At 39.0% G+C, this 120,666-nt stretch overlaps 2 protein-coding genes and 2 pseudogenes across 7 annotated transcripts; 1 reads left to right on the top strand and 3 right to left on the bottom strand.

Annotated features, from left to right (window-relative positions):
• Positions 1 to 15,539: 15,539 nt before the first annotated feature.
• Positions 15,540 to 80,274, bottom strand: LOC150039683 (phosphatidylinositol 3,4,5-trisphosphate 3-phosphatase TPTE2-like). The gene is made up of 26 exons (XM_090327662.1): positions 79,924 to 80,274; positions 79,058 to 79,108; positions 73,807 to 73,860; positions 71,749 to 71,802; positions 70,481 to 70,531; positions 69,220 to 69,276; positions 68,371 to 68,427; positions 66,328 to 66,381; positions 65,164 to 65,217; positions 59,148 to 59,201; positions 57,755 to 57,805; positions 55,751 to 55,912; positions 53,637 to 53,756; positions 50,162 to 50,261; positions 49,985 to 50,048; positions 48,648 to 48,712; positions 44,855 to 44,915; positions 43,664 to 43,745; positions 43,475 to 43,563; positions 32,611 to 32,672; positions 30,482 to 30,562; positions 27,401 to 27,506; positions 23,325 to 23,413; positions 21,116 to 21,208; positions 18,401 to 18,471; positions 15,540 to 15,697 (listed from the first exon to the last, which is right to left on the bottom strand). Exons 1-26 carry the CDS (start codon positions 80,082 to 80,084, stop codon positions 15,589 to 15,591), a joined length of 2,052 nt encoding a protein of 683 aa, XP_090183788.1. The 5' UTR covers positions 80,085 to 80,274; the 3' UTR covers positions 15,540 to 15,588.
• LOC150039685 (26S proteasome regulatory subunit 4 pseudogene) lies at positions 51,405 to 52,546 on the bottom strand (annotated as a pseudogene).
• Positions 64,107 to 64,841, top strand: LOC150039684 (DNA replication complex GINS protein SLD5 pseudogene; annotated as a pseudogene).
• Positions 80,275 to 89,044: 8,770 nt separating the features above from the next.
• On the bottom strand, positions 89,045 to 119,437 carry LOC150039682 (uncharacterized). Of its 6 annotated transcripts, none has more exons than XM_090327669.1 (12): positions 119,365 to 119,437; positions 109,680 to 109,764; positions 109,182 to 109,386; positions 105,897 to 105,956; positions 103,622 to 103,681; positions 101,355 to 101,405; positions 100,437 to 100,490; positions 99,625 to 99,675; positions 98,235 to 98,291; positions 96,393 to 96,446; positions 91,879 to 91,932; positions 90,995 to 91,229 (listed from the first exon to the last, which is right to left on the bottom strand). In XM_090327669.1, the coding sequence occupies exons 3-12, from the start codon at positions 109,190 to 109,192 to the stop codon at positions 91,172 to 91,174; spliced, it is 510 nt and encodes a 169-aa protein (XP_090183795.1). In that variant the 5' UTR covers positions 109,193 to 109,386; positions 109,680 to 109,764; positions 119,365 to 119,437; the 3' UTR covers positions 90,995 to 91,171. The 6 variants fall into 6 exon arrangements, with proteins under 6 accessions (XP_090183799.1, XP_090183795.1, XP_090183798.1 ...); XM_090327672.1 differs by lacking the exon at positions 119,365 to 119,437 and adding an exon at positions 114,209 to 114,580; XM_090327670.1 differs by lacking the exon at positions 119,365 to 119,437 and adding an exon at positions 111,925 to 112,031.
• Positions 119,438 to 120,666: the final 1,229 nt, after the last annotated feature.

The following is a 120,666-nucleotide window of genomic DNA, read 5'->3' as shown; positions in this document are numbered from 1 at the left end:
GACTTTCTCAAGGCTAAAGCTCTACCACTTGAGCCTCAGCACCACTTCAGGCTTTTTTCTATGAATGTGGTACCGAGGAATTGAACCCGGTCTTCGTGCATGCTAGGCAAGTACTCTACCACTAGGCCAAACTCCCAGCCCTAAATTTTCATCTTATCCAGCAATTTTAAACTTTTATGAGAGAAAAAGGTGACATATAAATTTCAGTGGTGACCTCTTCAACAAGTTAACTTACAATTGCCAAATCAATATTCTCTGTAAGTCCTAACAAATTTTTGTAAGTTATTGAGTGAAACTGGAATATATGAAAAATGACAATATTATTATTAAGAAAACTTTTAGTTGGTTGTTAGTGGCAAACATCTTTCATCCTAGATCTCAGGATGACCGTATGGAGCCAACATAGACAGGGAAGTCCATGAGACTCTTATCTCCAATTTACCACCAGAAAGCCCTAAGTAGTGTGGCTCAAATGGTATAGCACTAACCGTGAGCAAGAAAACCCAGACCTTTCCCCAACCCAGTTCAGGACCCACTACCCACAAAATGAATGAACAAATTGTTAGTTATAAGTAAACTATATATAAATAAACGTTTAAATTATAAATAAAGTACATATTTTAAGGTAAAGTCAATGTACGACAAACTCCAGATGCTCCTTTAGTAGGTCTACCAAGAGCCCCTGTCCCTTGGCCTCCAACTGTGCTTTCCACAGGGATTCCAGGCAAGCAGCTCCCATGGTCCTCTGGGCAGGAGGGGCGTGTCTAAGCGCGGGTGGGTGGGGCCGCGGGGGCGGGCTTGGATGGACTGCAGTCCACCTGCAGGCTGCCAGCCCAGCTGGTAGGGGCATCCTCACTGAGCTCTGAGGGAAGGTCAGTGGAGCAAGAGCCAGCCGAACTCTGGTAAACCATCTGGAAGAAGATGGGTGAAAACCAGCTGGTTGCCAGGAAATAGCTCTTGAAGCTGCAGCACTGATCTCTCAAACTTGGCCAGGATTTCTGGTCTTTTTGGTTCTTTACATCATCTTGTTAACTGAAGATAAGAGTTTCATACCCTTTGCAAACCAAGCTCAATTTGCACTGCAATCCTCAGTTCTCAGCCTACTAGGCAGCTAGAATTACAAGTCAGAGCCAATAATGCCCTGCTTAAACCTCTCTTGATTTAGACGTTCATTCTTAGGTATTTATTTCATGAGTGGAAAATGGACTCAAAACATCTAGCATTGGAACACCATGTGTTGACCTAGCAAGACATTTATCAAGCATTAAAAAGCTTTCACAGATTTGCCAAGCCAATTCCAATAAACTAGTGACTGCCTATCACATATTTATCTTGTCATAATACTTGTGCATGTGTGCCAGGGCTGAGACTTGAACTCAGGTCCTGGGCATTGTTCACGAGCTTTTTGCACAAGGCTAGTAGATGATCACTTTAGCCATTGTTCCACATTCAGCTCTTAGATAGTTAATTGCAGATAAGAGTCTCTCAGACTTTCTTGCCCTTGTGGCTTTGAACCATTGATGCACATCTCAGTTTCCTGAGTAGCTAGGATAACAGGTCTAACCTACCAGCATGTGGCTAGTAGTTTTGAACCTAAAGGTTAAAAGCAAATTATCCTCAAAATGCAGAATGTGATTTTATTTTTCTATTTCAAACAAATGAGATCAGATGGCTAGCTTTGGTTATTGTTCAGATAGGTCGTTCCTTTACCCCAGGCCATCCTCGACCTCTAGCCCCCTACTTTGGCTTCTTCCAGAACTGGGATGACAGTCATGAGTCACCGTGCCCAGCTATTAATTGTTGAGATGAGGGCTTGCAAGCACTTGGATTGGTCTGGCCCTGGACAGAGATACTCTCAATTCCAGCCTCCTGAGTAGTTAGAATTAGAGGCGTGAGCCACTGAGCCTGGGCTACACATTCCATAGAAGTCTTGGTTTAGAATAATACTTGCATTTTCTCAGGGAAATACTCTGGAAAATCATTACTAGCTCATAACACATAAATGTTAATTTTATGATAATGTCAGACTTTCTCCAACATTACATCCAAAGTGATGTATGATGTTCCAATTGTTCTCTCTCCTTGGTGACCCCATGTGTTTTTGGCTTTTTAAATATTATCTCTCCTACTAGAAGTGTAGTGATTTGGGTATCACATTTTAGTTGATGATGGCATACATTTATTTTACACTGACTACTGAGCTTCATCAAAATGGAGGCAATCCAATGAAGCCCTGTACATATAGCATACACAGTATGAATATGATATAAAGCGAATTAGGCTTAGTAGTGTGGGGAATCTGGTAACGTCTATATGTGTGTGTCTTTGTATAGTAAGGCTAGAATCTGAGGCTCAAATGCTTGGCATTTGATTATGACTGGTTTTGTATCACTACACTTGCGCCTCGACTTTCTTGCTATTTACTGGTTAACTAATGATACTGGTCTCTCATATTTACCTGTCTCGGGTAGGTAAGAACCCTAATTCTCTGAGCCTCCTGTGTATCTAGGATTATACCTATGAGCTACTGGCATCCAAGTCTGTCAGCATGTGATTTCTTTCTTTTATTCAGTTCACCCCAATGTCAAAGGAAAATGTATCACTTACTGTTAGGACTACTCAGATAAGACACAGATGGTTAACACATGGGTAACTTTAGTAATCCGTATCAACCTTCTGTATGATTTCTATCATTTATATGAGTACTACATAATTTGATTCTTTGAGCACAAATTTTGGAAACATTTTAGTCACTTATAAACAAATTGATTCCTACTCTTAGGATTTGTGTTTGTTTATTTTGTTTGGCTTTGTTTGTTTTTTGCCAGTCATGGGGCTTGAACTCAGAGTCTGAGCACTGTTCTTGGGCTTTCTCAAGGCCATCATTCCACCACTTGAGCCACAGTACCACTTCTGGCTTTTCCTATGTATGTGGTACCTAGGAATCAAACCCAGGCCTTCGTGCGTTCTAGGCAAGCACTCTACCACTAGGCCAAACTTCCGGACCTCTTTCTCTTGGTTTTATAAATTGTTAGCTATTTCAGGACAGGGCTTCTTGAGGGTTAATTCTCCCCTGCTTAAGGAAAACCTTTATAATGTCCTCTGTTTTGTAAGGTTATCACTTGCCTGGAGTATGTGTGAATAACAGGTAGTTTCCTGTCTTGTCTTTGTGTATTTCTACCTCAATGCCAAGCCCTTTTCTGAACACATGTGAGTCCACATCTGCTAGGCATAAACTACCCTAGGCAGCTGGTCCTTTAAAGAATAAGCAAATGCCAGTGCTACAGCTGAAAGACCTCAAGAATGAGTTCCTCCTGAAAATGTAAGTTGGGTTCCTTCCCTTCCTCACTGCCTCACCATCCACTGTCCACGTGGGATATGCATCTGCCTCACTGGATACACAGCCTTGGGCTGTGACCCTGCAGCCTCCAGAACCATATGACAGACTTTTACTTTTCAAATATAGTTTTCTCACTCAGGTCTACTATTATAGCAATGCAATATCAAGACAACCACCATTCCCCCTCATGTTCCCACTATTCCCTAGCTCAGTAAATTCAACTGATTGGAACAAGTGGAGAATTACCATTTTGAAAAATGCATACAAGTATAGTACTCATTTGATTTTTCAACTGTCTAAATGAGTCTGTAATATGACAATCTGATATTTAGAGGAAACTACCTTAAACATCATGTAAAAATACAGTTTTACTAATGTTTCTTTATATCATCATTTGGGACTTAATGAGAGTTATTTTTTATTATAATTAATAGAAGGGTTACTGGCGAAAGTAATGTAACTAACAGTTATTTTTTGAGATTATTTACAATAGTCTAAATTGAATAAGTTCATATTTTGTCCAATTCTTTAGTTGACCTTCTGTGATAGCAGAAATGTTCTATACTTTACACCCTTGCAGCCTCATGTGACTTTGGGTTCTGGGAATGTGGCTAGTGGTAACTTTTCATTTGATCGCATTTGAACCAATTGAAATGTACTATGACACAGATATCTGTGTCTGGTGGCTGTCATGTTAAGTAATACAGATTGTACCCATCTTCTGCATCTACCCGGGTAGCTCTTATTATCTCTTATGTATTTGTGACATGTCTTCAACAAAGGAATGTGTAGAAAGATGGATGTTGGAGAGATGGATGAATGGCTGAGTGAGATGGAAGGATAGGTGCAGGGATGGCTATGTGGGATGGATGGATGAATACATGAATGAACATGTTCATTATCCTCAAATATACTTAACAAATTAGGAAATGCCAAAATTAACATACAATTTGCTTTTGGTTTTTTAGTTCAGTTTTTGTTTTAATTTTTATTGTTGGGTAATGTATAGAGGGGTTACATAGTTCCATTTTTGGCAGTGCTGAGGATATAACCAGGGCCTGTGTATGCTAGGTGGTCTTTACCACACATCTCTGTCTCTGTCCACAGCACTGCCTCTTACCATCATATATCTTTGCACAATATCTCATTGCAATTGAACAATTTGGGAATTCCTGCCTTATGGTGATTTGGGGTGTCGACCACCAGAACTTACCCTGCATTGGGAAAGACCTATCTATTCATTCCAAAGTACATGTTGGGCCTTACTGATTCTATGCTCTCGGCACACCCACTCAGCACAGGGGAGGGTGAGAGATGAGTCCTTGGGTTCCTTGAGTGGAAACTTCCTTGCTCTGCTCTCTGGATAGTGGATGTGCTTGGGAGCTTTGGGAGGATGCCCTTCTTCCCTGTCACGCTGCTCCCTTCTACACATGGTAGGACCAGGCAAGGTTCAGTTCCTCAGGGCCCCTCAGGCCTATGACCTTCCTTGTCCTATGTGAGCCACAGACCACACATGGGTCCCCCTGGCCCTGGCCCGGAGTGGGAGCCGTGGTAGCCAGGGTACTGCTCTACCACCTGAGCACCCGCTTGCCTGCTTTCCTTCCTTCCTGCTTGCTCATCTTTCTTATTTTTTCTCCAAAGACTAAGTCACAGGCTCTGAATTTAAGGACCAATAATTACAAACACATGCACACACACACACACACACACACAAACACACACACACACACACACACACACACACACACACACACACACACACACAGTGGCCAGGAGCATTCTGGATTCTTGTGATGTCTCAGATATTCAGAACATGTGGCCCAGGGAGCATGGCACCTCCTCTGCATAGAGGACCAATTTGTCTGTGCCTGAATCCTAAACTGGCTGGACCCCTCTGGTCACCTTGGACTCCTGTGTCAATTTTGGCCATCACAATGTGTTCGCTCATGTCCCCAGGTGAGACCTAGGTTTCCCCTAGAAAAAGGCTAAAATACCAGATGTATGGGCTTGGATGTCTGAAGCTTACAATTAATAAACAGGTAGTAAATGCACCTGTAATCCTTGCTTCTTGAAAAGCTGAGATCTGAGCACTGGAATTCCAACTCAACTTTGGCAGTTATTTCAATAAAAACTCATCTCTGATTACCCATCAGAAAACAGTAAGTGGTGCTGTGAGAGAAAGTGGTACAGCACTAACCATGTTTGAAAAAGCTCAGGAACAGGGTCCAGGCCTTGAGTTCAAGGCTGTTTTGACCATAAAGATATGAAGGTAGAACAGGGGGTAATAATGTGAAAATACTAACATAATGAATAGGATGGGAAAATACTAGAATAATGAATATATTACAAACTAGATGAATATGATGTGAAAATGCTAATATAATGAATATGATTAGAATGAAAAACAATGGGATGAAATATAGCTAAACTACTTCTAGAAGTATATTGTTAATGCCAACTTGTATCTAAAGGCATATGGCATATGGCCAGGGCATGTGGCAATAACGATGGAAACGGCCGGCATCCAGGCACACAGGATAAAGTAATCGCAAACGGCTAAGAACCAGATACCTTGCCATAGGAGAAAAGGTAAGAACCCATCACAACCCTGGGCACAACTAATTGAAAAGAGACTTTTCTGGGGCCTAATCAAGCAAAATAAACAAGAAAGAGTTTGGACCAGAGAGAAATAGCCAATGCCCAATATAAGCAAAAGACCAAAAATGAGGGTCAGCAATTCTTCTGGCCTTAACCAAGACTGTGGTTTGAGGACCTACACTGGAGCTACTCCTGAGCCAAGAGGACTGATGAGGACTGATGTGGCCCCAGAGCTCACACCATGACAGGACTGGGAACTGCATCTACCAACTGACTGGCAGGCCCTGTTTGACTTAGAAACTAAGAGATGTCAGAGTGGTGGGTCCAGCATGTGCACTGGATAGGCAGGGTAGAGTTAGGCAAGTTAGGAATCGAATACAGTAACTGTGTTAATTCTGCTAAGATATGTTAAATCATTAAACTGTGTTGCATCATATTACCTGCCTGTTGGTGAATAATGTCCCCTGCTCAAGAGAAAGGCCCATGAAAAAAAAAGAAAGAAAAACAGAAAATCATCAGAAGATGGTTGCTCATGCCTGTTGTCGTAGCTACTCAGTAGGCTGAAGATTGGGATTGCAATTTGAAGCAGGCCAAGCAAAAAAGCCTCTGAGACTCTGATATCCATTTGACCAGAAAAAAAGCAGAAAATTGTTGTGGGTCAGGATGTAGAATGGCAGCCTTGAATGTAAATAGGTAAGGAAGAACATCAGAAGTTCAAATACCAGGCCTTGGGCAAAAAATAAAATAGAATACAAAACAGCCTTTTAATTGCCTGTAATATCTACCTTACTATTGTCTTTGGGTTCCTTCCTTACTGCTCAGCCACTAGGAGTCCAGTTTGCTTGTAGTAGCTTTAGGGTATGGTGTTGAGAAGATGGTGCCTTACCCACTTAGGTTCAGAAGCTCCCAACTTTGCCCTGGTGCCTGGTCCTCAGACAGGCCTCCTCCAATCCAAGGCCTACCAGGGACATAGACCACAAGACCATAACTGCAAACATTAAACCCAGCTTCTTTGGGTTAACAAACAAGAATAGGGAAGCCCAGGGAACTCTGGGTGCTCTGCCCAGAGCCATTTGTGAGCACAGATATCTCTGAGCTAGCCAGACCCAGGACTCTCAGGAGACAGAGACTTGGACTAGAAACAATGGGGCCCCAAGGATTCTGGGAGATTTCAAAGCTCTGGAGGGCGAAGGGCATAGAAAATCCTCTTCTACTGAAGGAAGCTGAGTGATGGGGGAGGGAAAGCAGAGAGGGCATTAAGCTACAGGTTATAGGCAATTAAACAGCTATAAATTTTTAAAATTCAATTTACATACTTTTTTCTTACTGATTATAGAAAGATTACATGAAGAGGGATTATGTCAACAGTCAGGTCATATGCATATTGATGTTGAAATAGTGGCATCCATTTCCTCACTATCTCCCAGTTTTTATCTCTATCCCCACCCACAAGTTTTCGGTTTTTGCCAGTCCTGAGGCTTGCCCTCAGGGTCTGAGCTTTGTCCCTGAGCCTCTCTGTGCTCAAGGCTAGTATTCTACACTTGAGCCACAGCAGCACTTCCAGCTTTTCCTGAATTGATATTGGAGATAAGAGTTCACAGACTTTCTTGCTAGTGATGGCTTTGAATCATGATCCTCAGATCTCAGCCTCCAGAGAAGCCAGGAACAGGCTAGAACCACTAGTGCCCAGCTCCACCTACAAGTTTTAGAGATTATTTTCAATATAATATCCAGAGAATACCACTGCTGCATTTCTCCCACCATTCCTCCCCCCATTCTTCCAAGGATATAGAATGAGAAACACCAGATGAAAAGAAATGTGAATAAAAAATGTGAGAGGCCAGTATTTCACGCCTGTTATCTTAGCTGCATAGGAGACTGAGGATTGCAGTTCCAAGTCAGCTCGAGCTGGAAAGCCTTTCAGTTTCTAACATCCAATTAAACACTGGAAAATTGGAAGTAGCATTATGACTGAAAGTAGTGGGATGCCTGCCTTGAATGAAAAGCTTAGATAGAGGGCCCAGGCCATGAGGTCAAGCATGCTGACATATGAGAAAAAAAAGAGAGAGAGAGAGAGGAAAGGAAATAAAAAAACAGCCAATTGTTTCTTTTTCCTGGTGATCAGTTTCCTATTATTTTTTCATATATTTTTTATTGTAATTAATAGAAGGGTTACGTGATATTTGCCAGATAGAAGGTGCATTAATTCACATACATTGATACCCTTCCACATTCTTGGTCCCCATTACCCTCCCCCCCACTCCCCCTCTTGGTTTTCCCCCCTCCCTGTCCAATTTCAAGTAAACAAATACAAATGTATCCAATATATCAGATAACAAAGTGAGATATTGTGACAATATAGATAACAAAGGAACAGCAAAAGAGATGAGCCATAACATAGCACAATAAGGACAGCAATCATTTGTTATATGGCTTTTGTTTCAATATCCTAGAGGTCCATTCAATTAGCTTCATACTGTATGGCCTTATGTATCAAGTTATTGCTCTATTGCAAATCTTTGCTATTAGCGCCCAAGGTTTCTACTGGTTATGATTAATGAGGGAAACCATTGAGCCTAAGTTCCTTTGAGTCTGGCTTACTTCGCTTAATATGATTTGCTATTATTTTTATGAAGTCATTGGGTGGTGTGTGTGTGTGTGTGTGTGTGTGTGTGTGTGTGTGTGTGTGTGTGTCTCCACATATGCACATGTTCATGATTGGGTGTGTTCGTACTAGGGTTTTAAGCAGAGCCTTATGCTCTCCCTTAACTATTTCTACTTGAGGCAGAAAACTTATAAGCCAAAGCTCCACTTCTGTCCTTTTTCTGGAAGACTGGAGATAAGGTTCTCTTGGATTTGTCCAGCCTGGCTCTGGACCTTGATTCTCACATCTCAGCTTCCTGTGTAGCTAAATTACAGGCATGAGCCACCTTGTGCTGGAGTAATTGAAAGTCCTTGTTATCTTCTTGGTTAACAAGAGGAAGAACCATATGGGCCAAGATTTGAAATCAGAAACCCAGTCTGAAACTGTCTGCACCATTATTGTACCTGAAACTGGGACTTTAGACTCCGGCAACCAAATCAAGGAGTCCTAGCTGCAATAGGTCCAGCCACTCACCTACAGAAGACAAATAAAGAGATATGGTGAAGTGTGGGTAAAGGATATTAAGTTTATAGCAGGCTTAGGAAGATAGCACTACTTCTTCAGCTGTCTTCAGAGGTACAGATATGGATTTTAGGTTAAATAGGGAGGCTTAGGGGAAGGCAGGGAGAAGAGCTTGCATACAAAAAATAGTCCCAAATCCCACGGTGGCCTGGTTGACCACTAGTGAGCTCAGACATTGTCCCTAGAAGAATTCCAGAGAAGTTGTTATCACTTTATTACAGGAACAGAACAGGGACCAAATTATCTCCTGAGATTTGGGCCATTGGTTTTCAGCTGCTAAGAAGCATCTTAAGGCTGTTGTTTCCACACATGATGATTCTCAGGGAGTCTTTATATCCTCCTGGAGGCCAAAGGTGATTGTGAAAGAATGCAGCACAGAAGAGTTCAGATCCAGATAGGAGGCCATTCCGTGAATTCACAAAGCCTGGCAAAAACATCTAAAAGGTTACATCTTACATACCAAGATCTGCTTTGGATCTAGTAAATCTGTTCCCTGTCCACTTGGATTTAGAGTTTGTGACTGAGTGGCACTGGGGACAACTGAGAGCACATGGAGGCTAGGACAGCTATTGGCCCACAGGCTCTGGAACAGAGAGGGACAGCAGCCACCACATCCAATCCCAAGAATCACACACATGCTCCCTGCAGTGTCTCTAGAACCTTCCAAAGAAAGACCTTCAATACCTAGCATTTTGCCCTATGCTAAGGGGGTCCCCCTCTACTTTGGGCAAAGAAAACACAGCACCTGAGAACTGCACAGGGATCTTCCAGACCCACACACAGCTGTCCTCTGCCTCCTGTCACTACCCTCCTCTCCATCATCCTTTTAGAGAGCATTTATAAAAATTTTTATTGCTTTTATAAAGCTGAGATACAAAGGTGTTAAGTTGCAAAAGTAGCTAGGATTATAGGCAAGACACATAGTACTTGTCTTGCTCTCTCCCTATTTATGATTTTGCTAATACTGAGGCTTGAACTCAGGCCTTTGGCATTGTTCTTTTGCTTTATCTTTCAAGGGGAGTGTGCTTTAGTACTTGTGCCACAGTTCTACATGTGGTTTTTTGTGGTTGATTACATATAAGTCTCGTGGACTGGTGTTTCTACCTGAATCAGCTTCCAACCACAATCCTCAGATCTCAGCCACAGACAGGACTTCAGAGAAGCAAAGCTGTGAGTGCCTACGTGGCAGTGCCCCCTGGGTTGGAACTTCCCTCCTCTGAGCCTCAGTTTCCAAATGTCCAATATGGATTTCCCAGTTGCCACATTGTAATCTTTCTGAGGAAAACTACACGAGGTAGTCCTTGTTAAAACTTCAGACAGCCAGGTAGTTGTGTCTCTTGCCACTAATCCTAGCTACTCAGGAGGCTGAGATATGACGACTGTGATTGAAAGCTGGTACTGAGTAGTGAGACTCTTATCTCCAAGAAACAACCAAAAATCTACAAGTGGATTTGTGGCTCTAGGCACAAAGAACAAAACTTGAACCAAAAAAAGTATAAGTTTAATGCCCGCGCCCTGAGTTCAAGTCCCAGGACAGTCTCACAGGCAAATACAAACACACACACACACACACACACACACACACACACACACACACCCCAAAACATAACAAAAATTAAATAAAGCACAACACTCCTCACTACTATAATTGCCTACCACTAGTCCTCCTGCTATCCAGCTCCTCTGACTTTGGCCTCTCTCCAACCCCAATACCTGTGACAGGAGCTCCCATTCCAACTGCCAACTTTGGCTCTTTGCAGCTGGCCAGACAGGCAAGACCATGGGAGACAAGTAACGTAAGAAGACTGTGTTAACAGCACAGTAATCAAAGTATGTCTAGTTCTTGGAATTAGCACATGAATCAAATCTTATTCTATCAATTGCATGCATTCTATGCAATATTGTGTGAATAAACTGGTGGTTTGTGGTGCCTGTGTGCGAGAGTACGTGTGTGTGTGTGTGTGTGTGTGTGTGTGTGTGTGTGTGTGTGATGATACTGGGTTTGAACTCACGGATTGTGTGCTGTTGCTTAGCTATTTTGTGCAAGGCTGATGCTCTATCACTTAAGCACAGGTCTACTTTTGATTTTTTTTATGTGGTTTACTGCAGAAAAAGTTTGATGGATTTTCCTGCCTTGATTGGCTTTGAACCTTGATCCTCTCAGCTCCACATACTAAGTAGCCAGGATTATAGGTGTCAGGTACTGGGGCTCAGATTTGGTCAGATGTTAGTAAATGCCAATCATGACTTTACCAAAGGCCAGTAGGAGTCTAAACGTGATACTTATGGGAAGGTTGTCTGAAAAGGACATTTCCAAGAAGTATTTGTGTGTGTATGTGTGCCTGGTGCTGGGGATCAAACCTAAGACCCAGCACTTGCTAAGCAGAGGCTGTGTCAGTGTACCACTGGGAAGCCTAAGTTAATACTGAAGTTGTATGAACTTTAGCAGGCCCCACCGGAAGGTCACTCTGAACTAACTCTAAACCAGCAGAGATAGCAGTTTCAAAGAAAGTAATAAATTACAGCCTACTCCCAGTGATTTGAGGCCCCAGGATAAAATAAGCATCGAAACATCCTGTGATAACCATTGAGATACCCTGGCCAGCTGCCCTTCAGCTGCCCTGCAGCTCAGCACATATCCCCTAGCACTAGCCAATCAATTAATAATACATCAACCCTGTGAGCTAACCCTATAGAAACCATGTACAACAGGAAGTCAGGCCTCTCAATTCAGACCTGCTGTGTCAGTGTCGGTCTTGAGTCCAGGCTTGAGCTTGCAATAAGGACTCTTGTGCTCTTACATTGGATTCAGCTCCTTGGAGGAGACCCTGAAATCTGGACCGTATCTTCAGAATAAACAATTCAATTTTCAACAGAATTAACTTAGGTTTGGTCTACAGTCTAGACAGTAGCCATAAACCTAGAGTATCTTGCTATCTAATAGCTTCACTTGTGTCTAAGTATACTGTGCAAATAGGAACAGCAGCTAACATAACGAGCACTTGCTTGAGCCAACAGTTTCAAGGGCCTTGCAAATGGAATAGGATCTGTTACTGTCAACTGTTTATAGGAGAATTAGGGGCCCAGTGAATTTGACTGAGAGAGGCCAGCAGGGAAGACTGAGATCAAACATGGCAGTCTAGTTCCAGATCACAGGCTATTAACCACCACCCTGGTTTAGTTCTAGGTATATTTTATATTTTAAGTTTTTGTGTGTGTTTGTGCTGGTACTGGATGAATGTATTTTCCTTTAGCTGTTTTTGCTCAATGCTGGTGCTGTACGACGTGAGTCACAGCTTTCCTATCGCCCTTTCATGGTTTATTGGCAGTCAGGCTCTCAGGGTCATCTCTCCAGGCTGGCTATCCACTGTGGTCTTCATAGCTGAGCCCACTGAGCAGCGGCCAGGAATCATGATATATTCTTGTGTCCCTCAGCTCAGTTCTTTGGGCTGCTGTATAAATTACTATTGTTGTCTTTTCACCTAACGAGAAACTTGTACAAAATTTAATTTTAAACAACAAATTTTCCCTCCTGAGTCCAGGTGCATCAGCTCCGGTGGGTTTGTGGTTCAGATAGACATGGCCGAGTCCAAGAACCACACTACACACAACAGTCCAGGAAATGGCACAGAAATGGCGTCAGGACACCCAGATCACAAAGATACGCATCTCTGAAGGGGAGGACCCCAAGTTCCTGAGGAACATGCGTGTTGCTAAGAAGCACAACAAGAAGGGCTTTAAGAAGATGAAGGCCAACGATGCCAAGGCCATGAGAACGTGGCCCAAGGCCATCAGACCCTGAGAAGCCCAAAGCAACAAACACAAGTTCCACAGCAGGCTACCAGCAAGCTCCAGCAACTTGCCTACATCGCCCACCCCAAGCTTGGGAATCACATCCATTCCTACATTTCCAAAGGTCTTAGGCTCACCTGGCCCAAGGCCAGGGCCCAGGCCTTGGCTAAGGCACAATCCAAGGCCCAGACTCCAGCTGCAATGCCAGCTAAGGCCCAGGCCCCAGCTCCTAAGGGTGCTCAGGCCACAGCCTCCTAAGGGTGCGCTGACTCCAGCCTCTAAGCTGGAGGGCTCTGTGAAGGCCCCACAGAGAAGACCTTTGTCTGCCAGTGTGATGACAGGTGAACTGCTGTGGCTCCCTGGCTGCCATCTAGAGGGTGGGGTGTGGCCTGTGTCAATTCTACCAATAAACCTGAGGCAGGAAGACAAAAGTAAATCAATGAATAAATAAATAAATAATGTTTTTTTTGCCAGTCCTGGGGCTTGAACTTAGTGCCTGAGCACTGTCTCTGAGCTTCTTTTTACTCAAGGTTAGCTCTCTGCAACTTCCCAGCTTTTTGCATGTATGTGTGATACTGGGAATTCCAACCCAGGGCTTTACATGCTAGGCAAGCACTCTACAATTAAGCCACCTTCCCAGCCCACAATTTTAATTTTATACTGTAGTCCATGACAACAATTTAGAAATAAAATATGTTTTGTATTTAATTATGTCATTTAAGTTCCTTTCTGCAGTTAGCAACAGAAGACAAATTTAAACACACACACACACACACACACACGTACACACACAATTTCTTAAGATACTTAGCAGAAATGGAGGAAGACATTTCTAGTGGAAATTTATGTGAAAAATTCAATAATATCATTTCTGATTGGCCTTTTTGATTCTCTTGGTTTTTGCTCCACAGCTGTCCATCATTATGGTACCAAGTGAATAAGAAAAAATAGAGAAAGCTATTCCCTTACTGGCATGCTATCCAAGGTATTAGATTACTATGTTGGGTGTAAATCCTGAATTTGTTACTTTACTAATTTTTTGATATATCTAATTGTCCAAACTTCTAATTTCCCAGGAAAATAGAAGTAATGATAGCACTTGAATTATGAGGACTAAATGAATTTACTATTGAAGAGCTTCTAGGCAGTGGATTTATTATGATTGGGCTCCATAAATGTTACTATTTTTAGAATTATCATGAATAACTCTCTAAAGTAGCTACCGAAGTATACTAATAACTTTGCTCTTCTATGATATTGAAAAGTCTATTTTCCTTTTTAAAATTTGTGTGTGCACGTGTGCATATATATGTATGTGTGTGTGTGTGTGAGAGAGAGAGCAAAAGAGAGAGAAAGAGAGGGAGAGAGAGAGAAAGAGAGAGAGAGAGAGAGAAGGAGACAGAGAGAGAGAGAGAGAGGGAGGGAGAGAGAGGGGGAGAGCCCATACATGTGGGAATGTACCTGGGTATGTGCCCATTATGTGCTTGAACTCAGGGCCAGGGCACTGTCATGAGCTTTTTGGCTCTAGTGTAGTGTTCTACCAGTTAATCCACTTCTTACTTTTTTGGGGACGTGATTAACTGGACATCTGAATCACATACATTCCTGACCAGGCAGTCTTTGAACTGGGATCCTCAAATCTTAGCCTTCTGAGTAGCTAGGATTACAGGCATGAGGCATTATCTCCCAGTTGAAACATCTTTGGAAAATCTTTTCTGCATTACATTTAATTAGTACATTATATTTAATTAGTGGTTTCAATCGAACATGTCACTTTCTGAGTGCAATGCATGTTGATCCATGCCACGCCTTCAATCATTTTTCCCAATTTCTCCCAATCTTTTCCATTTCTCAAGTTACCTAGGTCCATTTTGATATAAAATTCCTCACTCTTCCTCTCTCTCTGGATCAATCTGATGTAGGGCATCTGAGCTGTTTCCTTAACATGGTTGTATAGTAATTAGTGCATCAATGAACATGGAGATATATCTATCTATCTATCTATCTTTATTGTATACTGACTTTCAGTCTTTTGGATAAATTCCCAAGAGGGTTACTGCTGGAACATAAGAAGTTCTAAATACCTATCTTACCTGAAAACTCTTTTTAAAATTTAAAGAGCTTGTAACATAGTGTATTGGAAATAAATTATTTTCACTATAGACTATTAGAGGTAGAATGATGTAAATTATATGCATATTTTCTAGCAGTACTTTTTTTTTCTGCTGGTCATGGGGTTTGAACTCTGGGCCTGGGCACTATCCCTTTGCTCTTCAGCTCAAGGCTATTGCCCTGGCCCTTGAGCCAGGGGCCACTTCCGGTTTTCCTAGTGGTTAATTGGAGATAAGAGTCTCATGGTCTTTAGTACCCTGGCTGGCTTTGAACCCAGATCGTCAGATCTCATCCTCTTGTGTAGCTAGGATTACAGGAGTGAGCCACCACTCCTGGCTTTTTTGTAGCAATTCTGAAAAATGGATACACAGGGAAGAAAGAAAATGAGTTGAGAGAAGAAGGCCAGTAGTTGTGGAGACATACAATTGGTAAATTCATAAACTAGCCAATTCAAGATTATGATGTATGTACATATGTATACATGCATTGATGAGTTCATAGAAACATACACACTCTGAAGAGAGGTTACTATTACCAATATATAATTTATTTAATAAACATACAGAATATAGTGTGTTTGTCACTGAAAGACTTCTTCAAAGAATATATCTACAGCAAAGTCTGGACGATATATGTTCCATGTCTTTTCTTTATGTGGATTGTCCAGGTCAGCTCGTGTTAAATAAAGTCTAAGGACAGGAAAAAAAGTCATTACATTTTCTTTTAGGGCTTACAGTATGTGATTGTAGTTCTTGATGTACTATGTTATTTCTCTTCTCGTTTTTTTGCCCTTATGGTTTTTCTCATGTTGTTACTGTGTGTGACTTGCTACCTGGTATATTGTATACACATTTATTTGTTTATTTGAAACAGGGAAGGGAAGGGGGGAAAAGAGAGGACTGGGAGGTGGAGGAGGAGACAAAAGCATGAGAAGGGGTACAATTATGTGAGAAGTAATGCACCTACTACCTGACGAATATAACTGTAATCCATCTTTACATTCTCCCGACATTAAAAAAAGAACAATAAAACCAAAACAGAATAGTCATCCAATAGCACACCCTTGTTTACAAAGAGACTTGCTGGCTGCAACCAGGATTTAAGTCCTACTTGTCTTCACTACTTAGCCCATTCTGCCTCTTTGGAATGACATAAAAGACCTTAATCTTCAGAAACAAATTGATCAGTCACAACATGCCTGTTAGAGAATTACTGACACCCACATTGAGCATATTATCTAAGTGTTTTGTAAAACTTTTTAAATTTCATTTGTCAGGTAGTAGGAGGTGCAGGTCTTCTCACACATTAATACACCTTCCCATGTGTTTCTCCCTGTTTCCCTCCACCCACCCCCTTCCAATCATGTTTCCCCTCTTTCCCTACTTCAAATAAACAAACAAACATATATTCTAAGTGTTTATAATTGACAAAAGTTACCAAGGGGCTGGGAGTTTGGCCTAGTGTAAGAGTGCTTGCCTAGCATGCATGAAGACCCAGGTTCAATGACTCAGTACTACATACATAGGAAAAGCTGACAGTGGTGCTGTGGATCAAGTGGTAGGACTCTAGCCTTGAGAAGGCCAAAGAACAGTGCAGAAGCCATGAGTTCAAGCCCCAGGACTGTCACAATAATTACCAAGACATAATTGGGTGTATAATGAAACCTCGTAATTAAATAGTGTTCTGGAGTTTTTTTTGTATTTGTCTTTGTTTTCGTTAATGTCAGTAGTGGGGTTTCTACTCACGACCTTGAGTTCTCAATAAACTTTCTCTGCTCAAGCTGACCCTCTCTTACTTGAGCTCCAGTTGCATTTCTGATTTTTCAAGGACTCGTTGGAGATAAGTGTGACATAGACATGCCTGCCCAGGCTAGCTTCAAACTGTGTTCCTCAGATCTCAGCCTCCTGTGTAGCTAGAATGACAGGTCACTGAGCCACCAGTGCCCAGCTATATCGCCCTGAATCGGTGAAATGATGTTTTTGTCTAAGCCACAATCTCATCAGTGTAAAAAAGATTTATCAAGCAAGGAAAAAATGATACCAATTTTCCAGAAATGACTACAAAAAGGAGGATCCAATGTTCTTATAATCTCCAATGAGATGATGGTGGTGGAAAGGACAAAGCTATCCTTTAGCAAGAACCAGTTTGACAAGAAGCAACAAGTAAACACCCTGCCTTTGTCGAGGACTTTGCTCAAGAGACAGCTGGACACATAAGAAAATGGATAGAATTTTTCCTTTAAATGTAGAGTTTACTCTTTCCAAAATCAAATTGTATGTGAGTTACAAATCTGTAGAAATGAGGCTTTCTTGCTGCTGTCTTAATAGATTTGAGGTATTATCAGGCCCAGTTCAGATTTCAAGAGAAGTCTGGCACTGGATGTAACCAATACTATCCAGCACCACTTCTGGCTTTTTCTATGTATGTGGTACCGAGGAATCAAACCTGGGTCTTTGTGCATGTTAGACAAGCACTCTACCACTAGGACAAACTCATGGCCCAAGGTCTTCATTCTCCCCCCCCTCCTCTCTCTCTCTCTCTCTCTCTCTCTCTCTCTCTCTCTCTCTCTCTCTCTCTCTCTCTCTCTCTCTCTCTCTCTTGGTGGGTCATGGGGCCTGAGTGTTGTCCCTGAGCTCTACAACCCAAGAATAACACCCTACCCTTAACTCAACCCCTATTTCCCTTTTCTAGAGGTTAATTGGAGATAAGAGTCTCAGGTCCTTTAGTGCCCAGGGTGGCTTTGAGCCTTAATCTTCAGATCAGGCTCTTGAGTAGCTAGGATAATAGGCCTGAGCCACCTCCTCCAGCTCCAAGGTCTTCATATCTATCCTCACAGTTTTATGAGGACATGGCAACAGTCATTTCTACCTTGATATGGATGATCTAGAAAGTGTTTTTCTTTGTACCACCACAGGTCAATACTCCTGAAAACTGAGTCTTTGTAGGTTCAGGAATGAGTTTCTAGATAAAGTAGTAGGTTCTTAGCAATAATACATCATTCAGTCATGAGGAAACCTTTTCAAAGGGGAGGTTAACCAAACAATGCTTTTGAAATTGCTAATACTTCTCAGGCCTTAAAACTTCTGTCCTACATGGAAATGTGCCTACAGCAGAAGAAAGCCAGCTAAAGCCTCCCTAGACGAATCCCACCAATCATGATCCAATAAAGTGACATCCACCTAGACCTTTCTATATTCCAGGAACCGGGTAGATGTACACGTCGTGAGAGAACTTGATCATTACTATGATCTGAGTAATTGCCTCTTCACTGACACATTGCCTTGTGGTAGGGGATAGGAAATGTTTGCTTAAGCAATTCTTTATTTTTGTAGAAAATGAGCTTAGTATAGTAGGCAAAGGAATTGCCAATCTGTCTTACAATCTGTCCTTACCTGTTCTTCTCTATGAGAGATGTATGGAACCACATGAAGAATGCACAGTCATCATAATAGTTTGGAAGCTTCTAAAAACACATGATTAAAGAAAGAGGTGATTTGTGTAATAAAATGGATACCAAAAACTAATAATTGCATTGGGGTTGACGTTCCTTCCTTCTGCCTTTTTGTGTACATCAATTGCAACATCCTATCTATTACAATGTACTCAGAGGCTTGAAGAGAATACTTTTTCATTAAAAATATAAAGGATCAAAATTACTACAATGAAATAGAAAACAAGTGTTCAGTTGGATTTCATTAAAAGACATAATCAGGGTGAAAAAATGTAGCACCAAAATAGAGGGAAACATAGGCATATTTTGTATCTGGATGGGATCTTGTATTCACAATATTTTTAATTCAAAAACTAATGTCTGAAAAACAAAAGCAGATGCAACAAACACCAAGGGTTTGAGCATATACTTCAGTTAGTCAGAGAGTATACCCCAAAGGTGGCAAGCACATGCAGAGCAGAGCTGGACTTCTACTGTCTCACCCACTAGGATCACCAACAAAATTCAGCAAAACCACAGACCACTGGAGTCCTCAGACCTTGCTGACACAAATGCCAAATGGGAAAGCAATGGTAGAAAAGCGTCTGTGGGTTTCTCAATAAGTTAAACATAGAATGACCATTTGGCACCAATTCAACTTCAGGGATGTTTTTATATGATAAATATAGACAATGATCTCTCAATCTGATTAGAACACCACTAAAGAATCAACTAAAGACCTATGTTTAGACACACACACACACACACACACACACACACACACACACACACACACACACACACACCAAACATACTGTGGTGAATTCTTCATCCTTTCTGCTTGCTCTGCTTTCATTTTGACTCTGTTAGGCTGGAATACCAGAAGCAGGGCACAGCCACCCCCAACAGTTTCCAGTCTCTGCTACCTCTCAGTTCCTCAGTGGGAATGAGCTAGACACCTGTCTCATGCACCCATTTTCTAGTGATCACCTGTCTATGTGACAGCAGATACAATGCACTTGACCTAGTGACTTCATACTACCAGGGACCTCTGAAGATATGTCACAGTGACTACTTGTGTTACAGCACCTTGGGCCACAATGAAACCTCCCATGGAAAACCTGCTAAGGTCACACCTGGCCCCCAAGAGAATGTTATTTGCTTCTAAGTTTGCCTTGTGTCCCTCCACTGGTCAGGTATCAGTTTCCCCTGGATGGCTCCCCTCCATCCACTGGCCCTGCAAGATGTGCTGCCTTTCCCTTCTCTGTCATAAACTGCTTCTCTTATTCACTGTGTTGTGTTTTCATGCTTTGTTGGTGACTTATCTAATAAGCATATACAACCTGCCCTATTCAGGGTTTTCCTAGAGTGATTAATTTGGTAGAAAGTCAGACAGCAGCTATAGGTCATGTGTCAGTACAAACAAGTTTCCTGTGAGGAGGATCCATGGTCACCAGTGGGACAATTAGACATTAAGCCACTCCCCACCAGGGTAAACAATCATCCTGTGAAAGACACACTGTACAGCATCCACAGCCATTTCACCTGGAGCTCCATCACAACAAAGCTGGAATGTATGGTCCTGTCCAGAGACAGAGTCCTTGAGAGTCAGCCCAAAGACATAGAACTCACATCTATTTCCATAACTGACAGCTAGTTTGAATAATTAGGCATCAATATTGGTGATGGCTAGCTACACAAGAAGCTGAGATCTGGAGGATCAAAGTCAGCCATGGCAAAAAGTAAAATATTGTTTCCACGTTAACCAGCAAACAAACAGGCCTGGAGGCATGACTCGAGTGATAGATGTTTAGCCAAGCAAGTAAACCAAGCAAAAATCCAAACCAAAGTATGGCCAAAAACAAAACAAACCAGTAATCAATAATTTCCTCATTTTTCACAAGCATTCCATCCCATCTTAACCCTTAATAATCACAAAACTAGCTCTCATCAAGACCCCCTGCACGAGGGAAAAAAAACCACAGTGTTTGTTTAGAGACACTAGCTAAGCAAGAATTCACAGTGGTTCTGTTATGCAATGGGAAACATTGAAATGGAGAGACTTCCCAGGTGGCCACTTGCTTCAACATTTACATTCACATCTCAGTACCTAAGACTGCTCAGCAGTGAGCAAGCAGGTAATGAAGGAGGGCATACAGAACACATGGAAGTTCTTACTGAGAGTAGGAATAGATGATTTCATAGAAAATCATTATAGTCATATATGACACTCAGACATGACATGTACGGCTGATCCATTAAAATTACACAGTCATACTAATGATAGTAAGTCAATAGATAATTATGGACAGGAAAGTAAAATCTCCCTCACATTTGGTAGACACACTGATCATGACGTGTTTAAAAGATAGACAACATAACTGTAATTACTCTTATGGAAAGTCAACAATGTCGGTTTCTTTTTAGCATCTTTGCTTTCATACTTTTCTCATTTGATAAGTAACAGATATCAATTGCTTACAATTCAGAAGAAAGTGATCAGAAATATTTTAAATATATACAAGAAATCCTGATGACTTTGTTTTGTGTTTTCCTCCCCTTCCCGAGACATGCATTTTTATCTGTCCTTTATATTTTAGGGAACTGCAGCAAAGGAAATTGCAAACCCAGACCAAACAAAAGAGCATACAATCATGCAGGATACTTGAGGACTCACCGAAGAAGAAAATTTTACTTTTATATCATCACATAAGTCCGGACAGTTGGGCACCAAAAAGATTGCTCTATTTGTATCAATATCATGGACAACCTGTCAATGAACACATGGAATTAGGAACTCAAAGTGTTGCCAGCGATTAGTATTCTTTTTCACTCATGAAATCATCCTTAATTCATTATATACTCATAATTTCATAGCTCAGTAATTTCATATAGAAAATAGCAGTAATTTTTTTCTGAAGTGGTAAAGGTACTGGGCTCCAAATGTTTGATAGCTATCTTAAGACTACACTTGAGAAGCAAAGTATTCATTTTTGACAAGTGTCTTTTTGTTTATTGTAATGTATAGAGGGATTACAGTTATATTCACCAGATAGTAGGTGTCTTACTTCTCACACATTGATACCACCTCTCATGGTTTTGTCCCCATTTTCCTCCCCCAACACCTCTCCCAATCATATTGTTTCCCCACTTCTCTTTCCTATTTTAAATAATCAAATAAACATACATACAATATACCAGGTCACAAAGTCAGATACAGTAACAATATGAGATTAACCAGAAGGAAACTAAACAGAAGAGGAATAACGGAGTGCATTAAGAGCCACAATCACACAAGATAAAGCTCTTGTTTCAATATCCTAGAGATCCTTTCATTTAGTCTCATCCTATATGACCAGGAGTTTCTAATGTAATACACATGACTGTTCTATGTGAATCATCCGATTTTTATATTCTTTTAAGGATGCGCTTTTAACTTCAGTCTGAAACAGTATATTGATGTTCAAGAAGCAATGAATAATTGACCCCACTTTCATGACAAATATTATGTTGCTGATGAGGTCAATGAGCCATTCCAGTGAATGGAATGACCACAAACAGGTCAAGTTTGGGGATTAACAACTATGAAATCATCCCATGTATTACTCTGATATTCATATACCATCATAGAATAAGAAGAAAGCTATGCTAGGCTTCAAGAAACATACCCACAGAAGACTCTCACATGATTTTCAAGTTTTCAGGAAGTTTTCTACATACAGAACAATATGAAAATAATATATTGTTTTCAAGCTTTATAAGGAAGTGTGCAAGTGTGTCCTATGGGAGGGCAGTATACAGCAGAAAGTTTGAATAACAAAGCATATTCTAGAAAATAGACTTTCAGTTGGTCATTGGAGGATTTTAATAAAGGAGGAATAATATAGGCCTGAGAAGAGAAACCAGCAAAAATATCAATGAAACTGAGAATTTTATTCCATGTGCCAAACAGATGAGTCAGTCTTCTCTAATGGGAATTTGTAGGTCCAGATATTAATGGAAATAGCTTGGCTACACTAGGGTTGTCATGGATTCAGAGCTTAAAATCCAGGAAAATAAGAATAAATGTGGGCTAAGAATTGATGGGATCAGTGTCCTATGTGACAAAATGGTTTGAAAATGGTCACTTTTTACACTGATTTGATAACTCATAGATTAGAGATTAAATTCAAATATATTACCTAAACCTCACAACACACTACACTTGTGTGCATGTACAGAAGTTTCAACAGGAACCTGGGAATCATTCTGAAAGCTTCCTTTGGGATTAAAAAGGAAATTAGCCAATTTCTCCTAGAAAAGGTGCACAGTCTTGAGAATTTCTTGAACATTTCAGAAATGGCTGTGGGTAAAGAGGCATCTCCTCAGTCCATATGCTGTCTCTACTGCTCTCAAGGTGACATCCAACAAAACGTCTCAATGACAGTCACTGAGCCCATTGCTGAGTGGACAGATTCTGCATCACTCTTTGAACCTATGACTTTCCACTTCCACAAGTGCCAAGGTGACCTTCAAGAACATTGCATTTGAGAATCAGAGCTTTGTAATAAATGATCAAAATGATCAAAAGGAAGATCATATGGCAAATACTGACATGATGTATGCATTTAAATCCTCGAGTAATTCCTGGGGACATTCTTAGCATTTGTGGGCACAAGTGAATTCGAAGCAGCACTAAACTGAAGCCCAGTTTGACAATATCTTTCAGAAACTGTTTGGAACAAGGCTCTGCTTTGCATCTGAAGTAAGCAATGCCAACTGGAATGGTGACAGAGGGCAAGAGCTGTCTCTTTTTGGTGAGTGTTACTTTGGGGAAGACCATCATGCCACTTGACTGGGAGCTTTGACACAAACATGAGAATTCTCATTTATGAGCTTTGGCTCACCGTGCAGGTTTGGCGAGTACAAGTAAATACAGTCTTGTGCTGCATTATTATTTCAATTTTCAGGTCTGCTCCATTACCTTCTCCTACTCCTGCATAAAAGTGAAAAAGAAAACGTATATGTTTGTTAGAGTACAGAGCAAAATGTCTTGCCAGTTAACTCAATGGAGAATAAAGAGAGAAAATATGGGCCAGCTAAGGTTGTGGGTTTAGTTAATCATTTGATCTTGCATAGAATTTGTCCTTTACAAATGGTTTCTGCCTCTTAAAGCAGTTCACAATATTGCAAAGAAAGACAAAAATCATTATATCTTAATCTTCTACAAGATAAATTCTTACTACATCACCATTCCAGGAAAAAAAAACATTGGGAGCTTCCAGAATTTCTTGCTTATGAAATGCTACCTTTAGAGTTCTATAATAATAATCTAAATTTAATTTTCTCTAAGTCAAATTTATAAATCAATATCAAGGATAATATTGGTCAGGTATACCCAAACATTAGAGAGAAATAGTCCTATGCCATTTTAACTTATACTTTTAGTATCTTAGGTGGTTACACAAGCGGGTTTACATTAACCAATCAGTTTATAAGTACAATATATCTTGATGGATATATCAACCCCTATCCTATCTTCTCCATTTCCCTAGGTTCATAGGATATATGTTGTTAAATATTATGGCTGCATTCCCCTATTCTCTCCACATTAATCTAAATTCCTCCTCTATATAGACATAAAAACCTATGACTCTATAGACATAATGTTTTATTTCATAAATTAATGTGTTTCCATGACATACAAACCTTAGCTTCATTGTGATTAAGTTCTAAATACTAAGTCCCAGTGATTGTAAATAGAGATTGCCTCCTTGAACACTTGTATGTTAAACTTGTCATTTAAAAGATGATGTAAAAATCAACGTTAATAAATTCTTTTTTTTAAAAAAAGAAAAGGTTAAAAAAAACTAATGGGTTGTCAGCCTGACAAAATGAGTGTGCTCAGGAAAACAACCAGGGAATCATTGGGAGAATTCACCGAAGTCAGGCCTTAGGTTTAGCTTCTTTAACCAGTTTGTGCAGAAATTTGCAGGCAACCCAGCAGGAGGTGTGACATTCCATTGGAGTTACTGAGAGATGAAACTGCTGCCACATATTCTGTTCTGCCTGATTCTACCACCACCCCACAGCCGTTTCCTGAGAGGACTGGAACCAAAAACTCTTGGTGATGGGACATTCTGTGCTAAACTCAAAGTCCCCTAGTTGGTTCCAGCCATTATGGTGACTCTGGATGGGTGAATTTTCCATCCAGTGCTGAACAGCCTAGATGAGGGAGATGCTAAATGGGTATGAGGACTATGGGCCCCCCAGAGGAACCGTAATCCCCACCTGAGGGATATGCATCTACCGTTGACCTGTGTAGAGCATTTGCATGAGGTGCAGCTAAGACTGTGAGGAGACAGCCTAAACAGCCCTCAGTCTCGGGGTCTCCTGAGGGACACGCCCAATAGCATGGAGGTTGGCATCTATGAAAACCATTCCCCCGCAAAAAGATGCTTGGCCTCAGCAGAAAGACAGATACATGAGCCAGTGGGTCTTGCTTCTTCCTCAACATGGCCTCCATTCTAGGAATCATGGCCTCTGTCCCCCCTCTCAGGTTAATGCCTACCATAATTCAGATATTGCCTAAATCCTTGCCCCTCACTTATTTCAAGATGATGGGAGGAGATCGGGGACATTCTCCCCCTCCCTGAATTCTTACTGTAAGAATGTGCTTGCATCTTGTAAGTAGGTCACTAAGCAACACATGCCTGCTTGCGTTGATATGCAAACATCCTACTACCTGGCCTCTACCCCAAGCAAACATCCTACTACCGGACCCCCTCCCCCGAGCAGTTCCTATACCCCAATCCCTCTCCTGAAGAGGCATATAAACCCTTGTGTGAAAAATAAAATTGGCAGCTTGATCAGGATGCTTGTCTTGCTGCCTTCTTCATGTCTCCTGTCCCTTTCATTCCTCCCTCTAGGTTCTTGGCCCTAGTTGATGTCCCGCTGGATGGGACACTCTTTCACTTTGGAATATTTATAATTAATTGGGGATAAGTGTTTTCTATCTGGGTTGGCTTCAAACCACAATCCTCAGTTCTCAGCCTCCTAAGTAGCTAGGATAACCAACGTGACCCCAGGGTGTGTGACCTTTTCCTCAGTTCAAATGGCCCCTCTTCCTTTAGCCTTTCCTCCAAGATCTGGTTTCAGAGTCCACAATGAAGTTTTTCCTTTCAACCTTGCCTATTTCACATTAACATGAAGCATGTCTGATTGGGTTTTCATCTTGCCTTGTTTTGGTGTCTCTTAATTTCATGGATCAAACACTATCATCTGAAAGATTTGGTTCTGATGGAAACATGGCTTTTGCTGCACTCTCCTCTCCCTTGTTCCAGTTGTCCAACTGCTTTCTACTGATATCCTCTAGCAATAAGCCACTGAAATTCACAAGTACAATGTGCTAAGCCTTTATTTTCCTCACATTTAAACAATTTACATCACACAAAGGAATTTCATCCTTGAAAAATACAGACAAAGCTGGGCTCAGTGGCTTCCATAGTAACCATAGCTCCTTAGTGTCTGAGATCTGAGGATCAAGGTTCAAAGCCAGCCTGGGCACAAAAGGACCCGAGACTCTTATCTCCATCTAACCTCCAGAAAACAGGAAGTGGGGCTTGGCTCAAGGGTACTGCAGAGCTTAGGGACAACACCCAGGAACAGGGGTAGGGTCGTAGCCTTGAGCTGAAGAGTTCAGGTACAACTCACAGGTTGGGCTGGAAACCCATGATCCCCCCATGCACCCACCGACAAAATGCAGACAAAATGAAGTGAAAATTCTCTGTCTCACCTTCTTCTACATGTTTAGGTTTCTAGCTCTAAATAAATAACCTCTTTCACTATTTTTCTAGGCCAGCCTGTGTAAAGAGAGACTTCATCTAGGAAAAGAGTAGAGCGGCCCAAGCCTGTAGTCCCACTTGTGGGAAGACTGAGATGGAGAACCCAGGGGAAAACTTTGGAGAACTGGGTGGTCTGTGCCAGTCTTTCCAGCAATATTGGGAAGTCTAAACTAGACAGTCTGATTTCTTGGAAACAGCACCAACTTGGCAGTTGCTAGAGGAGTCTAGTAGAAGAACAAGTTCTCCAAACCTGTTCTATGTCCATGGAGATTCAGGTGTGAGTGTCAAACAAGGGCAGTCAGGGGAATCCAAGTGCTGCCCTCTAGGAACCTTGTCTGTACTACCTAAACCTGGCCTGCAACAGAGTCTAACTTTTGTATTTGCAAGTAGCAGAGTTTGAAGTCTGGGTCTTGAACCTGCTCAGCTTGTCTTGCTGACACTCTATCACTTGAGGCATGCCCCCATTTTGCTTTTTTTGGTTGCAATTGGAGACTCAGAGTGGCTTGGGATGGCTTCAAACTGTGGTCCTCCACATGTCAGCCTTCTCAGTAAGGAGGCTTTTAGGTAAAGAGCCTTGAGAACCCCTGCATTGTAGTTGGTTTTTTTAAAATCTAAGCACTTATTTGTCTTTTCTGCTCACAACCCCAGCTGAATGCTAGCATATGACCTGGCCAAAGGTGGCAACAAATAAAATAAGGCATCCTGATGGAGAAGATAGTGAGGAGATGCTTAGAGGAGGAGGAAAGAGAGAAAAGACTATAGTTCTGAGAAGAAAGGGCCGCTGGAAGGACTGGCCAAGAAAATGAGGCAGGGCCAGCAATGCTGAGATGAACCATGAAGGAGAAATGAGTCTGAGAAAGAAGGATTCTACTGGGTTCTTTAATCTTCTCTTCTATGAAAAAAATCTATCCTAGGTTGAGACAAGAACATCGAGAACAGAACGCAAGGGGTAGAACCTCCCCTCAAGTGGAAATGGGCAAGGGAATAAGAGAGGCATCTAAGGAGAGCTCAAGAGGGAGAAGGTCACATGCATTGACACTTAGCTGTGATGTAGGATCATTTGCATAACATAAGCAAAACCCTCCCAAATAGTGGATCGCACATCCTCTTGTCTTCTCCTTCCTTTCTAAAGCACTTACCTTGGATGGAGTAAATCACAAATTTCACAATTTTAAGAGGTTTTTTCACTGGCATTTCCCAGTTCAACACATTCTTCAAGATGTCAAAGTAGTGGACATAGCGACTCTGTAAAGCAACAAAAGCCTCCACTTTAGTGGGAATGCCAGATGTAAAGTCAGTATCCTAATCTCCTTCTCTTTTTCAGCTTGTGAACAGCAGTAAGAGCGGAAGACAACATTTAGGGCTGGGAGTTTGGCCTAGTGGTTAAAGTGCTTGCCTAGCATGCATGAAGACCCAGGTTCGATTCCTCGGTACCACATACATAGAAAAAAGCTGGAAGTGGTGCTGAGGCTCAAGTGGTAGAGCTCTAACCTTGAGAAAGTCCAAGGACAGTGCTCAGGCCCTGAGCTCAAGCCCATGACTGGCAAAAAAAAAAAAAGAAAGGAAGACAACATTTAGAATGAGCCCTTACATTATCAACATTCTTATGTATTTTCCTCATTGTGGAAAAAGAGCCTAGCTGAGACTTGCAGACAGTAACATGGAAAGAAGAAGCCCTTGCTTCTAGGCTTGCTTATGACCATGAGAACAGTGAAGGTGCTGAAACAGCGATGACAAAATCTGTTGTCATGCACTAGAGAAAGGACTATGGTTTGGGAGATAGTTCCTCATCAGGAGGAATGACATCTCCACTTAGCTGCACTAGATGATTCTGTACCATTAGTGAGGGGTCCTCTACAGAGAAGAGATTCTTTATCTACCTTTTTCTCCAGTATGTTTTTTATTTTTTTGGTAAGGGAACCTTTCAATACTCTGGCTCCTAGCAAGTTGCTCAAAGAGGATTTCTTAGAATTCTCTTTGAGAAACTCCAGATGTCTGATGATGAACCAACTGAGAAGAGTTCATAAAGTGAACTGCCACATTTCCAATTAGCAAAAGCACTTGTACTGCATGCGAGTGGCTGATGTCTGTAATCCAAGCTACTCAGGAGGCAGAAGCTGAGAGGACTGAAGAATAATGCCAGCCAGGGCTGAAAACTTTGAGATAATCCATCTCTATATACTTAGCCAGAAGTTGAGCTAGAGATCTAGCTCACCTGGTAAAGTGCCACTTGTGAAGAGTTCAAGCCTACTGAGCACCAGGCCACTGAGTTTAAGCCCCAGGATGGGCAAACAATGAAAGGGCAATAGTGAGAAAGATGCCTGAAAATGCAATAGGGCAATGCAAGATGCAATAGGGCAGTGCTGTACCACTTCGCATCTCCAACTCAGGCTGTTTTGGTTCTTCATTAGAACTAAGAATGAAAGGATTTCCTGCCAGGGCTGGCTTTGGAACACCATTCTCAAATCTCAGCCTGTATCTAGAAATACAGACAGGTGCCAGTCATCAGTGTCGGGTAGATGCTTTGCAGTTGTTGGATTTTTTTTTAGAGTGCATATGTTGGGTGTCATGCCAAACTTCTTGTGAGATAAAAGGACCTGATGAATAGAATTTCCTTCAAAGTAATCCTGGTTGAGGAAAGAAGAGTAGGAAGGGTGACCCAGGGTTTGAGAAGAGTGGGGAAGGAATAAACAAAGCATGACTGTAGGTTGGGATGATGATTGTAGAATGCACTGTATGGTTCCATCTTTGTGTGTTAGAATTTGGATATGAAATGTGCACTTAAAAGGCTCATAGATGGAAGGCTTGATCCCCAGTATACCAGCAGCGTTCAGAGGTGGGTATGGGGAAGTAATTATATTATGAGGCTTTTGACTTTATCCACAGATTCATTCGGTGAGGGCTTCCTAAATTTAAAGCATTAGTAGGAGGTGGGGAAAATGTTAGGAGTTGGGGCCTCATGAAACCAAAGAAGTCACTGGAAGGATGGATCATGTCGCAAACCCTTCCTTCTCCTCAGCTTCCTGGGAACCTTGAGGTGAGCAATCCTTCTCCACAATACCCGCCTCCTTGACATGATTGTTCAGTGTCAGTGTAGGCCCAAAGCAATGGGATCAAGTGGCCTTAAAGGAAATCCTGAAACTGTGAGCCCAAATGAATCTTTCCCCACTTTAAGTTCTTTGGTCAGTTATTTTTTTTTATAGTGACCAACACTCCAATCCAATATAATTGGGATTTTTCATATTTTCATAATAAAGTATTATCAGAGGAAAATAGGACAACAGTGGATAGTTTAAACAATGTTAAGAATATGGAATGAAAGAATATGATAATGTCTGCTGGAACAAGATTTGTAAAATACTTATTTTCCCAGTTCATTCTGTTTTCTTCTTTCATACTCCCATTATCTCTGTGTGTCTTTATCTCTCATTCTTGGTCTGAGGATCTCTCATTCTTTCTCTTCTCTGCACTCTTCTTTCCCCTACACTGGGGTCATCACAAAACCATCCTGGCAGTGTTCTAAAGACCTTGAATTGCTCATTGCCTTAGCAAAAACTGGTGAAGGATCCAATCTCTCTTTCTAGGGAAACCAATGGCTAGTAGATCATCTACTAGCCAGAGATCATGTTCAGGCATCAGAAAACCTTAGATATTTGACCTTCCTTTTTGGGAGGGGACTCAATTCCAGAAGCTGTAGGGAATAAAGAATAAGAAATGGAATGTGTGATGCTCTGTTGAGAACTGTTGGGAGCCAGAGTGGAATCAAACTGTACCTTGATTTGCATCAGACAATTGCTTTATTGTCTTATGGTTTTCTGGCCTTATTCTGTTTAAATGACCTGAGATTTACCATATGAATGTAACACCTGGAAGTTCCCTGGTTTCAAGAAGGGATATAAGCCTTGAGTTGAGGATAAACGGGGCTGCAGTCTTTACCTGGGCTGCAGACCTACCAACCCATGTGTTTGTCTCTCTTCTATTTTTTCCAGGCCCTGCCCCGTATTTCAGGAACCCCAATTTGCTGCCGGTAGGCCCCGGCAGAGAACCAAGCCAAGTAGCCTATGAGGCTACAGATGTGGGCCTCCAAAGATCAGGAAATGGTTAGGAGTCACAAGTCCTCTGCCATCATTGATTGTTAAAGAAGGGTTACAGATGCGACCAGGCTAAATGTGCCACTAACATCTCCCCGTAAATAACTTTTTGTGAAAAGACAAACTTACTTGGGAAGGAGTTTCTACACCTTGAAACTGACTGCTCACATTCCTGTCAGTTCTGCGCTCCCCGAAGTATTCAAGGCTGTCCTACAGAAAAGGGGTTAATACAATCACAGTGCTTATCTGTCCTCTTTGGACAGAGCTACTTATGAACTTTCTTAGTTCCTAGCTTTTTAAGTGGCTAAGATTACAGGCACAAGTCTACAATGCCCACCTTTCCTTTGATTCTTTTAAAAATTACTTTATTATTTTTTGAGAGGTCTTTCTAGCTCCTTTGCCAAATTACTGATTAGCTCATTAGTTTTGGGGAGATGTTAATTTTTGAGCTTCTTGTATATTTTGGATATTAGGACTTTGTCAGATATATTGCTGGTAAAGATCTACCAGTCTGTTGGCTGTCTTTTTAGTTTAGCACCTATGTTCTTTGCTGTGCAGAAAATTTTTATTTTGATATAATCACATTTGTCAAGTCTCTCCTACTTTCTGTGGCCTTGCCACTATTTCCAAAAAGTTCCTGCCTATGCCTATCAGTTCTAATATTTCTCCTACTCCAACTTGCAATAGTTTCAATGTTTCAGGCCTGACTTTGAGGTCTTTAAATTCATTTGAGTTGATATTGGTGCATGGTGATAAACAAGGATCCAATATTAATTTTCTACATATGGAAGTCCTAATACCAATTATTGAAAAGACTATATTTTTCCATCACACATTTTTATTGTGCCTAATTTCTTTATATATATATATTTTTTTTATTAAGATGCTGGAGGGGATGTGGCCAGGAGGGATCATTATTACACAGTTGGTGGGAGTGCAAACTCATTCAAGAATTATGGCAGCTCCTCAAAAGACTAAACATAGAGTTCCCCTATGACCCAGCAATTCCACTACTTGGCATTTACCCAACCGTCCAGAAACAAGGACATACTAAAGCTACTAGCACAACGATGTTCACTGCAGCACTATTTACCATAGCAAAGATATGGAACCAACTCTGATACCCTTCGATTGATGAGTGGATCAACAAGATGTGGTATTTTTACACAATAGAATTCTATGCTGCTGTCAGAAAGAATGACATCACTCCATTTGGAAGGAAATGGAAAGACTTAGAAAAAATCATATTAAGTGAAGTAAGTCATACTCAAAGGAACATATACTCAATGGTTTCACCTATTTGTCATAACCAGTAGAAACCTTGGGCTCTCCTAGCAGCGATTTACAATAGAGCAAAACCTAGATACATAAGGACATACAGTATGTCGCTAAATGAAAGGACCTATAGGAAATAGAAACAAAAGCCATAAAATGAGTGATTGTTGTACTATGTTATCTCCCATTTCTTTTGCTGTCCTTTGGTTATCTCATATTTTTATAGTATTTCACTTTGTTATCTGATATATTGTATATATGCGTATTTGGTTATTTGAAATTGGATAGGAAAGGGGCAAAAACAAGATGAGGGTGGGAGTGGGGGGAGGGAAATGGGGACCAAGACTTGAGAAAGGGTATCAATGTATGTGAAGTAATGCACCTTCTATCTGGCGAAAGTAATGTAACCCTCCTATTAAGTACAATAAAAAATATTTTTAAAACTCATTATAAAGGTGTTGTACAGAGAGGCTACAATTACATAAGTCAGTTAATGAGGATATAGCTTTTTAGAAAACGTTGATTCTTATTTCTTAAATACGGAATTACAAAGTCATGTCTATATCCTACAACATTAAAGAAATGGTAGGAAGGAAGTAGTGGGTGGAGATGGAGGGAGGAGAATGATGAACGAGTGACCTTACTCACAATGCACTGAAATCTCAAACTGCTTTTTTGAATGGCAACTACTTATAGATGGTAAAAAATATACCTTAAAATGCTGTTCTTCTTAGTAATTCTGAATTTGGACATTCCCTCGCATTTGTGTCTCACTGCTCTCACTACAGGCTTGGCCCAGAACAAGAATACAAGGGTACAAGTCCAGTAAATAACTGCATATTAAACAAGGCTGCATTAATCCAGGCTTTCACTTTCACTTAATCACCATGAGCTAAGCATTTCCTTAATATTGTACCATGAATGCTTCAGAACTAGCAAATTCAATACATATAAAAGACTAAGTATCAAAACCTTTTTCCTACCTTTGCGGTTAAAAACGTGCCAGTGGCAAGAAGTAGAATAGATATCATTGTGCCTGTTCGTCCTAGAAAAGAGCAGAAATGAGTTCAAGAAACCTTTGTTCCAGTGTAAAAATACACTCACAAATACTCATTTGGTATTGGTACTGTTTCTTCTGAAGTGTTGCTGTCTCAAAATTTCCAATTGAGAAATATTAAGACTTTATTTTTCATTAATGTAATGAAAAGAACGCTGGTCCTCATGTATAATTCCAGATTCCCAGGTGGGAAGATCAGGATGGTTGTGATTCCAACCAGCTTAGGCAAAATAAACAGGACCTCATTCTCAACCAGCAAGATGGGCCGGGTGCTTCACATCTACAGCCCTCATTGGGTGGGAGACATAGAAATGGGTTTCAGACTGATGCCAGCTCAGGAAAATGTAGGAGGTACTTTATCTAAAAAAAGCATTGAAGCAAAACAGAGCTGGGCATATACCTGAAGTGGGAGAATGCTGGCCAAGCACGTGCCAGGTGCTGAGTGCAAATGCAAGCAGGAACCCACATTACCAACTAGAATTGTAGTCCCTATGTAATTGCATTATTTGAATTGTATTGTGAACATTTGCAAACATAAGAATGTAGAGAGACAAGCATAATGAATACGCATATTCCTATTCCTCAGATTATATAATTCTAAGTATTTTGCTGTAGTGTTCTTGCTTACTTTCTACCTCAGCTTACATGCCTGCTTTTCTCTCTTCTCCCTCTCTCTTTGCCTCTGCCTGTGTGTGTGTGTGTGTGTGTGTGTGTGTGTGATAGTGTTTTGTAGCAAATACTTTGACAATTATAGCAAATCCTTGACTTCTTCCTGCTTCAAATCACTCATCCTCTAAGTCTCTTCTGTTACCTTCTACTTTTATCTTAGTTTTGTCCTACAAAATTTAAGTTTGAAAATATGTTCTTTTCTCTTTCTATATTCATCCTTATAATCTAATTTTTAACATACCCATTTACCTGAAAAGTACACATTTTTCATCTAGTCTTTAAACATTTTTTTCCACTGGAGGAAGAACAGATTTATTATCTTCATGTACAGAGAAATCAACATTGCACATCTAACCCAGCTTAGTAGCCAGTTCCTTAGCCTTTGCCTTTTCCAGCTTGCCAATTTGAGTCACATATTTTGGACTGAGGACGTGCCTTCCCACTGAGGATGGATCTCATCGTGAGCTTCAACTCATGAACTCCTTTGGCTTCTTTTGATCAAGAGAAGGTACTCTACCAATTCAGTCATATTATCTCTACTTCTAGCCTTTTGTTTGTTAAACAGAGACAACCATCTTAGGGATTTTTTTTTGCCTGGGTTGCCACAAATCTCACATTCCTGAGTAGCATGGGTTACCAGTGCCTGGTTGAAACTTTCACAAGGGCAAAAACAAAGTATCTTAAATGCCAAGTGAGAAGTCATTCATGTTGAGGTCTGGTTCTCAGAAGATATGCAAATGGCTAATTGATACCTAAAGAAATGTTCAACTTCTTTAACCATAAAGAAAATACAAATAGAATCTGTGCTGATTTCATCACACCAAGGCAGAATGGAAGTCATAAAATAAAACAATAGCAAAGGCTGGCAAGTATGGAGCAGAAAGGTGAGAATGAACTATATTAGTATACTGTTGGTTGGTTTGAAATTAGTCTATCCACTAGAGAAATCAGTATGGAGGGTCTTCTTCAAAACACTAATCATAGACTTACTTTGTAAGTTTTATAGGTCTTATAAGTTACAAGGTAACTTCTCATTTTATAGAATATCTTGTTTGTGAGTTTGGATGTGGTGAGCTCTGTGTGTGTGTGCTGTGTGTGTGTGTGTGTGTGTGTGTGTGTGTGTTCATACGTTTTACTACAGAAAAATCTCAAACCAACAATTTAATGGTACAACTTAAAATGCTGGAAAAAGAGTACCAAACCCAACCAAAATCTAGTAGAAGGAAACAAATTATTAAAAGTAAAGCAGAATCAAATGAATTAAGAATCCAAAAAAACCCCAGAATCCACAAACAAGGAGTTGGTTCTTGGAAAAAATTAACAAAACTGACAGACCCTTACCAAATCAGATCAAAAAATGAAGGGAGAACACCTAAATAAACAAAATTATAGACAAGAAGGGCAATATAACAACAGAAATTACCAATATCCAGAGCATCCCAAGGGATTACTTGTCAAATCTTCATGCCAACAAATTTGAAAATCTAGAAGAGATGGACGGATTTCCAGCAAATATTGAAATAACCAAACTGAACCATGAAGATCTAAATCTACTAAACAGACCCACTTCAAGTAATGAAATAGAAAAAGCAGTAAGAGTCTATAGGATTCTTTAAATACAGAATCATGTCATCTGCAAAGTGGGATAGACTATACTCCCAAGCTCCTTGAGCTGATTCAAAACTTAGGAAGAGTAGCAGGCTATAAAATCAACCCTCAAAAATCAACTGCCTTCCTTTACGCCAACAGTGAGAGGAACGAGGCAATAATCAGGAAAGAAACTCCTTTCACAATAGCTTCAAAAAAAATAAAGTACCTATGTTGTCTCTCATCTCCTTTGCTGTCCCTTGGTTATCTCATATTGGTATAGTATCTCACTTTGTTATCTGATATATTGAATTTATTTGTATTTGGGTATTTGAAATTTGATAGGGAAGGGGGGAAAACCAAGACGGGTGGGGGGTGTTGGGGGGGAGGGAAACGGGTACCAAGACATGTGAAAGGGTATCAATGTATGTGAATTAATGCACCTTCTATCTGGCAAATATCATGTAACCCTTTTACTAATTACAATAAAAAAATAAAAAATAAAAAAATAAAGTACCTAGGAATTAGCTTAACTAAGAATGTAAAGGACCTTTTTGACGAAAACTTTAAAACCCTAAAAAAGGAAATTAAAGCAGAACTAAGGAAATGGAAAAACCTCCCATGCTCCTGGATTGGAAGAATCAACATTTTGAAAATGACAATCTTGCCAAGAGCTATCTACAAATTCAACGCAATACCCATCAATATCCCAATGTCATTCTTTAAAGAAATAGAAAACGCAATCCAAAATTTCATATGGAATAATAAAAGACCCCGTATAGCAAAAACACTTCTTAGCAGAAAGAACAGCGCTGGAGGAATTTCATTTCCAAACTTTAGACTCTATTACAGAGCTATAATTCTCAAAACAGCTTGGTACTGGCACAGGAACAGGCCTGAAGTCCAATGGAATAGAACTGAGGACCCAGATATTAAACCACAGACCTATGGCCACCTAATCTTTGACAAGGGAGCCAAAAAAATAGAATGGAAGAAAGACAGCCTCTTCAACAAGTTGTGCTGGCAGAACTGGTTAAGCACCTGCAGAAAACTAAAGCTGGATCCTTTGTTGTCACCTTGCACTAGAATTAACTCCAAATGGATCAAAGACCTGGAGGTAAAAGCTGACACACTGAAAACATTACAGGAAGGAATAGGAGATACACTAGGCCTCCTTGGCACAGGTCGAAACTTTCTTAATAAGGACCAAGAATCACAACAAATCAGAGAAAGGCTGGATAAGTGGGACTGCATTAAACTGCAGAGCTTTTGTATGACAAAGGACATAGATAGTAAACTAATCAGGAAGCCTACAGAGTGGGAGAAGATCTTCACCAACCAAACAACGGACAAAGGCCTCATATCTAAAATATATCAACAACTGAAAAAATTGAATCACTCCAAAACTAATCTCCAAAGTAACAACCATCCCATTAAAAAAATGGGCCAAAGACTTAAAGAGAGTCTTCTCTGAAGAAGAAACAAAAATGGCCTATAGATACATGAAGAAATGCTCAACATCTCTGGTCATAAAAGAAATGCAAATCAAAAGAACTCTAAGATTCCACCTCACTCCAGTTAGAATGGCCAGGATCAGGAAAACGAATGACAACAGATGCTGGAGGGGATGTGGCCAGGAGGGATCACTACTACACTGTTGGTGGGAGTGCAAACTCGTTGAACCACTATGGAAAGCAGTGTGGCAGTGCCTCAAAAGGCTAAACATAGAACTCCCCTTTGACCCAGCAATTCCACTACTTGGCATTTACCCAACCATCCAGAAACAAGGACATACTAAATCCACTGGCACAACAATGTTCATTGCAGCACTATTCACCATAGCAAAGATATGGAACCAACCCAGATGTCCCTCAGTTGATGAGTGGATCAACAAGTTGTGGTATTTGTACACAATGGAATTCTATGCTGTTGTCAGAAAGAATGACATCACCCCATTTGTTAGGAAATGGAAAGACTTAGAAAAAGTCATATTAAGTGAAGTAAGCCAGACTCAAAGGAACTTAGGCTCAATGGTTTCCCTCATTCGTCATAACCAGTAGAAACCTTGGGCTCTACTAGCAGAGATCTGCAATAGAGCAAAATCTTGATACATAAGGCCATATAATGTGAAGCTAATTGAAAGGACCTCCAGGATATTGAAACAAAAGCCATATAATGAATAATTGTTGTCCTTAATGTACTATGTTGTCTCTCATCTCCTTTGCTATCCCTTGGTTATCTCATATTGGTATAGTATCTCACTTTGTTATCTGATATATTGAATTTATTTGTATTTGGATATTTGAAATTTGATAGGGAAGGGGGGAAAACCAAGACGGGAGGGGGTGTGGGGGGGAGGGAAATGGGTACCAAGACATGTGAAAGGGTATCAATGTATGTGAATTAATGCACCTTCTATCTGGCAAATATCATGTAACCCTTTTACTAATTACAATAAAAAACAACAACAAAAAAAGCAATAAGAGACCTCTCATCCAAGAATAGCCCAGGACCTGAAGGATTCATAGCTGAAATCTATAAGGCCTTCAAAGAAGAGCTCACACCAATACTCCCCAAAATCTTCAATGAAGTTAAAAGTGAAGGCTCTCTACCAAACCCATTCTATGAAACCAGCTTAACCCTCATGTCAAAATGAGACAGGAACTCATCAAAGAAAGAGAACCAGAGACCCAGTTCTTTAATAAATATTGTTGCAAAACTGCTCAACAAAATATTGGCCGATCAACTTCAACAACTCATCAAAAAATTATACACTGTGATCAAACAGGACTGATCACCGGGATCCAAAGCTGGTTCAATACATGCTAGTGGGTTAATATAATTCATCACATCAAAAGTAGCAAGGACAACAATCACATGATCATCTAAATAGATGTAGACAAGGCATTTAACAAGATCCAACACCCCTTGATGCAAAAAGTTCTGGAGAAAGTAGGAATCATGGAACATTCCTCAGTATAATCTTACACGACCACCCTACAAACTAGCATAAAAGTAAATGGAGAAAAGGTAAAGCCATTTCCTCTGAAATCAGGAATGATACAAGGATGCCCACTTTCTCCACTCCTGTTCAATACAGTATTAGAATTCCTAGCCAGAGCAATAAGGCAAGAGCCAAACATAAAGGAAATTGAAATAGGGAAGGAGGAAGTGAAACTTTCTCTCTTTGCAGATGACATGATTCTTTTTTTCCATACATCTTTTATTGTAATTGATAGAAGGGTTACATTATATTTATCAGATAAAAAGTGCATTACTTCACAAACTTTGATACCATTCTCATGTCATGGTCCCCATTTCCCTCCCCCATTCCCCCATTCATCTTGATTTCCTCCCTTCCCTATCCAATTTCAAATGACCAGTTAAGTATATATAAAATGTATCAGATAACAAGGTGAAATATTGTAATAATATGAGATAACCAAGGGACAGCAAAAGAGATGAGACATAACATGGTACATTAAGGACAACAATCACTCATTATATGGCTTTTGTTTCTACATCCTGGAGGTGCTTACTAGATTTTGTTCTATTGTAAATCTCTGCTAGGAGAGCCCAAGGTTTCTACTGATTATGACAAATGAGGGAAACCATTGAGCATATGTTCTTTTGAGTCTGGCTTACTTCACTTAATATGATTTTTTCTAAGTCTTTCCATTACCTTACAAGTGGGACAATGTCATTATTTCTGACCTCAGCATAGAATTCCATTGTGTATAAACACCACATCATCTTGTTGATCCACTCATCAACTGAGCGACATCTGGTTTGGTTCCATATCTTTGCTATGGTAAATAGTGCTGCGATGAACATTGTTGGGTTCGTGGATTTAGTATGTCCTTGTTTCTGGACAATTGGGTAAATGCCAAGTGGTGGAATTGCTGGATCATGGGGTGATCTATGTTTAGTCTTTTGAGGAGCTGCCAAACTGCTTTCCATAGTGGTTGAACAAGTTTGCACTCCCAATAACAGTGTAGTAGTGATCCCTCCTGGCCACATCCCCTCCAGCATCAGTTGTTATTAGATTTCTTGATCCTGGCCATTGTAACTAGAGTGAGGTAGAATTTTAGAATTGTTTTGATTTGCATTTCTTTTATGACCAGAGATATTGAGCATTTCTTCATGTGTCTATAGGCCATTGTTATTTCTTCTTCAGAGAAGACTCTCTTTAAGTCTTTGGCCCATCTTTTAATGGGATGGTTGTTAATTTGGAGATTAGTTTTGGAGTCATTCAATTTTTTGAGCTGCTGATATATTTTAGATTTGAGGTCCCCAAAATACAAAACAAAACAAAACAAAATTAAACTAAATCATAGACAAGAATGCAAATATCACAGCAGAAATTACCAAGGTACAGAACATCATAATGGAATACATCTCTAACTTTATGCCAACAAATTTGAGGATCTAAAAGAGATGAATGAATTTCTCGCCAATATTAGCATACCCAAGCTGAACCAAGAAGACCTAGTCCAAATAAACGGACCTATGTCAAGTCCCGAAATAGAAATGGCAATAAGAGACCTCCCATCCAAGAAAAGCCCAGGGCCACATGAATTCACAGCTGAATTCTATGAGGCCAGCAGAACAGAGCTCACACCAATACTCCTCAAGCTCTTCAATGAAATTGAAAGTGAACACTCTTCTGCCAAACTCATTGTACAAAGCCCCCCTAACCCTCATCCCAAAACCAGATAGGGACTCATCAAAGAAAGACTCATCTCTTTGATGAATATTGATGCAAAACTGCTCAACAAAATACTGGCCAACCATCTTCAGCAACTCCTCAAAAAATTATACACTACGAAAAAAAATTATACACTATGCTCAAACAGGATTCAGCACAGGGGTGCAAAGCTGGTTCAATAGACGCAAGTAAATTCCTATAATTCAACACATCAACAGGAGCAAGGGCCAGAATTCCATGATTGTCTCAACAGATGCAGAAGAGGCATTTGACAAGATCCAACACCCCTTTATGCTAGAAGCTCTGGAGAAACTAGGAATCCATGGAACATTCCTCAGTATAATAAAGGCTGTGTATGACAAACCCACAGCTAGCATTATACTTAGTGGTGAAAAGCTAAAGCCATTTCCACTAAATTCAGGAATGAGACAAGGATGCCCACTCTCTCCACTTCTCTTTAACATAGTATAGAATTCCTAGCCAGAGCAATAAGAAAAGAAGCAAGTAGAAAGGGGATCCAAACAGGGAAAGAGGAAGTGAAACTTGCCCTCTTTGCAAATGACATGATTCTTTATTTAAAGAAATCTATAGATTCTACTTGCAAGTTGCTTGAGCTGATTTGAAACTTTGGCAAGGTAGCAGGGTATAAAATTAACCCTCAAAAATTAACAGCCTTCCTGTATACCAGCAATGAGGGGATTGGGGCAGCAATCAGGAAAGCAACTCCATTTGCAATAGCCTCAAGGAAAATAAAATACATAGGAATTAATTAACTAAGAATGTAAAGGACATTTATAATGCAAACTTTAAAAACCTGAAAAATGAAATTTAAGCAGATCTGAAGAAATGGATAAACTTCCCAGGCTCCTGAATTGGAAGAATTAACAACATGAAAATGGCAATCCTGCCAAGGGCTATATACAAATTCAATGCAATAATCATCAATAGCCCAATGTCATTCTTTAATGAAATTGAAGAAGAAATCCACAATATCATATGGAATAATAAAAGACCCTATATAGCAGAGAGAGCAACTCTGAAGGAATATCCATATCAAATTTCAGACTCTATTACAAAGTTACAGTAATCAAAACAACTTGGTACAGGCACAAGAATAGGGCAGAGGACCAATGGAATCAAATTGAAGGCCCAAAAATCAACGCACAAACCTATGGCCACTTAATCTTTGATAAGGGAGCCCAAAAAATAGAATGGAAGAAGACAGCCTCTTCAACAAGTGATGCTGGCAGAACTGGTTAAGCACCTCCAGAAAATTAAAGTTGGTACCTTCTATGTCACCCTATACTAGGATTAGTTCCAAATGGATCTTAAAAACTTTACAAGAAGGAATGTGAGATACACTAAGTCCCCCTGGCACAGATCGAAACTTTCTTAATAAAGACCAAACAAGCACAAAAAATTAAATATAGCTAGGACAGAGGGGAATGCATTAAATTGTAGAGCTTCTGTAGGTCAAAGGACATAGGTAGCAGGTTAAATAGAAAGCTCACAGAGTAAGAGAAGATCTTCACTAATCATACAACAGACAAAGGCCTCATATTTAAAACATACCTATAGCTAAAAAAAATGAATCATTCCAAAATTAAGCTCCAAAGAAATAACCATCCTATAAAAAGATTGGCCAAGACTTAGAGTCTTCTCAGAAGAAGAAATAAGAATGGCCTATAGACACATGAAGAAATGCTCAACCTCTCCAACCATAAAAGAAATGCAAATCAAAACAACTTTGAGATTCCACCACACTCCAGTTAGAATGGCCATGATCAAGAAATGCAATAACTACAGATGCTGGCTGGGATGTGGCCAGAAGGGATCATTAGTACACTGTTGGTGGGAGTGCAAACTCGTTCAACCACTATGGAAGGCAGTGTGGCAGTTCCTCAAAAGGCTAAACATAGATCACCCCATGACCCAGCAATTCCACGACTTGGCATTTACCTAATAGTCCAGAAACAAGGACATACTAAAGCCACTAGCACAACAATGTTCATTGCCACAATATTTACCATAGCAAAGGTATGCAACCAACCCATATGCTCCTCAGTAGAGATTGAAACACCAAGATGTGGTATTTATACACAATGGAATTCTATGCCGCCATCAGAAAGAACGACATTACACGATTTGTAAGGAAATGCAAAAACTTGGAAAAAATCATATTAAGTGAAGTACTGAAAGAAACATAGGCTCAATGGATTCCCATTTGTAATAATTAGTACACATCTAGTTTGCCCCTAGCTGAGGAACACAGTAGCTCAAATCCTACACACATAATGCCATATAGGATGAGGCCAAATTAATGGACTACCAGGACATGGAAACAAGAGCTTAATTATAAGTGACTGTTATTGTAATGTATCATGTTCTTCTCTCTACTCTTGTGTTGCCCTTTGGTTAATCTCATATTGTTACAGTATCCCACTTTGTTACCTGGTATATTATCTAGATGTTTACTTGTGTATTTGATATAGGAGGGGAAAAATCAGGGGAGGGGTTGGGCAGAGGGAAATGGGAACAAAAACATGAGACGGGATATAGATGTGTGAGAAGTTTGGCACGTTCTATCTGGCAAATATAACTGTAACCCCTCTATACATTAAATTTTGAAAAATAAAGTAGATAATCAGCTGAGCAAAGAGGTATACGCTATGGAACCAGAGAATCTCCAAAATGGGTTAAGAAACAACACAAATAGCAAGACAATACATTAACCTTTCCTAAAGCAGGACAAAGAGGGAGGTATGGTGGCCATTTCTGCCATTCAGCACACAGAGGCAAGGGCAGGAAGATAACAAGCTTGAGACTATATAGGGAAATCCTGACTCAATCAAAACCAAACAAATGCTCACAAAACACAAAGCCAGCCAGCCGTAGTGGCTGTATTACTAGCTATTCAGATATAGACAATGGGGAGGTTTGTCATTCAAGGCAAGCCCAAATCTATACAAGAATTCTTCTCAAGTAAAAAGTAGAGCATCACAGTATGTATCCATGAACCCAAGTGTGTGAAAAAGTTAAAGAGGGTCACAGTCTAGGCCTTTCTGGATTCAGGATGAAAAGTGAGAACCAATGTGAATAATGACTAAAGCAAACAGGTATAAGGAATGTAAGTGGCTCCAGTAGTAAAGGGCCCCAGGACGTGTGAGGCCTTGGGTTCCGACCATATTAATGCCAAGAAACAATACAAAATCACCCCACACTCCCAAGAATCAAAAGGCAGTGTGGTAGGACACAGTACTTGGAAAGACATTTCTGAAAACGAAACCTTAAAGTGGCCAACAGATTTGTGAAACAATTCTCAATGTCACTAGGTAACAGGGAAGAGCATCTTAAAAGCCCAAGGCGAGAATGCATTTGTTAACTAGCTTCATTCAGCATTCCACATTGTATATAAATAGGAAAGTATTACATTTACATGATACATAAGTGCAGCACTGTCAGCTAAAGAAGAAAAAGGCATCACTGCAAATGAGATACAAATGCAATACCATCCTGAAGTTGAACACTGTTTGGGGGAGGCAGGTATATATGGGTAAACCAAAATGGAAGAAACCCATATAATCAGCAATTAAGGGAAGTAGCTCATTGTCCTCCCTTCTTTACATTAGTTTTTCCTTTGTTCTTCCCTCCCCTTCTCTATTTTCCTTTTAGTATTCTTTGCTTCTTTCATCCTTTAAACACAATATTAATATGTTAGCAATGATGAATCTATCTGAGGAGTAGCAGTAGGTATCTTCCTACTGCCTGTCAATATTTATTCTCAACTATCTTTTTACAAAGGAGACAGAAAGGAAAGCATCATTACCTTTTCCACCTTTGCAGTGAATTATGATGATGTTGTGAGGATCCTTGGATAACCAGGCAATGACTTCTTTAGAGAAGGAAACCATCTCTCTGGTTTAACAAAAATTTTTAGTTAATTAAAATTCATTCCCAAATTTCAAGCCCAGTGAATTTAGTGCTTTTCTGACCATCCGTGTGGCATCAGACTTACTCAAGAGTGGGGACATTGTGATCCTCTATCATTATTCTATGCACACGGTGATGAAAATACTTAGGGTCATAAGACCGTTCGCCTGAAAGAAATGAGATATGTGTCAGAGCTGTATGCCTACTGACATGAAAGTTAGGAACGAAGTTTAAAATTTCTCTTAGGAATTCTTATCTCCTTTCCATTGTTCTAAAAGGATTTTTAACATCACCAGCACAAAGGTCCTGAGAGGAACACAGGCAGACCAGTGGACAAAAGAGTCAAGGAGAGATGAAGGACATTAGGGACAGATTCTTGTCCTTAAAGACTTTTTCATCCCAAGTAATTTAAAATCAGCTCATGCTTCATATTCCTTACCTTTAACCTTCTAACAGAGTGATTATTCGATCTTCTAGACTGCATATCCTATCATCCTGCATTCTGCTTATTCTATCTTCTAGACTGCTTATTCTATCATACTACATAGGTACCACTAAGTAGAGGTTAATGGTGCTGTCTAAATGCTCAGTCCCTGAAAATATCATTAAATGTTTATTCTGACAATAAAATGCAATAAAAATGTACATAAAAATCATGATTGGGAAATCAGGGGACAGTGAAAAGAGGACAAAAACATGAGAAGGGGTATCACGGTTTGAGAAGTAATGTAACCATTACCTAAAAAAATCTAACTGCAACCCTTCTATACATTAACCCTAAATAAAGTACAAAAAAAAACCCACACCACCATAAAAAAATCTAGACAGGTGTTAATGTCTAGACAGGAGAAAAACTGAAGACAGACACAGCAGAGAAACTGGGGGCACATTCTTCTCTTTCTTCTGTTTTCTTTTGTCGTTTCTCATCACGCGCCTTGTTCTCATCACCAACTCTTTCTGGTGGATCATAGAACATACTTGCTGAATTGTCTGTGATACAATCTGGCATTAAAGGCAGGAAGAGTTGATTGAGCATAAGAGCAGATCTTTCCTGAGCACTTCCTCTGTAAGTCTGCCTCTTCGCTCTCACTGGCCCATCTCTTTCTTAGGGAATGTTGTGTTGCCAAGCTCACTTTTCCTACTACACAGCACCAGCGCAATACAGAGATTTCTGATCTGACTTCTTACTACGTAATATTTACAATTAAATGAAAGATACCCAAGGTGACTTTCTTACATATCTACAGTAGCAAATATATTAAAGTGATATACATACTACAAAGGTTGTATACAAAATAATGCTCAGGATGTCTGGTGTTGAAGAAACGAGCCACTTCCTAAAAAAGATAAATACATTCATAAACTATATTGTTGAAGGCGGCTCCTTTGTACAACTACTTAAAGATACTAGTAAAACATGCTGTCTACTTTTGAAAACGCTTTTGTCACAGCTTTAATCTTCTGATTTTCTTCTTCTTCAAGTCTGCGAAATGCTTCTTTTGACCTAAGAGTATACACTAGCTCCCCCCTTGTTCTGAAGGACAAAGCAGCCAAACATTCATGCCTTCTAATCCTTGTCTATCTCCAGATAGACCCTCAGATTAAACAGGAAGGTGCTGGAGGCATTAAGGTAGGCATGTTAAATCTGTCCAAGTCTCAGTCTGAATGACCTGCCCTTAGCCTTTGTCTCTGGAGGCCTGGCCAGTGTTTATAGTTCTGGATTTTTCTCTTCAAGATGACAAGAAAAGGCATTGTGTTTGGAAAGCAGTCTGCCTTTTGCAGTTTTATAAATCCTGTTCTTCCTGGATCCCTAGATATCTATGAAGTGACTACAAGAGAGCATGGCTAAGATCAAGAACACATTGTATTTTCCAGCAAAAGTAGCTTTTACTTGACTTAGGGGCAAAGGGACATGGTCTGACTGCATACAGAAGTGGCCAGACTTGTTGATGCTTCCTCACTGTGTTTGTTTCTCCAGTAACTGTGGCTGTGTTCCACGCATCTGCACTCTGACCCTTTTCTTTCTATATTCAGTGTTGTTCAAAATACAATGCTGAAACCTTCTTCCCTTTGAAGGACAAGCAGGAACATATGACCTGATTAGCCTCCTCAGGAATTAAGTTTGTTCAGTGTTATGTTTATGATGTACAGATCAACACAAAGTACAATGTTTACCCTCATTGTTTTCAAACTCAAATATTTAAAGTCATATGAGCTATAAAATGTCCACTCAAAAACTTCCAGCTGCCAAATTTACATCTCTTCCTCCAGCTTTATTTTGTCATAGTTGCATGTTTTCCTTTCTACCAAATGGATTTGCAGAATATAATGCATTTCATGACACTTTGGAGCAGTATATAACACTATACTTTCTGTGCGTGCATTTTCCATAGATCCATAAATATTAATCCTATTTTTAAAAGAACAACCAGGGCACAAAACTAGAATTTCTTTTGCTGGTAGAAACTCAGTTACAAAAGACCTACCATATGATTCTTCTATGAGAAACTCAAGAAACATTAACCTGATCTATGGCAATCAAAAATCAAAAGAACACTTTCAGTGTTTAAAAAGTGATTATAAATGCCAGAACATTGTCAACAATTTCATAGTGGTGTTCATTGCATGCCCTCATACATAATTGCGTTAATAGACAAATGTAAGATGAGGGCAATGTGGAGTCTGCATCAGTAAAGGTTTATTTATATAAGCATGCATTACATAATGATGGTTTTTCAGTTAAACACCAATTGTTTTTTTTTGTTGTTGTTGTTTGCCAGTCCTGGGATTGAGCTCAGGACCTAAGCACTGTCCTAGGACTTTCTCAAGGCTAGAGCTCTACCACACTTCAGCCTCAGCACCACTTCCGGCTTTTTTCTAGGTATGTGGTACTGTATTGTTCTTTATTGATACATACGGAAGAATAAATGTCATGCAGATTACTAAGTATCACATGAGATTTTGAGACACACACATGTATATGCGTATACACATACAAAAACACATACATACATGTACATAAATCAGGTTAAATACAACTATTATGTCAAGCATTAGATAACATCATAGTGAAACTTTAAAATCCTTTCTTCTTTAATAATATATAACACAATGCTGTTGTGTGTAATCAATCTACTGTGTAACAGCTCAGCGAAAAGTTACCTCTTATGTCATTATAATCTCTTGCTCATTGATCAACCTTTGTCCAAACCTTCCTCCTTCTGACTCACCCAAGTTTCTGATATTCACTAGTCTAGGCTCACCTTCATTGAGATCAATGTTTTTTTATTTCACATATTCCATACTTGCCATTTGGCTTATTTGATTAACATATAACTTCTCCTTTTGTGTTATTGACAAAGACAGTTGTTTGCAGGAGTAAACAATGCACTATCATGTAGAGGTGCCACAACATTCACCTTGGAATGGAAACTTAAGAGGTGGATTTCATCCCTTGGCTATTCACTGCTGAGCAGTGAGCTTTTAACCAGGGGTACATATGTCTCTGCCACATAATGATCTCTTTAAGTCGCATCAATACCCAGTCGAGGTATGATTGGATCCCAAGATCATTGAAGTGTGATTTGTTTGAGAATCTTCACACTGTTTTCTTGAATGTCTATGCTAATTGATATCATCAATAGCTTGCCATGGGCCATCTTTCTCCACAAGTTTACTAGCATGTGTTACCCCTTAACTATTCAATAATTGTCATGCTTGTGGAATGTTGCAGTGCTATCACATTGTGGTTTCCACCTGCATTTTTCTGATGATGAGTGAGGTTCTACATTTTCTCTTACACTATTTTTTTTACCAATCCTGGGGCTTGAATTCAGCGCCAGGTACTCTCCTTGGATTTTCTCAAGGCTAGGGCTCTACCACTTGTGCTACAGCACCACTTCTGGCTTTTTCTGTGAATGTGATCCCAAGGAATGGAACCCAGGGCTTCATGCATACTAGGAAAGCACTCTACTACTAGGACTTGCTCGCTTGTCTCATAAGAGTTGTGGAGCATTTATTATTTGCCTTGTGTGGGGAAAGAGACCTGTAGTCCTGAGGCTATGTTTGGATAACTGATGCCCAGCTTACACAACAGTACTCTTATGGGATGAAGCTGCTGAGAATTCCAGGAACTTACTTCAAGTACATTCATTGATGTTCACACACTGAGTGATCACCCATCAGAGCATTTCCTGTCATTGACCACTGAATGTATATACATTATATATGAACCTATACACAGATCTCCAATTATATTTCATTAAGGAAAAACAGTAGGAATTACTACAGGAATTCACTGTATGTGAATACATACGTACATATATCGCTAACCCCAAATTTTATGTGCTTTCTTAGTAAGGAGCTTCAAGGGGCTTAAAATTAAGTTAGTCACTTACAGAGCCCAAAGTGGGATTTCCCTTATTTAATTATCAGGGAATCTATGTGAAAGAACATATATATTTTTAGACATGGCTTTCTTCTCCCTGAAAGACTACATATGGGGACACAATTCCTCTCATCCTGTGATGGAGCCTATTTTCTGATCCTTGAATCCAGACTGCTTTTGTAATTCATTTTTGTCTTAGCTAATGAATTCAAGGCCACTCACACTCACTTGAAGACTTAGTCTTAATGGAATTACATTCATTTGCTTGCTGTTCCTAAGGCCATCTCAATGGTCCCCAAGATCTAGCTGCCTGGGAGAAGAGACATAATAACAGAGAGGCAATCAGAAAAGCCAATTCAGATTAGCCAGTCCTCAGAGGAGCGGCAACTGATCAGAGATGCCCAGATCAGCCCAGTGAAGTAGCAAGTCCTGTACCTAATCATTGGAACCACTCCATTAAGCCCCATCCAAATGTTCAAACCACTCTATCTTGAGATAAATAAATGGGTGCTCTTACGAATCAGTAGGACCTCCAGGGCTTCGCATAAACAAAAGCAAGTTGATACCATGCTTTTATGATTTTTCACCAGAAAGAATAAAATGGTAGAACACTGCTTTGCCTGGGTCAACACTAAGCTCTTGAGTCTATAGAGTTCACTCTGTGCTGCACAAATATGCTTACCTGCATTGGATTCCTATAGAATGTATGTATCCCAGAGGATGGAAATGACATGGCGACAAGACGGTCTGGAAAGCAAAAGAATCCCTATTAGGAAAGTCAGTACAGATGGGAACAACAATAATAACAAAAATTATTTGTACATCTATCCAGGTTCTTTTCTCAGAGTACAAGAAGAGTTGATATGATAGTGACATAACCAAGATGATGCATTAAGATGAAGCAATAGAAGTCTAGGGAGGTGATTTTGTGGCAGAGCGTTTGACTTGCATGCAAAAACACTCTGAGTTGGATTCCTCAGGACAACATAAAGAGAAAACACCAGAAGTGGCAGTGTGGCTCTACTGGTAAAGTGCTAGCCTTGAGCAAAAGAAGCTCAAGGACAGTTATCAAGTTCTGAGTTCAAGCCCCAGGACTGACAATACAATACAAAAGTAAATAAATAAGTTATGCAATATCATAATATCCTTAGGCTCAACAGGAACTTAGTGTTTGAAGCCGTCTTCCCTTAGCAAACCTGACCTCATGGATAATGAACTTGTTCTCTGGGATTTTAGAAGATTAAGGTCTCTTTCTCTTGGATGCTTAGATAGCTAACAAAACTGAATAAATAATAAGTGAAATTTTAATGGAGCCACTTGAAATTGCATCGTATTTACTGTCTAACCACCAGGGAGTCTTGGTTTGAAATGAATGAGATTACCTGTGCCCAGATGTAATCTACCAATATATTACCATAACACAGTAGCCTATGAAATCATTGAGAAAAATACTTTGAGAGTATGGAAAGGAAGGAAGGAAAGAAGAAAGAAGAGAAGGTAAGCGAGACAGAGAAAGGAAGAAAGAAGAGAAACAAAAAAGAAGAGAGAGAAAGCAAAAAAGCTAGGCATTTTTGGCTCAATCTTGGAAATCAGCTATTCAGGAGGCAAAGATCTGAGGAACATGGAAAGACTTCATCTCAATAAATGGCTTGGTACAATGGCATACAAGTAGAAGAACTGTAGCTCAGAAAAGCTGGGACAGAAAGCAAGAGCCTACCTTGAAAATAACAATTACATAAAAAGTGCTAGTGGTGTGGCAGAAGTAGGAGAGCCTCCCAAGCAAGCAAGAGACTGAGTTCTTTTCCCAGAACCACCAAAGAAGCCAACGTAGTAACAAATCAAAAACAAAAAGCACAAACCAATGTGCCTTAGATAAAAAACATTGTAGTTTGGGAAAATCAAAGGGAATATTCTTACTTCAAAGGAAAATGTGGATTAAACATAAGTCAATCACATGACAAGTTTCAAAAAACAGTAATATAATTAAGAGAAGTCAATCAACAGTTAAGTTTCACAAACCAGTGATGTAAGTTAAATCTAGGTCAAATCCATCCTTGGCATATCGTCTCTTATTGCCAGACACCTGGGAGGAACAAAAATGATGAAGCTGTAAAACAGAAGTCAAGCACAAAGAATTTGATATTGCTACCTAAAACATTTACCAGGATGGGAAGCAAACATGTCCTGCCCACTTACCAGTCTTCTGATTAATTTTTCTAGATGTCTTTTCTGAGTTGCAAGGTGAAAGATCCTCATAAGTGTTATGAGCCTCAGAAGCCGAAAGAATACAATCATTCTAAAAATTGATAGATACATACTTTTAGTTCAGAAAGAGAAGAGTTCATCAATACATACGTTTAAATCTGTGTACATATGTTACATTGCTCTGCACGACCCCCATGGCCTCCACGTTCTGCTCTAGTGCTCTAACAGTCAGCTATACCCCTCATCCCAGAGGACACTGGGTAACATATGGACATACTTGGTGGTCACAACCAAATGGATGCAGGTGCTAATCACATCTAGGACTGCTGCTAAACACCCTACAATAAATATGAATCTAGGAAGAATGATAGGATGTTTTTGTCCTCTCTTCCCTACCCAAGTAATAACTATCTTCTCAAAATATCAGTAATGCTAAGATTGAGAAATTACTGTCTGGACAAACAGTAATGAGTTCATTCAGATTTATAGACTATTTTAGTTTTCATCTTCCCCCCAAATGAACTTTGTTTGTACATTGGTGTTATTCCTTTTAGTAACAGAGGCTCCCTACAGCTAGTACATGCATATCAGGCAGGGAACAGGTTGCAATACTTCCCAACCATACTGGCTGGTGTTTCTCCTCCATTCAGAAACACAAAGGTGTGGACATGTCCAACAAGATTCATTTGGCAGAACTGCTTCAACCATGGTTCACAGATCCCAGAGTTTCCAATTCAGTGGTCTAGGGTGGAGGCTGATGTGTTCTTTCTTTCTTTCTTTCTTTCTTTCTTTCTTTCTTTCTTTCTTTCTTTCTTTCTTTCTTTCTTTCATCTTTTCTTTCTCTCTTTCCTTCTCTCTTTCTTTCTCTCTCTGTTCCTCTCTCTCTCTCTTTCTTTCTTTCTTTCTTTATTCTTTTCTTCCTTCCTTCCTTTCTGTCCTTCCTTCCTTCCTTCCTTCCTTCCTTCCTTCCTTCCTTCCTTCCTTCCTTCCTTCCTTCCTCATTTCTTCGTTTCTATCTTTCTTTCTGAAAAACACACTTTATTGGGAAGCAGAGTGCTGCACAGCATAGACAACAGAGATTGCCAGATGTGAGACCTACAAGCCACATTTCATAAGACAAAGGGGAATTTTTAGTAAAATCATCTGACCCATGGTTTCCACTGGGCAGGCACTAATGGCTTCCCAGTGGAGAGCTAGAAAAACTCCCATCACTTTCCTGAGGCAGTTGTGGTTCCTAGAGATAGAGCCCCTCAGGTGTGCCTTCTTGTTTTTAATAAACAAGGTTTCCTTTAGATTTTTTGAAGTCTACATTTGTTACTTTCATTCTGCGTTCCCTCAAGGCCATCAGCGCAGCTTCCGTACAGATTGCCTTATTGTTGGCCCCAGAGAGATCATCTTTGCCCTGATCAAGTCATCTAGAGTCACGTTGTCTGCCAGGACAGTCATGCTTTTATGAATGTGGAAGGTGAGCTTATTTTTTTTCTCATCTGGCAGGGGGAACTCAATCTTTCTGTCAATGAAGCCTGGTCTGATCAGTGCTGGATCCAAAGTTTCTATCTGGTTTGGGGCCATGATCACTTTCACATCCCCCCTTGAATCAAAACGATTCAAGTGGCTTAACAGCACCAACATGGTTCTCTGAACTTCTCTCTCACCTCCAGAGTCCAAATCTTACATTCTGGTGCCAATGACATCAATTTAATCAATAAACACAATGGATGGTTCGTGTTCTTCTGCAACTCGAAACAATTCCCATACAAGTAGGGGCCCGTTGCCTAGGTGCTTTTGAATAAGTAGTGAGCCCACCTCTCTCAAGAAAGTGGCCAATGTTTCATTTCCTACTGCTTTAGCCAACAGTTTTACCTGTGCCAGGTGGCCTATAGAGAATGATGGGTGTTTTATACCAATCTCTTCATAATATTCAGGATGAGTGAGAGGCAATTCCTCAGATTCCTTAATATACTGGGTTTGGTTGTCTAAGCCACCCATATCTGCATATGTCTCCTGGGGAGCCTCTCCACCTTCATCACTGTGACCAGGGGGACCGTGTCATCCATTAGCATCCCTATCACCGCATGCACTTTGTGGTTGAGCAGGACTGAGCAGCCTGGTTCCAGCAGGTTCTTGTCCAGGATGGAAAGGATGATGACACAGTGCTCAGAGCCCACAAATGTGGACACCATGGCACAAATGTCATCAGTGATCCTCTTCCAAGGTGCCTACCGACATCAGGGTCCCCCCCAGGTCATCCACCTTTCATCTTTCCTCCTCTTGCTTTGCTTCTAATAGCTTCATTTGTTCCTGATTTCTAAGAAATTCTTCTTCCATGAGAAGATAATCTTTAATTATCTCTAACTTCAGTTATTTCAAGCGACACTGAGTTTAAGGTGTCACCAGTGGCAGTTTGCTGGCAGCATCTGGTCACTTCGTTTTCTTCTTCTATTTCTCCACTCTAGTTGGTACAGGTGCTTCGTATTTCCTTTTCTTGTCCTTATCATCCTTCTTGCTACCTCTGGCCATGACCATGACTCTGACTCCGATCCATTTTGATTCAGCTGCTGTAGCTGCTACCTCAAGTGTTGTCTTGCTACCAAGGTCTCAAGTGGTGTTGAGGTTGCCCATTGAAGGACCATATGGATTGAGGTTATTTTCAAGATCCAAACCCTAGCCAAAGCAATATTTACTTGGGGATCACACTGGACCTCTCAGAAACTTTGGTAAGAAAGAATCTATTTCTTTGACTTCTAATGAATATAGCTAAAAGCCTCCTAACATTAGCCCTCCAATGTACATTGGTATTTTTCTATCTCATTTAGGGAAAGGGAGATAGAGACAGAGGCAGACACAGACACAGATACAGACAGACAGCCACACCCATACACATATTACTTAGTAATCCCTTACTGCTTTAACTTTGCCTTAACATTCTTCGTTTTACCAAACTGCCATTGCAAAAATCCATTATCTGGGTTGCCATATACGTGATTTCCTGGTTTCCATCGGCTATTTTTTAGAGAAGTATAACTAGAGCCACTGAAACTTCATACATGTTCAAGTCAATACACTTGCAACATTAGGAAAAGCAGATTAGTAGATCATCAAGGGGGGATTTCAAAATGATGTTCCAGTTCCTATATCCAATGGAAGTACTTTAGTGAAGACACCTTTAACTGGCTTTAAATGCTGTCTGTTTTTAGATCTCAAGGGTATGAAAATGTATCATTTTCCCTTCATTTGTTCTTCCATTTTTGTGTTACAGTCCCTTGAAATCAGGTTCTTACACTTGCTAAGTAGGCCTCTACCACTCAATCCATGTCATCTTCCCTAATATTTTATTTTCAAAAAATGTATCAGGTTCAGAACTTAAACAGAAATCGGTTCAATATACACAATTTAAGCCAAGAATAAGTACAAATTAAGGAACAAATGAAAGAAAAGTGTGACAGTTAAGTCATGGGCTTCCTACCTTTGGATATCTTTAAAAAATGTAGCATTAAAGAATATGTATGTGATGTCCATAAATAAAATAATGATAGTGATGGCAGCATCTGTAATATTGAGGAAATCTGAAAAATAATGCTTTTTCCTGTAAGAGAAAGTAAAAAAAATGGTTATCTTCTTTAAGAGGATAGAGGAAAATCTTTAGAGCAAAAAGTACTTGACTCAACTTCATTAAAATTGTTATTGTAATAGATTCTATGAAATGGATGGACTGGATTTGGGAAAGAGAAAACATAATACTGGTGGAAGGTATTCAAGTAGTAAATTTGTATTATTACATACTTGCATACCTGATGACAATCAAAGCTTAATGAATAATCCATCTACCCCATCCATTGGACAAGAGGTATGCACTGCCTTCTCCCATGGAGTTGGAAGAAGACAAATGCAACAGTTCTCTTGAGCGACAATTTCAGTACATCATACTATCCCCAGATCAATATATGAGTATCATATGAGATGGGTATGAACTGCGCTTCTGAACTCATAATCTGTCCTTGCACCCACAATGGAATCCCACGGGGCTGCTGTGTCCTTAAAAGGACAAAGACCGACATCCATCTACCAGACTCCTCTCCACCACTGACTCCTGCAGAGGTGAGCACTAGTCCTCCAGGAAAAGCATCTTCACACTCTGAGGCAGTCTGTCAGGATCAGACTAACCTGGCAGTGAATAACTCTGCTTAGCTCAAGAGAAGAAGGAGAACAAGTCCTCAGGAAAGAACATACACTACCTTCTGAAATGACTTGGAGAAAGGGAGGCTAGGAAACCCAGTGCGTGACTCGCCCAGCAGCCCATCCCTAAGGCTTGCCTCACCCATCCTACCTTTCAGAAAACCAGCAAGCAGGAAAGGGAAGCAATCTATTTCTTTCTTGCTACATCTCACTAATGAGATGATAAGCAATCTCCACATCACCTGCAGATGCTTTCATTGAAACTTTTCCTTTCAATGAACTCGGGACTATTTAGAGTGCAGTATCTAGTATTTCACATACTATCAAACGTTACTTGAAATTCCAGTCAGAATCAAAGTATTGATCTATAGACCTCAAGTATATACTTCTCCTTCTAATTTTTAACAGTCATGGGGCAGAACTCTGGGACTGGGTACTGTCCCTGAGCTATTTAGCTCAAAGATACCATGCAACACTTGAGCCAGAGAAACACTTCTGGTTTTCTAGTAGTTAACTGGAGATAGGAATCTCACAGACTTTAGCACCTGGGCTGGCTTGGAACTGTGATTCACAGATCGCAGTTTCCTGAGTAGCTAGGATTACAGGCATTAGACACTGGGCCCAGATTCTTCTTCTTTTTTTTCTCAAGTCTTGGTGCTTCAACTCAGGGCCTGAACACTGTCCTTGGACTTTCTCAAGGTTAGAGCTTTACTACTTGTGCCACAGCACCACATCTGGCTTTTTCTATATGTGGAACCGAGGAATTGAACTTGGGTCTTTCTGCATGCTTGGCAGGCATTCCACCATTAAGACAGACTCCTGGCACTCATACTTCTCCTTCTTAACATACACATTGACATATTAATTACCTGGTCCCTTTTGGTAAGTCCCTTTAAGCTTTATCTGTTCAAAGACTTTTCTCAACTACTCCATGAGAGTGTCTCAAGCAATATAAAACTAATTAAAGCTACTCAATGAAAATCTGGGTTTGGGCCTTGGCTTCAAGAATGCTTTTCAAGAGGCACACATTTGTTTGGATTGATCTTCTAATTAATTTAGTATCCTGAAAAAAATTTGGCTGGGAGTTTGTCCTAGTAGAATGCTTGCTATCATGCACCAAGAACCTGGTGCAATTCCTTGGCACCACATATATAGAAAAACACTGGGAGTGGTGCTGTGGCTCAAGTGGTAGTTCTTTAGCCTTGAGAAATGTCCAAGGACAGCGCTCAGGCCCTGAGTTCAAGCACCAGGACTGGCAAATAAATGTTATTTTGTGTAAATCAAGGAGATAAATGGGAGTTTCAAGCACACAGTTAAGGGAAATAGTGAGCCTGAGCTACTTGGTGGAGGAGCCAGTCTCAGTAGGGTTCTTCAGATTTAGGCTTCAGAGAGAACAAAACTTACCCTTTCAGAAATACTTGTAGAACAACATCCAAAAGGAAAAATATAGCAATCACAAGGGAAAGTGATCTGTACTCTAATGGAATATGGAGTTTGCTGGTTGTAACTGTAATATCTGTTACCATTAGACCAAGATCGACAAAAATCAGTAGTATTGCCAAAATCCTAAAATAAATAAAGACAATGAGAGTTTGGCACCACATTTCAACAATTCCTAAAACTATATGTCAGATGCTAAAAAGACATTATTTAAGATTATAGTGGCCAGTGGTATGAAGAATTAGTGCATTACTATCTAAAAACATTGTTCAGTTTTTTTATCCAATAGAAGCACTGAATAGTGAACAACATTCCCTCCTAAACAGTATACTGGAGGGTATGTAGAAACCACACAATAACTGCAAGCTAGAACAAAAATGGAAATGAAATGACTAGTCTGTCAGTATAAACTCTTTAAATATTGATAAATTCTGAAGATGAATCTATCAGTTTCTTTTAGCACATTAAAAGTCATCAATCTGAATCTTTGTCAGACTGTAATAGTTAAAGCTCAGTGAAGGCATAACTGACCTAGCGCTTGAAGGACTACCTGCCTGTGTGCGGTGGTTCATAGCTATGATATTAGCTACTCATGAGACTGAGGAGGATACCAGGTCAAGGCCAGCCCCAGCAAAGAAATTCCACAAACCCACTTCAACAAGACAAGCTAGGTGTGATGATGTGAGCCTCTTGTCCCAGCCAGGTCAGTAAGGCAACTTCAGTCTTCCTACTGAAGTCCAGGCCAGTCAGAGCAAAAAGCCAAACCTTATCTCAGAAATAAGAAAGCAGGAAGGGCTAGAAGTCTAGTTCAGTCAGTGAAATGCCTGTCCAGGAAGCATGAGGCCCTAAAATGACTAATGCCCACTTGGATCCTAAGATTTTTATTGAGGATTTTAACATGGATATGATTATTTATTTGGGAGTACTCCTTGCGCAGCTATGGACACATGAAAAAGAATTCAATTCCATACATATTTATGGAATTGAACTCTAAGTGCTTTGAAGCCTTTCTGTCACATATTTTAAACGGACTACCCATTGGTTGTATCGTTTATGTCGTTATGACGATGAATTGAGAAGATTTCAAAGTCTTTAAAACTGAAACTCAAATGAAAATACTATTAATTTTTATGTACTCTAAGGCACAGTATAAAATTATTCTCATATGTAGAGTGGAAGCCTAAGGAACGTGTTTCCAGAATGGAGGAATCACATAAATAAGGGAGTTATTAGAATACAACCTATACTTCCAAAAGTTTAACACTTCGTTGTTATTCTTTCCTTTATTTTTGCTTTCCTTCTTTCCTCACTCCCTCCATACTTTTCCCTCTTTCCTTCTTTCCTACTTTCCTTCCTTCCTTGCTTCCCTCCTTCCTTCCTTGCACTCCCTCTCCCTCTCCCACACCCTCCCCCTCTCAATCTCCCTCTCCCTCTCCCTCACACCCCTCCTCTCATTCTTCCAGTATTTCTGTCTTTCCTTCTTCCTTTTCCATTCCTGAGCCTTGTACTCTAGGTGCTGTCCCTGAGCTGCTTTTGCTCAAGACTAGCAAACTCACTTGAGCCAAAATGCCACTTCTGGCTTTTTCTTGAGATAAGAATCTCAAGAACTTTCCTGTCCAAGCTGGCTTCCAGTGGTAATCCTTAGCTTTCAGCAAGGATTAGAGATGTGAGCCACCAGCACCCAACTTATATTTACTTACTTTCATGAGTAGAAAAACACATAGCCATATGTCATTACATAGACTTGCTTAAATGCCATTTTTTTCTGAGTTATAAGACCAGCTTAAGACAATTTTCCAAGATCAATTGGATTATAGTATGAAGGCACACACGGGTTATTTTTCAACATCTTAACAGTAGAAACTCTTGTTGCTCAGTTTGGACTTTCTTAGATTCTTTTCACTTCAAATATTGATGTTATATTTTATATACATACTTCATTGCTTGTATTTCTACAGTCTTACCCACCTGAATGATAGAGACAGTAGAATTTTATTTGCAATTTTCTTCATGTGGTTGCTGTAAAATGTGAACAAAAATAAAATCAGTCACATTTTGTCTCTCTTGATATGGCTTTTTTACCTTTTAAGGAAAAGAGTGATCTGTTGGTCTTAGGACCCGAAACTTTGGTGCAAATCCAAACAAAAGTACATGCATTGCACAAGATTAACCAAAACCAAAGTCCTGTATAATATCAATTTAAAGGGATATTCTACACCAGTTTTATAATGAAATGCTTTTAATAAACAACTAAAATATTTACATTTATGTTTCATGAGTTTTTCACCTTCACATCCAGAATATATGAGGAAACAAACATACATATACCATACACCAAGTTTTGAATCTTTAGTGTAATATTTACCTTTCACATAAAATTCTAACCCTGACTTGATGGTAAGAGACTTTTCATCCACTAAATAAAGCACATACAATATGAGGGGCCTGTCCTCAGCTGTCAGTTCTCCATGAACAACTGGAAACCTAGTCAAGTCATTATATATTGGCCAACCCAATTCCCAGAGCAATGAAATGAGGTACATCGGGATAAACACGGGCCCAAAAAGATTCTCGTGTCTTCATCATCATCTCTTGATATAGACATCTGACACGTAGTTGGGCAGAATTTTGTTTAAGGCTTGAAATACACCTTGGAGGTGAGCCATTATAGGAAAACATATTTCAAATTAAAACTTCCCTAAGGACTAGTCTTTTCTCATTCTGAGAGAGAGGGGGGGAGGGAGGGAGGGAGGGAGGGAGAGAGAGGGGGGGGGAGGGAGGGAGCAGGGAGAGAGAGGGGGAAGGGAGGGAGGGAGGGAGGAAGGGAGGGAGAGAGAGAGGGGGGAGGGAGGGAGGGGGGAGAGAGAGGGGGAAGGGAGGGAGGGAGGGAGGAAGGGAGGGAGGGAGGGAAAGAGAGAGAGAGAAAGAGGAAGAAGGAGGAAGAGGAGGAGGAGGAGGAGGAGGAGGAGGAGGTGGTGTAGGAGGAGGAGGATCAATGCTGGTGTTGTATCCTCTAGCTGGAGATAATGGAGCACCTGCAGAGTAGTTTCTTATCCTGCTGGGGCTTCCATCAAAACATTGAATTGGCTTTGGCCATTACAATAGATTAGGAATAAGAAGAATTCTTGATATTTATTCTTAAGACAGCTAAGGTTTGAGAAAGGTAGCTGCAGATATTACATCCAATGCATCTTAGAAAAATATCAAAAATCCTGTATTGTCATCAATACTTCCAAGAAAGTTCTCTAATCTAAATCACTTTCCTTTCTTTGACTATACTTTCATGTGTGTCTGTACCTACATTCATGTTAATATCTATAAGTATACCTAGGTGAGTGGTGCATATATGTTCAGAACATACCCTTCATTGTTGTTAAGTTCATCACGTTTTGTTGTGGTATCAGACAAGATATCGCTACAGGATGAAAACAAAGCACATTGTCAGGTATCTTCTAGACTTGATTACATATCCCCCCATATTTCTCCAATAACCATCAACAAACCGTTCAAAAATGTTTTGTTCTAATTCTATGTATTTCAATATATTCTGTAGTTTATCTAGCTGTCTATTTCTACTGGAATTCCATCATGGGATGATAGCATGCAGTAATACAATCATTTCTTTTTTCCCATATATTTTTTGTAATTAATGGAAGGGTTACATTATATTCACCAGATTGAAGGTGCATCACTTCACATACATTGATACCCTTTCTCATGTCTTGGTCCCCATTTCCCTCCCTTCCCCCCGGAACATTATCTTGTTTTCCCCCCTTCCCTATCTGTTTTCAAATAACCAAATATACGTATATACAATATATCAGATAACAAGGTGAAATACTGTAACAATATGAGATAACCAAGGGACGGCAAAAGAGATGAGAGATAACAGTACATTAAGGACAACAATCACTCATTATATGGCTTTTGTTTCTATATCCTGGAGGTCCTTTCATTTAGTGTCATACGACATGGGCTTATGTATCTAGGTTTTGTTCTATTGTATATCTCTGCTAGGGGAGCTCAAGGTTTCTACTGATTATGACAAATGAGGGACACCATAGAGCCTATGCTCCTTTGAGTCTGACTTACTTCACTTAATATGATTTTTTCTAAGTGTTTCCATTTCCTTCCAAATGGGGCGATGTTGTTCTTCCTGACAGCAGCATAGAATTCCATTGTGTATAAATACCACATCTTGTTGATCCACTCATCAACTGAGGGGCATCTGGGTTGGTTCCATTCTTTGCTATGGTAACTAGTGCTGCAATGAACATCGTTGTGCTAGTGGCTTTAGTATGTCCTTGTTTCTGGACGATTGGGTAGATGCCAAGTAGTGGAATTGCTGGATCATAGGGGAGCTCTATGTCTAGATAAGTAGGGCTGCGTTAAACTGCAGAGCTTCTGTATGGCAAAGGACATAGCTAGAAAATTAACTAGACAACCTACAGAGTGGGAGAAGATCTTCACTAACCATACAACAGACAAAGGCCTCACATCTAAAATGTATCAACAGCTCAAAAAAAATGAATCACTTCAAAACTAATCTCCAAAGAAACAACCATCTAGTAAACAGATGAACCAAAGACTTAAGAGTCTTCTCTGAAGAAGAAATATGAATGGCCTATGGACACATGAAGAAATGCTCGACATCTCTGGCCATAAAAGAAATGCAAATCAAAACAACTCTAAGGTTCCACCTCACTCCAGTTAGAATGGCCGTGATTGAGAAATCTAATAACAACAGATGCTGGAGAGGATGTGGACAGGAGGGATCATTACTCCACTGTTGGTGGGAGTTCAAATTCCTTCAACCACTATGGAAAGCAGTATGGCATTTCTTCAAAAGACTAAACAGAGCTCCCCCAATCATTTCTTATGTGTGTCTATTAAGACTTCCTTTATACTCTACAAAGAAAACCATTTGTATAATTACATTGTAATAGAGAAGGAAAAGAACAATTCTGCCTTTGTGCTGTAAATATTTCCTTTGGAGAAAGCTTGGGGAGTGCTGGGATGATACTTATTCTGTGACTGTTGAGTGGAATATTAGGCAGATATGTGCTTCCATTGGCTATATGTCATCGGTTGAATCGGTTGTGGATTCTATGGAGAGGATCTAACATGGTTGGGATCCATCTCCTCATTTATGTGCAGCGGTGTCTGTTGTGTGAAATTGGGTGCATTGAGGCTTAGCTGCCTTTTTGTTGCTAATCATTGCAGTATCTTAGCCACATGAAGTCACTTTCATCTTGTATTATTTTCAAGTTTTCTTTGTTACATAGAAATACATTTTCATTTTCTTCCTTTTCAGCTCCATTCTGGGAATACCTTTTTCCATCCTTTCACTTCAACCTGTACTTGTCTTTGCTAAGGAGGTGAACTTCTTTTTGGGATATTTTTGTGCTGAAACTACTAGGGCTTCATCTTAGGGATTGGTTGCTCTTCCTTAGGTTTCTCTATCAATTCTGGGACTCTACCACTTGAGCCATACTTTCAGCTTTTTGCAAGTTAAATGGAAATCACAATCTCATACATTTCCTGCCTATGCTGTCTTTGAACCATGGTCTTCATGAGATCTCAACAGTACTGACCATTACAGGCATGAGACACCATTGCCCAGAATCTGTGTCGTCTACCTTGACTGAGGTAAAAAGTACCAGGTGTATAGTATTCATGAGGTACATAGTATACATGATTCCATAATTTCAGCAAAGCAGTGCCAATATATATATATATATATATATATATATATGTATATGTATAAAAACACACACATGGAGAATTCTTAGGTGAGTCTCCTGTCTCCTGGAATTTATCATTTGTTTAGATATAAGACTCTTCTTGGGGTGGCTACATAAAGACAATCGCATTTGGAACAGCATGAGGTAGTGGTAGGCAGGAAGCAGAGGTGCCTTCAGAAAGTTCAGTGAAGCTAAGAATCCTACAAGTGCTCTTCCCTCTCAGGTAGTGTCTCTATGTTAGGTGGGTGTCCCAGGCCTTCACAAGTTCCTTCATCATTCCTGATGGAGCTTCTCTCACAGCCCTATAAAGTCTTGATATGTCTTCACAGAGATGAAACACTGAACCTTGAGTTTTTTGGCTGTTTTGCTTTGTTTAGTTGGTTTTGTCCTTCTAGTCCTGGGTCTTGAACTCAGGGTGTGGGCACTGTCCTTGAGCTGTTGCAATCTATCACTCTATCACAACCTACCACTATAGCAGCACTTCTGAGTTTTTCTATGTGCATGTAGTACCTAGGAATCAAACCTAGGGTTTCCTGTGTGCTAGATAGGCAATCTAATAGTAGACCACCCACTCAGACCAGTTGTTTACTTTTTTCTTTTATTTCCTTTCTTTCTTAGTTTCACTCCCTTCCTTCCATCCTTCCTCCTTCCCTCCCTTTCTCCATCTCTCTGTCTCTGTCTCTCTGTCTGTCTCTATCTGTCTCTCTCTGTCTTTTTTCTTTCTTTCTTTTTCCTTCACCTGGCTTGATACTTGATTTTGGGGAAGAATGCGGTGGGCGTTGGTCCAGAGTCTTATACTCAGGGCTTGGCTGCTCTCCCAGAAGTCTTCAGCTCAAAGCTTGTGCTATGCTCCTGGAGCCATAGCTGCACTTCCAGTTTTCTGATGATTAATTAGAGTCTCCTGGAGTTTTGTGCTTTGGTGACTTTGAACTGCAGTCCTCAAATCTCAGCCTCCTGAATAGCTAGGATTGCAGGGGTCAGCCAATGGCACCCAGTGATACTTGATAATTTTTTCATGAAATATATTAACTGTAAAGTGAGATGACTCAAGACTTGAGCTGTGGCATTCACAATCAAATCAAATGTCAGTGACAACATTGATTTGTCTTTTCAATCAGCTGTAGTTTGGAGGTGTAAATGCCCTCAATCCACCCAGTTTGCTGATTCCTTCATCTCATCCATTCTTCAGCATCATCTTGATGCTTCTGTCTCAGATAGGATTCAGAAACCATAGTCCTGAGGCAGGAGCTCGATCCTTGGGATTAGAATGTGGCCCTCACTTCACTTGGTAGAAGCACCATAGCAGAAGCACTCTGGCAGGATAATGAATACTTCTAGGATTTTAGTTTCATTGTTTTCTGCTAAAGAGTCTTCAGAAAACAGTGGAGCCTCCTACATCCTATTACCTCCAAATAAAATAATTAAATCACTACTGCTTTGTAAAACTTAAGAGAACTTTAATCTCCCTGAGAGAGTCCACATGAAGTATCTAAGTGACAAATGTAGGAATGATGATTCCCTCAATAAGAAAATCACTCCCCCGTGCCCTCCTCCCCCTTCTTCTCCTCTTCCTGCCACTTTCTCCCCCTACTCTTTTTCTTCTGTGTCTTCATCTTTTATGTCTTCCCTTTGTCCAATTGTCTTTCTCTTGCATTGTAATGGGGATTGGACCCAAGAACTTGCCCATGCTAGACACTTAAATGACTTGCTACACATATCCTATCTCAAACCAAAGACAGAGGAATAGTCTGTAAAGATCTTAATGCCCGCTTCAGTGAGGAAAATGCTCTGAAGTCTAGACACTGGCCGTCTCCCTTCCCAGCCCTTCCAGTCCCTGTGACCACCCCAGCCAAGATGGCCTCTAGAGTGCAAGTTGCTGAAGTGTGTCACATTTTCTATGACATGGAAGTTTAAAAATTCTCCACACCAGAATAAAGCAAGAAAAGGAAGAAGGTTGTCCTTTTTTGTCTCATTGCAGACAAAACTTACATCATTGTTGAAGAAGGCAAAGTAATTTTGGATGGAGATGTTGGTGTTACCATAACTGATCCTTTCAAGCATTTGGGGGAGTGCTTCTTGAAACAGGTTGTCACTATGCTTTGTATGATGCAAGCTTTGAAACTACAAATTCTAGAAGAGTTGATATTTTTGTGGGAGCAAAAAAAGTCAAATGATCTGTGTGAACTCCATGCCATTACAAAGAAGCTTCAAGGCATAAAACACGAATGTCAAGCAAATGGGCTGGAAGACCTCAACATGCTTGTATTGCTGAAAAGCTAGGTGGGTCATTAATTGTACTTTCTGAAGGGTGCCCTGTTTAGGCCATCATTCAGTGCCACAAATTAAAGCTTCCATGTTTAATGTTATCCTCTTGCTACCTAAGTAAAGCAAATTTACCTAGGACAGGGTTTTACTGGGGGGAAGCTGTCTTGTCATCTTCTAGAGTAAACTAAGATATATAAATATATGGGGAAAATAGCCATAAATATATCTAGAGTCTAAAGTTAAAAACAAAATCTTGGTGCAGGAGTGCGGGAGTTGGATGGCGGGAGGTGAGGTTCCTGGTTTCAGAGAAGATGGCAGAGAAACTGGATTTCATAGGGCAAGACTCAGTGAGGAGGTGGTCCTAACTCTTGCAGAGCTCATGGAAAGGCTGGAGCAGGCCTGGAGGATGCAAAATTTGCTCCTGAACTTCTGGAGAGCAAGTGTGAAATTGTAGAAGGCGTCACAGAACATCTGGATCACATGGAAGAAAATCTCAAAAGAGCCAAAAAGGGAGATCTGAAGGTTAGTATATGTCAAATGGAGATGGAGAGAATCCGTTATGTCCTTAGCAGCTGCTTGCAGTATTGACTCACAATGATAGAGAAGTTTTTCCCTCACATTCTAGAGAAGGAGAAGACAGGATCCTGAAGGGGAACCTTGCAGCCTTTCTCCAGAGGAATTTCCCTTCACCAAAGAGCACATGGCTCACAAGGACACTTATCTTAAAAATGTCACCTTAAAGCACATGCCTCCCAACTTACAGAAGGTGGACCTCTAGAGGGCAGTTACCAAACTAGATCCAGACTCATATGTGCTTCTGAGAGTAAAAGAACAGCAATAAAATAGTTTGGTAGAACCGAATCAGATGAGCAGATGGATTGGATGAGGACTCCCAACACTTGATCCAGTATTGTTCCTCTGATTGCTTCTGGAGCAGTGCAGCTAATTTAAAAATAACCAAGTGTGAAGACACGGAACCCCAGAAAACATGAGAAAGCCTATGTCTCTACATGCCTCAGAACACTAAGGAGCTATTGCTCCTGACAGCAGGCTTTTCTCCCATTGCTGTGGGCCAGTAAGAATGGCAGGAATGCTACACTTCCATCTCAGCCAGCATCAGTGTGTGGGGCCCTTGCTCTTTTTGTTCTGAATATGAGGCAAATAAACAAGTCTGTATACCTTTTCAAAATAAAATTCTTTGAAAAATAAAGAATAATTCTTTTAAAAAATCTTAATTGTGAGAAGACTTTAAGAACAGTGTTGAAAGAAATCTATGGACACTTGGATGCCAATACAGTGATCTCCATGTTTGCTTCTTTACACACACACACACACACACACACACACACACTGTACTTTCTATCTTACATTTTAATTGGTAATCCACTTGTAGGTACTCTTTTGGTTTCTACTTCAGTTTTGCTAAAGAATAAAAAGGAATGCAAAAGAAACCATGTCAGTTTGGGTCAAGTTAGTTATAATTAATGTTTAACTAGCAAGCTGATCTTCTAAACTTTACACGTAGTAATCTACCATGTCATCTGTTCTAGAAAATGATTCTAATTGATCATATCAGGCCTGTGAAGACAGAAGATTTCAACCTGGTTATAGTTCTGCATGCCTGTAATCAATGCACACTGAACGCAGGAGAAGAAAGATCATTCCAGGAGAGCTCAGAGTACCTTGAGACCATGGATTAACAACAGCAGCAAAATGCCAAAAGATTTATTGTTGAACTTCTTATTTTTACTACAATAGGACTTTATAGGCTAGCAATGAGGACCTCAGAAAATAGTATTATAAAAGTATCTTTATTAAAAAGTGAAAGATTTATACAATCTGAAGAGAAACCAAACTACATGACTCTGATGACAAAATGCCATAGGAAGAAAAAGTATCGTCATATTCATAAAACTCTCACCATAATGTGGAATTAGGCAGACAGGCTCACAAGATGACCTAGGACTGGTTAAAGAAGAGCTTATGTGTGATCCTCGACTTTGCTCCACAAAGGATTCTTTTTTAGCATAAACTTTCAGTCAAAAAACTGATTACATATGAACCAATCGATTTTCACTACTCATGTCATGTTGCTACTTCATATGACACCATACATATTAGTAGCTAAAATCAGAAGATAAGTGAATTCGGTCACCATTTAATTAGAATAAAAATGATACGGCTTGAGATAAGTGCCTTCCCAAGCAGGCTTCTAAATGAGATCACATCCAACTTCCACTCACCACACAGCCATGTGAGAGGCATGTGTGACAGGCTGACCCTTCCTGATGTATGCTTCTTTCATTTTCCTAGCAGCACTGGTGTTCCAACACAGGATCTTTACTTTCTGCCATGCGCTGCATCACGCCTGCCACCAGTCCTTTCATGGTGTTGGTGTTTCTTTGTGTCCAAGTGCTCAGCTCCAGCCATGTGTATGTGCATACTTATGAGTACATGTGTCTGTACATATATATATATATATAATATGAACATAAACTTCCACCTCTACACTTGTCTTGGTTTATATCTTACCTTTCTGTCACATTGCCATCATCAGGTGCTGGACAAGGATCATGTGCAGTTGTGCTAAAGTAACAAAAACACCTATGGTCACATATCACATGAATACGGAAGAGTTCAAATTCTGGGTCAAATTCTGATGCAGGTCCTACATTCATGCACTGTTTTTCCCTATAACTGGTTCTCTTCTCACGTTGATTTGAAATAAATGCAACCTTACAGTTTCAGACCATGAAGAAATACACTTGATGACACAAAAATGACAGTTAGCATGACTGGCATTCTGGGAGTGAGTGTGTTTCTAGTTCAGTGTGTCATTAAGGAGGACAGGTGCAAGGTCATCTCCAAAAGAGAAAACAACCACATTACTCACCAAGCCACCAAAGAAATTTGGCCTCAAATCACTAAGGGGAAGGCGGGCGCGTCGACTATCCATGACCTTCCTCACATCTAATCAAAACCTCCAGTTTTTCCAAGTAACTACAGTTAGATGAGAAAAAGTAGCTACAGACTCATTTCTGATCTGAAAACTTCAGTGTCCTCCATTCACATGCTGGGGAAATCATCAGAGTGACTGTTGGAGCAAGGAACTTTTGTGTAGTCCCTCTATTGAACATTTATTCCCATGTCAATCCATCACTTTGAAACTTATCAACCACTTTTCCATGCAAATAAGTGTGAGTATTAGGGGAAGGGAAAAATCTAATCTGAGACGATTAGATAGAACAAAATCTTTATGTTCGTGACTTACAACTAAGTGAAAGCAGTGCTCTTAGCTTTTTGTGTTTTCTCCCTAATGGCCCTCTGTTTTCTCAGTCCAAATTTCCTCTTTCTTCCTAGTTAAGTTCCAGGTTCTCCACTCCTTGTGCCAACTTTTTATTGCCATCATTATAAATATCTACCTTGCTCTAATACTATGTGTGGCACGAGGTCGAGCCTTTTCAGTGTGTAACAGACTTGGATAAGAACAAGTCTTGCATGGTGGCAGAGCAAGACACAGTGCCATTGTAGACACTAATTTCACAATGACAGGGCTCTGAACTATCAGGGATGCATGCATGATCTTGATCTTATACATGCAGTTCTGTGCAGACTCAGTAGCCTCTATTTTTGTTTCTTTTACTTTTCTGCACATCGGATCTGCTCCTTTGGTCCAATCAATTACAGACTCACAAGTTGGAAACGTCATGTTTTCTAGAGGAATATGTTACTAATGTTAACAATGTACTTGAAGCATATTGTCATGACTGAGTCATTCTCCAGCGCTTCAATGGTATTAGAAAAGAAAGTGATCCACAAATCTCTCAGGGGCTGAGATCTGAGCACCATGGTTCAAAGCCAACCCAGCCATGAAAATCCATGACTCTTATGTCCAATTTACCACCAGAAAACCCAAGGTGGCGCTGTGGCACAAGCGGTAGAGCACTAATAGCCCTGAGCTGAAGAACTTAGGGACAGCACCCAGTTCAAGCCAATGAATTACCAAAAAAAAAATAAAAAATAAAAAGTGAGAGAGAGGGAGAAAGAAAAGTATACCATAACCCAACAAATCTACCTACTCTAGTAGATAATGACGTCTTGTTCACGTTCAACTCACTTCAGAAGAACTCAAGACTTACATATCATCTAATTATCATCTAATATTCCCTGCTGCTGCTCCTGCTCTTCAGATAGGAGTAAGAAAAAGCAGTCTAGAAGTAAGGCTCCCCTTCAGTATGAATGTGGGCCTTTCAGGGTTTAAGCATTCAAAAGAAGGAAGGATCACCTCTTAGCTACTGCTGCTAGGCCTACTTTTGGTTTCAGCAAAGGATTCCCAGGTCCCTTGCCACATTCGGAGTAGCTGACAGGCACCGTGATAATCTAAGAATTTTGGGTGCTAGTAGTTGCCTTCATAGCACACCATGAGCAAGTGTCTTTGGACAGGTTCTATCATTTCTATTGAGTTTCAAAACACATCATGATTACATTCAATATCGATAAGCAGTGCTTGTGTACCCTGAAGATATCATTGTGCAACATGAGTTATCACTTAGATGACAAAAAAAATCAACTCACCAACTACTGATGTCTGCATTGGAATGAACTATAACAGCTCTTAAGCCACTATCCTCACTGTGGACATATTAAACACACATAATAATTAACTGGGAAAATGTGAGAATTAATCATGCATTTTTTTTCCAGAACACTAAGTTAGGAAACTAAGGTCTTGTGAATGCAACACAAAAATGCTGCCAACAGAGCTTCATCTCTACCATTTTTGTCCCTGCCACTCCTGCCACTACTGAGATCTCACCCCAGAGCCCTGTCCTTGCTACTCCTTTGTTCATGGTATGGTGACAATTTGGGCCTATAATGAGATATGATAATCTAAGGGTTTTGGGTGCTAGTATTTGTCTTCACAGCACACCAAGAACCACTGTCTTTTGATCTGCTCTATCATTTTCTACTTAGTTTGAAAACATGTCATGATTATGTGTGATATGAACAGGCAGTCCTGTGTGCTCTGAAAAGCCATCATTATCCAAAATGATTTATCAATTAGATGAAAAATCAACTTACAGTAAATGAAAAAAAATTCTAGAATACAGAAACAAGAGCTTTACCTTGTGTGATAGTTGTTCTTAATGTACTATGTTATTTCTCTTTTCCTTTTTCCCCTTAATTGTTAATCTCATATTGTTATTGTATCTGAAAATTTACCTGGAGCATTACATATGTTTATTTGAAATAGAAGAGGGAGGGGATAAAGCAAGTTGATTGGAAAGGTGTAGGGGAAGGGAAATGGGATGAAAATATAAACAGGGCTATCAATGTGTGAGAAGAAATTCACCTACTATCTGAGGAAAATAAGTGTAAGCACTCTATACATGATCCCCAAAATAAAAAAAAAATTTAACTCACGCAGTACTGATGTCTTCGTTTGAATGAACAACAGCCATGGTTAAGTTGCTGTCTTTGCTGTGGACAAATTGAAACATATAAAAATTAAGTAGGACAATGTGGGAAGGAATGTTGTATTTATAACAATATTAGGTTAGAAAACCATAGCTTGTGCATGCTACACAGATGCTCTGTCAAATGTACTATGCCTCTATCTCCTCTGTCTCTGCCAAAACTTCTCTCCAGTACTGAACTCTGAACTCAGAGCCCTGTCCTTGCAACTCCTATGGTGATGGCATGGTGATCCCTCCTACCTAATGCTTGCCTGTTCAATGACACTTCCCCTTAGGATTTCACCAGAATGGTAGATGGATGTGTAGACTTGGGTTCACAGGTGAGATTCTGTCTACAGTGGGGGTGAACAGCAGAGGATAGCAATATGAAGCCTTTCAGAGTATTCCTTCTGGCAGAAGTCCATCTCCACTGAATGAGCAAAATGCATTGCATGTGTGAATGAGGAAGAAGAGATTCAGTGATAAACAAGAAAGTAAAATATTCCTGGAGCCCTGACTTGAAGCCATAGTATCAGAGTATTGCCACTCTGCCACACACGTGTGGACATAATCGATCTTTCTCTCTCTGTCTCCTACCTCTTTCATTGTAAGCATAAATTTATTCACGAAGCCTGTATTCACAGATGTGAGCAGTAAGGAGCTTGACATAATGCTGTGGAGCCATCTGTCTATCCAATAGAAATGGTGCCCATAAAGTACTCACACTGTCACAAACCTTACAACCACAGTTTTGAAAAGCTGGCATTAATGCACAATGAACATAATATGTATAATTTAAGGTCTAGGCCTACAGAAAGTGTATAGCCATCAAAGAACTGGACATAGCCAACAGAATATGGAAAGGACCGAACAAACATGTAGCCACTTCGATCTGACACTTGTATTTCTTCACCTGTGAAGAAATTGTTATGGCAGGAAATAAATGCATAGGATTCTGTGTCTTTGCCATCAGACCAAAGGAACACAACCAGTTGTAGTAGGATCTCATACACTGGCAATGTGGGGGGTTTTAGGCGTTTCCCTTCACTGCTCCCTACAATAGCAAAACACTTTTGTGCAACTCATTTCTCATTTACTCATCAAAATGGAAAAGGGGCAATCTGACAGACAGAAGGTACACTGACAATATTTGGAAACTACCCAGAAATGATCAATCTGTTTCATAACATTTATATTTATGTATGTTTATCTACTTGTAGATATCTGACCTTTGCTTGAATTCTTCCGTCCCAAGATCTGGTGGGTCATTTTTATCCAAGCTAAAGAGAATTAAATTATAGATAATCAAATACAATGTGCAATCATAGTTTTACGTTTTCACTCAGTGTAGTAAGTTAATCTAAGACTAACAAATTTGTAGAAATCAAAACTTTTACATATTTAGCTAAATGAACAAAGGAATTTAATTTGGGGTAGGGGAGTTACATTTTATCATTTCAAAAGAAATCTTTTATGCATGGTCAAAGAATTTTTCTCTCTTAGTAAACCTAATACACTGCTCCCTACAATAGCAAAACACTTTTGTGCAACTCATTTCTCATTTATTCATCAAAATGAAAAAGGAATAATATGACAGACAGAAGATACACTGACAATACTTGGAAATTTCCCAGAAATGATCAATATGTTTCCTAACATATACTTATACACATTGATGTATATGTCTATATCTGACCTTTGCTTGAATTCTTCTGTCCCAAATTCTGCTGGATCAGTTTTATCCAAGCTAAAGAGCATTAAATTATATACAGTCAAATACCAAGTGCAATCATAGTTTTACTTTTTTACTTAAGGTAGTAAGTTAACCTAACACTAACAAATTTGTAAGAAATGGAAACTTTTACATATTTATCACTTCAAAAGAAAGCTTTTATGCACGGTCAAAGACTTTTTCTCTCTTACTAAACCTAACACACTGATTATTGGTATCATGTAGTTTAATTGTACATGCAACTCACTTCAGAAGAACTCAATCCATTATACAATCTGATTTTCAGCTTTCTAAGTCTGCTCTTCTCTCTCCTTCCTGTCACTAACTTGGCTGATTTCTTAACTGCTTCTCACCAAAAGACAAGAAACAACAGCCTAAAAGCTGGACTCTCATCATACCTGAAAATGAGCCTGTCTACTAAGTACCAGATTTCTAGAGAAGGAAAGAGGCCAACCAGCATTTTCACCTCAGAAACACTGAGACCACCTCATTGTTCCTGACTGGGACTCTCTCCTCCATTGTCTCAGTACAAGTTGCAGGAAATAGGTAAATAAGGTAGAGAATAGGTAAATAAGGATACGGTTACTATGTTTTACTTCACAGTATACCATGACCAAGTCTCTGCTGCCTGACGCTATCATTTTCAATTTAGTTTCAATACAAGAGAAGGAATACATGAGGACACTGATCAGCTGTCATATAGATTGGGTACTAACCTCACCCTAGAAGTGAATTTACACTCAGATGACAGAAAATTCAACTCACCAAATGTTAATGCTTGGGTCACAAACTGCAATGGCAGTTAATGCTGTGTCATCTCTAAAAAATAAAATAATAGAAAATCAGCCCCAGAAAATCAGTTGGAACATTTAGAAGAAATCAAACTGTTTCTACAAGGCTGTGTACTAAAACCATAACTGTGTTCATCTGAGGAACATGCTCTGCCACTTGAGCTACATCGCCATCTCCAGCTCTTCTGTTCCCTCTAGCTATTTGCTCTGGTACTATGGTGTGAAGTAGGAGACCTGTACTTAAATGAAAAGCAGTATTTCCATTTTACAATAGAATAGATTTGAATCTCTTCAGGAACTTAAATATGGAACTTAGAAAAGTAAAGTTTTTACACAAGATAGAAGAATTGTTCGCCCTACCACAGTACCTAATGCCATCTTGTATGACTTTCAATGCAATGCAATTCAAGGGCGCTCAACCCAGAGGTCACAGTCAATATTCTGCTTCCTCTCTTCCTCCTATTCCCTTCTTATTTTCAACAATCGTGGATGTCTTTACTGACTTACTTGCAGAGAGTACCAATGGGTGGCAGGCCAGAAGCAGAGAACTCTCCACTGCTAACCAGGACAGTGAGAACTCCCTCTCCTTCTGGAGTCTCAATCCTTCACCCAATTTGCAAAAAGAAAGAATGGCACAAAAAATTGCACTTCCCTGACCTTCCAAATGTTCCCACAAACATGGTGCTTAGTCTTTGTACAGCTTTCTACACAAGTCTGTCGACATTTGGGTATCTGACCACTTAGGGCTGTCTTGTGTGCATCCATGTGCATCCTGCTAGTTATTATCAACATCAATAATTAAATTGCACACAGTCAAATACTGTGAGAATTTCAACACCTACTTTTTCTCCCCAAATAGCTATAACTGCCTGAAAACTAACTCTACATATACTGTATATGCAAGGGGGTATTTCGTGTGCTTTCATAAAAATATGGCCTCTCACTTCAGTGAAATGTTCACCTGTGCTAAACAACCACTTATGCAAGACTGACAAATTCTTTTCCTAAACCACTGGTAGCACTGTTTTTGTGGGTTTCCTTATCTTCCATTTCCCTTGCTATGGAATTAATCAAGCTGATCTACCACCTACATTTCTGCTTTCTCTCTTCCCTCCATGCTGGCACTATTGTTCTCTATCCATCCAGCCTCTCTGAGTGATAAAAAGGATTTGTATTTCATGAGTTATTCACATTAATATCCAGAATATATGTTGGAATGATCGCACAGACATGCTTTTACTATTTAGTAGTATTTCACATTCATATAAAATTCTAACCCTTACTTGATGGTAAAAGCCTTCTCATCCCCTAAATAAATCACAAATGGTATGAGGGAGGTGTCTTCAGCTGTCACGTCTCCCATGAACATCTGATATCCTAGTCATTATATTTTAACCAGTCTCCTTCCCACAGCAATTGAAGGAGACACATCAGGGATGAATACGGCATGAAAAGATTCTCTGGTCTTTTCATCACCATCTCTTGAAATAGACATCCAGCACATAACTGTGTAAATTTTTGTTTAGGCCTGAACGTGAACTTAGAGGTAAGGCATTTTTGGATAATACCTATCAAATTAAAACCCAGTAATGACCAGCCTTTACTCATTCATTCTGGAGGAACAGAGGGAGGGAGAGAGGGAGGAAGAGAGAGAGGGAGAGGGAGAGAACACATCTAAGTTGTTTCATCCTCTAGCTAGAGAAAAAAAATTCAATAGAAAGAAGTTTCTTAACCTGCTAAATCTTACAGCAAAACATTAAATTGTTTTGGCCATTAAAATAGATTAGGAACAAGAAACATTCTTGGTATTTCTTCTTAAAAATAGCTAACATTTTAGAAAGGAACTACTGATATTATGGCCAAAGTAAATTAGAAAAATATCAAAGACCTTCAATTGTCATCTATACTTACAGGTCCCTAATCTCAATTACTTTCTTTTCTGTGACTGTCCTTTCATGGATGACTGTACTTACATACATGTAAATATGCATAAATACACATGGGTGACATTGTATGTTTATTCGGACCTTACCCTTCATTGTTGGTTCCTTTGTCATGTTCAGTTGAGGTATCAGATAAAATATCACTAAAGAATGAAACCAAAATATATAGTCAGAGGCTCCAATGATTTTCTACATTTGATTACATGTCCCTCCTTTCTTTCTTCCATAACCCATTAAACATTCAGATTTTTGTTCCATTTCTATGTATTTTAATTTTTTCTATTGTTTACTTCCATGTCTATTTCTAGTTGAATTCCACCATAGTATGATAGCACATGGTAATATTATCTTTTCTTATATGTCCTGTTAAGACTTCCTTTAGACTCTGCCAAGAAACCTCTTTGAATAATTACTACGGAGGAGTATTAGAGAAAGGAAAAGGAAAAAAGAGAATAACGCTGCCTCTATGCTGTAAATATTTCCTTTGGGGAAAGCTTGGGGTTGCCTGGACGATACTTATTCTGGGACTGCTGGATGGAATATTCTGCAGATATGTGCTACCTTTGGCTCTGGGTCTTCAGTTAAATCTGGTTTCTTGCGGATTCTTTGGAAAGGATCGAACATGGTTGGGATCCATCAACTCAGTTATGTTCAGTGATGTCTGTTGTGTCAAATTGGGTGCATTGAGGATTAGTTGCCTTTTTGTTGTTAATCATTACAGTGTCTTTAGCAAAATGAAATGACTTTCATGTTGTAATACTTTCAAGTTTTCTTTGCCAGATAGGAGTACATTTACATTTGCTTCCTTTTGGGTGCCATTCTTGGAATATCTCTTTCCATCCATTCACATCAAGCATATGACTGTCTCTGTTAGGGAGGTGGACTTCCTTCTTTCTCTTTCTTATTATGTTTCTCTGCAGGTACTATTGGGTTTCCTCTTAGGGCCTGGGTGTTCTACTTTAGCTTTCTCTATTAAGATGAATACTCTACCACTTGAGCCATACTTCTTGCTTTCGGGAAGTAAACTGCCGGGTTTCCTGCCGATATTCCTATTTAGAATGCCACTGCTTTGTTCCAGAAAGGATTCTATCCTTTGGTTGAAGTGTAGCTGATATAATGACTAGAAGAAATTCTCCTCATGACCTGTTCCTCTCTTACCCTAGTTGTTATAAAGAAGGAAGAAAGATGTGCATTTGTCTCTCAGTAGCTGGGCTGTCATGCCTGTGTCTTAGTTGCTTCCCATACTTCTTATTTCACATTTTGACATCTGTTGGTGTACGCACAAATATATTTCTTTCCTTCATGCAGCCTTTAGAAATATGTGTGGATATATATGTATATGTATATATATATATATATATATATATATATATATATATATTCAGAGAGTCCTCCTAGATTTAAACTCACATTTCAATGCTAGATCCCACATAACATTCTACAGACACTTCTTCCAGGATAAGAAAGTCTCGTCATAAGGCACAACTATACTATACATTTTCAGTCAAATAGCTACCTACTTTATACATGAAGTGATCAATTTTCTCTACTGCTATAACACTGATACCTCATACTTCAGTATACATATAAGTAATTAAAATCAGTAGATAAATGAAGCTAGGTCATCAGTTTGATTCGAATGAAAGTATGTTGTTAATGATTACTAATAGTGGAACTGTCCCTCACTTAACAACAGTTTCTTAGTATTACCATATATGCACATGAAGGCATGTATCACTTGGAAAGTTAGAGGATAAATACTGCACCCACACAGATTTTACTGATTATTAAGTCTTTTAACCATATGCTTCCTGTTGCTCATTAAGTTAACTACTGCCAGTAGTAAAGAGTAAATTGATAGGCCAGATACACAAAGAAGAAGAGAATAAAACTTTCTCTACACTTTCTCCAAACAACAAAGGAGGAAAGAAACAAGGATACAGTAAAGAAAAAGAAATGTGAGCAATATGTCCCTTATGATCAAGCAGAATTTGGGTGATACGGACTATTCTCTTTAATGAAAGATGCCAATGGTTTTAATGGTTTAAATATAATGAATTTAACCTTGACTCAATGATACACTGCCCACTAAACACGCATTTCATGAGTGAGTATGGAATGGAGGAATTTATTTCTGGAAAACAATCAAATGTAAGCAATGACAGAAAATTCTTGTTACACAGTTAAAAGAAAAGCGCAGTAAACAGTGGAAAAGTATCAAGACTGGCAGGAAATTTTGTGAACTATATCAAATAAACAACCATGGCAGCATAGATATCTCCTGATTTCTGCTTTTCTGAGGTGTTATTCCCAAAGAAGGAAATTAGTCATAAGTTCTTGTCTCTAGACTTTCTTTATGGAGAACTCAGGTTAAAATATATAAAACTAACAAAAATAGAAACCCCATCTTGTTTTCCCCCTCCTCTTGTCTATTTCAAATAAGTGTATTAAAAGGGGGGAAGGGAGGTTAGCCTAGTGGTAGAGTGCTGGCCAAGCATGCAGAAAGACTCGGTTTCAATTCCTCTGTACCATGTACATAGAAAAAAGCCAGAAATGGAGTTATGGTTCAAGTGGAAGAGCTCTAGCCTTGAGAAAGTCCAAGCACATTGCCCAGGCCTTGAGTTCAAGCCCCAGGACCAACAAAAAAAACAACAACCATGAATAGTCATTGTAACAATATAGGTATGTAGGGCAGGAAACTGCTGTTCTATAAAACCAACAGCATGAAATCTTCAAGGAGACATACACTTGAATGACATTAGATGCATTCTATCCATTGCTAGTAAGGAAAGATCAGTTAGATAAAAAATATCAATCAAAAAACATCAAAGTTTACTACAGTCCAAATTTGTTTAGAAGACACTTGAAAACATTTCATCTTTTAGCTGAAGAATATATATTCTATCAGAAGATCAGATGCTGAGCTACTAACCTAGTCTGAAGAAATCAAAAAACAAAATTGAAATCAATTCATGGGGCTTCAACACTAGGCCTCGGCTCTTTCCGTGAGCTCTTCAGCTCAAGACTACTACTACCCTGTCCCTAGAGTCACAGCACCACTTATGGTTTTGCTAGTGGTTAATTGGAGGTAAGAGACTCACACAGTCTCACAGGCCAGGGCTGGTTTTGAACTGTGATCCTCAGATCTCTGCCTGCTGAGTGGCCAGAATGACAGCAGCAGTGTATCTTATTTAAGGACATAGAGCTACAAAAATACTAAAGGTATTAGAGATTATATTAGATATGAAAGTTAACTGATAAGTAATTGATCAATCAGAGGACTGATAAACCAAGAAAGAAAGTTTAACTTACTTAAAGGAAATGGGAAAAAATTGATACTATTGCAAAACACACTAACTTTGATATGGTAGTAAAGCTGATATTCCAGATGTGTAAGATGGAATAGTAGTCAGAGATAAGGCGTTGCCAGTGTGGGTAGAGGGATTGTGAAATGTCCCTTGCATTGTGCTGGTGTTTTATCAGTGTCTTACCTCCTGGGAACTACAGACAAATGAGAGTACCTTTTTGTTTCAGAAAAGGATTCCCTGCGACCTTGGCTCATTGTGAGTAGCTGACAGGCACCTAGGGATTCTAGGTGCTAGTTCTTGACATCACAGCACTCCATGAACCACTCTCTTTTGATCTGCTCTTCATATCCTGCTTAGTTTCAAAACACATCTGGATTACATATGATATTCATAGGTAGTCCTCTGTATCCTGAAAAGTCACCACTGTCCAATTCTGATTTATCACTTGATGACAAAAAAATCGATTCACACTAAATGAAAGGAACTTTAAAAAATGGAACCAAGAGCTTTATTTTGTGTGATTGTTGTTTTTAAGGTACTATGTTATTTCTCTTTTCCTTTTTCCTCTTTATGGTTAATTTCCTATTGGGACTGTATCTGACTTTATTATCTGGTATATTGTATATGTTCTTATTTGGTTATTTGAAATAGGAAAGGAAAGGAGGGAAGACAAGATGATTGGGAGGGGGTGGGGAAAAGAACTGGGAAAAAACATGAAAAAGAGGAATCAATTTGTGACAAGTAATCTTCCTATTACCTGACGAATGTAAGTGTAACCACTCTATACCTTGTCACGACCAAAAAAAAAAAAATCAGCTCGCACACTACTTATGTCTTCATTTGAAGGAACAATAACAATTGTTAAGTTGCTGTCCTTCTTGTGGACATATCAAAACATAAAAAAATTAAGTGGGAAAATGTGGGAGGGAATGATACAATGTTCTGACACTACTCGGTTAGAAAACTGTGGCCTTGTTTTTCTACACAGGTGGTCTGTCAAATGTACTATGTGTCTAGGTCTTCTGCCTCTGTCAACCCTTCTTTTCCTGAGGTCAGAACTCAGAGCACTGTCCTTGCTACTCCCATGATCATGGCATGTTGATCCTTCATGCCGAGGCTTGCCTGATCAATGACCCTTCCCATTAGGCTTTCAACAGAATTTTAGATAGATGTGCAGACCTTTGGTTTACAGATGGGGAAAATATGACAGGTTAGCAATAGATAGCCATCCAGGGTATTCCTTTCTGCAGAAGTACATCTCCACTGAATCAACAAAAGGGTGCACTTCATGTGTGGATCAAGAAGCAGAGGCCCAATGATAAGCAAGAAAACAGATTAATCCTAGAAACCTGATTTGGAGCCCCTTTACCTAAAGCACACATGTGGACACACACTCTCTCTCTTAGTCTCCTAGCTCTTTCATTGCAAACATAAATTTATTCACAAACCCTGTATTCACAGGTGTGAGCAGTAAGGAGCTTGTCATAACGCCGTGGAGTCATCTGTCTATACAATATAAATGGTGTTCATAAAGTATTCACAGTGTCACAAACCTTAGAACCACAGTTTTGAAAAGTTGGCTTGAAGGTCACAATGAAAAGAATAGATATAGAGAAAGAGTATACCCATCAAAGAACTGGACATAGCCAATAAAATATGGAAAGACACGAACAAACTTGTAGTCACTTTGATCTGACACTTGTATTTCTTCACCTGTGAAGAAACTGTTATGGCACGAAATAAATGCAAAGGATTGTATGTCATTGCCACCAAACCAAAGGAACACAACCAGTTGTAGCAGGATCTTATACACTGGCAATGTGAGTGGGGGGTTTAGGAGTTTTCCTTCACTGCTCCCTAAAATAGCAAAACATTTTGTGCAACTCATTTCTCATTTACTCATCAAAATGAAAAGGAGTAATATGACAGACAGAAGGTACACTGACAATATTTGGAAACTACCCAGAAATGATCACAGTCTGTTTCATAACATATATATTTATGTATGTTTTTCTATTTATAGATATCTGACCTTTGCTTGAATTCTTCTGTCCCAAATTCTGTTGGGTCATTCTTATCCAAGCTAAAGAGAATTCAATTATATACAGTCAAATACCATGTGCAATCATAGTTTTACTTTTTTACTCAAGGTAGTAAGTTAATCTAACACTGACAAATTTGTAGAAATTGAAACTTTTACACATTTAGCTAAAGGAACAAGGTATTTCCATTTTTTTCCCTAGAAAGGAAATTTGTTTTGCAGGAACTTATATTTTTACCTCTACAAAAGAAAGCTTTTATGCATGCTCAAATAAATTTTCTCTCTTAGTAAACCTAACACACTGTTTATTGGTATGCGTTAGTTCATTTGTACATGTAACTCACTTCAGAAGAAATCAATCCACTATACAATCTGATTTTCAGCTTTCTAAGTGTGCTCTTCTCCCTCCTTCTTTTCACATACTTGGCTGTATTCTTAACTGCTTCTCACCAAAGGACAAGGAACAACAGCCTAGAAGCTGGACTCTCATCATAACTGTAAGTGGGCCTGTCCAAGTATCAGATTTCTGGAGAATGAAAGAGGCCCACCAGCTCTTTCACCTCAGAAACACGGAGACCACCTCACTGTGCCTGACTGTGATTCTTACCTCCATTGGCTCAGTAAAAGTTGCATGTAGGCAATAAGTAAATAAGGTAGAGAATAGGTAAATAAAGATATGGTTGCTATGTTTGAATTCACAGTAGACCATGACCAAGTATCTGCTGCCAGATGCTGTCATTTTCTATTTAGTTTCAATACAGGAGGAGGAATAATGAAGACAACGATCAGCTGTCATATAGACTGTGTACTAAACTCACACTACAAATGAATTTACATTCAGATGACAGATAACTCACCAAATGTTAATGCTCGAGTCACAAACCGCAATGGCGGTTAAGGTTGTGTCATCCCTAAAATGTAAGTAAAAAAAAAAAAGACACAGAAAATTCAGTTGGAAACTGTAGAGGAAATCAAACTTTTTCTGCAGGCTGGGTACTAAAACCATAACTGCGTTCATCCTAGGAACAGGTTCTGCCACTTGAGCTACAGCTCCATCTCCAGCTCCTCTGTTCCCTCTAGCTCTTTGCTCTGGTACTCCGGTGTGAACAAAGAGACCAGAACCAAATGAAAAGCAGTATTTTCATGTTACCACAGAAATACAGTTGAATCTGTTCAGGAAATTAAATATGGACCGGTTTCATGCAAGGTAGAAGAATTTTTCCCAGTACCCCTACCATAGTACCTCTTGACATCTTGTATGAATTTCAATACAATACTCTTCAAGGGAACTCAACCTGAGATCATAGCTAATATTCTGCTTCCTCTGTTCCTTCTATTCCCTCATTACCTTCAGTAATCCTAGATGTCTTTACTGACTTACTCTCAGATTGGACCAATGGGTGGCAGGCCAGAAAGAGAGAACACTTCATTGTTCACCAGGACATTGAGAATTCCCTCTCCTTACAGGAGCCTCAATTCTTTATCCAATTTGTGAAAACACGGAATGGCACAGAAAAATTTCACTTCCCTGACCTTCCAAAGGGTTCCCACAAACATGGTACTTAGTCTCTGTACAGCTTTCTACACAAATCTGTCTACATTTGAGTATCTGACAACAAATGGCTCTCATCTGTCAATGTATGTGTATTCTGCTCCTCATTATCAACATGAACCATTAAATTATGCACAGTCAAATACTATGGAAGTTCCTAAAGAGACTTTTTCTTCCCAAATTGCTATAATACCCAGAAAACGAACTCTACATATACTACATATGTAAGGGGGTATTTCCTAGAAATGAGGCCTCTCCCTCCAATGAAATGATTACCTGTGCTAAATAAAAACTTATGCAAGATTCACAAGGAGTTCTTTTCCTATGACCCTAAAGCACTGTTTACACTGTTTTTGTGGGTTTCCTGATGTTCCGTTTCCCTTGCTATGAAGGAAATTGAGCTGATTAACCATCTACATTTCTGCTTCCTCTCTCCCTTCCTTGCTTCCTCTGTCTGTCCAGCCTCTCTGATTCATAATAGGATTGGTAGTTCATGAGTTATTCACCTTAAACTACAGAATATATGTGGAAACTAACACACAGACATGCTTTGGCTATTTAGTAATATTTGCCTTTCACATAAAATTCCAACCCTGACTTGATGGTAAAAGACTTCTCATTCACTAAGTGAATCACAAATGCTATGAGGGAGCTTTCTTCAGCTGTCACGTCTCCCATGAACATCTGAAAACCTAGGTAAGTCTTTCTATTTTACCCAGCCTCCTTCTCACAGCAATGAAATGAGACACATCAAGGATGAACATGGGCATGAAGAGATTTGCTGGTCTTTTCATCATCATCATCATCATCGCTTGAGATAGACATCCATCACATAATTGGGCAAATTTTTGATTGGGGCCAAAAACGCACCTTATCAGTAAAGCATTTTAGGAAAATACATAACAAATTAAAAAGCCCCTAATGATCAGCCTTTACTCATTCATTGAGAGAGAGACAGAGAGAGAGAGAGAGAAACAGAGAGACAGAGAGAGACAGACACACACACAGACAGACACACAGACAGACAAACAGACAGAGAGACCACCTTTAACTTGTCTTATCCTCTAACTAGAAACAACGGAGTCACCAGAATGTTTAACCTGCTGAATCTTACAACAAAACACCAAATTTCTTTTGGCCACCACACTAAATTAGGACAAAAAGAATTCTTGATATTTCTTCTTGAAAACACCTAAGATTTTAGAAAGTGATCTACAGATATTACAGCCCAAGAATCTTAGAAAAATATCAAAGGCAGTGTCATCAATACCTAAAATAAAGTTCTGTAATCCTAATCACTTTCATTTCAGACACTATCCTTAATGTGTGACTGTACTTACCTACATTTAATTATGCATAGATGCATAGATGAGAGTATATGTATATTTAGACCTTACCCTTCATTGTTGTTTGTTTCGTCAAGTTTGGTTGTGGTATAAGATGAGGTGTCCCTATAGGATGAAACCAAACGTCATAGTCAGGCTCTCTAATGGTTTTTGTAGACTTGATTACAAATCCCTTCTTTCTTTCTTTAATAACCCATTAACCATTCACAGTGTTTGGTTCGATTTCTATCTATTTCAATATTTTCTGCAGTTTATCTTGCTATTTCCAGTTGAATCCCACCATAGTATGATAGGAAATAGTATATTGACTTTCCTTATATGTAATTGTTAAGACTTCCTTTATACTCTGCCAAGAAATCTCTTTGAATAATTACTGTAGAGGAGATATTAGAGGAAGGGAAAGGGAGAAAGAATAATGCTGCCTCTAGGCTTTAAATATTATTTCCTTTGGAGAAAGCTTGGGGGTTGCTGGGATGATACTTATTCTGGGACTGTTGTGTAGAATATTCTGCAGATATGTGCTGCCTTTGGCTCTTGGCCTTCAGTTGAATCTGGTTTCTTGCGGATTCTTTGGAAAGGATCCAACGTGGTTGGGATCCATCTACTCATTTATGTTCAGCACTGTCTGTTGCGCCAAATTGGGTGCATCGAGTCTTAGTAGGATTTTGTTGTTAATAATTGCAGTGCCTTTAGCCAAATGAAATGACTTTCATGTTGTAATACTTTCAAGTTTTCTTTGCCAGCTAGGAATACATTTACATTTGCTTCCTTTTGGGTGCCATTCTTGGAATATCTCTTTCCATCCATTCACAACAACCCTGTGACTTTCTCTGCTAGGGAGGTGGACTTCCTTCTTTCTCTTTCTTACTGTGTTTATGTGCAGGTACTATTGGGCTTCCTCTTATGGCCTGGGTGCTCTCCCTTAGCTTTCTCTATTAAGAAGGGTACTCTACCACTTGAGCCATCCTTCTGGCTTTCAGGAAGTTAACTGGATAAGAATCTCATAGTTTCCTACCGATATTACTATTTAGACCTCCACCTCTTTGTTCCAGAAAGGATTCTATCCTTTGGTTGACTGCATTTGTAACATCTTGTGAAGTGCAGCTGACATACTGACTAGAAAAAATTCTCTTCATGACCTGTTCCTCTAGCTGAAGAATATATATTCTATCAGAAGATCATATGCTAATAACCAGATCTCAAGAAGCTGAAAAAATGAAATCAAAAATATATCTGATATTTTTTCATTCAAGGGGCTTGAACTCTGAGCCTGGGCATTGTCCCTGAGCTCTTCAGCTCAGAGCTACCACTCTACTTCTTGAGCCCCAGCACTGCTTCTGTTTTTCTCTGGTACTTAATGGGAGGTAGGAGTCTCAAGGTCTTTAGTGCCAGGGCTGACGCTGAACCACGATCCACAGTTCTCAGCCTCCTCAGTAGCTAGGATTATAGGCTCTATGTATCTTTTATTTTTATAAAGACAGAGCTACAAATATCCCAAAGACTTTAGGGATTATAATAAGACATGAAAGTAAATTGATAAGCACTTGATCAATCAGAGGTCTGATAAACCAAGAAAGAAAGTAAAAATTACTTCAAGCAAATAGAAAAATAAATGATTCTATTGCAAAACACACTAATTTTCATGTGGTAGCTCAAGCTGATGTTCTAGATGTGTAAGACAGAAGAGTAGTCAACAGTGGGGATTTGGTAGTGTGTGTCCAAGGATTGTGAAATGCCCTTTAGATTGTGCTGGTGTTTTTGCAGGATCTCAATCACAATGGGGACATAAAACATATCTTAATATATTTCTGTTTTGTCCAAATAAGATTAGAAAGATTCCCAGGCATACAATATCGAGATGAGGTAGAAACTTAGTTGATGTCATTTTCTAATGCTGGAAAACTCTCCCTGAACATCAGAAATCTGTCTCCACATTTCTCTACTTATTAGGTATGTTCAGTATCCACACATACAAAGAAACTGAAGTGAGGCTTTTTGCAGAAATTAAACTTTTACACCTGCAAAAGATGATTTTTATCCATGTTTAATAACACTATAAACAAATAAATCTACCTAACCTGGTGGATAACAGCCTCATCTTCTTGCACCCAACTCAATTCAATTTCCGCATGCCACTTGCCTTCCACTCCCAGCTCTATTTCCTGCCCCTCAGTTAGGGACAAGGAAGAGCAGTCTAAAAGCAGGACTCCCATTCAGTGTGAATGTGCTTCTTCCTCTTGTGCCCTTCAGACACCTGGGACTACCTTTAGGTTTCAGAAAGGGATTGCCAGGTCCCTGGGCTTCTGGTGAGTAGCTCATAGGCTCTGTGATAATCTCAGGATTCTGGGTGCTAGTTCTTGACTTCACAGCACTCCGTGAGCCACTGTCTTATGATCTGCTCTATCATTTCTCCTTAGTTGCAAAACATATCATGATTCCGTGCGATATGGATAGGTAGTCCTGTGTACTGTGAAAATTCATCATTGTCCAAAATGGTTTATCATTTAGATGATCAAAAACTCAACTCACACTAAATGAAAGGAACTCTAGGATATGGAAACAAGAGCTTTATCTTGTGTGATTGCTGTTCTTAATGTACTATGTTATTTCTCTTCTCTTTTTTTCCCCTTATGCTTAATCTCATATTGTTACTGTATCTGGCTTTGTAACCTGGCATACAGTATATACGTTTATTTCCTTGTTTGAAATAGAAAAAGGAAGTAGAAAAAAACAAGGTGATTGGGAGGGGGAAGGCCCATGGGCACAATAACATGAGAAAGGGTATCATTGTGTGAGAAGTAATACATCTACTATCTGGCAGATGTAACTGTAACCCCTCTATGTATTACCCCAACAATCAAAAATAAAATAAAATTTAAAATTAGTCAACTCACCCCCTCTTGATGTCTTCATCTGAATGAACAACAACTTTGGTTAAGCTGCTGTCCTCCCTGTGGATATATTGAAACATACAGAAATTAAGTGGGGCAATGTAGGAAGAAGTGATGCATTTTTCTGACACTTCTCGGTTAGAAAACTATGGCCTTGTGTGTGCTACACAGGTCGTCTGTCAAATGTACTATGTCTCTAGCTCTTCTGTCTCTGCCAAACCTTCATCCAGTACTGAAGTCTCAACTCAGAGCCCTGTCCTTGCTACACCTTTAGTCATGGCCTGGTGAGCCTTCATGCCTAGGCTTGCCTGTTTAATGACACTTTCACTTAGTCTTTCACCAGAACTCGAGAGGGATGTGCAAGCCTTTTGTTCACAGATGTGATTCTGCTTTCCAGGGGTGTGGTGGATGTGGGGGGAAGACCACCAGAGGATGGCAAGATGAAGCCATCCAGGGTAGAAATTCCTTTCTGTGGTAGGCCATCTCCAATGAATCAGCAAAATGGTGTGCTGCACGTGTGTATCAAGAAGCAGAGCCTCAGTGATAAGTAAGAAAGAAAAACATTCCTGGAGCCCTGACTTGAAGGGATATCAGAGTACCGTCCTTCAGCCACACACGTATGGACTCTCTCTCTCTAACTCTCTGTCTCGTAGCTCTTTCATTGAAAATGTACATTTATTCATGAACCATGTATTCACAGATGTCAGTAGTAAGGACCTTGTCATAATGTCACCGAGTCATCTGATTATCCAATATAAATGGTACAGAGACAGTGTTTATAGTTACATAAAACTTAGAACCACAGTTTTTAAAAGTTGGCATTAAGTGCACAATGAAAGGTATATGTAAAAATGAAGGTCCAGACCTAGGGAAAGGGAATACCCATCAAAGAATCAGACATAGCCAAAAAACTACGGAAAAGATCAAAGTTGTATAGCCACTTTGAACTGACACTTGTATTTCTTCACCTGTGAAGAAATTGTTATGGCAGGAAATAAATACATAGAATTGTATGTCATTGCCGTCAGAAAAAAGGAACATAACCAATTGTAGTAGGTTCTCATACACTGGCAATGTGCAGGGTTTGGGGGGTTTTCCTGTACTGCTCCCTAAAATAGCAAAACACTTTGTGCACCTCCTTTCTCATTTACTCATCAAAATGAAAAGGAGTAATATGACAGACAGAAGGTACACTGAAAGTATTTGGAAACTACCCAGAAATGATCAGTCTGTTTCATAACATATATATTTATGTATGTTTTTCTATTGATAGATATCTGACCTTTGCTTGAATTCTTCTGTCCCAAATTCTGTTGAATCATTTTTATCCAAGCTAGAGAATTAAATTATATACAGTCAAATACCATGCACATTCATAGTCTTACTCAAGGTAGCAAGTTACCCAAACACTCGTGAATTTGTAGAATTTAAATTTTTCCATACTTAGCTAAATAAACAGAGGAATTCTACTATTACCCAGAAAGGAAATTAATTTCTGTGGAAACTTACATTTTTATCTCTTCAAAAGAAAGCTTTAGTGCACAAGTAAAGAAATTTCCTTTCTTAGTAAACCTAACACAATGTTTATTGGTATCATGTATTTTCATTGTACATACAACTCACTACAGAGGAACTCGATCCTTTATGCAATCTGATTTTCAACTTTCCAAGTCTGCTCTACTCCCTCCGTACTTACATAACTTGTTGTTTTCTTAACTACTTCTCACCAAAATAGAGTCCAAAAGCTGGACTGTCATCCGAACTGAGAGTCCAAATATCACATTTCTCAAGTATGAAAGAGGCCCACCGGCTCTTTTCACCTCAGAAACACTGAGACTACCTCATTGCTCCTGATTGGGATTTTTACCTCCATTGGCTCAGTGCAAGTGGCATGAAGGCCCTGATAATAGGTAAATAAAGATATGCTTGCTACTTTTCACTTCATAGCAGACCATGACCAAGTATGTGCTAACTGACTCTATCATTTTCTTTTATTTTCAATACAAACAAAATGATAACAGGAGGACACTAAGAAGCTGTCATATAGATTGTGTAATAAATTCACACTACAAATGAATTTACACTCAGAAGAGAGATAATACAACTTACCAAATGTTAATGGTTGGGTCACAAACTGCAATTTGCAGTTAACGTTGTTTCATCTCTAAAAAATAAAGTAAGACACAAACAATTGATTTGGAACATAGAGAGGAAATCAAACTTTTCTACAAGGCTGGATACTAAAACCATGACTGTGTTCATGTAGGATCATGTTTGCTATTTGAGCTCCAGGTCCATCTCCAGCTCTTCTGTTCCCTCTAGCTCTTTGCTCTGGTACTCCGGTGTGAACTAAGAGACCAGAACCAAATGAAAAGCAGTATTTTCATTTTACCCAGAAATACAGTTGAATCTGTTCAGGAAATTAAATATGGAACAGTTTCATGCAAGGTAGAAGAATTTTTCCCAGTACCCCTACCACAGTACCTCTTGACATCTTGTATGAATTTCAATACAATACTCTTCAAGGGAACTCAACCTGAGGTCATAGCTAATACTCTGCTTCCTCTGTTCCTTCTATTCCCTCATTACTTTCAGTAATCCTAGATGTCTTTACTGACTTACTCTCAGATTGGACCAATGGGTGGCAGGCCAGAAGCAGAGAACTCTTCACTGCTCAGCAGGACAAGGAGAACTCCCTCTCCATACTGGAGTCTCAATCCTTCACTCAATTTGCAAAAAAGACAGAATGGCACAGACAAAATTACACTTCCCTGACCTTCCAAATTGTCCCCACAAATACGGTTCTTGTTCTCTGTACAGCTTTGTACACTACTCTGTCTATACTTGGGTATCTGACCACATATGGCTGTCCTCTGTCAATCTACGTATGTTCTGCTCCTCATTATCAACATGAACCATTAAATTATGCACAGTCAAATACTATGGAAGTTTCTAAAGAGACTTTTTATTCCCAAATTGCTATAATACCCGGAAAACAAACTCTACATATACTATATATGGAAGGCGGTATTTCCTGTGCTTTCCTAGAAATGAGGCCTCTCTCTCCAATGAAATGATTACCTGTGCTAAATAAAAACTTATGCAAGATTCACAAGGAGTTCTTTTCCTATGACCCTAAAGCGCTGTTTACACTGTTTTCGTGGGTTTCCTGATGTTCCGTTTCCCTTGCTATGAAGGAAATTGAGCTGATCAACCATCTACATTTCTGCTTCCTCTCTCCCCTCCTTGCTGCCACTACTGTCCTCTGTCTCTCCAGCCTCTCTAATTCATAAAAGGATTTCTAGTTCATGACTTATTCACCTTAACCTACAGAATATATGTGGAAACAAAAACACAGACATGCTTTGGCTGTTTAGTAATATTTGATTTTCACATAATATTTCAACCCTAACTTGATGATAAAAAACTTCTCATTCACTAAATAAATCACAAATGATATGAGGAGGTTTCTTCAGCTGCCACTTCTCCCATGAACAACTGAAATCCTAGGCAAGTCATTCTATATTAGACAGTCTCCTTCCCACAGCAATGAAATAAGACACATCAGGGATGAACATGGGCATGAACAGATTCGCTGGTCTTTTTATCATCATCATCATCTCTTGAGATAGACATCCAGCACATAATTAGGCAAATTTTTTTGGGGCAGAAAACGCACGTTAGTAGTAAGGCATTTTAGGAAAATACACATCAAATTAAAAATCCCCTAATAATCAGCCTTTTCTCATTCATGGAGACAAAGAGACAAGGAGAGATACAGAGAGAGAGAGAGAGAGAGACAGAGAGACAGAGAGAGACAGAGAGACAGAGAGAAAGAGAGAGAGAGAAGGAGACAGAGAGATAGAGAGAGCTCGCAACTGTAACTTGTTTTATCCTCTATTTATCAGAGAGAAGTTTTTAAATTGCTGAGCCTTACAACAAAACACTAAATTGCCTTTGAGCACCACAATAGATTAGGAACAATAACTCTTGACATTTCTTCTTGGAAACACCTAAGATTTTAGAAAGTTATCTACTGATATTACAGCCCAAAAATCTTAGAAAAATATCAAAGGCCCTGCAGTTTCATCAATACCTAAAATAAAGTTCAATAATCCTAATCACTTTCTTTTCAGTGACTATCCTTTTATGTATGACTGTACTTCATACATTTTATTATACATAGATGCACATAGATGAGAGTATCTATCTATCTATCTATCTATCTATCTATCTATCTATCTATCTATTTAGACTTTACCCTTCATTGTTGTTTGTTTCGTCAAGTTTGGTTGTGGTATAGGATGAGGTGTCCCTATAGGATGAAATCAAATGTCATAGTCAGACTCTCTAATGGTTTTTATAGACTTGAATACATATCTATCCTTTCTTTCTTCAATAATCAATTAACCATTCAAAGCATTTTGTTCCATTTCTATGTATTTCAATATTTTCTGTCTTTTATCTTTTGTCTATTTCCAATTGAATTCCATCATAGTATGATAGCAAACAGTAACATTGTCTTTTCTTTTTTTTTTGCCAGTCCTGGGCTTGAGCTCAGGGCCTGAGCACTGTACTTGGACTTTCTACCACTTGAGCCTCAGCACCATTTCCGGCTTTTGTCTATGTATGTGGTACCAAGGAATCGAACCCGGGTCTTCGTGCATGCTAGGCAAGCACTCTACCACTAGGCCAAACTGCCAGCCCATTTTACTTTTTTGTTTTTTTTGCCAGTCCTGGGCTTGAGCTCAGGGCCTGAGCACTGTCCTTGGACTTTCTCAAGGCTAGAGCTCTACCACTTGAGCCTCAGCACCACTTCTGGCTTTTTTCTATGTATGTGGTACCGAGGAATCGAACCCGGGTCTTCATGCATGCTAGGCAAGCACTTTAACCACTAGGCCAAACTCCCGGCCTGTCTTTTCTTATATGTAATTGTTAAGACTTACTTTATACTCTGCCAAGAAATCTCTTTGAATAATTACTGTAGAGGAATATTAGAGGAAGGGAAAGGGAAAAAGAATAATGCTGCCTCTAGGCTCTAAATATTATTTCCTTTGGAGAAAGCTTGGGGGTTGCTGGGATGATACTTATTCTGGGACTGTTGTGTGGAATATTCTGCAGATATGTGCTGCCTTTGGCTCTTGGCCTTCAGTTGAATCTGGTTTCTTGCGGATTCTTTGGAAAGGATCTAACATGGTTGGGATCCATCTACTCATTTATGTTCAGCGATGTCTGTTGTGTCAAATTGGGTGCATTGAGGATTAGTTGCCTTTTTGTTGTTAATCATTGCAGTGTCTTTAGCAAAATGAAATGACTTTCATGTTGTAATACTTTCAAGTTTTCTTTGCCAGCTAGGAGTACATTTACATTTGCTTCCTTTTGGGTGCCATATTGGAATATCTCTTTCCATCCATTCACATCAAGCCTGTGACTGTCTCTGATAGGGAGGTGGACTTCCTTCTTTCTCTTTCTTACTGTGTTTATGTGCAGGTACTATTGGGCTTCCTCTTATGGCCTGGGTGCTCTCCCTTAGCTTTCTCTGTGAAGAAGGTACTCTACCACTTGAGCCATACTTCTGGCTTTCAGGAAGTTAACTGGATAAGAATTCCAGAGTTTCCCACCGATATTACTAATTAGGTCTCCACTGCTTCGTCCAGAAAGGATTGTATCACTTGGTTGATATTCAAGGGGCTTGAACTCTGAGCCTGGGCATTGTCCCTGAGCTCTTCAGCTCAGAGCTACCACTCTACTTCTTGAGCCCCAGCACCGCTTCTGTTTTTTTCTGGTAGTAAATGGGAGGTAGGAATCTCTAGGTCTTTAGTGCCAGGGCTGTCTCTGATCCACGATCCACAGTTCTCAGACTCTTCAGTAGCTAGGATTATAGGCTCTATGTATCTTTTATTTTTATAAAGACAGAGCTACAAATATCCCAAAGACTTTAGGGATTATAAAAAGTCATGAAAGTAAATTGATAAGCACTTGATCAATCAGAGGCCTGATAAACCAAGAAAGAAAGTAAAAATTACTTCAAGCAAATAGAAAAATAAATGATTCTATTGCAAAACACACTAATTTGTATGTGGTAGTTCAAGTTGATATTCCAGATGTGTAAAACAGAAGTGTAGTCAACAGTGGGGATTTGGTTGTGTGTGTCCAAGGATTGTGAAATGCCCTTTAGATTGTGCTGGTGTTTTTGCAGGATCTCAATCACAATGGGGACATAAAACATATCTTAATATATTTCTGTTTTGTCCAAATAAAATTAGAAATATTCCCAGGGATACAATATCGAGATGAGGTAGAAACTTAGTTGATGTCATTTTCTAGTGCTGGAAAACTCTCCCTGAACATCAGAAATCTGTCTCCACATTTCCCTAGAAAGGAAATTAATTTGTTTGGGAATTTACACTGTTATCTGTTCAAAAGAAAGTTTCTATGCACAAGTAAAGACATTTTCTTTCTTAAAATTAACAAAATGTTTATTGGTATCATGTAGTTTAATTGTACATGCAACTCACTACAGAGAAACTCAATCCTTTATGCAATCTGATTTTCAGCTGTCTAAGTCTGCTCTACTCCCTTCTTATTTTCACTAACTTGGCTCTTTTCTTAACTGCTTATCAACAAAATACAAGAAACAACAGCTTAGAAATTGGACTCTCATCAGAACTGACAGTGGGCCTGTCTAAGAAACAGATTTCTGGAGAAGGAAAGAGGCCCAACAACTCTTTCACCTCAGAACCACTGAGACAACCTAATTGTTCCTGACTGGGATTCCTACCTCCATTAGCTCAGTGCAAGTTGCACGTAGGCACTGATAATAGGTAAATAAGGATATGATTGCTAATTTCACTTCATGGCAGACCATGACCAAGTATGTACTAATTGACTTTATCAATTTCTACTTAGTTTCAGTACAAAAATAACTATTACATGAGGATACTGATAAGCTGTCACATAGATTGTACACTAAACTCACACTACAAATGAATTTACACTCAGATGACAGATAACACAACTTACCAAATGTTAATTCTTGAGTCACAAACTGCAATTGCAGTTAACGTTGTGTCATCTCTAAACAATAAAATAAAATAAGACACAGAAAACTCATTTGGAACATACTGCAGAAATCAAACTTTTCTACGAGGCTGGGAACTTAAACCATGTCTGTGTTCATGCTAGGATCATGTTTTCCACTGAGCTGCAGCTCCATCTCCAGCTCTTTTGTTCCATCTAGCAATTTGCTCGAGTACTCTGGTGTGAACTAAGAGACCAGAACCAAATGAAAAGCAGTATTTTCATTTTACCACAGAAATGCAGTTGAATCTCTTCAGGAAATTAAATATGGACCGATTTAATCCAAGGTAGAAGAATTTTTCCCAGTAGCCTAACACGGGACCTAATGCTATCTTGTATGACTTTCAATACGATGTTGTTCAAGGGAACTCAACCTGAGGTCATAGCTAATACTCTGCTTCCCCTGTTCCTTCTATTCCCTCCTTACTTTCAGTAATCCTGGATGTCTTTACTGACTTACTCTCACCTTGGACCAATGGGTGGCAGGCCAGAAGCAGAGAACTCTTCACTGCTCACCAGGACAGTGAGAACTCCCTGTCCTTACTGGAGTCTCAGTCCTTCGCCCAATTTGCAAAACGATGGAATGGCACAGACAAAATTGCACTTCCCTGACCTTCCAAATGGTTCCCACTAACATGTTCCTTCATCTCGGTACAGCTTTCTACACAAGTCTGACTGTATTTGGGTGTCTGACCTCTTATGGTTGTCCTCTGTAGATCTCTGAGTGTTCTGCTCTTCATTACCAACATGAACCATTAAGTTATGCGCCGTCAAATACTCTGGAAATTCCCAAAACTACTTTTTCTCTCCAAACAGCTATAACTAGCTGAATACTAACTCTAAATACTCTTTATATGCTAGGGGTTATTTCCTGTGTTTTGCTAGAAATGAGGCCTCTCTCTCCAATGAAATGTGATAAACAAAGATTTATGCAAGGTGTAAAAGGAGTTTTTTTCACATGACCCTAAACCACTTTTTGCAGTGATTTTGTGGGTTTCCTTATGTTCCATATCCCTTGCTATGAAGAAAATGGAGCTGATCAACCATCTACATTTCTGCTTCCTCTCTCCCCTCCTTGCTAGCACTACTGTCCTCTGTCTGTCCAGCCTCTCTGATTCATAAAAGGATTTGTAGTTCATGAGTTATTCACCTTAATCTACAGAATATATGTGCAAACAAACACACAGACATGCTTTGGGTATTACCTTTCACATAAAATTCCAACCATCACTTGATGGTAAAAGACTTCTCATCCACTAAAAATATCACAAATGGTATGAGGGAGCTGTCTTCAGCTGTCTGTTTTCCCCAGAACATGTGAAATCCTAGGCAAGTCATTTTATTTTAGCCAGCCTCCTTCCCACAGCAATGAAATGAGACATATCAGGGATGATCATGGGCATGAAAAGATTCTCTGGTCTTTTCAGCATCATCTCTTGAGATAGACATCCAGCACATAATTAGGCAAATTTTTGTTTGGGGCTGAAAACACACCTTAACAGTAAGGCATTTCTGGAAAATACACATCAAATTTAAAAACCCCTAATGACCAACCTTTTCTCAGTCATTGAGACATAGAGAGAGACAGGGAGAGACACACAGAGACACAGACAATAGACAGAGAGAGAGAAACAGAGACAGTCAGTCAGACAGACAAGACAGAACCCCTGTAACTTGCTTTATCCTCTAGCTAGACAAAATGGAGTCACCAGAGAGAAATTTCTTAACCTGATGAGTCTTACAGCATAACACTGAATTGGTTTTGGCCACTACAATAGACTAGGAACAAGAAGAATTCATGGTATTTCTTCTTGGAAATACCTAAGATTTTAGAAAGGTCTCTACTGATACTAGAGCCCAAGGATCTTAGAAAAATATCAAAGGCTCTGCAGTGTCATCAATACTTAAAATTAAATTCTCTAATCTCTATCACTTTCTTTTCTGTAACTATCCATTCAAGTGTGTCTGGACTTACCATCATGTAAATATGCATAGATACACATAGGTGAGAGTGTATGTATATTTACACCCTACCCTTCATTTTTGTTTCTTTCAGGAAGTTCAGCTGTAGTATCAGATGACAGTTCTTCATTTTGGGGCAAAATCTCTTACCTCTCATACATTTCCCACAGAGTTTCCTTCACTGCTTAGGTTTCACAGCAGCCTATAGTATTCCTACCTATGTCTCACAGCTGGGATCTCATGCCTATACCATATTGCTCTGCTACTTCTTGTTTAACATGTTGACATCTGTGTGTGTATGCACACATTTCTTGCCTTCATTCTGACCTTAGGAGTACGCGTAGATATGTATATATGTAAATATCATCAGATCATTGAGAGCCTTCAAGGATATTAACTCACATTCCCATCCTAGATCACACATTATGTCCTACAGCCAATTTTCAGGATAGAAGTGTATTGGAATATATAGGCAGGCATGACACATAACTTTAGCATACATGTTCAGTCAAAGAACAATCTACTTTATACAAATGATCAATTTTCACTACTCATAGCAAATTGCTACCTCATAGGATACCATACATAATGATAGATAAAATCAGAAGATAGATGAAACTAGGTCATCATTTTGATTATAATAAAAATGATCTATTAACATTTACTATTGTATAACTATCCTTCACTTAACAATAGTTTGTTAATATTACCACAGACCCCACAAAAACATTTATTTCAAGCTGAAATAAATATGTACTTTGATGATAATCAAGTATTTTAATCATATCTTTACTGACATTCACTAAGTCAACTTACTGCCAGTCATACAGGGTACAATTTTAGGCTAATACACAAAGAAGAAGAGAATCAATCCTTCTCTGGGTTGGCAGCCACCAAATAACAAAGAAGCAATGAAACAAGGATATATGACAGAAATAAATGAGAATGGGAGCAATATGTCTCTTCTGATCAATCAGAAACTTAGGGGAATATGCATTATTGTATCCAATGAAAGTGCCAATGGTAGAGTAAGTTTGAAAACCCCTGCCCCAATGATATGCTGGCTGCTGAATACCCATTTTTAAGAGTGAGGATGGAAAGGAAGATTGTATGTCTAGAAAAAATCAAATGAAAGTAATAACAAGCAGTTCTTGATATGTAAAAAAAAACCCAGACTACAGCAATCACTGGAAAAAGATGTCAAGAAGAGCAGGAAATTATGGCAAATACATCAAATAAACAACCAGGAATAGTTATTGTAAAGATAGAGGTATATAGTGCAGGAAAATGCTTTTCTATAAAAACAACATCATGAGACCTACAAGGAGACATATACTTGAAGAGTATATTACATGCATTCATATCCATTGCTAGAAAGGAAGGATCATTCAGACAAAAATGTCAATCACAAAACATCAAAGTTTACCACATTTCAAATTTGTCTAGAAGACACTTCAAAACATTTCATTTTCTAACTGAAGAATATACATTCTACCAGAAAATCACATGTTAAGCTAATAACCAGGTTAGAAGAAACTGAAACAAAAATTGGATATACCAATGTATCTTATTTTTACAAAGCAATAGAGATACAAAAAGAGAGAGGACAAAACAACGCATGAAAGTTAATTGATAGACACTTGAATGATCGGGGGACTGATAAACCAAGAAAGAAATGTAAAGTGTCTTCAAGCAAATGAAAACAAAGTGATGATATTGAAAAACATATTAACTTTAAGGTGACAGCTCAACATGATACTCAAGAAGTGTGAAGTAGAATAGTAGTCACAGGGTGGGGAGTTTTGGAGGCGGGTACAGAGTCAGTGGTGTATTAGCACAGAAGGAGTCACACCTAATGTTTTACAGAGCCCAGTAGGAGCTTGTTGGAAAGTTACTGAATGCTTCCCCTTTTTGTCACACTGGAGTGTGATGACAGGGCATTCTGTTTGCCTGCTAGGCAAACACTCGACCACCTGAGTAATGGCCTAAGTCATTTGGTGCTGTAGATGTCTTTCCAGGAAGGTCTTCCTTCTGTCTAGGTCTGGAAGTGGCCTCAGATCATCACCTGGTTATCTGTGCTCCTGGGAGAAGGGAATACAGCTGTGAGCTCCTAGGACAGGCTCATTGCTTGAGATAAGGGTCTCAATAACTTGTTTTCCATGCTGGCTTCTACATAGGATCACCTCCAATTTCCACATACCACACAGTCAGTGTGACAGGCAGACCCTTCCTGATGCATATTTCTTTCATTTTCCTAGCAGCACTGGTGATCCAACACAGAATCTTTCACTTTCTGAATTGCACTGCATCACACATGTCACCGCTCCTTTCATGCTGTTTGTATATCTTCAAATACAAGGGCTCAGCTCCAGTCTTATGAATGTGGATACTTATGTGTCCATGTGTCTGTACATACATTCATATAAAATATGTACATAAACTTCTACATATACATTTGTCTAGCACTCTATTATATGGCTTGGATTATAGCTTACCTTTCAGTCACACTGTCATCATCATGTGCTGAACAAAATTCAAATGCAGATGTGCTATAGGGACAAAAAATACATATAGTCAGATATCACATGAATAATTAAACTTCATATTCTGGGTCAAATTATTTTGCAAGTCACAAAACAGTGGACTATGCTTCTTCCCTATAACTGAGATATTCTTCACACACTTGATTTCAAATCAGCACAACATTACAGTTTAAGATTATCAAAGAAATATACTTGGTGATAAAATATTAACAATAAGCGTTCTAAAGTAATTGTGTATCTAGCTCACTGGATCAGAAAAGAAGACAGGTGCAAGGTCATCTCCAAAGTTAAAGAGAACACATTACTCATTGAGTCACCAAGACACTAGGCCACAACTTCCTAAGGAGAAGGCAGGGTAGTCATCTATCCATGATCTTCATCACATGTAATCAGAACCTCCAGTTTTCCCAAGTAACTGAAGACAGAGGAGAGAAAGTAACCATGGAGTCATTACTTGCTCTGAACGATACTGCTATATCCTCCATTCACATGTTGGGATAATCTTCAGAGTATGTGGTGCCAAGATTGAACATTATTACCATATAAATCCAGTCACTTTGAGACTTGGCAACAACCTTTCCATATAAAGAAGAGAGAGTAGTTTGGGAAGGGACATATTTGGTCTGGGACAATTCCATACAACAAAGCCATATCCATGCAACAAAACTTTTATGCTCATTGTTTGCAACTAAGAATAAACATGAAACACGTATAAATGTGAGGCGGGTTCCATCAACAGTGATGATGAGTGGGTACTTGTAGAACCAGCTTCACCTGCTGTTGAAGGTTCCTCTACGCCCTGCCAACTGCAGCCTGTTCCTGGCTCTTTCCAAATTCTTTGTTTCTTGCTCTTTCAGGATTCTTTTGTCCTTCACCCAATCTGAAAAATCTCATACCAAAGCATTTTGAATGAAATGTTCTTTTAGATTGTGTGGGTGTTTTTACAGTGTCTTAAACACAACAGGGAAATGAAACATTGCTTTCCTGACATGTTTCTCTCTTATCCAGATAAGTTTCTGTTTTACCCAAAGAAACAAAGTTAGAAAGACTCCTATACACCCTGTATTCAGATCAGATAGAAACTAGGTCAATGGTGTTCTCTAGTGCTGGAAACCTCCATGAACATCACAATTCTCAGTCTGCACATTTGTCTACTTGGATAGGTATGTTCAGTATCCATACATGCTAAGAAACTCAATTGGAGGTGTCTTAGAGAAATTAAACTCTTCTACTTGCAAAAGGTAAGACTTTTCCCTAAAAGTTAAGAATACTATGACCCAATAAATCTACCTGATCTGATGGAGAATAACCTCTTCTGGTTTCAGTTCAACTAATTTCAATGGAAATCAAGACTTAGATATCATCTAAATATCAGCATTCTAGGTGTCCTCTATTCCCTGGTGACTTTCCTGCCTCTAAGATAGGGACAAGGAACAGAAGTCTAGAAGCAGGGCTACCATTGATTGTGGTTGCAGGCATCTATAGAAGGAAGGATATAATCTTCCTTTATGGGCCATATAGACCGCTGGGATTACTTTTTTGTTTCAGAAAGGGATTCCCAGCTGCCTGGGCTCATGTGACTAGCTGACAGGCACTGTGGTGATGTAAGGATTTGAGATGCTAGTACTTGACTTCATAGCACCCCATGAGCCAGTGTATTTTGATCTACTCTATCATTTTCTAATAAGTTTCAAACCAGATCATGATTACCTGCAGATATGGACAGGCAGTCCTGTGTAGTCTGAAGACACATTATCCTCGAGAATGATATATTACTAAAAAAAATCAACTCACCAATTACTGTTGTCTTCATTAGAATGAAAAACAACCATTGTCAAGTCGTTGTCTTCACTGTGGACATATTAAACATATACAAAAATCAGGTTGCACCATGTTGGAAAAAAATCACACATTTTTTTCTGACACTACTAGGTATAGAAATTATGACCTTGAGTATGCCACACAAGTATCTGCCAATGGAGCTGTATCTCTAGCTTTTCTGTCCCTAACATCCCTTATCTCCAGTACTCAGGTCTCAACTCAGAGCACTATCTGTGATACTCTCTGTTCATGGTATGGTGAATCTTTGTGCCTAGGCTTGCTTGATCAGTGATCTTTCCACTTGGGCTTTCACCAGAATGTACGATGGATGTGCATGCTTTTGGTTCATATGTATAATTATATCTACACAGGTGGCAAAGATCAGAGGACAGCAATATGAAAACATCCAGGGTAGAAATTTATTTTTGTAATTGTCCATCTCCAAGGATCCAGTAAAATGTTGCACTGTATGTGTGGTTCCAGAAGCAGAGCCTCAGGTATAAGCAAGAAAGTAGACTATTCCTGAAGCCCTGACTAGAAGCCATAGTATCAGAGTACCCCATCCCACATGCTCGTGGACCCAATCTGTCTCCAAACTCTTTTATTTGAAATGTGAATTTTTTCATGATCCCTGTATTCACATGTGAGCAGTAAGAAGTAAAATAAAATCATAATGCCATGGATTCATCTCTTTCACCAGTATAAATGCTGTCTATAATCTGAAAGGGTATCAATGTATGTGAATTAATGCACCTTCTATCTGGCAAATATCATGTAACCCTTTTACTAATTACAATAAAAAAATGCTGTCTATAAAGTGTTCATAGTGTCACCAACCTTAGAACCACTGTGTTTAAAATGTGGCATGAAGTGGACAATGAAAATATTATGCATAAATGAAGTTTTGGATCTAGAGAAAGAGCACACCCATCAGAGAACTGGGCATAACCAGCAAAAATATGGGAAAGAGTTGTACAAGAGGTTATTTACCCCTTTCACAATGAAACAAACTTGTAGTCTCTTTGGTATGACATTTTATTTCTTCACCTTGAAAAAATTCATTTGGTCAGAACAAATGCATGGAATTGTGTGTCACTGCTGTAACACCAAAGGAACAAATCTAATTCTAGTAGGATCTCATATATCAGCAAGGTGTGGATTGTCTAGGAATTTTGCTTCACTGCTTACTGAAATAGCAAAACACTTTTATGAGACTCGTTTCTCATTTATTCAACAACCATGGAAAAGGAGTAATATTACAGACAAAAGCTGCACTGAGAACATTTTGAACATAATTCCCAGAAACACTCTGCTTAACAACCATGTATATTTATATATCTTTATCTACATATAGATATCTGACCTTTTTGTCAATTCGTCTGTCCCAACTTCTGTTGGATCTTTTCCATCCGTGCTAGAGGATTAAACGATAGTCAAATGCCATGTGAACTCATAGTCTTAGTTTTTTATTCAAATTGGCTACAGTTTATCTAACACAAATAAATTCATGAGTAGAAATAATACATAACTTAGCAAAATGAACAAAGGTATTTCCATTTTTCCCTGGAAAGGAAAATTAATTTCTTGTGTAAAAGAAAACTTTTATGCATGATTAAAGTCTTTCTTTCCTAGTAAACTTAGCACAATGCTATTGATATTATGCAGTTTAATGCTAGTTGGAACTCACTTCAGAGGAACTCAATGCTTTAGAACTTCTAATTTTCTGCATTCTAAGTCTGCTCTACTCCCTCTGTCCTTTCATTTATTTGGTTGTTTTTTTTTTAACTGCCTCTCACAAATGGACAAGGAACGGTAGCCGAAGAAGAAGGATTCTCATCAGTTCTGATAGTGGGTATCAGAATTCTGGAGAATGAAAAAGATCTGTTGTTCGTTTCATTGAGAAACCACTAAGACCATTCTGACTGTTTCTAACTGGGATTCTTACCACTGTTGGCTCTGTGAAAGTTGCATGCAGGAACTGATATGTAAATAAGGATTTGGTTGCTAGGTTTCACTTCAAAGCAGACCATGATCAAGTGTGTGTTCATTTATGCTATCATTCTCTATTTCAATACACACAAGGATTACATGAGAACTCTCTGAGAAGCTGCCATATTGATTGGGCATTGTACTTACATTGAAATCAGTTTAACTTTCAGATGATAGACAACTCACCAAATGTCAATGTTCGAGTCACAAACCGCAGTGGCTGGAAACGTCGTGACATCACTAGTAATGAAATAAAATTAGAAACAGATAATTGAGTTGGACCATGTAGAGGAACTCAAACATGTTTTATACAAGCTGGATATCGAAATCATGGCCTTGCTCCTGCTAGGAAAATGTTCTGCCACTTGAGCTACATCTACATCTCCAGCTCTTGTGTTCCCTCGAGTGATTTTCTCTGGTACTGCAGTGCAAAACTGAGAGGCATGTTATTAAATGAAAAGCAGTATTCCATTTTGCCATAGAAATGGAATTGTATCTCTTGGGGATATTAAATATGGACCTCAGAAAATTAAAGGTTTCATCCAAGATGGAAGAATTTTTCTCAGTACATCTACCACAATGCCTAATTCCATCTTGTGTAACTTTCAATGCAAGTCAAAGGAACTCAACCCTGAATTCCCTAATTTTCTGCTTCCTCCATTCCTTCAATAATCTGGGATATCTTTACTGATTTCAACTCTCAGATAGGAACAATGGACAGTAGGCCAGAAGCAGGACTTCCATCAATATAATGGTGGGCTTTTCAGTATCACCATTCTGGAGAATGCAGGGTCAATCCACACTCAATAAGAACTTTAATAGTAGGCTCTACACACCATTTCACCACAGGGTTAGTTCTGAGTAGGACTGTCACCTCCGTTGGCTAATAGAAAGCAACCTACAAGCACTGACATTATGAAAAATTTGGTTGCTTCCTAGACTACAGAGCAGCCAATCCACCAGTGTTCTTTGACCAACTCAATCATCCTCTATTTGTGTCAATATTCAAAATGACTTCATAAAGATATTCCTAGGCTGTCTGTATAATCTGTATTGTCCTCAGACTCCAAAACGATTGTACACTGAGATGTCAAATCAACTCACCAAACATTTGCGCTCGGTTCAGATATGAGGACCTCTAATGTGTGGTGCTCACTATAACAAAATACAAAACATAGAGACAATTAAGTGGGACACTGGGAGAAGAAACAATGCATTTCCCTAAAAGGTTGGGGGTTTAAACTATGGTTTGTGCTAGATATGCATTTGAGTTGTGTATCTAACTGTTCTATAGCTTCAATCCCTGTCTCTGAAACTGCAGCTTAAAGTTTGGGCCCAGTGCTGAATGAAGCTTCTGAGGACAGAAGATTGCTTTTGTCTATGCTGACTCAATCATCCCTTGCTGGCTGTGCTCTCAGGATGATCTGGCATGGGTAGATGAACCACTGTCAGACCTCTGTGATCTACTGGATCATGTACTGAGAGAACTGAAGACAGATGACAAAAACAAAGTCACTAAGGAAAAGAATGTGTCTGAAAGGCTAATTCAGTTCAGCAGCAAAATGCTGATGAGGGAATCTACAGATCAAGAATGGAAGCAACAGGGCCGGGAGTTTGGCCTAGTGGTTAAAGTGCTTGCCTAGCATGCATGAAGACCCGGGTTCGATTCCTCGGTACCACATACATAGAAAAAAGCCGGAAGTGGTGCTGAGGCTCAAGTGGTAGAGCTCTAGCCTTGAGAAAGTCCAAGGACAGTGCTCAGGCCCTGAGCCGAAGCTCAGGACTGGCAAAAAAAAAAAAAAAAAGAATGGAAGCAACACCCGTGGCACAAGAACAAAAGGAGCACAAGGCCAAATACCACAGCAACTGCACAGGAACACACACACACACACACACACACACACACACACACACACACACACACACACAATTGGTAATTTCCTTGATGAAGAATGTGATCTTGTGAGAAAACCCAGCAACTGTCCATTTCAAAAATTACAATCATGTCTTGATGCCAAGACTTTAAGGCTTTACCCAAATAAATGACGTCTGTGCACTATTCATGGAGTCAGAAACCTTCGATTCACATTTATGAAAAAGTTGCATTAACTGTACAGAAGAACATGGCATCTGCCAAATAGGATAGAAATCTAAAGGAGGAGTGGATGGACCAAAAAATTGTCCAAGCCAAAAGGGAGACTTTGTGGAGACATTCTCTTCTACTGTCTCGAACAAGAGACAAATGTTCACAGCCACTTTCAGACCTATAATCCCCAGTCGTGGGAGGTAAATTGTTAGTGCACAAGTTCTTCCTTTGTGATCCTTTGTTATTGCCATCCTAGAAAATGTGTACAAACCCTTCAATCTGTGTCTCATGCCCAGGTGGTCTGATCAGAGTTTTCTAAGAGTTCCCTTCACTGCTCACAAGGACCGGGAGAATTCACTTTCTCCTGGAGTCTGACTGAGTCCTTCACCCAACTTTCAGAAGGATGGAATGGCACAGACAAAATCGCACTGCCGTGACACTCCAATAGTTCTCCACATTCTATGTGCTCAGTCTCTGAACATCTTTGTACACATGTATATCCATATTCTGGTATCTGTTATTTTATGCTGACCTCTCTAGATATATGTGTGATCTGCTTTGAATCATTAAATTATACAGAGTAAAACACTGTGGAAATTCCTAAAACTATTTTTCACCCAAATTTGGTACAATTCATCAAAAACAATCACAAAATATACTATTTTTGGAAGGGGGAATTTCCTAGAAATGAGGTTCTTGGTCCAAAGAAATGTTGACCTCTGATAAAGGAATCTTGTATAAAAGATTGACAAAGAATTCTTTCCTTATGGACATATATTGTGGATTTGTGTCTTTCCTTATTTTCCATTTCACTTGCTATGCAGGAAATCAAGCTGATATACCATCTACACTGCTGCTTCCATGACTCCCTCAGTTCCCACTTGCTGGTGCTACTGTTGGCTGTCTTTCTAGCCTCCTTGATTGATAGAAAGATCTGTAGGCTCCCATCCAGTGTGATAGTGTGCCTTTCAAGGTAACAGAGGAGTGGAGTATGAAGAAGTGATTCAGGTTCCATTAGTGTTTTTTTTATGTGAAATCTGTTTCCAATACATTCAATTGGTGTGAGTTTTATACATGAACTGTGACCATCTTCATTTCCCTTTATAGATCCTACTACTTGACTTTCAAAGAAAACAGGAACAATTGTCTTTTGACCTTTTCTATTCTTATTTATGTCAAAACTTAAAACAAGGATGTACTGATACTGATCGACTGTCATATATATTGTCTACGGTTACAACACTTTACATTGTTTATCACTCAGTTGACAAGTACATGGACTCACCATATGTTGAGGGCCGGCCAGGACTGGGATACATTTCCCCTCTGGGTGTCAGATTCCACACTGTGAAGAAATTAAAGACATACACAAAAATTGAGCCAGAACAGTACAGAAAAATATCTACATTGCTGGGTATTGAAACCATGCCAAGCATGGGATCTGATATTAGAGCTCCACCTCCACCTCTGCTATCCCTGCCAGGCCTCCTTGAAGTATTGAGGTTTGACTTCAGAATCTTGGGTTAGATGAAGCTGCATAGGAGTGATTCGAGTTTTGGCAATGCTGCCTCATCATGTGAACCTCTGTTTTCTCTTAGAATGGCAGGGAATGGACTGGTGAACCACTGAATAACATTTCGTGGAAGATCTGATGATAGCAAGTGGAAGGCACTCAGAGTAGAAATGGCTTTGAATGGCTATTTCCAATCCTGCACCAAAACATTGGACTACAAATGTGGAGTTTGAGTGATAATGCGTTATATTAGAGCACAAGAGCAGAGGGGCATGTCATAATACCAGTGCATAATCATATGAATACACATAAACACACATATCACACACACACACACACACAAACACACACACATACAAACACATAGGTTAAACAGTCCATAATTTCTTTGGTTGAGTATGTGATTTCTTTGGAACACCCAGTCACTCTTCACTTCAGCAATTAAAATCATGTCTTGATCCCAAGACTTTAATGATTCGCCCAAGATAAATGATGCTATACAATACACATCGACTCATAAACCCTGGATTCATATTTGTTAAAAATTGGCATTGGGATGGGAATTTGGCCTAGTGGTGGAGTGCTAGCCTAGCACATGAAGATCTGGCTTCAATTCCTCAGTACCACACACATAGAAAAAAAAAGTCAGAAATGGTGCTGAGGCTCAAGTGGTAGAGCTCTAGACTTGAGAAAATCCAAGGACAGGATTCAGGCCCTGACCTCAAGCCCAGGACTGGCCAAAAAAATGTTAGTATTTACTGTACAGAAAGAATGGCATGTGCCAAGTAGGTCAGAAAACTAGAGGATGAATCCATGGGCAAGAAAACTATCACAACAAAATGGGACTTTGTGCTTCAATTATTTTCTTCATCCTTGAGTCAGAGCCAAGTGTTCATGGGCCCTTGGAGAACTGAATCCCCTCAGTGCTCTCAAATACATTGTTAGTGCAGAAGCTACTTCATTGTGATTTGTCACTGAGCTCTAGAAAACATACACAATCCCTTGGAATAAAGTCTCATGGAGGTGATCTGATTATAGATTTTTCTAAGAGTTCTCTTTATGGCTCACTAGAACAACAGGAACTCCATTCTCCTCACTCATCTTAGTCATTCACCCAACTCGTGAAAGGATGGAATGGCACAGATAAAAGTGCACTACTGTGACATTCAAAATACTGCCCACAAACTTGATGCATACTCTCTGTACAACTTTATACACATACCTATCTATATTCCAGTATCTGACCCTCATGGCTGACTTCTCTAGACATACATTTCCTTCCCCTTATTATCACTACTTTATCTTTAAATTATACGCAGTCAAATACTATGTTAATTCTCACACCTACTTTTTTCCCAAAGTATCTATAATTCATCAAAAACTATCTATATATTGTATATGCAAGAGAGTACTTCCTGAATTTTCCTGGAAAATGATGCTTCGTACTGTAATAAATGTTCACCTCTGCCAAACAAAGTTTTTATTCAACATTGGCCAAGAGATCTTGCCTTATGAATGTACACAGTGTTGACTGTGGCTTTGTGGCTTCCCTTATTTTCCATTTCACTTGCTATGTAGGAAATCAAGATGACATATCCTTTACATTTCTGCTTCCATAGCTCCTCTGTTCCCTACTTGGTTGCAGTATTAGTGGCTGTCTGTCCTACCTCTCTGATTGATAAAAGGATCTGCAGGACCTCTATCTGATGTGATGCTGAGTCTTTCAAGGTAACATAAGTGTGGGGTATAAAGAACTGATTCAGGCTCCTTTAGCTACTTTGTATGTGAAATCTGATTCCATTCCATTCAATTAGTGTGAGTTTCATATATTCACCGTGACCATCTTCATTTATCTGCATAGATCCTGGAACTTGACTTCCAAAGAGAACAGGAACAGTTGTTTATTGGTGTGTTCCATTGTGGCCTGTTTATTTTCAAAACTGAAAACAAGGTTGTACTAACACTGTGTGCCTGCCATGGGTATTGTCTATGGTTACAACACTGCATATTGGTTAGCATTGTGATGAGAAGTACACGGGGGACTCACCAGATGTTCAGGGCCGGCCAGGACTGGGACAACTTTCCCCTCTGGGTGTAAGTGTCCACACTGTGAAGAAATTAAACACATATGCAAAAATTGAGTCTAAAAAGTAAAGAAAACTATCATTTTCTATCTACAATGCTGGGTATTGAAACCATGGACTTCTCCATGCCAAGCATGGCATCTGCTACAGAAGCTACCCCTCCACCTCTGCTATCCCTACCAGGCCTCTTTGCAGTACTGAGATTTGACCTCAGAAGCCTGCACTAGATGAAGCTGCATGGGATGAGACTAGCATTTGGCAACGCAGTCTCATCACATGAACCCCTGTTGTGCCCTCAGCATGGCCAGGAATGGATTGGTGAACCACTGCTCAACTCAATAATGACATTTACTGAGAGGACTGATGATAATAAATGGAAGGAAATCAGATAGAAATGGCTTTGAAAGGACATTTCCAATTCAAAATATTGGCAACAAAATATTGGACTGGAAAGGAAAGTTGAAAAGAAAATATCAGACTTAAGCACAAGAGCAGAGGGGCAGATGTCATAATACCAGAGTACCAGCACACAAACACACATATAAACACACACACACACACATATAAACACACACACACACACATACTCTCTCCCTAATTTCTTTGAGAATATGATTTCTTTGGAACACCCAGTCACTGTTCATTTTCACAATTAAAATCATTCTTGATGCCTAGACTTCAATGCTTTACCCAAGGTTATTGATATCTACACACTATTCATTGAGTCATAAATCTTGGATTTAGATTTTGAAAAAGTATTCACTGTACCAAAAGAATGTGTTATTTGTACACAATGGAATTCTATGCTGCTGTCAGAAAGAATGACATTGCCCATTTGTTCGGAAATGGGAAGACTTAGAAAAAAATCATATCAACTAAAGTAAGCCAGACTCAAAGGAACTTAGGCTCAGTGGTTTCCCTCATTTGTCATAATCAGTGGAAACCTTGGGCTGTCCTAGCAAAGATTTGCAATAGGGCAAAAACCTTGATACAAAAGGCCATAGAGTAGGACGCTAAATCAAAGGATTTCTAGGATGTAGAAACATAAGCCATATAATGAATGATTGTTGTTCTTAAGGTACTATGTTATCTCTCATCTCTTTTGCTGTCCCTTGGTTATCTCATACTGTTACAGTATCTCACTTTGTTACCTGATATATCGGATATATTTCTTTTTGGTTATTTGAAATTGGATAGGGAAGGGGGGGGAAACTAGATGAGGGGTGGGGGTGGGGGGAGGGAAATGGGGACCAAGACATGTGAAAGGTTATCAATGTATGTGAAGTGATGCACCATCTATCTGGCAAATATCATATAACCCTTCTATTAAGTACAATAAAAATATATGAAAAAATAAGAATGGCATGTGCCAAGCAGGGCAGCAATCTAGAGGAGGAATCATGGGCCTGACAATTGTCCACAACCAGGAAAACAGGGAAAAGGGATCTACAAGGAACTTCCTTTTCCTCAGCCCTGTGTAGGTGCCAAGTAGCTGTGGGCCCTTTGATTTGAGCCCTATATCCCCCAGTGTTGTGATGTAAATTGTTACTGCGGAAGCTACTTTTTCTGTGATCATTTGTCATTGCAGTCTACAAAATGTGTACAGTCTCTCAGAATAGGGTCTTATAAACAAGCTATCCTATCAGAGTTTTCTAAGATTTCTCTTTACTGTTCACTGAAACATCAAGAACCCCATCTCCTCACTGGTGTCTCAATCATTCACCCAACTTTAAAAGGACAGTATGGCATAGATAGAGCTGCACAGCTGTGACATTCAAAATAGTTTCCATAATGCAGGGATCAAGTGACTAAAATCCTAGCTTCTCAGGAGGTTGAAATCTGAGGATCATATTTCAAAGCCAGCCTTGCCACTGTAATTTCCAATGAGACTGGAATCTCCAGTTAGCCACCAGAAACCCAGAAGTAGTGCTATGGCTCAAGTGGTATAGCCCCTGCCTTGTGCTGAAGAGCTCAGGGACAATAGCACACAGGCCCAGAGTTCAAGTCCCCATCCTACAAAATAAAATCAAAGAAAATAATCGGTCCTACATACTTATTTAGTCTCTGTATATCTTCATACATATGCCTATCTATGTTCATTATTTGACCTATCATAGCTGACCTCTCTAGATAGAGATGGGATCTGCTTTGAATCATTAAATTAAGCACAGTCAAATACTATGTACAATCCTATATATACTTTTTTAATTTTTGCTAATTCTGGAGCCTGAACTCAGGGCCTGGGCACTGACCTTGAGCTTTCTCAAGACTAGCACTATATCACTTGAAACACAGCACCATTTCCAACTTTTCCTGTGTATGTGTTACCAAGAAATAGAACCGAGGGCTTCCTGCATGCTAAGCAAGCACTCTACCACTAGGCCATACACCTGGCCCTTCCTATATGTACTTTTTCACACAAATTAGCTGCAATTCACTGAAGACTAACTATAAATATGATATATATATATATATTCAAGAGGGTATTTCTTGTGTTTTCCTAAAAAAGAGACTTTGGGATCTAACTAAATGTTCATCTCTAAAAAACAAAGCTTTTAGACAAGACTGATGAAGAATTCTTTCCTTGTGAACCTACACCAATGTTTTCTGTGGTTTTGTTGTTTCCTAGATTTTCTTTCCCTTGCTATGTAGAAGCTGAATCTGATATATCACCCAAATTCTGCTTCCAGGTCTCCTTTTATCCCTTTTGCTCGTTATGTAGAAACTCCAGCTGATATGGCTTTTAAATTTTGTATCCTTGTTCACTGTTTTCCACTTCATGCATTATAATAAAAATTCCAGCTGATATATCATCAAAATGTTTGATTCTGTTTCCCCTTTACTCCTTGCTTCCACCAATACTAGCTTTCTTTCCTGCCTGTCTTATGGAGAAAAAGATCTGCACAGCGGAAGCAAGATTCCTATCCATCATGATGGTGGTATTTCAGGTGAAATAGTCCTGGCTTTTGACACATTTATCCTGATTCCTTTAGCTACTTCATATCTGAATTCCTCCTCACTTCAAACTAGTCATTGTGACTTGAGTGCCTGACCTGTGATACTCTTTTAGCTCCTCATAGTTAACTTTAGAACAGCCTATGAGAAAGTTTCTTTTGACCTCTTTCCTTTGGTATTTATTTTCAAAACAGATAATAGTTACATGATATGGTTGGGCAGTAATATCAACTTTGTCTTGGTACCATATTTCAAAATGATTTTACTTTCAGATGACAGGTAAATCCACTCACCAATTGCTCATGCTGGATCAACAGCTTCTGCCAGAGCCCAGTTTACATGGACTCAGGCATGCCTATCACAGCATCTCAACTGCAGTATTTTAAACAGAAGGAAGCCTGGTGGTGCTGGCATACGCTGGTAGTTCTCCTCTGTAGGAGATAGAGCTGAGGCTCAGGGTTGAAGCCAGCCACAGCCAACAGTCCCTGAGACTCTCATCTGCAATTCACAAACAGAAATGGAGATGTGGCACAAAGTATCTGAAAACTAGCTCCAAGCACAAGACCTCAGGGACAGTGCTAATGTCCTGAATTTTAAGTACCAAGACCACAAAAAGAAAAAGAGAAAGAAAGAAAGAAAAAGAAATGTGTTTAATTTGTGAATGTGTGACATATCATTTCCATAGAGTTGACATTTATTAACAAAGAAAGTATAGGTATATTCTCAATCTCATCAGCCCAGCTTGGGACTTTTACTCATGGTTTAAAGCATCTTTGAATCCCATGACTTACATATTATATTTGTTGAGGGTCAACACTGCTACAGTGTAATCCGGATATATCTCAGTATAGTATCACTAGGTAACAAACCATTCACCTAAGAGAAGGAAAACACAGAAGAATTTCACACTGATTGTGTTGAAAATATACTTAATATACCAAACATTATGGAAAGTCATGCACACACAACTGTTTTAGGTGGTGGTGAGCCTTTTAAAATCTATAGCCTATGAAACCTTGAAAGCCATAATTCTTCAGAGTTGACCAATCCTGGGAAAAGTACATTCTGCAATTACTTTTCAAAGTTCTGTTACAGAACAAGAGAAGAAAAATTTTTGAATCAACAAACTTTCACTGATATACAAGGCACCTTTACAGATAATGCATTGCTTCACAGGACATAGAGATGTAAATAAATCCATTATTAACAGAGTTTATATCACAGTTATTATGGATTTTCTACTTGGAAACATTTTATAATAGAAATAAAAAGGATGAGAAATATTGTACATTCTATAATATTTCACAGAGTGGGTACATGTTAAGATAATACAATGTCAATGGGAAATAAAAAGATATTATAACCCTAGCTACTAAGGTGTTCTGAGGATCTCAATTCAAAGAAACCTAAAAAAAACAGCCAGGAGACTCCACTTATCTAAAAGGAAAAAAAGCTGCACTTGAGAAAGGGTATCAATGTATGTGAAGTAATGCACCTTCCATCTGGTGAATGTAATGTAACCCTTCTATTAATTACAATAAAAATATATGAAAAAATATATATCTGAAAAAAAGCTGAAACTGGACCTGTAGCAGATGTCATAATTCACTAATCCTGGGTGCAAAAAAAGTTGTGAAAGCATTTAAGACCCTTAATTAAAACCCCAGTGTTACCACACATTCACAACATCTGTACACACACACAAACACACCCACATACTCAAAATTGTCCAATAATAATAATAATATGATATTTACACTAAGGCATCCAGATACATGTAATACATTCCTACACTCTTCAAAAGAAAAAGTAACATGAAAATAAAATTCTTCTTGTAAAAATATATAAATAAATACATTTAGGTAAAATACTGGTTCTGACTTTTAGATCTGGAGCAGACACTTGTAAAGCACATTGTATCCAGCCATACCATTTCATACAGAAAGGAAACAGAACTCCCAATGCTTGCAGTCCCTAGTCCTTAGTCCCTAGCCATGGGAGCCAGAAGAGGTTAAGGCAGAGAAAAAAGACTTGTAGCCAGCCCTGCTTCTGCTGTGGAGCTGTGACAGAACTGTGAAGAGCTTCAGATACCCTAAAATAATTAGGCAAAAGGACTCAAACTGTCTCCAGCCTTTCAGTTTGTAAACAGCTAGACACAGAGGAGGATCAAACTCTGTCACAAATTTAAATCATAGCTGATTTTCCTGCTACCTTTCAGGCTAAGAACTTTCTTTTCTTTTTCTTTTCATTCCTTTTGGTTCATCACTTCCCCTAAACCCAGTTTGTTAAGATAAATCTTTAGAGGAAATGAGCTTTAGGTGATTGACTAATCAGAAATCCCAGCTATTCAGGAGCTGAGATCTGAAGACAAGAAGTTCAAAGCCTCAAAAAGCTTCGTGGAACTCTAATCTCCACTAACCAGCAAAACTTGTACATGGAGTTGTAGCTCAAGTGGTAGGAGTTGGAGAAAAAAAAGCTAAGGAACAGTGTCCAGGCCCCAGTTTCAAGTCCCCATACAGACACACACACACACACACACACACACACACACACACACACACACACACACACACACACACACTTTATTCAGGTAGCTACAAGACTAAGCCTTCATATGTAAGAACCAGAGAGATCCCCAGTCAGCTCTCACTCCTCCAAGTCCCCTCCAATCAGCCCCTTCTCCTCCTCACATTATCCAACAAGCCCTCCCTCAAAAAACTCATTCTTTTTACTTTAATCCCTATGGAAAGGATGGGAAGAAAGTCCAATGTCATAGAGAGCAAACCCTATGATAGACAGACTGCCCTTGCTCAGACCCTTACCTTGTAGAGCAAACTCTACTCATATAGTTGCTCCTATGGCAACCCCAAACAGAATGTACTGGTCATCTTTACATCACTGCAGAATGAGGAATGGAATGTTTGAGAATTAAAGGCATACCAGTTCTCCTTAAAGACAGTGGACTGAAATTGGAAAGGACATAAGACCAAAGTCGAACACTACAGTAAAATAGTTTCAACACATAGAATACCTCACCTTTTCTTTTGCCTCTATATTTAATGTGGAGAATTTTTCCGTTAACCCAAACTTGAAAAATGATTTCTGAAATAAAAGTCTGGGAGATTGGCCTAGTGGTAGAGCATTTGCCTAGCATGCATGAAGACTTGAATTTGATTATTTGGTTCATACCTAGAAAAAATCCAGAATTGGGGTGTTACAAAACCATTTATTAGCTCAAAATTCAGCCAAAAATTAGATATGTTTTTAATTTGGCAAAACTAGTGGAGCTTGTTCCCATGGAATATGCTGGCATACCAGAATGCATAAAACAAGTTGATCAAGAACTAAATGGAAAACAAGATGACCTGAAGAGTGAACAGTAAGTTTGGCCTCTCGTCCAGACAGAAGTGAAGAATGTGCTGATGAAGCAGTGCCCTTTTTACTTTTATTTTTATGTAAAATGTTACAAAATTGACTTTTCTTAATGGACTTCTGTATTAGGAACTGTTCACTGCTGTATTGGTTTGCAGATATTTACCAAAATGCTTCCATATCACTTAGTTGAACTAAGTACTTTGAGCTAGTCACATAAGGTGTGCTATAAAGTTTTTGTGGAATTCTGTTTGGCAATACTGTAAATTACATTATGTTTCCAAGTCATAGAACACCATTACATTGTTGTTTGGGATGACACATTTAATAGAAACATGAAAAATTTGTTCTGCATTGAAATAAATTTTATTTTTGCCTCCAAACCCAGATTAATTACATAGAATAATCCTATTACAAGTAGCATACTATATGTCATATACTAGACATAGATTTACTTAGTAAACTTAATATCCAATATATTTGAAGGCCATACTTCAGAGCTCTTCATATAAGCTCTTTTTTTCAAGAGTGGCCTAGATTAGTAAAATTAAACCAGAAGTGAGCTAAGCTTTTAAGATTCATTCTCTCTCCTGTACTGAACACATTATATCTATGGTTCTTTGTTTTTTAGAAATTTTTTGTATAAACTTTCTTTTACAAAGGAATTCTTTTTTAAAAAATTTATTCCTGCTAAGTCAAATCCAGTTATAAGAGATATTGAAGCATTCCAGGGGTTCCCCAGTAGCCTCTTATCTTTGATCCAAGATGTCCATCCTGTATTAATGTCACTACAGTGAGTTAAGCCAAAGACTTTTACTTAGGCATTCCTTCTGAGTTCAACACATCAGAATTATGAATAAAAATCATGTTGGGTTTCATTGTAATTGTATACGGTATATGGAGGACATCTCAAACTGTCACTCATCTATATGTCTTCATCATCTTAAAATGGACTGAACTTTTGGGAGGTGGTTTTCTACTACATTTAGGACTTGGCTCTTCAAAGAGTTTCAAAAATACAAAAAATAATTTCAAAAAAAAAGAAAAAGCCAGGAGTGGTACTGTGGTTTAAGTGGTAGAGCTCTAGCCTTTAGAAAGTCCAAAGACAGTGCTCAAGCCCTGAGGTCAATCCCAGGACTGGCAAAAAAGAGATTTCTGAAATAAAAAGCTTTACTAAACTCTTACAAACTCTAATTAAAAATAAGTGTTAATACTAGTTCCAATTCCCTACTGAGAATAGGTAAAAGGAAAATTGCCCACCTAGTGAAGAGAACCAGGGTATTTCATTAATACAAAGAATATCTTGAAAGAATACTAAAATATTATACTGCATCACATGAAAAGGAAAGCACAACACAAAGGGAGGAAAGTCTTGAACTGATAGAAATTTGCTCTTCCTTGATTGGTTCTTAAGGAGAAGTACAAAGTTCTTGGTGACTAACCTTAAGAATACAGGGACTCAGTTGAAGCATTGTCCCCTTTTCTCTAGTTTAATGTTGTTGATGTACTCTGTTTTTCTCTTTCCTCCTCCATCCTACAGTCAGTAACAAGTTGAGAAGTCTCAGAATCCTCTTATCACCTATTATGTATTCTGATAAATATATTACATTGATCTGTGTCTTCCACTGTTGGTTGGATAGAATGACTAGAAGGCTGGATATTTTCTGACCCATATTCAATTGGGGTCCACTAGGCAAGAGCGATAGTGAGGACTTGGGGAGGAATAGTTGAATCGCTCACGCTCTCATTTCAGAGAATTGAGAATTTATATGGCTGGGTATGGTGGCTGTAGCTTGCCATCTTATCTATTGAGAAGCAGAGACTGGAGACTGTGGTTCAAGGTCAGCCAAGGAATACTAGTTCTTGAAAGCACATCTGAACTAACTGTTATTATCCTAGCTCCAAGGGAGACACAATGGCTGGGATCCGTGTTGCACGCCTATCCTACCCAGCAAGGTGACTGCAAAAAGCTCATCTGGACCAGACACAAAGCAAGAGCTGCCTCCCTCAAAAAGAAATGAAAAGAAATAAATCACTGCAAATTAACATTTTTAACACTATACATCATAGTTATGGTTGAATACAGTAACAGAGGAAAATTAAATGAAATAAAGCTAAAATGCCCTGGATATGACTCCTTGGAGATTTCTATGAAAAAAAATTACCACAAAGGGGGACTCAGTAACCCAACAAATGGGCAAACACACGGAAGAGACATATCTTGAAAGAATACAATCAGGAAGAAGTCTTCAAAAATTCCTTGCCCTTAGAGAAATACAAACCAAACGTGAGAACTTCTTCAACATCAGTCAGAATTGGCAATCACTCACAACACAAACAACAACAAATGGTAAGGAAACAGAAATCAGTACAAGCACTGTGGAAACTGATACGGAGGTTCCTCAAAAACCTAAAAATACATTTACCAACCAATACAGTGATAACATTTTGGGTCATGTATCTGAAAGAATGTAAATCAGGATATGATAGAAGCACAAGCAAACACACAATCTTTGTAGCACTGTTTAAAATAGCCAACATATGGAAACAGTTGACCCAAAACTGTCAAATGAATTGATAAATGGGGTATAGCTACATAATATGTATTATTCATCCATAAAGATGAAGTTATATTGTTTTCAGGCCAGGTTCACAAGGGAAAAATCACATGTTTCCTCTCATATATGCAAAAACATATGTAAAAGGATACATGGGATCATACACAAAAATACAGGAGTATCTTCATTATTATGGGAATGTTTTATTAGATTAGAAGGAAATGAGGAAAAGAGAATGATAGATGTTGAAAACTGCTGCAATAGAATGTATCTGTGAATGGAGACAGTATTCAGACGCTGCTGAATAATACCAGATATAGGGAGAGTAAGAAAACGTGGGTCCATCTAATTCAAGAATACTAGGTGTAGGTTTGAAACACCCTGGTGAAGGATGTAGGTTCTACAAATAGATTTAGCTTGGGACCCTGCCATATTGCTATTGGGGATATATCTCAAGGAATCTAATGAATATACAGGAAAACCCATGCATACCATGTTTATTTCAATTCGATTACCACAAGCATACGATGGATTCAGCTAAAGTGCCTAGGAACTAAAGATTAAATAAAGAATTGTAGTACATATATATGATGGAATATGACTCCGTTATTTTTTCTCTCATATATTTTATTGTAATTAATATAAGAGTTACATTATATTCACCAGATAGAAGGTACATTACTTCATATATATTCATACACTTTTTCATGTCATGGTCCCCATTCCACTCCCCCTTCCCACCGCACAACTTGATTTCCCCTCTTCCCTCTCCTATTTCAAATAAGCAATGAAGCATATATAAAATATAACAGATAACAAAGTGAAATATTGTAATAATATGAGATAACCAAGGGACAGTAAAAGAGATGAGAGATAACATGGTACGTTAAGGACAGCAATCACTCATTATATGGCTTTTGTTTCTTTATCCTGGACGTCCTTACATTTAGCGTCATACTATATGGCCTTATGAATCTAGATTTGGTTCTATTGTGAATCTCTGCTAGGAGAGCCCAAGGTTTCTATTGATTATGACAAATGAGGGAAATCATTGAGCCCGTGTTCCTTTGAGTCTGGCTTACTTCACTTAATATGGTTTCTTCCAAAGTTTTCCATTTCCTTACAAATGGGCGGTGTCATTCTTTCTGACTGCAGCATAGAATTCCATTGTGTACAAATACCACATCTTGTTGATCCACTCATCAACTGAGGGACATCTGGATTGGTTCCATATCTTTGTTAGGGTAAATAGTGCTGCAATGAACATTGTTGTGCTGGTGGATTTAGTATGTCCTTGTTTCTGCATGATTGGGTAAATGGCAAGTAGTGGAATTGCTGGGTCATAGGGGAGTTCTATATTTAGTCTTTTGAGGGACTGCCTTGTTTTCCATAGTGGATGAACGAGTTTGTACTCCACCAATAGTGTAGTAATGATCCCTCCTTGTCCATATCCCCTCCAGCACCTGCTGGTAATAGATTTTTTGATCCTGGCCATTTTAACTGGAGTGAGGTGGAATCTTAGAGTTGTTTTGATCTGCATTTCTTTTATGACTAGAGATGTCGAGCATTTCTTCATGTGTCTATAGGCCATTCTTATTTCTTCTTCAGAGAAGTCTCTCTTTAAGTCTTTGGCCCATCTTTTAATGGGATGGTTTTTTCTTTGGAGATTACTTTTGGAGTGATTCAATTTTTTGAGCTGTTCATATATTTTAGACATGAGGCCTTTGTCTATTCTATGGTTAGTGAAGATCTTCTCCCACTCTGTAGGCTTTCTAGTTAATTTGCTAGCTATGTCCTTTGCCATACAGAAGTTCTGCAGTTTAATGCAGTCCCAATTATCCAGTGTTTCTTGGTCCTTATTAAGAAAGTTTCAACCTGTGCCAAGGAGACCTAGAGTATCTCCAATTCCTTCTTATAAAGTTTTCAGTGTATCAGCTTTTACTTCGAGGTCTTTGGTCCATTTGGAATTAATCCTAGTGCAAGGTGAAAAAGAAGGATCCAACTTTAGTTTTCTGCAGGTGCTGAACGAGTTCTGTCAGCAACATTTGTTGAAGAGGCTTTCTTTCTTCCATTTTATTTTTTTGGCTCCCTTATCAAAGATTAGCTGACCATAGGTCTGTGGGTTAATGTCTGGGTCCTCAGTTCCATGCCGTCTTCCGTAAATCCTCAGTTATTTTTTTTTAAAAAAATCCTAACATCCTGTGATTTACAGTACAGTGGACAGTCCTGGAGATGATCATGTGATTGAGATGAACCAAGCTCAAAAAGAAAATATCACATTTTCAATTATTGCTGGAATCCAAACTTTAAAGGCATACCAGTACATGTATATTATATATATATATATATGTCTGTACACACACACATATACACAGAAAAACCAACATGGAGGCTAAATATAATCAAACTATAGTAAATAAAAAGGCTGTTAATGAACAGAGGAATGGGAGATGGAAAGAGAAATAGGATGAGATTCTTCCTATTAAAATGCAGTGTATACACATGGCAAATATTATGGATATACTGCTTTATGTAGTAAATATACACTAAAAATTAAGCTCTTCAATTAATACCAGCCTTTATTAAAACAATACCTAGCAGGAACCCTAAATAATAACTAGAGGGGCGTACTCTATCAATCCTTCAAAACATGGATAAAGACATTAAAACATGGAAAACTGAATTGTCGGAATTTATATTAATAGTACTTCATCATTATAATTAAGGGATAGTTACAGTAAAGCCTTAACATGTATCATTATTTCATGTTAATTATTTACTAATATCAGTTTTAAACCTTTCTGAAAGTAATCTTCACATCTCTGCAAAATTTCACCCAAACTTCACAGTGATTTTTTTCCTCAAATCATCATAGCAATAAATCATTAAATTCATAGGGAAACATAAAATATCCCAGGTAGTAAAAATAATCCTGGGTAAAAAGATCAAAACACTAAAGGTTTTATACTACCAGACTTTAAAAGATTGTAAAGCTACATGGATAAAAACAACATGGTCCTTAGAAAACTAAGAAAACAAAATAGAAGACTCAAAATTAAATGCACACAGCCATCCTCATACAATTATTGGAAAAAGGAATCAAAAGTATGGTTTAACAATTTTGAACAACTGCTTATCTACATGTAGAAGAGTGAACCTACAATCATAGTCTCTCTATACAGTTCAAAAATCAATTCAAAATGGATCAAAGCTATTTATATTAAGATTTGAAACTTTGACATCACTACAGAACAACACAGGGTGCAGTGAACAAGAGAGACAGGAAATTATCTCCTGGATAGGACTCAAGAAAATAAGAACAAGAATTAGTTGACAAATAGGATTCCAATCAATTAAAAAGTCTCTACACATCAAATGACACCATAAATTCATGCAACAATTTACACAATAGGAGAAAATCTTGGTCCTCTATAAAACACATAAGGGTTAATATGAAGAATACACAATTCTACAAACAAAAACCAATTAATAAATTAGCAAATGACTTCTTCAGGTTGCAGCAGTACAAACAGTTTCCACCTCATTTGCAAAGTGACCCTGAGACTGCAATCTCACCACAGTGAGAACAGCAATTATTATAAAAGCAAACAACAAATGCTGATGATGAGGTTGTGAGAGTAGACATGGGGAAAATATCCTTTATACAATACACTACAGTGGGTGGGCATGTAATTTCGTGTGTCCACTGTGGAAATCACATACTTATAGGATGCTATAAATATATACATACTTGTATGTAAATATATATATGACTATATATACACAAACTCACATATAAGTATGTATATATGTGTATGTATCAGTATATATGTGTGTATATACATAAATGTATTTATACATATATATTTATTTATTTATGTTGGCTAGTTCCATTAACCCTAGCTAATCAGTAGAGTGAAACCTGATAGATGACAGTTCCCCCCAGCCCTGGAGGAAAGACCATGGTACTTCATCTTCCAAAGTGACCAGCAACAAGCCACGCTGGAGTATGGTTTAAGTGGCTAAGTACCAGCAAGCAAGCCAAGAGAACAAACTCTAGGGCTTGACCTAAAATTCTCCTATTTAGGGGCACTTGGGATAGGCTAAAATAGAGCAACCTTATAATCCTGCTGTGTGACCTTTGCATATAGAGTCAAAGGATTGATTAGACATAAAACTCAGATGCTGCTATATGACCTTTGGACAAACATCTGGAGAAATGTAAGTTGTTAAAACAGTTAAACATTTATAATACCCATTTTTATTGTAGTGCTCTTCCCAACAGTTAGGCTGTGCCTCAGCCAAGGTAAACAACAACCAATGAATGCGTAAAGAAAATGTAACACTCGCGCCCAAAGGATAGCCTAGTGGTAGTGTGCCTGCCTAGTATGCACGAAGCCCAGTGTTACATTCCTTGGTACTACCAACACAAAAGCCCGAAAAAGCCAGAAGTGGTAATACCCTAGCCCTGAGAAATACCAAGGACAGTGCTCAGGCCTTGAGTTCAAGTGCTAGGATTGGCAAAAGGAAAAAATGTAATACTTACAAGCAATGGAGTTTGATTCACATGAAGAAGAGTCAAATATCATTGTCTCTAGGCAAATGAATGCAACTGGGATCATCATGTTGACTGACACAAACCAAGCTCAAGATGTCAAATAGCACAGGTTTCCATTCATGTGGAAACTAGATCTAAAGTAATGATAATAAATAATAGTAAAAATGGGAGATGTGTAATAAAAAAACAAAACAAAGTGAAACAAAAACACAACAAAGGGAAACCTGCTGATTAAATAAGTGAGAGAGGAGATGGAAACCAGGTATGAGGAAGATGATGTTTCATACAGACACTCACCTATATATGGAGAGAGTCTGCCGAAACCTATTAAATGCTGTATGGACAAATGGGTTAAAAAGGAATAGGACAGGAGAAACTCATTCAAAGTTCAATGTACATATGTATAGGAATATCATAATTAAACCCCATGGTACTATTCATAAATGCTAATAAATTGTTTAATCATTACAAAATGATAATTATGCAAACAAAATTAGTAAATCTCATTACACTAAAATGCTGAAACCAATTTCAATACCAAGGAAAATTGAAACAGTTAAGTCAATATGATCTATCGACTTCAGAATTTGCCCTAGTTATAGAAAGTAATGTGTAGGAAGAGTAGACATAAACATGACTTCTTATTTTTATAAAGACTGTTCATGAGCTTAATATAATGTCTGTATAGCTGCAATATCACACAGCCATACAAATTAAAAATGCAACAAAATGGGAGGCAATTTGAGAACATCTCATGGAACCCAACCAACTAGCTTCACAAAAATTAGGTCTTCATTCACATGCGGAATCAAAAACTAAAAGGAGTATATATTCATGTTTAGGCCTATATGGATAAATATACAGCAGGAATTTGACTAAGGACTACGTAAGTATAAATGGAGAAGGGTGGGTAAAATAAAAGTAGTGGGTAAATATTGAAATAGCTAGTTTGATTGCAAAAATTCTGACAGAGCAAGGAAACCTGTTGAAAAAATTGGGGGAAAGTAATAAAGGAAGATTGATTACAATATATTGTATACATGTACGAAAAAAAGGCAAACCAATTCTCCACCTTAAAATTAATATAAGCTAATACAAGACTATTTGTAACTTATGTGTCAATATGCACAGGAATGGTGAGAAAGGAATCTCTCAACATACTGAAAAAAGTTTTTCAGAATACTTCAGATTCTCTATGCAATACTATTGAGGGGAAATAGAACTGAATGAATTTTTCCTCACAATGAAAACATTTGAAATACAGCTGGCTGTACCCAAAAACACAGACAA

This window comes from Megascapheus bottae, unplaced genomic scaffold (assembly GCF_031878675.1).
Source record: "Megascapheus bottae isolate mThoBot1 unplaced genomic scaffold, mThoBot2.hap1 HAP1_SCAFFOLD_53, whole genome shotgun sequence".
Lineage (NCBI taxonomy): Eukaryota > Metazoa > Chordata > Mammalia > Rodentia > Geomyidae > Megascapheus > Megascapheus bottae.
The sequence above is the reverse complement of the archived record's forward strand: the minus strand, read 5'-3'. Positions and strand labels throughout refer to the sequence as shown.

Bases quoted from the DNA above. Each gene is read 5' to 3' on its own strand.
- LOC150039683 (XM_090327662.1), bottom strand. From the start codon at position 80,084: ATGAACGCAGTTATGGTTTTAGTACCCAGCCTGCAGAAAAAGTTTGAT. The intron at 48,713-49,984 runs GTTTGTGAAACT...TTTGCTTTCCAG, and splicing joins AGATTTAACTTACATCACTG to ACCGTCTTGTCGCCATGTCA. The intron at 27,507-30,481 runs GTAAGTTTGTCT...GTTGCTTTACAG, and splicing joins GTGTAGAAACTCCTTCCCAA to AGTCGCTATGTCCACTACTT.
- LOC150039682 (XM_090327669.1), bottom strand. The intron at 103,682-105,896 runs GTGAGTCCCCCG...ATTTCTTCACAG, and splicing joins TGGCCGGCCCTGAACATCTG to TGTGGAATCTGACACCCAGA. The intron at 91,230-91,878 runs GTAAGTTGTGTT...TTTCCTTTCTAG, and splicing joins GACTCAAGAATTAACATTTG to GGAAATGTGGAGACAGATTT.